The 139,462-nt window shown below is 44.6% G+C and overlaps 11 protein-coding genes, 2 non-coding genes and 1 pseudogene across 16 annotated transcripts; 8 read left to right on the forward strand and 6 right to left on the reverse strand.

Annotated features, from left to right (window-relative positions):
- Nucleotides 1-1,053: 1,053 nt before the first annotated feature.
- On the reverse strand, nucleotides 1,054-10,122 carry LOC106591654 (phospholipid phosphatase-related protein type 3). Its single transcript, XM_045697766.2, has 11 exons — nucleotides 9,647-10,122; nucleotides 8,968-9,074; nucleotides 8,587-8,772; nucleotides 8,357-8,483; nucleotides 6,506-6,701; nucleotides 6,238-6,295; nucleotides 5,895-6,068; nucleotides 5,434-5,646; nucleotides 5,133-5,359; nucleotides 4,583-5,042; nucleotides 1,054-3,560 (listed from the first exon to the last, which is right to left on the reverse strand). The coding sequence occupies exons 2-11, from the start codon at nucleotides 9,049-9,051 to the stop codon at nucleotides 2,709-2,711; spliced, it is 2,577 nt and encodes an 858-aa protein (XP_045553722.2). The 5' UTR covers nucleotides 9,052-9,074; nucleotides 9,647-10,122; the 3' UTR covers nucleotides 1,054-2,708.
- Nucleotides 10,123-13,078: 2,956 nt separating this feature from the next.
- Nucleotides 13,079-29,031, forward strand: LOC106591656 (uncharacterized). Its single transcript, XM_045697769.2, has 6 exons — nucleotides 13,079-13,612; nucleotides 19,937-19,979; nucleotides 22,055-22,135; nucleotides 26,181-26,296; nucleotides 26,654-26,712; nucleotides 26,985-29,031. The coding sequence occupies exons 1-6, from the start codon at nucleotides 13,551-13,553 to the stop codon at nucleotides 27,368-27,370; spliced, it is 747 nt and encodes a 248-aa protein (XP_045553725.1). The 5' UTR covers nucleotides 13,079-13,550; the 3' UTR covers nucleotides 27,371-29,031.
- Nucleotides 29,032-29,867: 836 nt separating this feature from the next.
- LOC106575485 (polypyrimidine tract-binding protein 1) lies at nucleotides 29,868-40,174 on the forward strand. 2 transcript variants are annotated; one of them, XM_045697768.2, is made up of 17 exons: nucleotides 29,868-30,105; nucleotides 30,777-30,833; nucleotides 31,000-31,018; nucleotides 31,539-31,581; nucleotides 31,942-32,114; nucleotides 34,333-34,479; nucleotides 34,643-34,852; nucleotides 34,967-35,077; nucleotides 35,226-35,415; nucleotides 35,568-35,642; nucleotides 35,805-35,941; nucleotides 36,604-36,637; nucleotides 37,133-37,225; nucleotides 37,332-37,421; nucleotides 37,699-37,825; nucleotides 37,908-37,985; nucleotides 38,422-40,174. In XM_045697768.2, exons 1-17 carry the CDS (start codon nucleotides 30,098-30,100, stop codon nucleotides 38,552-38,554), a joined length of 1,725 nt encoding a protein of 574 aa, XP_045553724.1. In that variant the 5' UTR covers nucleotides 29,868-30,097; the 3' UTR covers nucleotides 38,555-40,174. The 2 variants fall into 2 exon arrangements, with proteins under 2 accessions (XP_045553724.1, XP_045553723.1); XM_045697767.2 differs by having other exon boundaries at nucleotides 29,888-30,105; nucleotides 30,934-31,018.
- Nucleotides 40,175-43,533: 3,359 nt separating this feature from the next.
- Nucleotides 43,534-64,564, forward strand: LOC106575486 (ephrin-A2). Its single transcript, XM_014152001.3, has 4 exons — nucleotides 43,534-45,286; nucleotides 61,676-61,968; nucleotides 62,824-62,889; nucleotides 64,424-64,564. Exons 1-4 carry the CDS (start codon nucleotides 45,096-45,098, stop codon nucleotides 64,555-64,557), a joined length of 684 nt encoding a protein of 227 aa, XP_014007476.1. The 5' UTR covers nucleotides 43,534-45,095; the 3' UTR covers nucleotides 64,558-64,564.
- Nucleotides 64,565-65,277: 713 nt separating this feature from the next.
- Nucleotides 65,278-67,688, reverse strand: LOC106575487 (coiled-coil domain-containing protein 122). Its single transcript, XM_014152002.3, has 4 exons — nucleotides 67,268-67,688; nucleotides 66,705-67,101; nucleotides 66,431-66,547; nucleotides 65,278-66,167 (listed from the first exon to the last, which is right to left on the reverse strand). Exons 2-4 carry the CDS (start codon nucleotides 66,864-66,866, stop codon nucleotides 66,021-66,023), a joined length of 426 nt encoding a protein of 141 aa, XP_014007477.1. The 5' UTR covers nucleotides 66,867-67,101; nucleotides 67,268-67,688; the 3' UTR covers nucleotides 65,278-66,020.
- A 2,132-nt stretch (nucleotides 67,689-69,820) lies between these two features.
- Nucleotides 69,821-72,915, reverse strand: LOC106592211 (tumor necrosis factor ligand superfamily member 11). Its single transcript, XM_014183529.3, has 2 exons — nucleotides 72,606-72,915; nucleotides 69,821-71,487 (listed from the first exon to the last, which is right to left on the reverse strand). Exons 1-2 carry the CDS (start codon nucleotides 72,753-72,755, stop codon nucleotides 70,852-70,854), a joined length of 786 nt encoding a protein of 261 aa, XP_014039004.1. The 5' UTR covers nucleotides 72,756-72,915; the 3' UTR covers nucleotides 69,821-70,851.
- A 118-nt stretch (nucleotides 72,916-73,033) lies between these two features.
- On the forward strand, nucleotides 73,034-74,927 carry LOC106575490 (peptide chain release factor 1, mitochondrial). Of its 2 annotated transcripts, XM_082962919.1 has the most exons (7): nucleotides 73,034-73,467; nucleotides 73,671-73,768; nucleotides 73,860-73,941; nucleotides 74,061-74,168; nucleotides 74,281-74,453; nucleotides 74,546-74,663; nucleotides 74,826-74,927. In XM_082962919.1, the coding sequence occupies exons 2-7, from the start codon at nucleotides 73,703-73,705 to the stop codon at nucleotides 74,864-74,866; spliced, it is 588 nt and encodes a 195-aa protein (XP_082819045.1). In that variant the 5' UTR covers nucleotides 73,034-73,467; nucleotides 73,671-73,702; the 3' UTR covers nucleotides 74,867-74,927. The 2 variants fall into 2 exon arrangements, with proteins under 2 accessions (XP_082819045.1, XP_082819044.1); XM_082962918.1 differs by lacking the exon at nucleotides 73,034-73,467 and having other exon boundaries at nucleotides 73,677-73,941.
- Nucleotides 74,928-75,027: 100 nt separating this feature from the next.
- Nucleotides 75,028-76,364, forward strand: LOC145861136 (peptide chain release factor 1, mitochondrial-like). Its single transcript, XM_082962920.1, has 2 exons — nucleotides 75,028-75,145; nucleotides 75,254-76,364. Exons 1-2 carry the CDS (start codon nucleotides 75,029-75,031, stop codon nucleotides 75,386-75,388), a joined length of 252 nt encoding a protein of 83 aa, XP_082819046.1. The 5' UTR covers nucleotide 75,028; the 3' UTR covers nucleotides 75,389-76,364.
- On the reverse strand, nucleotides 75,941-83,616 carry LOC106592210 (WW domain-binding protein 4). The gene is made up of 10 exons (XM_014183528.2): nucleotides 83,477-83,616; nucleotides 80,722-80,794; nucleotides 80,389-80,451; nucleotides 79,887-80,013; nucleotides 79,361-79,546; nucleotides 77,984-78,054; nucleotides 77,754-77,829; nucleotides 77,454-77,662; nucleotides 77,132-77,322; nucleotides 75,941-76,942 (listed from the first exon to the last, which is right to left on the reverse strand). Coding segments are annotated over exons 1-10 (1,215 nt in total). The 5' UTR covers nucleotides 83,479-83,616; the 3' UTR covers nucleotides 75,941-76,725.
- A 212-nt stretch (nucleotides 83,617-83,828) lies between these two features.
- On the forward strand, nucleotides 83,829-83,900 carry trnae-uuc (transfer RNA glutamic acid (anticodon UUC)). The gene has a single exon. It is a non-coding gene; the product is annotated as a tRNA-Glu (tRNA).
- Nucleotides 83,901-85,678: 1,778 nt separating this feature from the next.
- Nucleotides 85,679-85,750, forward strand: trnae-uuc (transfer RNA glutamic acid (anticodon UUC)). Its single transcript has one exon. It is a non-coding gene; the product is annotated as a tRNA-Glu (tRNA).
- A 1,244-nt stretch (nucleotides 85,751-86,994) lies between these two features.
- Nucleotides 86,995-96,673, reverse strand: LOC106592212 (SLAIN motif-containing protein 1). 2 transcript variants are annotated; one of them, XM_045697772.2, is made up of 9 exons: nucleotides 95,536-96,673; nucleotides 94,292-94,425; nucleotides 91,829-91,960; nucleotides 91,123-91,224; nucleotides 90,214-90,363; nucleotides 89,403-89,771; nucleotides 88,451-88,603; nucleotides 87,934-88,231; nucleotides 86,995-87,822 (listed from the first exon to the last, which is right to left on the reverse strand). In XM_045697772.2, exons 1-9 carry the CDS (start codon nucleotides 95,949-95,951, stop codon nucleotides 87,747-87,749), a joined length of 1,830 nt encoding a protein of 609 aa, XP_045553728.1. In that variant the 5' UTR covers nucleotides 95,952-96,673; the 3' UTR covers nucleotides 86,995-87,746. The 2 variants fall into 2 exon arrangements, with proteins under 2 accessions (XP_045553728.1, XP_045553729.1); XM_045697773.2 differs by lacking the exon at nucleotides 91,123-91,224.
- A 200-nt stretch (nucleotides 96,674-96,873) lies between these two features.
- Nucleotides 96,874-115,747, reverse strand: mrps9 (mitochondrial ribosomal protein S9). Its single transcript, XM_014150602.2, has 11 exons — nucleotides 115,608-115,747; nucleotides 114,808-114,990; nucleotides 111,551-111,613; nucleotides 111,412-111,442; nucleotides 111,028-111,107; nucleotides 102,974-103,059; nucleotides 102,820-102,895; nucleotides 101,561-101,729; nucleotides 101,228-101,336; nucleotides 100,078-100,247; nucleotides 96,874-97,301 (listed from the first exon to the last, which is right to left on the reverse strand). The coding sequence occupies exons 1-11, from the start codon at nucleotides 115,704-115,706 to the stop codon at nucleotides 97,210-97,212; spliced, it is 1,158 nt and encodes a 385-aa protein (XP_014006077.2). The 5' UTR covers nucleotides 115,707-115,747; the 3' UTR covers nucleotides 96,874-97,209.
- Nucleotides 115,748-119,649: 3,902 nt separating this feature from the next.
- LOC106574617 (NLR family CARD domain-containing protein 3-like) lies at nucleotides 119,650-133,984 on the forward strand (annotated as a pseudogene).
- The last annotated feature ends 5,478 nt before the right edge of the window (nucleotides 133,985-139,462 follow it).

A 139,462-nucleotide genomic window follows, 5' to 3' on the forward strand; every position in this document is an offset into this window, starting at 1 on the left:
GAGAGAAAGATATGGACAGACAGTAGAGAGAGAAAGATCTAGACAGACAGTAGAGAGAGAAAGATATGGACAGACAGAGAGAAGGGTTTGAGACAGACAGTAGAGAGAGAAAGATCTAGACAGACAGTAGAGAGAGAAAGATATGGACAGACAGAGAGAAGGGTTTGAGACAGACAGTAGAGAGAGAAAGATATGGACAGACAGTAGAGAGAGAAAGATCTAGACAGACAGTAGAGAGAGAAAGATATGGACAGACAGAGAGAAGGGTTTGAGACAGACAGTAGAGAGAGAAAGATATGGACAGACAGTAGAGAGAGAAAGATCTAGACAGACAGTAGAGAGAGAAAGATATGGACAGACAGAGAGAAGGGTTTGAGACAGGCAGAGCAGAGGCCTTTGTGTTGTTCTGTTGAATCACTCCTCAAATGAAGGCCACTTCAGACCTCCGGACAGCTCTACACACACACACACACTGCTGCAGAGCGTTGAGACGTCTGTGATGGAGTGTGTGTGTGTATAGAGGCCAGATGGTGAGGGCCCTAGGGATAGTCAACCAGGACTGACTCACTGGGAGGGGGGGGGGGGCTAACTCTCTCTCCTCCTTCCCTCGCTCTATCTCCTCTCCCTCTACACTTCTCTCTTTACCTCTTCCTTCTCTTTCTCTCTCGTCTCTCTCTCTCTCTCTCTCTCTCAGGAGTATAGATTTTATAAAGGGGTTTGCAGGGACTAACCAATAGTAGAATTCATTAAAGATATCTTATAACAACCCACATCCTTGTGTGTGTGTGTGTGTGTGTGTGTGTGTGTGTGTGTGTGTGTGTGTGTGTGTGTGTGTGTGTGTGTATGTGTATGTGTGTGTGTGTGTGTGTGTGTGTGTGCGTATCAATAGAGGATCCTTTTCACTACTCCAGGGATAACAGCGGTATTCTTGACAACTAAGACTCCTCTAACCTAATGTCTATGCTTCAGCTCAGTGGGCTAACACGGTCTTGAGATACATAAACCATCAATGCGGGTCAGTCACACAAACTTCAATGAATTTACAAATCAATGTTTTCTTAGTCAAGGAGTTTATAGCCATTACCTGGAAACACAAGTTTAAAAAAACAGTAGCCCATGAAAAAGGACAGTAATATAATATTAGTATTTACATTGGTAATAAAAACAAAAAGGTAAATAAAGGACATCTCTGGAAAATGCAGCATTTCTGTTTCTTAGAAGTCATAATGCAAGTTCATAGAAACACAATGAAGTAGAATACACTCATTCACACACATAAACACACATGCAAGACAGACACACTCTCACACACATACACACACATGCAGACTAACACCAGTATTCAACAGTTCTATTATCAAAAGAGGATATCCACTACAGAACAAAAAGTCATTCTGCTACTAGGCAACCGATGCACACAGACCACACCCACAAGTCTATACAGTCTTTTGTCAACATTTATGTTAATGTATTGTCAGTGGGGATTTGATTAGCCACAAATTAGCTTAAAAATAATTGATATTATTGCATGTAATTTTATACAATTGGAGGTGGTTGGTTGAGTCTCTGTGTGTGTGTGTGAAAAATCTAAAATCCTTAATTTTCAATTTTCATAAAAGTAGTGCACTGTATTAGCGGTCTGTAGCGCGGACCCCCACCACCAAACTACTTTCCGCAGCTATGTGTGTGTGTGTGTGTGTGTGTGTGTGTGTGTGTGTGTGTGTGTGTGTGTGTGTGTGTGTGTGTGTGTGTGTGTGTGTGTGTGTGTGTGTGTGAGTGTGTTGATCTGTTCACATTGTTAAGCCAATTGTCCCCTCCAGCCTTTGTCTCCCCCTCTTTGTTTACTGTCGTAATCCTCTCCAAGATGTTCACTTTCCTTCCTCCTTTTCCCCTCCTCTTCTTCATCTCTACAGTAAGTCAGTGGAATGGAAACCTGAGAGAGATCCTATATACAGTATAGTATAGTACAGCTGGTGAGTATAGTCAGCATAGTTGTATTCTAGTCAGATAGTAGTCGGTGGTAAACCAACTACTAGAGATGCTATAGTTTCTGTTGTCTTCAGTGATCCAGTCTCCATGCTCCTGAAGACCTTCCCTCAGACACGCTCCACCTCCACTGTTAGACCCTGACTTAGCAGTGTTCTATGTCGCGTTATAACCTCCACTACTGTTAGACCTTGACTTAACAGTCCTCCCAAGTCTTACTCTGCAGTGTCTTGTAGGTTTTGCTGTTATGTCGCATCTTAACTCCTTTAAGTCATCTCATGTCCTTCTCCTACTCTGCAGTGTCTTGTGGAACAGCTATTTGTCTGTTTCCATCATGACCCTTTCTCAGTATTGAAGTAGTGTTCTTGATTATTGTCAATCCTCTATGCCAAGTTATAACCTCCATTATATTATATTTTAACTCCTAAGTTGTCTCATAACCTCCTCTCACTCATTTAAGTCATGTAGTAGTTCTCCTGACTGTTAGGTCTCCCCAAACTGTGTCACATTTAATAACTTCCCCTGACTGTTAGGTCTCCCCAAACTGTGTCACATTTAATTACGTCCCCTGACTGTATGGTTACGTAGTGGTACTACTGTCTATATTAACTGCTCTATGTCGTCTTATAACCTCTTGCTCTATAAGTTCCCATATGTTCTCTTCTAACCTCATAGTCTGTTTTTAGTAGTGTTACTGTCTATTATAACGCCTCTATGTCGCGTTATAATCTCCTCTCTGTCTGCATGGTCTTGTAATAGACTTCTTGATCAGCGCGGCTGTGGGCTGAGACAGTGGGCCGGCGGGGGAGGGTCATAGAGCGGGGGAGGGGGGGAGAGTAACTGTCCAACAGCAGATCTGGATGAGGAGGGGGAGGGAGGGGGGAGTAGAAGGGGGGAGGAGGGGGAGGGAGGGGGGAGTAGAAGGTGGGAGAAGGGGGAGGCAGGGGGGAGGAGATGGGCTGAGGAGGTGGAGGTAGAGTGGAGGAAGAGAAGGGAGGGAGTGGAGAGGAGATGGGGTGAGGAGGGGGAGGCAGGGTGGAGGAAGAGAAGGGAGGGAGTGGAGAGGAGATGGGGTGAGGAGGGGGAGGCAGGGGGGAGGGATCCGTCTGGCTGGGAGAGGAGGAACAGATAGAGTCTGATTTCACAGGAAGTGTTCGGTATTCCCGATATTCCGGTGCGGTGACTTTCTCCTGGCGCTGCAGCGCCCCCCTCTGGCCCTGCTCACCGACGCTCCCCAGGCTCCCGCTGGTGGTGTTCCTCCGTTCCCAGGGGGTCCCGTTACTGTCAGCTGTTACTCTGGCCCCCAGGGTCCCGTTACTCCCGGTACTGGCACTGCTAGACACCCTGACCACAGGGTGATGAGGGGCGTGAGCGTCTATGGTGACAATACTCCCGGTAACGCTCCCAGTAACGCTCCCGGTAACACTCCCGGTGTGGCTGTCATGGTCAGAGGGGACCCGGTAGTACGGAGACTCAGAGCTTCCTGTTGAAGACCCTCCCCCACATGAAGAGGCGGAGTCAGAGCCCTTGGCAGAGGAGCTGATTGGTCCATGCTGCTTGGACATGGCAATGACCTATAGGATGAACAGAGGAGACAGTTAGCTAGTTCCTTCAGCTAGTTAGAATGTAAATCAACAGTTAATTTAGCTAGTTAGAATGTAAATCAACAGTTCATTTAGCTAGTTACTTCAGCTAGTTAGAATGTAAATCAACAGTTCATTTAGCTAGTTAGAATGTAAATCAACAGTTAATTTAGCAAGTTACTTCAGCTAGTTAGAATGTAAATCAACAGTTCATTTAGCTAGTTACTTCAGCTAGTTAGAATGTAAATAAACAGTTCATTTAGCTAGTTACTTCAGCTAGTTAGAATGTAAATAAACAGTTCATTTAGCTAGTTACTTCAGCTAGTTAGAATGTAACAGTTCATTTAGCTAGTTCCTTCAGCTAGTTAGAATGTAAATAAACAGTTCATTTAGCTAGTTACTTCAGCTAGTTAGAATGTAAATCAACAGTTCATTTAGCTAGTTAGAATGTAAATCAACAGTTCATTTAGCTAGTTACTTCAGCTAGTTAGAATGTAACAGTTCATTTAGCTAGTTCCTTCAGCTAGTTAGAATGTAACAGTTCATTTAGCTAGTTACTTCAGCTAGTTAGAATGTAAATCAACAGTTAATTTAGCAAGTTACTTCAGCTAGTTAGAATGTAAATAAACAGTTCATTTAGCTAGTTACTTCAGCTAGTTAGAATGTAACAGTTCATTTAGCTAGTTCCTTCAGCTAGTTAGAATGTAAATAAACAGTTCATTTAGCTAGTTACTTCAGCTAGTTAGAATGTAAATCAACAGTTCATTTAGATAGTTACTTCAGCTAGTTAGAATGTAAATCAACAGTTCATTTAGCTAGTTACTTCAGCTAGTTAGAATGTAAATCAACAGTTCATTTAGCTAGTTACTTCAGCTAGTTAGAATGTAAATCAACAGTTTATTTAGCTAGTTACTTCAGCTTGTTAGAATGTAACAGTTCATTTAGCTAGTTACTTCAGCTTGTTAGAATGTAACAGTTCATTTTAGCTAACTCAGATTTGATATTTAGCTCACCTGCGCCACTCGCGGCTGATTGGGCGGCTGGGTGGGCACACGAGGAGTCGTCACAGGGATAGGCCCCTCCCTGGCTCGTTCCCCTCCCTGGTTAAGTGACATCAACTTGGCACGCGTCACCGCGCTCTTAGGGGAGACGGGGGGAGGTAGAGAGGAGACATAAGGAGGCAAAGGGGAGACCGTAGGAGGTAGAGGGGAGACAGTAGGGGGGTGTCTAATCCCCTCCTTAGGGATATGCACCAGTGGGGCTGGCGCTGGGGTAGCCATGGCAACGGCTCTATTGGCTGACTGTACCGTCGGATAGAGGGAGGGAGGATTCATCACCCCTGTCTCCCCTGCCTCACCCCCTCCTCCTGCACTTCCCTCTCCTCCGCCAGATCCGTCCGTCTCTCCCTCCTCCTCGCTCCGTCTCTCCGTAGAGCGCTGCTGTCTCCACTCCTGCACCAGCGGTGGTCGCAGCCTGACAGATCACACATGATATGTTTGACTTGACGATTAATACCAGGGTGGTATGACACACACCTACAACACACACTAGTCACAAACGTACCTTGGTTGTGACCTGCGGGGGTCGAAGGACAGGTGGAAGGTCATGTGACGCTGGTTGGAGGGGTCGTCTCCGGGGGGCGAGGTGCTGCTGCTGCCGTTGGCGACGCGGGGTAAGGTATTGCTGAATGTTACCATGGTTTCCTTTCCCATGGGGCCGCGGGGTGCCAGGAGCTCCACGTCAGCACTGGCCCTCTTCAGAGATGCTACGCTGGCCTTCTCCCTACGAACCTACAGAACAACATAGCGTGGCTAACTACTAATACTAACCACTAATACATATCCTCTCTCCCTTCATCTCTTACCTTGCAGCGTCCAGTCCCCAGTTCCTCCCTGCTGTCTGAGGGTCTGGGTGTCTTGCTGCGGTACAGAGAGCCGTGCTGAGAAGCATGACCTCTCTGGGCTCGTCCCCTCACCACCACCTCCCTCTGCTGCTGGGGGGGAGAGGCAGCCCTCCGGACAGGCTGGGGGAGGCAGTCCTCCTCGGATGACCTGAAGTTACCTACTGCATACAGAGACTAGAGGGAGGGAGGGGAAGGAGAGGTGGAGATAGCGATAGAGAGAGAGATAGAAGCGTGAAATTTGTTGAGACAGGTTTTCTAAAAAAGAACTGTGAAATTCTCCCCCTGAGAACTCTTAAAAGATTATTAATTCCCATCTCTCTCTCTGTCTCTTTCTCAGTCTACCCCCCCAGACGCACACAAAGTCGTACACACACAAAAACACAAAGTCGACCCCCCCCCCCCCCACACACACACACACTCACCAGGTAGACTCCTATGCCAGCTCCTATGGCGTAGCCAACATAGACGTCTCTGGGATGGCAGCGGTGTTGTGTGATCTGAGTCAGTCCGGCTATGCCTGCAGCCAGACAGTATCCAAACACCAGCACCGGCTTCACCAACTTAGTACTACTGCTGATCACACTGTTCAAATACATCTACACACACACACACACACACACACACACACACACACACACACACACACACACACACACACACAAAGTTAGAACTATTGCAGATGGTATTGTTTCCAATTTTAACTTCAAATGCATCTTCATAAAGTCAGACAGACAGGCAGACAAGTTAGTAGCTGTCAGTGCTTACAGAGATGTAGACAGCAGCAAAGCCAGAGAGCGTTGCATGCTGGGACGGAAATGTTTTCCTGAAGAGAAGGAGAGAGAGAGAGGAGAGGAGCGAGAGGGAGATGTGATGCAGAGAGAGAGAAAGAGAGGTGGAGGTGTTATTGAAGCTGGAGAACACAAAGTGTGTGTGTGTGTGTGTGTGTGTGTGTGTGTGTGTGTGTGTGTGTGTGTGTGTGTGTGTGTGTGTGTGTGTGTGTGTGTGTGTGTGTGTGTGTGTGTGTGTGTGTTACCTGGCTGACAGGATGGCATACAGATCTTTCCCAGAGCAGATGTCCTGTGTGATGTAATTGTTCTGGTCACATGATATCCCAGGCAGCGTGTAATTGGGCTGACAGACAGTCAGGAAGAAAGGGGTGGGATAACCAGTAGCCAATTGGATGATGTCTGTCATTAGAGCTGTTGCCAGGAGACCAAATACATGAACACCTGGGGGAGAAGGAGGTGGAGAGAGGGGGAGACAGGGAGAAGGGATGGAGGAGGAGAGAGAGGGGGGAGACAGGGAGAAGGGATGGAGGAGGAGAGAGGGGGAGACAGGGAGAAGGGATGGAGGAGGAGAGAGGGGGAGACAGGGAGAAGGGATGGAGGAGGAGAGAGAGGGGGAGACAGGGAGAAGGGATGGAGAAGGAGAGAGAGGGGGGAGACAGGGAGAAGGGATGGAGAAGGAGAGAGGGGGGAGACAGGGAGAAGGGATGGAGGAGGAGAGAGAGGGGGGAGACAGAGAGAAGGGATGGAGGAGGAGAGGGGGGGAGACAGGGAGAAGGGATGGAGAAGGAGAGAGGGGTAGGGAGGGAGGAGCATGCACCAGGTAAGAGTTATCTGAAACATCTGAAGACGTCTCGTCTGTCCTCATTCCCTCTACATCTCTCTCCCTTGTTCTCAACTTCTTGTTTTAACTGGAACAGGCCTGAAGTAGATTCTCTCCCTAGACTAGCATTACTCTCTGAAGTAGATTATCTCCCTGGTCTATCATTACACTCTGAAGTAGATTCTCTCCCTAAACTAGCATTACTCTCTGAAGTAGATTATCTCCCTAGACTAGCATTACTCTCCGAAGTAGATTATCTCCCTAGACTAGCATTACTCTCCGAAGTAGATTCTCTCCCTAGACTAGCATTACTCTCTGAAGTAGATTATCTCCCTGGTCTATCATTACACTCTGAAGTAGATTCTCTCCCTAGACTAACATTACTCCCTGAAGTAGATTCTCTCCCTAGACTATCATTACTCCCTGAAGTAGATTCTCTCCCTGGTCTATCATTACTCCCTGAAGTAGATTCTCTCCCTGGGCTATCATTACTCCCTGAAGTAGATTCTCTCCCTAGACTATCATTACTCCCTGAAGTAGATTCTCTACCTAGGCTATCATTACTCCCTGAAGTAGATTCTCTCCCTGGGCTATCATTACTCCCTGAAGTAGATTCTCTCCCTAGACTATCATTACTCCCTGAAGTAGATTCTCTCCCTGGTCTATCATTACTCTCTGAAGTAGATTCTCTCCCTAGTCTATCATTACTCTCTGAAGTAGATTCTCTACCTAGGCTATCATTACTCTCTGAAGTAGATTCTCTCCCTAGACTATCATTACTCCCTGAAGTAGATTCTCTCCCTGGGCTATCATTACTCCCTGAAGTAGATTCTCTCCCTGGGCTATCATTACTCCCTGAAGTAGATTCTCTCCCTGGGCTATCATTACTCCCTGAAGTAGATTCTCTCCCTGGTCTATCATTACTCTCTGAAGTAGATTCTCTCCCTAGTCTATCATTACTCTCTGAAGTAGATTCTCTACCTAGGCTATCATTACTCTCTGAAGTAGATTCTCTCCCTAGACTATCATTACTCCCTGAAGTAGATTCTCTCCCCTGGGCTATCATTACTCCCTGAAGTAGATTCTCTCCCTGGGCTATCATTACTCCCTGAAGTAGATTCTCTCCCTGGGCTAGCATTACTCTCTGAAGTAGATTCTCTCCCTGGGCTAGCATTACTCTCTGAAGTAGATTCTCTCCCTGGGCTATCATTACTATCTGAAATGTGCACCTGTTCACTCGCATTTGAGGATTCAAGCGTAAATAACAGGTACGTACCAACAAAGCGAACAGTCCTCCGTAGGAAGGAGTTGAAGTTACACCCTCCAGCAATGATGGATCCTTCAGCTTTCCTCTGTTTGACTCTGGACTGGTAACAATACACCAGCCCTTCACCCAGCATGATCTATTCACACACACACACACAATTAGTCACGCACCCTGATGCTGATAGGCTGTTCATTGATCAGAGCCTATTGATTGTAGGTTTTGACGGTGTGTGTACTAACCGAGGCAGCCGGTCCTGCGAAGGCCAGGCTCAGCAACATCAGCAGAGGGATCAGTTCGTCTCCTGTCTCCAGGTAGGGCAACGACAGGTCACGGTCATAGCAATGGAACCCAGGGGTCGCCGGGGACAACAGGTCTGTCAACTCCATGAAGTAGAGAGAGACAAGGGAGGAGAGGACGATGGGGAGCTAGACAGAAAGAGAGAGAGAGAGAGAGAGAGACAGAGAGAGAGACAGACAGACACAGAGAGCGAGAGAGAGAGAGAGGGAGGGAGCGAGTGAGCAAAGGAGAGAGAGAGAGAGAGAAAGGGAGAGAGGTAAGAGGGAGATATTATCTTACTAACAGCCATAGTGAGTGGTATACATTAAATGCAGTACACACACCTCAATGAAGTAGAAGCATGGTAGAAGTGTCATGCTGTCTTTGGGAGGTTTCTTCTTGGTCTTGGCTTTTGGTGACGACATCATCCTGGTGTTGGTCCAATCAGAGTCTAGGGACAGACAGAAGGGGAGGAGTTAGTCATCACACTGGTGGCGTTCCAGGTGGCATACATTACAGAGGCGTTGTTGCACAGTATCAGCTTGTTAAGTCATATTCTGATACTACTTCCACATGGACTGGTCCTTTGCAGCAAACCGAAGCGAACATCTGTTGTGTTGGTCCCTCAACTCCAAATGAACGGAACATCAGAACACACACACACACACGCCTCAATGGTGTGCTATCTCTGTTTCCCACATCGCTCTCTCTTTGTTCTCTCTAACTCGTTCTCTAAATTCAGGACAATGGAGTGGACACAGGACAGTGCCATAGTTACAGTAACTCAGAGAGAAAGAAGCAGGGAGTTGACACACAGCTCCCTCCTTTAGCCCGGAGTTATTCTACTGTAACTATGGCGCTGTCCACTGCATGGTCCTGAACTCAGAGAGAGAGAGAGAAAAACCTGTCCTGATTTAGAACCACTGATTCTCTCAGGCACTAGTGTCAAACTCACCCCGCCTTGCCTCTCCTCCCCACACACACACACACACACACACACACACACACAGAGTGCTGAATTACCTCTGTCCCGCGGGTTGTGTGTGTTAGCAGAGGCCCGTCTTGCCCTCCCCCCTCGCCGAGGTCTAGCGTGCTGCTCCAGTTTTCCGTTCAAACGTTAATCCATCTTCACGCGCTGCCAGTTGTTTTACGCCCCCAAAACACACATACACACACATAAGGTTGTTTAGGGTGGTCAGATTCTCCGCGGATAGAGAGGACGGTAGAATGATAAAGGGAGAATGGATAGATGGGTAAGACGAAAGGGGAAAGTCCTATATTCGCTATTTCTCCGTTATTTTCCCTTCTGATCGCGCGTGTGTGGATAGACTCCGAGGTTTCACGTGCCTTCTACCGGTTCGCCCCAGTCCCCGTCAGCCACGCTATGTTCGAACAGCCCACACAAACTCAAACAGCGCTCAGAAACGAACCGATATCTCACTTGAAGGACCGCCGCTCACAGAGAGCCTCGCGCACACAAAGGCATGGGGGGCGCGAGAGGGCGGGGGGAGACGAGGGGAGGAGACCGACTGCTCCTTCACACACACACAAACGCCCCTCCTCTCACCACTCCAAATTCCTAATGGTAGTCCACCACCACCATAAAGCTGGGCAAAACAAAGCGATGGATTTTGGTGCGTGTTTGGGTATGCGCGTGCATGAGTGAAAGCATGCGTGTCTGTTTGATTCTGAGTGTTTCTTCGAATATATTCCCCTTTTAGAACATTCTATTTTAAATGTAAAGGCTATTCATTTTAGGCCAAATGATTCTGATCCCCCCATCTCTCTTCCTCTTTTCGTATTTTGTTAGTTTTATTTTGTGTAGACCTAGCCCAGTAGGGTGGGGTTGGGTTGGGTTCTGACCACGTGCCTGTGACTGCTGCTGCGGTGTGTATTTGCGTCTCTTCATTCAACAAACGTGCTCACAGATGCGCGCTCACACATCTTCTGCCTCTGACTGTCTGATTTACCATGACATGTACACATGCAAACCTTTCTCCCACGGTTATAAATACACACACACACACACACACACACACACACACACACACACACACACACACACACCCTTTTCGCCTGGACTGGTCACAGCTGGGTGGCTAATAAACTCATCGCTCACTCACACACAAATACATATAAAGAAGACTCCAACCTATCAGCACTAGCCTACAGACAACAGAGAAGACTCCAACCTATCAGCACTAGCCTACAGACAACAGAGAAGACTCCAACCTATCAGCACTAGCCTGCAGACAACAGAGAAGACTCCAACCTATCAGCACTAGCCTGCAGACAACAGAGAAGACTCCAACCTATCAGCACTAGCCTACAGACAACAGAGAAGACTCCAACCTATCAGCACTAGCCTGCAGACAACAGAGAAGACTCCAACCTATCAGCACTAGCCTGCAGACAACAGAGAAGACTCCAACCTATCAGCACTAGCCTGCAGACAACAGAGAAAACTCCAACCAATCAGCACTAGCCTACAGACAACAGAGAAGACTCCAACCTATCAGCACTAGCCTGCAGACAACAGAGAAGACTCCAACCTACCAGCACTAAATATATGATTCTATCTCTACCTGTATTCTCTGTAAATGCAGCCTGGTCACCAGAAATACCACAGCAATCAGTAGCTCTATTGATATCTTCTGCCTGTCCATGTGGCAGGGCAACTTTTCATTTGTTTCTGTTTACATAAATAAATACAGAAGTAAATGAATTAAATATGTTTAGAGTGCATGGGTCTGAGTGTGTCTTTATAAATGTGAGTCCCAATTTACAGCTTCTAATGGCTAGAGGCATCCTCTTCATCCTTTCATCTCTTCCCTGTCCCCTCCTCTTCTCCGTCTATGAACCATATGCAGAACACAAATGCCCCCTTCTGGCCACGGGATGCCACATGCCACAATAAATATGTTATGGACAGTAGATGGTGCACTTCACCAACTGACCCAATCTACATGAACAGTGCCTTCAGAAGGTCTTCATACCCATTGACTTTTTCCACATTTCGTTGTGTTACACTTACAGACTGAACTCAAAATGGAGTAAATATATATTTATCTCACCCATCTACACACAATACCCACAATAATGACAAAGTGAAAACATGTTTTTTGAAATTGATGTACATTTATTTCAAATTAAATACTGAAATATCTCATTTACATAAGTATTCACACCCCTGAGTCAATACTTTGTAGAAGCACATTTGACAGCGAATACAGCTGTGAGTCTTTCTTGGTAATCTCTTAAGAGATTTCCACACCTGGATTGTGCAACATTTGCCAGTTAATCTTTTCACAATTCTTCAAGCTCTGTCAAATTGGTTGTATATCATTACTGACAACCATTTTCAGGTCTTGCCATAGATTTTTCCAGTAGATTTAAGTCAAAACATTAACTCGGCCACTCAGGGACATTCACTGTCTTCTTAGTAAGCAGCTCAAGTGTAGATTTGGCCTCGTGTTTTAGGTTATTGTCCTACTGAAAGGTGAATTAATCTCCCAGTGTCTGATGGAAAGCAAACCTGGTTCAGCTCTGTTCCATAATTGTTTTGTCCTGAAAAACTCCCCAGACCTTAACAATTACAAGCATACCCATAGCATGATGCAGCCACCACTATGCTTGAAAATATGAAGAGTTGTACTCAGTAATGTGTTGTATTGGATTTGCCCCAAACATAACACTTTGTATTCAGGACAAAAAAGTGAATTGCTTTGCCACTTAAATATTACTTTAGTTCCTTGTTGCAAAATGGGATGCATGTTTTGGAATATTTGTTTCTGTACAGGCTTCCTTCTTTTCACTCTGTAAATTAGGTTAATATTGTGGAGTAACTACAATGTTGTTGATCCATCCTCAGTTTTCTCCTATCACAGCCATTAAACTCTGTAACTGTTTTAAAGTCACCATTGGCCTCATTGTGAAATTGATCCAATTTCAATGTTGTTTGAGTTGCTTTGTGCATCAGCAAATTTGCTTGAGATGATTTTACTGCAACACTGCATCCAAGTTGCTTGACATAGGTGTTTCAAAGAGCTGTCAGTCAAGGTGAGCTCATGAATATAAGCTCCCTACCCACTCAGCCTATCTCTTCAAACTTCCTGGTAGTTAGCCATGAGAGAAAAAGTACTTTTCAGAATGACTGTTCGGGACCTTTAATGTCTTTTGCACTCTATTTCCTGACTGAATCAGCATTCAAATGTAATGAATTGTGTTTGTGGTAGAGCCTCATTGGCAGCTAGTGTTATCATACTGTATGTCTGTATCAGACTGTCGGCTAGACCCAGAGCGAATTTAGAAACAGAGGCCCATTATCGTGTCAGACTGTCAGCTAGACTGAGACCCCATTTAGAACCAGAGGCCTCAATATCATATCAGTCAACAACACACCCTGGGACTCTTTATCTCGGGAGGAAGGCGTATCCCACCTCTCTCTCTTTCGCTCTCTCTCATCCTCTCTCCCTCCCTGTGTTTGACGAGCTGGTGAAAGCACAAACCTTTCCGCAAAACAGGTCGCCTACAGGAGACAAGCAAATCATAATTTTGAGGGAACCCGGAGAGCTTTCATCTCTCCAAAACCCGCCAATTCACCCACGAACTCCTGTAATGTCGTGGATCGAAGATAATTAACCGACAGCTTGTTCTCTCTCTGTTGTAGTGTTGAGCGGCACGAGCTACCGCGACACACGCACACACACACAGCTCGGGCGTTCCCGCGACTCAGCGGCCAACGGAAGGGTGTCAGGAGAGAGGAGAGGGAGAAAGGAGGAGGCGAAGGGGAGAGAGGAGGGAGAGGAGGGGAGGAAACCCGACTGTTTTGAAGCTATACGCCAGTAAACATAGACTATAAGCATACACAGTGAAAGAAGAGGAAACCGTCGCAGTGCTATTTTATTTCAGTGTGGATGAAACTAGGATGAGAGAGACGCCAAAGGAGAGAGACGCCATCGGTGACAAGTTAAAGGACTCCGCTATTGGGTAAGTAGCCTAACTACTGGTTTGTCTGCTCGTTACACGCAGTGTCTACTCACGACTATACTTGATCTGATTTCCGCGAATTTGTTGACTAGCCGTAGCGCTCTACTGCCTCAGCATCACGGAACAGCGATGAAGGACGGAGGTGAGGAGAGAAGGGGATGGAGGGATGGAGCAGAGAGAGAGAGATGCAGAATAGAGGGAAGACGAGATGAAGAGACAGTGTGTGTTTTCTAATGTAGGCATAATGTAATTATCAATGATACAGATCCCGTTAATGCATACATGGAAATGCATGACAATAATGTGAACAAAACAATATGATAATAAATACTAGCCTTACATAAATAAATAAACAATATACAGTACAGGCATAGCCGGATTATGAAATCATAGACCTCGGGGCACAGTTTTTTTTAGCCCCCACACACTTCCTGGTACACCATAATTTTCTGTAAACAAATCCATGCACCAAGATGCAATTCAATGCGTGGTTTCCTGTTGAAGAAAAAGCCCCTTTATAATAAAGCCATAATAACATTTGTAATGTAGGCTACAGTTTAGCAGGGGCGTTTTTAGGATTTCCACACATGGGGAACACTTGTTTGCAGCGTCCGAATATTTGTTTTGCATATTAAAAACGCATTTCATACAATTCTACATACTTTACAAGACAGAAGACATTATCGTTAATTAATCGTTTCTAATACCACACAAATAACCGAAATCAGTGGCTACTCTGACACTTACAAACGGAGATCAATCTGGTCTGGAATTCAAACAAATAATAGCCCAGGCTAATGGAGCGACACACATTGTACAATATTGGGAGGCAATATAGACTATACTGTATATACAAAAGTATGTGGACACCCCTTCAAATGAGTGGATTCGGCTATTCCAGCCACACCCGTTGCTGACAGGTGTATAAAATCGAGCATAGACAAACATTGGCAGTAGAATGGCCTTACTGAAGAGCTCAGTGACTTTCAACGTGCCACCATCATAGGCCACCTTTCCAACAAGTCAGTTCGTCAAATTTCTGCCCTGCTAGAGCTGCTCTGGTCAACTGTACATGCTGTTATTATGAAGTGGAAACGTCTAGGAGCAACAACGGCTCAGCCGCGAAGTGGTAGGCCACACAAACTCACAGAACGGGACCGGTGAGTGCTGAAGCAAGTAGCACGTAAAAATCGTCTGTCCTCGGTTGCAACACTCACTACCGAGTTCCAAACTGCCTCTGGAAGCAATGTCAGCACAAGAACTGCTGGTCGGGAGCTTCATGAAATGGTTTTCCATGGGTCTCCTGAGGGCCACAGCGGTCTAAGGCACTGCATTGCATCACAGTGCTAGAGGCGTTACTACAGACCCGGGTTCATTCCCGGGCTGTGCCACAACCGGCCGTGGCCAGGAGTCCCATAGGACAGCACACAATTGGCCCAGCGTCGTCCGGGTTAGGCGAGGGTTTGCAGGGGGGGGCTTTACTTGGCTCATCACACCCTATTGACTGCTTGTGGTGGGCCGGGTGCCTGCAGGCTGACCCCAGTCACCAGTTGAACGGTTTCCTCCGACACACTGGTGCGGCTGGCTTCCGGGTTAAGCTGGCGAGTGTTAAGGAGCACGGTTAGGCATGTCATGTTTTGGAGGACACATGATTCCACCGTTGCCTCTTCCGAGACCACTGGGGAGTTACAGCGATGAGACAAGCTCGAAATTTTGGAGAAAAAAGGGGGGTCAAATACAAAATACAAAAAAATAAAAATAAATACACCTAAAAAATGGGTTTCCATGGCCGAGCAGCCACACACACACAAGCCTAATGCTTTGATCACACTGACAGCGTCATTACATTGATTTCCAATGAAACGCTCCGTTTGCCTTGCAGCATTGCGTTGTAGAGGCAGTTGCAGTGCGTTCGGTGTGGTGCATACGTTGGATTTATTGAATGTATGCATCAAACTGTATGCCTAGACGGCTTGACAGAAATGGTAGCAGAAGGTGAATGTTGAATTTTTGTTGCATACATATCCAGATGATGCTGCGTACTATTTTGGGCAAGGACGCTGTCAATGTGATGGAAGCGTAAGATCACCATGCGCAATGCCAAGCGTCGGCTGGAGTGGTGTAAAGCTCGCTGCCATTGGACTCTGGAGCAGTGGAAACGCCTTCTCTGGATTGATGAATCACGCTTCGCCATCTGGAAGTCCGACGGATGAATCTGGGTTTGGTGGATGCCAGGAGAGCGCTACCTGCCCCAATGCATAGTGCCAACTGTAAAGTTTGGTGGAGGAGGAATAATGGTCTGGGGCTGTTTTTCATGGTTTGTGCTAGGTCCCCTTAGTACTGCAACTAGCTCTAACCTCAACTACATCAAACACCTTTAGGATGAATTGGAACATCGACTGCGAGCCAGGCCTAATCGTCCAACATCAGTGCCCGACCTCACTAATGCTCTTGTGGCTGAATGGAAGCAAGTCCACACAGCAATGTTCCAACATCTAGTGGAAGCCTTCCCAGAAGAGTGGAGGCTGTTATAGCAGTGGGTAAGCCCCTCCATTAACCCAGCCCTGAGTTCAGGGAGGAGACTCAGACAGTTTCCTCTCTTGCAGAAAATGTGAAAATAAACAGTATGCTTTGCCCCTGTATGTTGAATAGCTTATTCTATGCCTTATGTTCTCAAACAGTCAGGTGGACTAGGCTAACACGAATAATAATTTGACAATTTTAATTGTTGCTACATAGGATAGGACATAGGCGACACTAAACGATTCCAATATGTTAGTGTAATCATTTATGATGTAGGCCTACCTTTCATGTTTATCTATTTCTTTAACACGCACGCACGCACGCACGCACGCATGGCTCAGGCTCACACAGTCTTGTGGCATGCAGGTGACATGTTTGAGACGCTCTCCTCCCACTCCTTCCCATCTGCCCCCTTCTCTCCCTCCTCCCCATCATACCAGATAAAAGAAAGGATTTGTTTGTTTTCTCTGTCTGTTGTTTTCTGATAAATTGTGTCATTTTTAGCCTCTAATCTATTTTAATCTCTCTCTAGCTCTTTTTCTCCCTGTCCATCTCTCTCTCTCTCTCAATTTCAATTCAATTCAATTCAATTCAATTCAAGGGGCTTTATTGGCATGGGAAACATGTGTTAACATTTACAAAGCAAGTGAAGTAGATAATAAACAAAAGTGAAATAAACAATACAAATGAACAGTAAACATTACACTCACAGAAGTTCCAAAAGAATAAAGACATGTCAAATGTCATATTATCTCTATATACAGTGTTGTAACGAGTGTTGTATTTATGATGGTTGTATTTACAATGGTGTTGGTTCTTCACTTTTCTTGTGGCAACAGGTCACAAATCTTGCTGCTGTGATGGCACACTGTGGTATTTCAAACAGTAGATATGGGAGTTTATGAAAATCGGGTTTGTTTTCAAATTCTTTGTGGGTTTGTGTAATCTGAAGGAAATATGTGTCTCTAATATGGTCATACACTTGGCAGGAGGTTAGGAAGTGCAGCTCAGTTTCCACCTCATTTTGTGGGCAGTGTGCACATAGCCTGTCTTCTCTTGAGAGCCAAGTCTGCCTGCGGATGCCTTTCTCAATAGCAAGGCTATGCTCACTGAGTCTGTACATAGTCAAAGTTTTCCTTAAGTTTGGTCAGTCACAGTGGTCAGGTATTCTGCCACTGTGTACTCTCTGTTTAGGGCCAAGTAGAATTCTAGTTTGCTCAGTTCTTTTGTTAATTCTTTCCAATGTGTCAAGTAGTTATCTTTTTTTTTTCTCAAGATTTGGTTGGGTCTAATTGTGTTGCTGTCCTGGTGCTCTGTGGGGTCTGTTTGTGTTTGTGAACAGAGCCCCAGGACCAGCTTGCTTAGGGGACTCTTCTCCAGATTCATCTCTCTGTAGGTGATGGCTTTGTAATGGAAGGTTTGGGAATCGCTTCCTTTTAGGTGGTTGTAGAATTGAACTGATCTTTTCTGGATTTTGATAATTAGAAGGTATCGGCCAAATTCTGCTCTGCATGCATTATTTGGTGTTTTACATTGTACACAGAGGATATTTTTGCAGAATTCTGCATGCAGAGTCTCAATTTGGTGTTTGTCCCATTTTGTGAATTCTTGATTGGTGAGTGGACCACAGACCACACAACCATTAAGGGCAATGGGTTCTATAATTGATTCAAGTATATTTACCCAGATCCTAATTGGTATGTCGAATTTCATGTTCCTTTTGATGGCATAGAAGGCCCTTCTTGCCTTGTCTCTCATCTCGTTCACAGCTTTGTGGAAGTTACCTGTGGCACTGATGTTTAGGCTGAGGTATGTATAGTTTTTTGTTTGCTCTTGGGCAATGGTGTCTAGATGGATTTAGTATTTGTGGTCCTGGCGACTGGACCTTTTTTGGAACACCATTATTTTTTGTCTTACTGAGATTTACTGTCAGGGCCCAGATCTGGCAGAATCTGTCCTCCTTAGTTGGGGACAGAAGCACCAGATCATCAGCAAACAGTAGACATTTGACTTCATATTCTAGTAGGGTGAGGCCGGGTGCTGCAGACTGTTCTAGTGCCCTCGCCAATTCGTTGATATATATGTTGAAGAGGGTGGGGCTTAAGCTGCATCCCTGTCTCACACCACGGCCCTGTGGAAAGAAATGTGTGTTTCTTTTCCAATTTTAACCGCACACTTGTTGTTTGTGTATATGGATTTTATAATGTTGTATGTTTTTCCCCCAACACCACTTTCCATCAATTTGTATAGCAGACCCTCATGCCAAATTGAGTTAAAGGCTTTTTTGAAATCAACAAAGCATGAGAAGACTTTGCCTTTGTTTTGGTTTGTTCGTATGTCAATTAGGGTGTGCAGGGTGAATATGTGCTCTGTCGTACGGTAATTTTGTAAAAAGCCAATTTGACATTTGCTCAGTACATTGTTTTCACTGAGGAAATGTACAAGTCTGCTGTTAATGATAATGCAGAGGATTTTCCCAAGGTTGCTATCCCACGGTAGTTATTGGGGTCAAATTTGTCTCCACTTTTGTGGATTGGGGTGATCAGTCCTTGGTTCCAAATATTGGGGAAGATGCCATAGTTATGGATGATGGTAAAGAGTTTAAGTATAGCCAATTGGAATTTGTTGTCTGTAAATGTAATAATTACATTGAGGATACCATCAACACCACAAGCCTTTTTGGGTTGGAGGGTTTGTATTTTGTCCTGTAGTTCATTCAATGTAATTAGAGAATCCAGTGGGTTCTGGTAGTCTTTAATAGTTCATTCTAAGATTTGTATTTGATCATGTATATGTTTTTGCTGTTTATTTTTTGTTATAGGGCCTAAAATATTGGAGAAGTGGTTTATCCATACATCTCCATTTTGGATAGATAACTCTTCGTGTTGTTGTTTGTTTAGTGTTTTCATTTTCCCAGAAGTGGTTAGAGTCTATGGATTCTTCAATTACATTGAGCTGATTTCTGACGTGCTGTTCCTTCTCTCTCTCTCTCTCTCTCTCTCTCTCTCTCTCTCTCTCTCTCACATGCTCACTCATGATCATCAGCAGTCCTGCAGCAGATATATAAAATCAAATGCACGCACACACACACGCACGCAGGCACACACACACACACACACACACACACACACACACACACACACACACACACACACACACACACACACACACACACACACACACACACACACACACACACACACACACACACACCACATTGTATCAGGAGTTAGCTGTACATAACAGACTGATCAATGAACTCGGCCTTATGGCTCTGCTCTACCATTAGCATTGATTGATTGATCAGTCTCCTCTCTAACCCAAGACTGTTTCTGGATGTTTTTGAGTAGATGGGGAGAGTTATTCAATTCTATAATGAGAATCCCTCCAGAGTTAGGGTTCATGTTATAGGGTTACGATCAGTATTCATTTACGTGTTGTGTTATGTCATGTTATGCAGTGTGTGTTGTATGTCTCTCCTAATCCAGGTCTCTTGGTGTTTATTTCAGAGTAACACTGATCACACCCACGTACGGCACCACACACACACACACACACACACACACACACACACACACACACACACACACACACACACACACACACACACACACACACCACACAGATCAGACCATCCACATCAACCACATCCAGGACCAGAGCAGCTCTACACTATGTTCCCAAGTCTTCCCAATGAGGCAGAGCGGTATTCCCTGCCAGAGCTCTGGAATCTATTAAAGCAAGAATGTTGACATCACTCTGTTATTCTTCTATCTCACTAACTTTATTTCTCTCTCTCAGGATGGCTGAGGTTTTGCAGCAGGAGAGAATTCAGGCCATCGCTGTAAGTGCACACACACACACACACACACACACACACACACACACACACACACACACACACACACACACACACACACACACACACACACACACACACACACACACACAGCATGCATGGTTTCATACAACCATTAATAATGATACTCCTGTGAGACCAGCCTGATCAACAGAAATAGACTTCGATTTCGGACGTTTGAAAAGTTCCTGAGAACTTTGCGCTCGCCAAAAAAAAAGAAATTGCCCAGCACTGGGCGCAAACTTATGAGTTCTAGTGGCCTACTCAGACCACTGCGCTACGACAGTTCACAATGCTCTAGCAAGCCGTGAGAATACTTTATGATACTTGAGGGTATGAGGTCGGTTGGTTTGCAGAGCCTTCCCCAAACCATGCCGAATTAACCCTGTAACCTGAAACCCTATGTTAGACAACTAACCATTTGTATGTTAGATCAATATTTTGCCTGTTCTACCATCCTGAAACATCCTGTTACTGTCAAACTTCCTGCCACTCATTGCTTTTTACCCCTCCTCCCCCCTCACATACACACACACACACACACACACACACACACACACACACACACACACACACACACCACACACACACACACACACACACACACACACACACACACACACACACACAGACCTATTAGCCCTTTCAGCCCCTATCCCTCCAGACCCCCTATCCCTCCAGACCCCCTATCCCTCCAGACCCCCTATCCCTCCAGACCTCCTATCCCTCAATACCCCCTATCCCTCCAGACCCCCTATCCCTCCAGACCTCCTATCCCTCAATACCCCCTATCCCTCCAGACCTCCTATCCTCCAGACCCCCTATCCCTCCAGACCTATCCCTCCAGACCCCCTATCCCTCAAGACCTCCTATCCCTCCAGACCCCCTATCCCTCCAGACCTCCTATCCCTCAATACCCCCTATCCCTCCAGACCTCCTATCCCTCAAGACCCCCTATCCCTCCAGACCTATCACTCCAGACCTCCTATCCCTCCAGACCTATCCCTCCAGACCCACTATCCTCCAGACCTCCTATCCCTCCAGACCCCCTATCCCTCCAGACCTCCTATCCCTCAAGACCCCCTATCCCGCCAGACCTCCTATCCCTCCTATCCCTCCAGACCCCCTATCCCTCCAGACCTCCTATCCCTCCAGACCCCCTATCCTCCAGACCCCCTATCCCTCCAGACCTATCCCTCCAGACCTCCTATCCCTCAAGACCCCCTATCCCTCCAGACCTCCTATCCCTCCAGACCCCCTATCCCTCCAGACCCACTATCCCTCCAGACCTCCTATCCTTCCAGACCTCCTATCCCTCCAGACCTCCTATCCCTCCAGACCTCCTATCCCTACAAACCTCCTATCCCTCCAGACCTCCTATCCCTGCAGACCTCCTATCCCTACAAACCTCCTATCCCTCCAGACCTCTTATCCCTCCAGACCCCCTATCCCTCCAGACCTCCTATCCCTCCAAACCCCATATCCCTCCAGACCTCCTATCCCTCCAGACCCCCTATCCCTCCAGACCCCCTATCCCTCAAGACCCCCTATCCCTCCAGACCTCCTATCCCTCCAGACCTCCTATCCCTACAAACCTCCTATCCCTCCAGACCTCCTATCCCTCCAGACCTCCTATCCCTCCAAACCTCCTATCCCTCCAGACCTCCTATCCCTCCAGACCCCCTATCCCTCCAGACCTCCTATCCCTCCAGACCTCCTATCCCTCCAGACCCCCTATCCCTCCAGACCTCCTATCCCTCCAGACCTCCTATCCCTCCAGACCTCCTATCCCTACAAACCTCCTAACCACATAGAGCCTGTAGATGAATGTCTGTAGCTGAACATCCAGAAGCATTAGGCTAATGCTAGAAGCAGTAATGGACTCATATCCGGCATGAACATGCAGACACAGCACACATCACATTGGTTAAAATGTTTAACATGGCCACTTACTGTGTGTGTGTGTGTGTGTGTGTGTGTGTGTGTGTGTGTGTGTGTGTGTGTGTGTGTGTGTGTGTGTGTGTGTGTGTGTGTGTGTGTGTGTGTGTGTGTCTTTACAGGAGAAGAGGAAGAGGCAGACAGAGATCGAGAACAAGAGGAGACAGCTGGAAGATGACAGAAGACAGCTTCAACACCTAAAGGTACACACATACGCACGCACGCACGCACGCGCACACACACACACACACACACACACACACACACACACACACACACACAGCACGACACACACACACACACACACACACACACACACACACACACACACACACACACACACACACACACACACACACACACACACACACACACACACACACACACAGGCCTTTGTGTCTCTGTTTAGTACCAGATAGAAACACACTCGGCTATCACAGACTGTTAACACAAGCTAGGAGATAAAGCCTGCTTCGATTCACATTACATAGCCTCCCTGTTATCTCCCCTCTAGCTGACTTGACCAAAGTTAAAATAGCCCTTTGGTAACCCTTCACACACTGACTGAAGCACCAGCCTCTGATAAAGTAGTGTGTGTTAGAACACCACCAATGACCTTGTGTGCTCCCATTCCTGTCTTTTCTGTGTGTGGCTAAAACGGGGTACAGTATGTGTGTGAGAGTGGTTTCCTGCTCAGAGGGAGTGGGACACAAATCTGTTTCCTCTGACGAACCTTCTATGGATTGTCTCTAGACACACACACGTACACACACCGTCCACACACACACACACACACACACACACACACACACACACACACACACACACACACACACACACACACACACACACACACACACACACACACACACACGCACGCACACACACACACACACACACACAATGAGTTCTACAGCGGCTGTTTCTAATTAGGTGTCGTATGTGATGATGTAATGCAACCTGGAGATTTTGTGATGTAACCATGGAGACGTGCACACATATGGTAGAGAAGTAAAAGTTTGAGAGTAGAGTAAGGTGTGTGTGTGTGAGTGTGTGTGTGTGTTCCTTCCATTGTCAGTAGTGTAAGTAGTTTTTACACCAGAACAATGAACAGCGTGCTGAGCTGGGGAGGGGTGTGTGTATCCAACTATGTGGGTGGGGGGAAGGGGAGACACTGCTGATAGCTACTTTACTGAGGAAAAATGGACTTACTATGTCTGATGTGTGGTCGTCCCACCTAGCTATCTTAAGATGAATGCACTAACTGGAAGTCACTCTGGATAAGAACACCTGCTAAATTACTCAAATGTAACATGTCAAATGGAGGGGGAGAGAGAAATACTGAAGAGAGAGGGAGGATTGTTATGCAGCATTATGGGAAATGTATATACATGTTTGCTTAATGGAGAGAGAGAGAGAGATAGAAAGGGAGCGTGATGGATGAGAGACAGTGAAGTAGAGAGAGAGAGAGAGAGAGAGAGAGAGAGAGAGAGAAAGAGAGAGGGGGGGTGGATGGATGGATGAGGAAAAGGGGAGTGTTGTTTGTAAATTCTTCTTCATCATATGGTTGGAATGCACATAAAGCTGACAGAAGAATGCTGGGGAGAGAAGGACTACTCCTTTAACCTGGAGCTGGTCTAGCTGACAAGAATGCTGGGGAGAGAAGGACTACTCCTTTAACCTGGAGCTGGTCTAGCTGACAGAAGAATGCTGGGGAGAGAAGGACTACTCCTTTTAACCCTGGAGCTGGTCTAGCTGCGTTAGTATATTATGTATGTTTGTAATAGTGTGTTATATGTGAAAATGTGTTCGTATATAAATTGTATTTTAATATTTAAGGACTCTTGGAAGATTAGTCCAAATGGGGACTAAAAGAGATCCAAATAAAATAAAATAAAATCTCTAGGGTATGTGGGACGGTATGTGGGACGGTAGCGTCCCACCTTGCCAACAGCCAGTGAAATAGCAGAGCGCCAAATTCAAAACAACAAAAATCTCATAATTCACATTTCTCACACATACAAGTATTATACACCATTTTAAAGATAATCTTCTCGTTAATCCAACCACAGTGTCCGATTTCAAAAAGGCTTTACGGCGAAAGCATAGCATTAGATTATGTTAGGACAGCACCTAGACAAGAAAAACCACACAGCCATTTTCCAAGCAAGGAGAGGCGTCACAAAAACCAGAAATACAGCTAAAATTAATCACTAACCTTTGATGATCTTCATCAGATGGCACTCATAGGACTTCATATTACACAATACGTGTATGTTTTGCTCGATAAAGTTCATATTTATATCCAAAAACCCCATTTTACATTGGCGTGTAATGTTCAGAAATGTTTTGCCTCCAAAACTCCCGGTGAATGAGTACATCAATTTACAGAAATACTCATCATAAACTTTAATAAAAGATACAAGTGTTATGCACAGAATTATAGATAAACTTCTCCTTAATGCAACTGCTGTGTCAGTTTTCAAAAAAGCTTTACGGCGAAAGCGAACTTTGCAATAATCTGAGTACAGCGCTCAGACATCAAAACAAGCCATACAGATACCCGCCATTTTGGAGTCAACAGAAGTCACAAATAGCATTATAAATATTCACTTACCTTTGATGATCTTCATCGGAATGCACTCCCAGGAATCCCAGTTCCACAATAAATGTTTGTTTTGTTTCGATTAAGTCCATATTTATGTCCAAATACCTCCTTTTTTTCGCGCGTTCAGTCGAGTAATCCAAATGCACTGTGCTCGCGCAGTAAGTTCCGACGAAAAGTCCAAAAAGTTATATTACAGTTCGTAGAAACATGTCAAACGATGTATAGAATCAATCGTTAGGATGTTTTTATCATAAATCTTCCATAATATTCCAACCGGACGATTCCTTTGTCTTCAGAAATGAAAAGGAACACACCTCACTCTCACGGGAGCGCACGTGATTGAGCTCATGTCATTTTCTCAGTCATCTGATTCCAAGCGCTCTTATTCTCTCCCCATTCACAGTTGAAGCATGACACAACGTTCTAAAGACTGTTGACATCTAGTGGAAGCCTTAGGAAGTGTGAAATTATCCTACAGACACTGTATATTAGATAGGCAATCACTTGAAAAACTACAAACCTCAGATTTCCACACTTCCTGGTTGGATTTTTTCTCAGGTTTTTGCCTGCCATATGAGTTCTGTTATACTCACAGACATCATTAAAACAGTTTTAGAAACGTCAATGTTTTCTATCCAAATCTACTAATAATATGCATATCTTAGCTTCTGGGCCTAAGTAGCAGGCAGTTTACTACAGGGACGCTTTTTATCAGGACGTCAAAATACTGCCCCCTACCCCAAAGAAGTTAACCTGGAACTGGTCTAGCTGACAGAAGAATGCTGGGGAGAGAAGGACTACTCCTTTAACCTGGAACTGGTCTAGCTGACAGAAGAATGCTGGGGAGAGAAGGACTACTCCTTTTCCCTGGAGCTGGTCTAGCTGACAGAAGAATGCTGGGGAGAGAAGGACTACTCCTTTTCCCTGGAACTGGTCTAGCTGACAGAAGAATGCTGGGGAGAGAAGGCCTACTCCTTTTCCCTGGAGCTGGTCTAGCTGACAGAAGAATGCTGGGGAGAGAAGGCCTACTCCTTTTTCCTGGAGCTGGTCTAGCTGGCAGAAGAATGCTGGGGAGAGAAAGCCTACTCCTTTTTCCTGGAGCTGGTCTAGCTGACAGAAGAATGCTGGGGAGAGAAGAGACAACCTACTCCTTTTTCCTGGAGCTGGTCTACGTAGCTGACAGTGTCAGCTATACACTTACAAAAAAGTGTTCAGAAGCCTTTTTGGTTCCAGGTAGAACTCTTTTGGGTTCTTTTGTAGAATCCTCTGTGGAAAGTTTTCTACATGGAACCGAAAGGGTTCTACCCATAACCAAAAATGGTTCTTCAAAGTGTTCTCCTATGGGGACAGCCGAAGAACCCTCATTGGTTCTAGATAGCACCTTATTTTTCTAAGAGTGTACATACCCTAAATACCTTCCTCTGTGAGCATGGGATTGAACCTCTATTTCCTACTGTCTCTCTATCCTCTCTCTTTGCCCTTGCTCATTCTATTCTACCTGTGTGTGTGTGTGTGTGTGTGTGTGTGTGTGTGTGTGTGTGTGTGTGTGTGTGTGTGTGTGTGTGTGTGTGTGTGTGTGTGTGTGTGTGTGTGTGTGTGTGTGTGTGTGTGTGTGTGTGTGTGTGTGCGTGTGTGTATAGTCGAAGGCTCTGAGAGAGCGCTGGTTGTTGGATGGGGCTCCAGAGGAAGATGAGACTCAGAGACGACTTCAGGAGGACGAAGAGAGGACTAAGGCACTAGAGAAGAGCATCCTCTGGTTAGTACACATACATACGCACACATACACACACATACACACATACACACACACATGCCGTTGCCGGTCGTCGTTGTTGATAAAGCAAAGTGACTCTTTAATTTATCTTTAATACTCTTTCTCCACACACTCCATTCATGTGTAATTAATGTGTGTGTGTGTGCGTGTGCCTGTGTGTCTGTGTGTGTGCGTGCGTGTGTGTGTGTACCTGTGCCTGTGTGTGTGTGTGTGCCTGTGTGTGTGTGCCTGTGTGTGTGTGCGTGTGTGTGTGTGTGTGTGTGTGTGTGTGTGTGTGTGTGTGTGTGTGTGTGTGTGTGTGTGTGTGTGTGTGTGTGTGTGTGTGTGTGTGTGTGTCAGCCTGGAGCAGGAGATAGAGGAGCTGGAGAATCCGGTCGTGACCAAAGAGAACGGAGGAGGTCAGTTCTACTGTTAATAAACTGTTAACATTCTGAACATTATTTTCCATCTGGTATTGCATTTTTTTCCATTTGTTAAAAATTACCAACATTTGCTGATTATATGATGCAAACTATTTTTATATGACGGGACTTTATTCACATAAAAACAGTTGGATGGAAACCTGGCTAGATTTTTGTTAATGTAGAGCCTAACCAGCTCCCCCCCTCTCACTCTCCTCTTTCTGTCCCCTCTCTATTGCCCCCCTTTCTCCTCTCCCTTCGCTCCTCAGCTGTAAATGGAGTATCACAGAACCAGAGTCCTAGAAGAGAACTAACAGGAGTAGAAGCCAAGCTGTTGGGTCCCAGTCCAGACCAGGCCAGCGCTGAGAACCCTGTTACCCTGGTCTTCATGGGCTATACAGCTCTGGAGGGTGAGACAGCAGGGGAGGTGGGGGAGGCAGGGGGGACAGAGGGTGGAGATGGCTCAGTCAAGGCGGAGTTTGTGATGCTACCAGACGGGGAGGGGAAGGGGGTAAGAGAGGGGGAGACGGAGACCCAGGCAGCAGCCAATGGGAGTACGGGTGAGAAGGGGGAGGCAGGGGGGGCAAATGGGGGAGGAGGGGAGGAGGGGGAGAAGGAGAAGAAACAGAGTTGCAAGTGTTGCACAGTCATGTGAGTGTTTGTGTGTGTGTGTGTGTCCGTGTGTCCGTGTGTGTGTGTCATAGAAGGAGAGATGTATGTGTGTGTGTGTGTGTGTGTGTGTGTGTGTTGTGTGTGTGTGTGTGTGTGTGTGTGTGTGTGTGTGTGTGTGTGTGTGTGTGTGTGTGTGTGTGTGTGTGTGTGTGTGTGTGTGTGTGTGTGTGTCAGAGCAAGAGAGACTTGAGTGCGTACGTGTGTATGCGTGTCTGATCACACACTTATCAGGACTACAAAACCAAACAGTCCGACTCCTCCTGCCAAGCAGCAAAAACTACAGCCAACACCAACCATATACAACCAACAGACACTGGAGAATCAGTACTACTGTGTATTACTGTAGTAGTACTACAACAACAACCTACAGCCAGGACAATATACACTAGACTATGTACTACTCTAGTACTACAATAACAACCTACAGCCAGGACAATATACACTAGACTATGTACTACTCTAGTACTACAATAACAATGGGGAAATCTGAAATGGAACCCTATTCCCTATAGTACCAAAACACTCCCACAGTGCACTAGTATAGGGAAAAGGCTGCTATTTCAGATGCAGCTAGTACCTCCAGACTGATCAAACAAAAACTCCTTCACTGTGTACTGCTATCGTACTACTATTTACTACGATGTATTTCTTCTGATATGGATTATTCTTTTTTTTTATTGCTATTTTTATATTTTTCTGTCTTGACATTTATAGTGTATTCTGTGTGTACTTCTGTATTCTATTGTATTAATATTATCTTTATTATTGAACTGGATGTGCCGTCACGTTATTGTTGAAAAGAAAATGTAGCAGGTCTTTGTATTGTAATGTGTCTGCTATCGGAGCCATCTGGAAAATGTCTATCATTGTTTTTTAGTCCAGAATATGAAGAAGACATACATTTTGTATATTTCTCTGTGTATCAAGTATTTATCCGTCAGTTTCATATTACATTGTCTCTGTAATATAATTTCACAGTGTGAACAGTATTCAAATATATTGATATCAGGTTTTATACAGTGTATTTATTTGTTTGGTTTCTGCCAAATCATAGCCAGCCACACTCCACATGCAAGCTTGTACCATCATCACAAATCAATAGGTAAACCAATCAATCAATTAATCAAGCAACCACACCATGTCATCTGGTACATCTCAGATAACATCATTATCTCTGTTTTAAACTGTCCATCCCATGTCATCATCTCTATCTCATCATCTCAAGTCATTTATACTCTACTTACATCTAGTAATCTATTGATCTCTATTCATATCTACTAATCTCCTCATTAGACTCACTATGACACTGTGCAACTCATAAACACATTTCACTATTTTTAATTTTTTTTTAATGTAAAGGATGGCTGGTTCACTGTTTGAGTCAAGCCCAGCCATTGTTTAAATGCTGATGCTTATGAATTTTGTTGAGTCAGTGATGTTGAATCTTCTGATGTAGCATTAACTCTAACTCTGATTAGTGTTGTTATTGATCGTAATACTCCTCATCAGGTCTGATCAGTATCATTGATAACTATATCCATCATCACGGCATATTGCTTAACATGAATGTAATAATGGGTTCTACTGGGATCGAAGGGAAGGTGAAACCTGTCGTCAGCAGAATAAACCTTCCATTCCCAGAGACTCTCTGGTGTCTGTGTGTTCCATTACCCTGCTCTACAGTGTACACTAGGGGAAAGAGAAAGGGTGGGGTCTGGGATGAGAGAGGGAGGAGGGAGAGAAGGGAGACTGGAGAGGATAGGTTGAATGAAGGGAAATAGAAAGGGGAGAGGGAGGTGGAGAGAGAATGTGGGGTTAGGGGGAGAGAGAGAGAGAGGAGCAAGCGAGTGAGAGATTACAGATCTCTCGCTGGAACCAGGGAGTGTGATGGTCTTGGGTTAGCTGGGGTCGTTTATGGGTCGTTTATGGGTCAGATCCACACACCTCTGATTACCTCTGCTTTTTTTATGCATTGGAAATAGTAACAACTGTTTCAAACCACTTAATACAACAACAACAAAAACATGCAAAAAACACCTCGGTCAAGTATGTGAAATACTTTTGAATAATTGATTGATTACCCAGCGTGGAGTTTGTATCTAAATGACTATTCCATTGGTTTCCATTGTATCCAGCATGCTAATCTGCTGCTGAAGTATGAAGAACGTTGACATATTGACCCAGTAGGTCTGGTTCAAAGTCCCGAAGTTAACGAAATCACACAGCTGCTCCTCCTCAGTCAGCCCTGTAATAGACAAATTATGCCATCTGTTGGCCAATGCATGAACTACAACCCTGTATGGAATTTGTATTTTCTGAACTACATGAACTGATTGTGAAACAGGAAAGAAGCAGCATTCGTTGTTTAGTTGCAAAGGTTTGCGAGTCAGCTATCCAATACTAGAACATAAAAAATCAAAATGTGTCAATGAAAACCATTCTTCGTTATTTTTTCCAGGTAAACAAATGCAAAGCAATGGTATGGTTTCACAGTTATTTTGGTCAAATTTCGTCCAAGAACTTTAAGAGAATGTTATACCCACCCTTTAACGAACCAATCAAATCGCGATGCTAGGTGTAAGTGCCCGCCCATTTCAGGCTCTTCCAAGTACCTGGACCAATCAACGAACGCCTCGGTGTATTCAGCCATTTTGTATGAAAATCAAGGAAATCTGCCGCCGCTCCAGAGACCTGTGGATTATATCGAACGATGGAAGGGTGAGTGAAAAATATGTAGTTTCATGTCGAAAAGAAACGGAAATAATCTGACCGTAGTTTGACTTTTTTGTATTTTATTTTTATATACAGCCATGTTGTTATGCAATCTGTTTACTATATTTGTGTTTTCTAATAGTTTAACGTTTAGTTTGAGACGAGATGATGCTTGAGACTTTCAACAAAGCTAGCTAGCTAGTTAGCATTGTACGCGCGTGAGCGTGTCCGGAAGAGATGCGAACTAGTTGAAGTTATGACTTAATAAGGGTTGTTTAAAAAAACAACGTATTATACTGCAAATAACAGAAAAAACGCTAGTTGCAGTTTTTTTAATGTAGACGAAAATAACCACCTTTAAAGTATTGCCAAATGTAGTTTAAAAAAAACGCCCATCTTGAATCAACGTGTCTTTGTAGCTAGTTTCCGCATTCCATATGTGCGCTCGTGTTTGTGGAAGGCGAATGGTGTGTGGTCAGGATTAGGTTGAGTTCTCGAATAACTCTATGGTTATTAGCTGGTCAGGGACATTTCAATTCAACGACGTGAACTAGCGCAACTTTTCATGAGTCAATTCAGTTTCTAGCTAGCTATGAACTTCCATAAAGTTAGTAACTAAACTTCCTCTTTCCTCCTGCATTTCCTCGTCTCCTCTCTTTCCCCCTTTGTCTCAACAGACACAAGTTAGATGCTGATCTTTATCCTATGGGACCTGGCTACGTCACAGACATAGAGTAAGTCTGCTGATAGGTTTTACATTTACAATCAATCTAAAATGTAATGTAAAATGTTGATTGAGTGATTTACTGATTTGCTGATTGGTTGATCTTTTAGGAAAATGCATCCTGCCCTCTTTGGAGTAACTCAAATGAGTAACCCTCCTTTTCTCTCTCTCCCCAGTGTCTCAGTGGGTACCAAGGTAGGCATCTTTTCATTCACAATTTAATTCCTTGTTTTTTCTCTCTGTCTTCTGTGCTAAAACGTTGGTTAAAATCTCTCTCTCCTCTCTGGCTGTGTCTGAGTGCTGTTAGCATGAGTGTCTTCTCGTTGTCTCTCTGTCCCAGTCAGTCTTCTAGCCTGGCTGTAACAGTAGCTGTATTGTAGAGAGATGGAGTGAGGCTGCTGGGCCACTCCAGACATGAGCACCATTGACTGACTGACACAGAGCAGCTTCATTAACTGTAGTCTGTATGAGCAAGACCATCTGTCTGACAGACTGCTCCTCTCCAGCCATAACTCTGTTAATACATTTACCCGGGTTGTATTTGTTGGTGCACGTAGCAAAACCTTTTGCAACAGAAAATGGAAACAAGTTTGTTATTGAGCATGTTCAGGGTTTTCTTCCGGTTAGTGCTTAGTGAATACAACCCAGCTGGGCCTGTCTCTGTCTCCATGATGTATGTGGTTATGATCATTGTGAATGTTCCTTTCTCTTCCAGAGGGGATCTGATGAACTCTTCTCCTCCTACATCATGACCCCAGGTGTGTGTGTGTAGCTGATGGTTAATCAGAATGTTCTGTGTTGTTCTCTAGTAGTTAATGATAATGTGTCTGGTAATCAGAATGTTCAGTGCTGTTCTCTAGTAGCTGATGTTAATATGTCTGTTAATCAGAATGTTCAGTGCTGTTCTCTAGTAGCTGATGTTAATGTCTGTTAATCAGAATGTTCAGTGCTGTTCTCTAGTAGCTGATGTTAATATGTCTGTTAATCAGAATGTTCAGTGCTGTTCTCTAGTAGCTGATGTTAATGTGTCTGTTAATCAGAATGTTCTGCGCTGTTCTCTAGTAGTTAATGGTGCTAAGAGTAAGAAGTTGAATAAAAAGGTGTTTGTGTGTTTGTAGCCAACGGTAATGACAGTAAGAAGTTCAAAGGTGAGATGCGGAGCCCCAGCGCTCCATCGCGTGTCATCCACCTGCGCCAGCTGCCCGGAGACATCCAGGATTCTGAGGTCATCAGCATGGGAATGCCCTTTGGGAAGGTCACCAACCTTCTGATGATGAAGGGAAAGAACCAGGTACGCGCGCACACTACAGGTCCTTTACCCTAAAGGTGTTCTCACTAGAGGTCGACCGATTATGATTTTTCAACGTCGATGCCGATTATTGGAGGACCCAAAAAAGCCGATGCCGATTTAAAAAAAAAAAAAAAAAAAAAATAAATTTATATATTTTTTTACATATATTTTATATATATATATATAAAATCCTGATTTTTTTTTTTTTCTGTAATAATGACAATTACAACAATACTGAATGAACACTTATTTTAACTTAATATAATACATCAATAAAATCTATTTGGCCTCAAATAAATAATGAAACATGTTCAATTTGGTTTAAATAATGCAAAAACAAAGTGTTGGAGAAGAAAGTAAAAGTGCAATATGTGCCATGTAAAAAAGCTTACGTTTAAGTTCCTTGCTCAGAACATGAGAACATATGAAAGCTGGTGGTTCCTTTTAACATGAGTCTTCAATATTCCCAGGTAAGATGTTTTGGGTTGTAGTTATTATAGGACTATTTCTCTCTATACGATTTGTATTTCATATACCTTTGACTATTGGGTGTTCTTATAGGCACTTTAGTATTGCCAGTGTAACAGTATAGCTTCCGTCCCTCTCCTCGCTCCTACCTGGGCTCAAACCAGGAACACATCAACAACAGCCACCCTCGAAGCAGCGTTACCCATGTAGAGCAAGGGAAACAACTACTCTAAGTCTCAGAGCGAGTGACGTTTGAAACGCTATTAGCGTGCACCCGGCTAACTAGCTAGCCATTTCACATCGGTTACACCAGCCTCATCTTGGGAGTTGATAGGCTTGAAGTCATAAACAGCGCAATGCATTGCGAAGGGCTGTTTTAATGAATGCTTACGAGCCTGCTGCTGCCTACCATCGCTCAGACTGCTCTATCAAATCATAGACTTAATTATAACATAATAACACACAGAAATATGAGCCTTAGGTCATTAATATGGTCGAATCCGTAAACTATCATCTCGAAAACAAAACGTTTTTCCTGTCAGAGAAATACGGAACCATTCCGTATTTTATCTAACGGGTGGCATCCATAAGTCAAAATATTCCTGTTACATTGCACAACCTTCAATGTTATGTCATAATTACGTAAAATTCTGGTAAATTAGTTCGCAATGAGCCAGGCGGCCCAAACTGTTGCATATACCCTGACTCTACAATGAACGCAAAATGACACAATTTCACCTGGTTAATATTGCCTGCTAACCTGGATTTCTTTTAGCTAAATATGCAGGTTTCAAAATATATACTTCTGTGTATTGATTTTAAGAAAGGCATTGATGTTTATGGTTAGGTACAGTCGTGCAACGATTGTGCTTTTTTCCGCAAATGCGCTTTTGTTAAATCATCCCCCGTTTGGCGAAGTCGGCTGTCTTTGTTAGGAAGAAATAGTCTTCACAGTTCGCAACGAGCCAGGCGGCCCAAACTGCTGCATATACCCTGGTGCTGTTTGCAAGAGAAGTGACACATTTTCCCTAGTTAAAAGAAATTCATGTTAGCAGGCAATATTAACTAAATATGCAGGTTTAAAAATATATACTTGTGTATTGATTTTAAGAAAGGCATTGATGTTTATGGTTGGAGCAACATGTACCTAAGCGATTATATGCAACGCAGGACAGGCTAGATAAACTAGTAATATCATCAACCATGTGTAGTTAACTAGTGATTATGATTGATTGTTTTTTATAAGATAAGTTTAATGCTAGCTAGCAACTTACCTTGGCTTCTTACTGCATTCGCATAACAGGCAGGCTCCTCGTGGAGTGCAATGTAAAGTAGGTGGTTAGAGCGTTGGACTAGTTAACCGTAAGGTTGCAAGATTGAATCCCCGAGCTGACAAGGTAAAAATCTGTCGTTCTGCCCCTGAACAAGGCAGTTAACCCACCGTTCCTAGGCCGTCATTGAAAATAAGAATGTGTTCTTAACTGACCTTCCTAGTTAAATAAAGGTCCAACATTATGAAAACTTAAAATCGGCCCTAATTAATCGGCCATTCCGATTAATCGGTCGACCTCTAGTTCTCACACACACTACAGATCCTTTACCCTAAAGGTGTTCACACACACACTACAGATCCTTTACCCTAAAGGTGTTCTCACACACACTACAGATCCTCTACCCTAAAGGTGTTCACACTCAGGCACACACACATGGTGTCCACACACACCTTCCCTGGCTGATCTTGTGTGTGTAGGCGTTCCTGGAGATGAACACTGTGGACCAGGCTCAGACCATGGTGAACTACTACGCTACGGTCACCCCCCTCATCAGACAGCAGCCTGTATTCATGCAGTACAGCAACCACAAGGAACTCAAGACTGACAACTCACCTAACCAAGTGGTAAGAGGACACTTCCACCATTGATCCATACCAATATGAGACTCACTAACTTGTATGTCTGTAGCACATTTGTCAAATCAAAGTTTCTTTGTCATATGCAGAGGTTACAGCATAGTGCCCACAGTACAATGTAATAACAGTGTATGTTTGTCCCCCCCTCCAGAGAGTCCAGGCAGCACTGCAGGCGGTGAATGCTGTCCAGGGTGGCACCATGTTGGGCTCTACCATGTCCGGTATGGGGGGTGGGATGGGCGCTAGCATGTCAGTCGGAGGGGGAGAGATGGGAGCCAGAGGCATGGCCACCCAGAGTCCTGTCCTTAGAGTCATAGTAGAAAACCTCTTCTACCCCGTCACACTGGAAGTCCTGCACCAGGTACGCACACTCCACCAGTGTTTGTTAGTCATGAGTGTGTTCAAATGGTTTTCTTTTGCTTGTTGTCAAAATTCCTGCAGCAGGGATGTAACCTGTGTGTGTTGTCCCCTGTAGATCTTCTCCAAGTATGGGTCTGTTCTGAAGATCATCACCTTCACTAAGAACAACCAGTTCCAGGCTCTGGTCCAATACGCTGACCCCATGACGGCACAGCACACCAAAATGGCACGTACAACCCCCCCCCCACCCCCCCATAGACCTCTGATTTCTCCATCTCTCTCTGCCGCCTCCAGATGGTCAGAACATCAATTATAGATGCTGTAAATGGACTTGCCTGAACTTCCACACACCCCTAATCCCTCTGTCTCTGCAGTCTCTAGACGGTCAGAACATCTATAACGGCTGCTGTACTCTGAGGGTGAGTTTCTCCAAGCTGACCAGCCTCAACGTGAAGTTTAACAACGACAAGAGCCGTGACTACACCAGACCTGACCTTTCTACTGGAGAGCAACACAACCCTCAGCCTGGAATGGACCAGCACGCGATGGCTGCTGCCGCCTTCGGTAACACACACACTTTAGACCGGTGTTTCTCAAACTTTTTTGTACCAGGAGCTAGCACGCAGCTACCAGGGTGCTCTTCTGGAGACTGTCAAACTGACACTGAAATTAGACTCGTCTTTTTCCCTTCTCTCTCCCACCTTCTATCTCTCCAGGGTCTCCAGGTCTGATCTCAGCGTCTCCTTATGGACACGGATTCCCCCAGGCCTTCACTCTACAGCAGGCTGCAGGTACATCCTCACGTTAACACAGTCAGCTGGTTCACTCTACCTGTAGCCTCCGTTTATTACATAGCTATTACTACATTGTCAAATCATCGGTCGGTGTACTCCAGCTGCACAGCTTGGCCCCGGTGCTTGAGATAACGTGTGTGTTTCTTTGTGTGTGTCTAGGTCTGTCTATGCCCGGTGCCTTGGCGTCATTCGGTATGGGTCCAGGGGGCATGGCCGCTAGTCGTCTCGGCCTGCAAGCTCTCGGCGGTGGAGGAGGACAAGCTGGCGTCCTATTGGTCAGCAACCTCAACCCAGAGGTCAGGACTGTTACTACCCACACACTCTTTCTCTCACCCACAAGCACACCAGTATACATCCTTTCTCTATCGTACAAGCACACCATAGTAAACTTTTCCTCTGAGCCCTTTAAATGGGTGTGTCTCCACGGTTTAGAACTAACAGTCTTCTGTTATCTTCCATTTCATGGCTTCCTTTTTGTCTATTCTTGAGTTGCTGGAGACACAATAATCCTTATATAGAGACACCCCCCATGTTATTGTACTGTATTATCTGACCTGTACTGTTGCATTGTTAATCTGTCTCTTTTCTCCTCCTAGTGTTGCCATAGTGACAGTGTTTTAATTTAGACACTTTTGTGTTTACTGACCTTGTTCTTTTCTTTACCTCCTTTTCTTTCTTTTATTCTCTCCCCCCCCCATCTCATCCTGCTCTTTGCCCTTTATAAAAACTCACTCCTCTGCCAACTGTCTTTCTTCTTGTCTTTCTCCCTCTATCTCTCTCTTTCTCCTCCTCTCCCTCTCTTTCTCCTCCATGTGATCCTCCCGTGGACCTCTTGGCTGCTGACTGCTGGACTCCATCCCTCCATCCCTGACTCCTCTCCTCCCCCACTTTACCCCTGTCCCCTCCCTCTTGCTCTCCCCCTCCCTGGTTCCTCTACCTCCCCCTGCTGTTTATAAAGAGCGTTACACCAAACTGCCTCTTTATTCTCTTTGGTATGTTATCAGCCTTTCGTTTTCCGTTTATGACTTTAGATTTTACATTTACCTACTGTTACCAATAATATTATATCATCACTGTACCTACCTCATTCAGTCTTCATTTACCCTTATATTGACCTAAATATTTGTTTATTTTATCATCCTTTAATCGGTTTCACTTTATATATTTATTTAATTACCAACTGGTACTGAATCTAACTATCTGTTAGCTGGGCTGGTTTTCATGTTGTGGTCTGTCTGACTGTTGGTCTGTCTCTGAATCAGAAATCCAAGCTCTCCTTTACATGAATCAGTCGTTTCATTTCAATGGCCAGAAACGGAGTAGTGTGGTGGTATAGAACCTGTTGTCTGGGCATTACAGTAGTCTAGTCTGTCTGCTGTTGATCAAGACGATCACATTACAACACTGACATTACAACTAAGTCTTTCTTCATGAGAAATGCATCTGGTTTGGAGTGTGTGCTGTGTTTTAACCTGTGTGTTCTCCAGGTGTGTATGGCGATGTGATGAGAGTTAAGATTCTGTTCAATAAGAAGGACAACGCTCTGGTCCAGATGGCTGATGGCACACAGGCTCAGCTAGGTACTGTGTGTATGTGACCGTGCGTCTGTGTGTTGTTGTTGTGCGTTGAAGTAGTTAGTAGCACGTGTATGTGTTCTGGTGTTTGACGGTCTTGTCTTCTTCTCAGCGATGAGCCACCTGAACGGGGTGCGTCTCCATGGCCGGTCTCTACGTGTCTCCATGTCTAAACACACCACCGTACAGCTGCCCAGAGAAGGTATGTACACACACTACCATGTCTAAACACACCACCGTACAGCTGCCCAGAGAAGGTATGTACACACACTACCATGTCTAAACACACCACCGTACAGCTGCCCAGAGAAGGTATGTACACACACTACCATGTCTAAACACACCACCGTACAGCTGCCCAGAGATGGTATGTACACACACTACCATGTCTAAACACACAGCTGCCCAGAGAGATGGTATGGGCCGTATAACATCCACTACTGTTGTGTCATGACATGTTCTACTCTATCCTATTCAAGGCCATGAGGACCAGGGGTTGACTAAGGACTATGCCACCTCTCCTCTCCACCGTTTTAAGAAGCCTGGCTCCAAAAACTACAACAACATCTACCCCCCCTCTGGCACACTGCACCTCTCCAACATACCGTACGTACACACACAACATCCCCTTTATGTATGAAAGTGTCCTATTGCTTTCTCCGCTAATGCTTTCTCTTTCTCTCTCTAGTCCTGCAGTAGGAGAGGAGGATCTGAAGGCACTGTTCAGCAGTTCAGGAGCTTCAGTCACAGCCTTCAAGTTCTTCCAGTAAGTCTCAACATCCAACTACACTTTTATGACATCACTACCTAATGATCAAATCAAACTTTATTTGTCACATGCGCCGAATACAACAAGTGTAGACTTTACCGTGAAATGCTTACTTACAAGCCCTTAACCCAACATTGCAGTTCAAGAAGAGTTAAGAAAATATTTACCAAGTAGACTAAAATAAAAAGTAACACAATAACAAGGTTATATACAGGGGGCACCGGTACTGAGTCAGTGTGCGGGGGTACAGGTTAGTTGAGGTCATTGATGTGCTTGTCTTTATGACATCTTTACCTATTGATGTAATAGTCTTTGTGGCATCACTACCCGACGATGTAATGGTCTTTATGACGTCACTACCCAGTGGTGGAATGGTCTTTATTGCATCACTACCTGATGTAATGGTGAATCCTCTTTCCTGGTGTGTGTATAGGAAGGACCGTAAGATGGCTCTGATCCAGATGAGCTCAGTGGAGGAAGCTGTTGAGAGTCTCATCGAGTTCCACAACCATGACCTGGGAGACAACCACCACCTCAGAGTGTCTTTCTCCAAATCTACCATCTAACACAATCACTCTCACACACACACACACAGACACACACACACACAGCTGTAACTACAGAGTATAGACCAAACCTGTTTATCAGAATGCCTTCCACGTCGTTTGTATGTCAAGTCTTATTCCACTCGAGACACACTTAATCATTCCTTTATACTTTTTTTAAAAGTTTTATTATTTTTACACAATTATTTACGTTTACTATGGATATAATCGGTTCATATTTTATTTTAGTAGTTCTACTTCTATGGATGGAAACTCACAGAACTCTCCAAGATGCACATCTTGTATTTCTGTTTCTACACTCTGCAGAATGCACATCTAGTCTTTCTGTTTCTAGATTACAATGTTTTATTTTTTTCCATTTGATATACTTAAAAAAAAAAAAAATCCATGCATTAATGTTTTCTGTTTCTGTCTGTCCTTGGGATCTTCACCACTAGTCATATTGATCTAACAAAATGCCTTTCCGCAACAGTCTAGTGCCTTAACCAGACCAGCCGGCTAGCCTTTCCATGCTATTACATTGATTTTATATGATTAGACTCTCAAATAAGATTTGTCTTTGAACATCAATAATTTGATTTGAAATATATGGCTGTGGTCTTCCCTTTTGATTTCTAGATGTACACTATGCATTCCAGTTGTATTTTTGTAACATTGGTAGTTCTATACTCTATCATTTTCTATACCGTGTACTGTTATTCTATACCGTGTACTGATATCTACCGGTCACTGTGCATCAAGTCTTAATTCTTGCTCCAGAGGTGCCACTTAAAATCATGTAGCATTTAGTCTTTAGTGCCTACTTCACCCCTAATATTTTACACACACACACAATACTCAAATTTTATTTCATACAGCCTTAGATATTTAGTGCCTACAACACAAACGTATCTACCTTTGTTCTGGTACTGACTGTCTATATATGGCTTTTGCTATAGATTCTTCTGCAGCATAAATGGTTTCATGTAGCTATTGATGGTTGTTATTGAGGACCAAAGTACCTACCACCCCTACTACTTAAACAATCCTTGTCAGTTTAAAAGACACTGTTCTAAACTCTCTTTTCTCTCATTGGTTTGATTCTATGGTCCAAAATGAAAGATTTTGTTTTAATTTTAGACCTAATCAGTCAGCCACTAGATTTAAAAATAGTAATTTTGAGTGAGTTATACCTTGAATTTGTGATTTGGTTTCTTGTCCCATTTCTGTTTAATTACAGTTAAATTCCTCTGTTGGTAGAGTACTTTAAGCATGAATATATACTGTATGTTGACCTAGTTGACGATATCACAGTGGATAGCTGTGATGTAGTTCTGTATTCCTCTCCTGGTAACGGTTGTTGCTTTTATTTTCCATTATGGGTTTTATTGGGGTCAGGGGTCAACAAGATGTGATGTCATGAAGCAGTAGGAGGGTTTTTGTCTGTCTATATTTAGTGTTTTTGTACCACAGTGATTTGGATTAAAGATTCCATTTCATTCCAACATGTATATTTTGATATATAGTTAACAAACATTGATTCCAACATGTATATTTTGATATAAAGGTAATGCCAGCTTTCTCTGGAGGGCTGTAAAGAAGAGTTTTGTATCACAAAGAAATTAAACTTAATGGACACAGCCTTGTCTGTGTTTATGTTTGTTGATTTCCAAATGGCCCCCTAGTCTCAAGGCACACTTGTAGCTCTGAAAGGATTTGAGAGGTTTAAGCAAGTTTCTCTGCCTTCTGATAGGCTTGGGAATCTGGTCAATCCCTGTATGGCCACTTGGTGGAGCCAGAGCCATATAGTATACATCACTGTATCCAGGAAAATAATATGGCACTAGGTGGAGCCATCTCTCGCTCTGACTTTGTCCCCACTGATACAGAGGTGACTTTACATTGTGATTATTTCTCTGACTGGCCCCACTGCTACAGAGGTGACTTTTTCACCAATTAGCTAGGATTAAAGGCATAGAAATAAAATGAATAGAACAGGCGAATCATTGACTTGACCTACCATTCTATTCATTCTATTTCTATGCATTTAATCCTATCTGATAACTGAAATCCAGATAGTTAACTTTAGAAAAACTGGGCCCTGGTGATTATCTTTGTGACATTGTCTTGTAATTTTACTCATAGGACATTGCTTTGGTGACAGTGCCTTCTGTTCAGTCCTCATGTCCCACTTATAACTGTAGGGGTCTGGTGGTGGTGATGAAATAATAGTAATTTCCCGCCCACACAGTTGCATTTTCTTCAATATACAGTACCAGTCAAAAGTTTGGACACACCTACTCATTCAAGGGTTTTTCTTTATTTTTACTATGTTCTACATTGTAGAATAGTAGTGAAGACATCACAACTATTAAATAACACATGGAATCATGTAGTAACCAAAAAAGTGTTAAACAAATCAATATATTTTATATTTGAGATTCTTCAAAGTAGCCAACCTTTGCCTTGATAACAGCTTTGCAAACTCTTGGCATTCTCTCAACCAGCTTCACCTGGAATGTTTTTCCAACAGTCTTGAAGGAGTTCCCACAAATGCTGAGCACTTGTTGGCTGATTTTCGTTCACTCTGTGGTCCAACTCATCCCAAACCATCTCAATTAGGTTGAGGTTGGGTGATAGTGTCAGGTCATCTTATGCAGCACTCCATCACTCTCCTTCTTGGTCAAATAGCCCTTACAGAGCTTGGAGGTGTGTTAGGTCATTGTCCTGTTGAAAAAGAAATGATAATCCCACTAAGCGCAAACAAGATGGGATGGCGTATCGCTGCAGAAGGCTATGGTAGCCATGCTGGTTAAGTGTGCCTTGAATTCTAAATAAATCACAGACAGTGTCACCAGCAAAGCACCATCACACCTCCTCCTCCATGCTTCATGGGGGGGAACCACACATGCGGAGATAATAAGTTCTTGACATTTTCCAGATTGACTGACCATGTCTTAAAGTAATGATGGACTGTCGTTTCTCTTTGCTTGTTTGAGCTGTTCTTGCCATAATATGGACTTGGTCTTTTACCAAATAGGGCTATCTTCTGTATACCATCCCTACCTTGTCACAACACAAGTGATTGCCTCAAATGCATTAAGGAAAGAAATTCCACAAATTAACTTTTAACAAGGCATACCTGTTAATTGAAACGCATTCCAGGTGACTACCTCATGAAGCTGGTTGAGAGAATGCCAAGAGTGTGCAAAGCTTTCATCAAGGCAAAGGGTGGCTACTTTGAAGAATCTCAAATGTTAAATATATTTTGATTTGTTTAACACTTTTTTGGTTACTACATGATTCCATGTGTTATTTCATAGTTTTGATGTCTCCACTATTATTCTACAATGTAGAAAATAGTACAAATAAAGAAAAACCCTGGAATGAGTAGGTGCGTCCATATATATTATAACTGCCCTTGTAAAAAAAAATTAAAAAAAAGATGTCATTATCCTGCATATGAAGCGGGCCAGAAACCGGAGGGTTGCCAATTCAGATCCCAGGGCTCATGGGGAATATCTGCCGGGAGTGAGCAGACAGCCGGAGGGCTGCTGGCAGTGGTCTCTATCCCATGTCCTACATACTGCCTTTGCGCCCTTGAGCAAGGCACTTAAGCTCACACAGCTCCAGGGTTGCTCAACCCTGTTCTGCTCGCGGGTTGGGTAGAGCATCTACAAGCTACTTCATCCACCTGCATGTGTGTTTAAACATGCACGCTCCAGACCGGCAGAGAGATGGAGAGGAGCGAGACAGAAGACTAGGAAGGAAGGGTAGAGGAGGGATGAGAGGTGTGTGTTTAAACATGCGTGCTCCAGACAGCCACCTTATGAATAATTCAGTCAGACAGTCAGACCACATGCAGCTGGGTCTGGGTTGTTTGGGTTAGGATGGGCTTAGGGTGGTTGAGGGTTATACATTTAGGTTATGATGGTTAGAATGGCTAGTTTATTATTCATTTATTTAGGTTATGATGGTTAGAATGGTTTGTTTATTATTCATTTATTTAGGTTATGATGGTTAGAATGGTTTGTTTATTATTCATTTATTTAGGTTATGATGGTTAGAATGGTTTGTTTATTATTCATTTATTTAGGTTATGATGGTTAGAATGGTTAGTTTATAAAAATAGGTTAGGATGGTTACTTTATTCAAATCACATTTTTCTTGGTCACATACACATTTAGCGAATGTAGCAAAATGCTTGTTATTCATTCATTTAGATTACGATGGTTACAATGGTTAGTTTATTATTTATTTAGGTTATGATGGTTAGAATGGTTAGTTTATTATTAATTTAGGTTATGATGGTCAGAATGGTTAGTTTATTATTAATTTATTTCGGTTATGGTTAGAATGGTTAGTTTATTATTAATTTATTTAGGTTATGATGGTTTGAATGGTTAGTTTATTATTCATTTATTTCGGTTATGATGGTTAGAATGGTTAGTTTATTATTCATTTATTTCGGTTATGATGGTTTATTACACAGAGCAGACCCAGTATGCTAGTAGATGTATTATTTTACAGCTGTATTTGGGTTATTGTGGTTATGATAGGGATATATATATATATATATATATATATATATATATATATATATATATATATATATATATATAGGTCTGTTCATACAGATAAGTATTTATTCTTACAATACTCTTAATACTTCGATTATATACATTCTTGCAGCACAGATGCGCTACAATGATAACTACATTATTCTGGAACAGTACAAATGTAGTAATACCTTAATTGTACAATAAAGGTGTAGTAATAACTTGATTACACGTTTTGTAAAGATGTAGTAACTGTATTGACAGTGATATTCTAACCTAACACTGTCAGTATTATCCTAACCCATGTTATGTATATGTGGATACATACAGTTTAATACAGCTGAACTAAGCGGCTTCAGAGCCGCGAGAGTAGTGAGTCAGACACTGTCCCCAGAGGTAAGAGACTGAGAGACTCCGCCAGCTCAGAGTGAGAGGGGGGGATGGGGAGAGGGAGGATGGGAGGGAGGGAGGAGGGAGAAAGAGGGAGGATGGGTAGAGAGAGGGAGAGAAGGAGGTGAAAACGAGCAGTGAGGAGATTCTGGCAGCAGCGGGGGCTGAGAATCAGATTCACCACGAGGAGTGTTGTCACCGTGAGAGACTGTTGGAAGGATCGCCACGTTATTCACTCTGTCGGTCTGTCTCTCTGCCAGTCTGTGTGTGTGTCTCTGCCAGTCTCTGTGTGTTGATCCGTAAAGAACATTGTGGAGTGTGGACCAAATCAGCAGAAAGAGACAGAAGAGGAACTTGAGACGGGAGGAGTGTGATAGCTGGTGATCTGTGATAAAAACGAGCAGTAATAACAGGACCCAACCAACCACTCTCACTGAGGAAACGATTAACCCGTCGTGGTTTATTGACCCAAACAGACATCTGACGAATATTCAAATGGACCTCCCTTTATGAAGGACCAGATAGAAACTGGTCAGTACCGAAACATCTTACCTTCAGCACCAAAACAGAATCTGTTACCGGAGTAACTGGTCAGTATCGAAACGGAATCTGTTAGTGGGGAAACTGGTCAGTACTGAAACATCTTACAGAGGAACCTTCAGCACCAAAACAGAATTTCTTACTGAAGAAACTGTTCAGCACTGGAACATATCTCACTGAAAAAAAATATTCAGTATGGAACATGTCCCACTGAAGAAACTGTTCAGTACCAAAACAACTCCCTGAGGAAACTGTTACGAACCCATAGATCTACTGAAGACAGTTCAGTCCCAGCGAGCTGAGGGGAGTCAGGATGTTCGGTTCCCAGACGACATTAAACCCAGATTGGATTTGGCTTCGCGTCTCTTTGTGGAGTGGAGGAGAGGAGTGGAGAGAAGAGGTTTCTATTTGTGCTGATAGTGTGTGATCGAAAGAGAGAGGACGACATCGTGAGATGGCTGATAATTCATCAACGCCAGTATTTATAGAAATACAGAAATATGTCAAATAATGTCTCATCACCGTAATCAATCATCAATGAACAGACAGTGGACTTAAGATAAAAGCGTGGATTCAGGAGAATGAAAGTCACTAGTTTGGATGTCATATTCAGGGGAGCACAAGTTGTACGATGGGAGGACAAGTCTCAGACCCTGGCAAGAACATAGACACTCCTCCTGTATTGATTGAGATTGAGTGATTTGCGCAACATGCAAGCGCAACAGGTTAGGTTTGAGCATGCTAGCGATTGGTTAGGGTAAGGTTAGCTTTAGGTATGCTAGCAAAGTGGTCAAGGTTCAGGATAAGGTTTGTAAACAAAAACACGCCAAAACAACACACCTGGATTCAAACCGCATTACAAAGTCCTGGATTCAAAGTCCTGCACACTACGACCTCTGCCACCCTGTTTCCACTAACAGGCTGGAACAATTGGAATGGACTGGGATCTTTGAATGTCCAGACACTGATTAACACTGTCCATGTGCTGGATATTCCAACTCAACTGTAAGCTAACATAATCAGCGAACACTACTGTGGAGGTGGATCTAACAAGTAGACTTCAAGTGGACACTATGATGTTGTGTGTAACTGGTTTGAGAAGTGTCAGGTGGACGGCCCGGCCTGGTCAGAGGAGTGTGTGTACGTGTGTGACGCAGGTGGTTCTGATGTGTCTGACCGTCCTGTCTTCCTGTTTGTCCGTCTGGGCTGAAGACCAGATCATCTTCGACCACCATGCTGTTTACTGGAACAGCACAAACCCCAGGTAGGATGATACAGTCTCTGTGTGTGTGTGTGTGTGTGTGTGTGTGTGTGTGTGTGTGTGTGTGTGTGGTGTGTGTGGATGCTATAATTGAGCTGAAAGCTCCTTTTGTCTCTGATAGACAATGAGGGCATCATGCCTCCCTCTTTCATTCTGCCTCCCTCTCTAGTTACAGAGTATAGCTGACACACACACACACACACACACACACACACACACACACACACACACACACACACACACACACACACACACACACACACACACACACACACACACACACACAGTCAGACACAGACACTGCTGTGGTTAGCTGGGTCTCATTGACATGGTGCAGAGCAGCTTCGCTCTGTCAGTCTAATGAATTCTGACAGACTGGACAGCCTCCCTCTCCCTCCCTGCCTCCCCCTCCCTCCATCCCTTCTCTGTCTCTCTCTCAGGTACATATATAAACAGTGAAAGTGCTCCCTCTCTATCACGGTTGAATTACCACTAACCGGCTAACAGCCCCGTCTCCCCCTGCAACACACACACACACACACCGACGCTGCTGATTTAGTTCAGCTAACAGCTCTGTCTCTCCACAAGTGCTCAAATATTTAACAGGCAAGGAGGAAGACTCTCCTCTCTCTCCTCTCTTTTTCTCTCCGTCTCTTTCCTTCTTTTTTTCCCTCTCACTCTGCTCTTCCCCTCCTCCCTCTGTCAACGTGCTACATCAGACAACATGCTCTGTTTGTGCAATGCTATTGTTATATCGCTGAATTAATGTGTGATGGGAGGTTGATGGAAAAGTTTGTTTATACAGAAACAAATGAACAGGAGATGAGTTTCAAACCGCACGCGCACACGCATGCACGCACGCACGCACACACACACGCACGCCATCCCGATTCCTCCCCACCCCGTTTCCTCCAGATCCTGTTTCCTCCCCATCCCATTTCCTCCTGATCACATTTTCTCCTCATCCCGTTTCCTCCCTATCCTGTTTCCTCCTGGTCTGTTTTCTCCCCATCCCGTGTGCTCCCCATCACGTTTTCTCCTCTCTTCTGGGAGGCTTTGTGGCTATCTCCATCCGTTTCATGCTATGGGATGGATGTCCTCAGAGAGAGACTGAAAGGGGAAGATAGTGTGTGTGTCTGTGTGCGCAGAAAGGCCTACTCTCCTCTCAACTGTGTCAGACACACAGACTTAGCCATGTGCAGTCTCTCCTGTCCCCTGCGCCACATTCACATCCATGTATCTGTCTCGCCCTTGTCCCCCAACACACACACACACACACACACACACACACACACACACACACACACACACACACACACACACACACACACACACACACACACACACACACACACACACACACACACACACACACACACACACACACACACTTTCTCTACTGTCCCCTGTGGCATACACAGATATATCTTTCAGTTTGTTCTGACACACACATCTTTACTATACACCTACATGTAACAGCAAACCTCTGTGTGTTTGTGTGTGTGACTCTCTATCTTAATGTCTTCTCTGTTCGACATGAAACAGCCTCTGTCTGCCTGCCTCTCTCTCTCTGTCTGTCTTCCTTTTATTCCCACTATGACTGATGTACACCAGTTATGACAGACACTTCTAAACAACAGAAAAGAAACAGGAGACAAGACAACAAAAGCCCGTTAATGTCTCTGACCTGATTACAATACAATAATCAAAGCTTCTGTTATGTGTGTTTGTGTAAGCTCTCAGTACACCATTTTTACAGTGAGAGAGAGAGAGGGAGGGAGGGAGGGAGGGAGACAGAGATTGCAAGGAGAGAAGGAGAAGAGTTGTGAAGCGAAAGGTGGATGAGAGAAATTATGTGGAGAGAGACAGGAAGAGATGTTTTGCTGGTGTACACGATCTGTTTTCCACTTGGTTTAGCTTCACAGGTGATGTTAAACGTCTATAAAACATTTAAGGTCAGGACTCTGAACAACTTCCACTCTGCAAACTTTGTTATGAAATCTCTGTTTTTAGTGGCATGTGTGTGTGTTTGATATTACAATCACATCACTACTCATGATACATTTTAAAAGATGGAGGCACTTGTCTGAAATATCCCCTTATTCTTGATCTGATCTTCCCATTCTAAATCAACTAATATGGAACCTTAATGACTTTAAATAACATTTACCATTATGATAACATTGTGCCACCAGTAGAAGTATTAACACCAATGAGGGTAACGCCAATGTGTCACGTGTGCTCCCTCTCCGGCCCCTAGGTCACCAGGCTGCTCATTATGGCGCACACCTGTTACCATCGTTACGCGCACCAGGGCCTCATCAGACTCACCTGGACTCCATCACCTCCCTGATTACCTTCCCTATATATGTCACTCCCTTTGGTTCCTTCCCCAGGCATCATTGTTACTGTTCCAGTTCATGTCTGTGCATTGTTTGTGTTTCTTGTTTTTGTATTTAGTTGCATTTATGTATTTAAACACTCACTCCCTGAACTTGCTTCCCGACTCTCAGCGCACTCGTTACACAATGAGACATTTTAGGTTGAGGTTTTTCTGAAATGGAGGCCACGAATGCTGAAATCGAAGGTCATCAATCCTTTAAAAAGAATGTACTGAAGTGATATGATTAATCATTTTGCTCACAATGATATTTCCCTTCATTTAAATTCACTAACACCAAGTGGCACTTTGGATTGAGACACACCACATGATTAATGGAATCCTCAAATGTATGACACACTTAAAGAGTGTGTTTAGCTAATAATTTTATTTAATATAGACCCCTCCCTGATAACAGTTTGCCACTGGAGAGAATGCTCAAGGTCCTTGTATATCTTTCTAATCATTGATTTTCAAGGCGGCAACACCAATGACATAACACTGAGGGACACACATTATACTGGTAACTTCATAGCCTTCTTTGTTTTTATTGATCTATACAATACCTGATAGTAGATGTCAAAGATAGCAGATAGATACAAGATATCTGGTGTACTGCATTAGAAACACAATATACTAGAGATATTAGATGGAAACATTCAATATTACATAGAAACAGATAAGAGATGGAAAGAAGGTATTCGACGCAGATGCACGCCCACCCACACACACGACAATGAAATGACAGGAGTGAGAAAGGAAAGAAGTAGAGAAATAGACTATTAGAAAGGCGGGGACAGAGACAGAGGAGATAAAGAGATTACAGGAGGAGATACAGGAGGAGTGTGTGAGGTATGAGTTGTGGCGTACGGCTGTGGAGCTGCATACTCATAGTTTGATCACACACACTTCAAACGCACACTTCTGTCTTCTTTCCAGATCCCAGAACTGTGTGTCTTGGTGTGTGCGTGTTAGAGATGGTGCACTGTTCTAAACTGGGTCGGTCCTAAAAACTAGACTGCTGAGAAAGTGGTGGTGTAGCTACCTTCTAACATTACTAACAGCTTTATGCTGGGCTTCTTAAAGGGATAGTTCACCCAAATGATTAAATGCCTTATTAGTTTCCTTACCCTGAAAGCGGTCCTATGGACAAGGACAGACTGTAATCCATGCTTTGGGTGTGTTAACTCATGGTGACCAACCACTAACTTTAAGCATTAGTGTGTGTGTGTGTGTTTTGGAAAGGGATTGTGATAGCTTATTATTCTGAAGTTTTTCTTGCTGTCTACATCTGTGAGAGAAACACAGTTGGAGAGAAAATACTTGTCTGTCTGAGAGAGAGAGGTTTTCAGAGATGTGTGTGTGTGTGTGTGTGTGTGTGTGTGCCACAGCTGGTGAGGAAATGCTCCCAGCAACATCTCCTCATTGGTTCAGAGTTCAAAGGCTGTTTTCTCTCACACACACACACACACACACACACACACACACACACACACACACACACACACACACACACACACACACACACACACACACACACACACACACACACACACACACACACACACACACACACACACTGCTGTCTTTATTAGTCTTGAGGAGGTGATGAGGCACAATTTCTCTCTCTCCCTCCTTCTTTTTCACTAATTCAGAGAGACTGCCTAGATGTATCATTCATGTTCTCTCTGCCATCCTCATTCAGGTGTGTGTGCGTGCATGCGTGCACTGTGCTATTTCGCAAATGTACTATTCAGCTTTAACATGTTTCAGCTGTGAAGAAGATTATCTCCTGTAATGCTTCCACATTCGTCTTTAAGCCTAGCTCTACCCCCCCCCCCCCCACACACTAACCTCAGCTGTAACCCTGTGCTCTACAAATCATTTCTACTTTATATTTTTTTTACAGTCAGATGGATAAATAATGTATTAATGATCCATCTACACTACAAGAGTGTAAAATGATTTAGAAATATATGTTTTGTACATAGACATTGATAAAAGTGTTATTAGCCAAATGCTTTCTCTAAACTACCATCAAATCACTTAGACTTTCAAATGTATAGGCTGATAGGTTAATACTTTATTAATCCTCAAGACAACATTTCAGTAGCGAAAGCTGAGAGACATAAGAGGGTTAAAAGTAGAAATGTGTTAAATCATTTGAAGACAAAGAGAGGAAGTTTATACAGTGAGACAGAAAACTGGGTTAGAAAGGATGCTGGTTGTCTGGGTAGAGAATCCGCTATAGATGCTGGTTGTCTGGTTAGAAAATCCTCTATAGATGCTGGTTGTCTGGTTAGAGAATCCTCTACAGATGTTGGTTGTCTGGGTAGAGAATCCTCTATAGATGGTGGTTGTCTGGTTAGAGAATCCTCTATAGGTGGTGGTTGTCTGGTTAGAGAATCCTCTATAGATGCTGGTTGTCTGGTTAGAGAATCCTCTATAGGTGGTGGTTGTCTGGTTAGAGAATCCTCTATAGATACTGGTTGTCTGGTTAGAGAATCCTCTATAGATGTTGGTTGTCTGGGTAGAGAATCCTCTATAGATGCTGGTTGTCTGGTTAGAAAATCCTCTATAGATGCTGGTTGTCTGGTTAGAGAATCCTCTACAGATGTTGGTTGTCTGGGTAGAGAATCCTCTATAGATGGTGGTTGTCTGGTTAGAGAATCCTCTATAGGTGGTGGTTGTCTGGTTAGAGAATCCTCTATAGATGCTGGTTGTCTGGTTAGAGAATCCTCTATAGGTGGTGGTTTTCTGGTTAGAGAATCCTCTATAGGTGGTGGTTTTCTGGTTAGAGAATCCTCTATAGATACTGGTTGTCTGGGTAGAGAATCCTCTATAGATGTTGGTTGTCTGGGTAGAGAATCCTCTATAGATGGTGGTTGTCTGGGTAGAGAATCCTCTATAGATGGTGGTTGTCTGGTTAGAGAATTCTCTATAGGTGGTGGTTGTCTGGTTAGAGAATCCTCTATAGATGTTGGTTGTCTGGGTAGAGAATCCTCTATATATGGTGGTTGTCTGGTTAGAGAATCCTCTATAGATGCTGGTTGTCTGGGGAGAGAATCCTCTATAGATGCTGGTTGTCTGGGTAGAGAATCCTCTATAGATGCTGGTTGTCTGGTTAGAGAATCCTCTATAGATGGTGGTTGTCTGGTTAGAGAATCCTCTATAGATGCTGGTTGTCTGGGTAGAGAATCCTCTATAGGTGGTGGTTGTCTGGGTAGAGAATCCTCTATAGATGCTGGTTGTCTGGTTAGAGAATCCTCTATAGATGCTGGTTGTCTGGTTAGAGAATCCTCTATAGATGCTGGTTGTCTGGGTAGAGAGCCTCTATAGGTGGTGGTTGTCTGGGTAGAGAATCCTCTATAGGTGGTGGTTGTCTGGGTATAGAATCCTCTATAGATGCTGGTTGTCTGGGTAGAGAATTCTCTATAGGTGGTGGTTGTCTGGTTAGAGAATCCTCTATAGATGCTGGTTGTCTGGTTAGAGAATCCTCTATAGGTGGTGGTTGTCTGGTTAGAGAATCCTCTATAGATGCTGGTTGTCTGGGTAGAGAATCCTCTATAGTTGGTGGTTGTCTGGTTAGAGAATCCTCTATAGATGCTGGTTGTCTGGTTAGAGAATCCTCTATAGATGCTGGTTGTCTGGGTAGAGAATCCTCTATAGATGCTGGTTGTCTGGTAAAGGGTTGAGTTGGAGGTTGTCTTCTAAAGGGTTGGATTGGTGGTTGTCTGGTAAAGGGTTGGGTTGGTGGTTGTCTGGTAAAGGGTTGGGGTGGTGGTTTCTCTGGTAAAGGGTTGGGTTGGTGATTGTCTGGTAAAGGGTTGGATTGGTGGTTGTCTGGTAAAGGGTTGGGGTGGTGATTGTCTGGTAAAGGGTTGGGTTGGTGATTGTCTGGTAAAGGGTTGGGTTGGTGATTGTCTGGTAAAGGGTTGGGGTGGTGGTTGTCTGGTAAAGGGTTGGGGTGGTGGTTGTCTGGTAAAGGGTTGGGTTGGTGGTTGTCTGGTAAAGGGTTGGGTTGGGTTGGTGGTTGTCTGGTAAAGGGTTCGGTTGGGTTGGTGGTTGTCTGGTAAAGGGTTGGGTTGGTGGTTGTCTGGTAAAGGGTTGGGTTGGGTTGGTGGTTGTCTGGTAAAGGGTTGGGTTGGTGGTTGTCTGGTAAAGGGTTGGGTTGGGTTGGTGGTTGTCTGGTAAAGGGTTGGGTTGGTGGTTGTCTGGTAAAGGGTTGGGGTGGTGGTTGTCTGGTAAAGGGTTGGGTTGGTGGTTGTCTGGTAAAGGGTTGGGTTGGTGGTTGTCTGGTAAAGGGTTGGGTTGGGTTGGTGGTTGTCTGGTAAAGGGTTGGGGTGGTGGTTGTCTGGTAAAGGGTTGGGGTGGTGGTTGTCTGGTAAAGGGTTGGGGTGGTGGTTGTCTGGTAAAGGGTTGGGTTGGTGGTTGTCTGGTAAAGGGTTGGGTTGGGTTGGTGGTTGTCTGGTAAAGGGTTGGGTTGGGTTGGTGGTTGTCTGGTAAAGGGTTGGGGTGGTGATTGTCTGGTAAAGGGTTGGATTGGTGGTTGTCTGGTAAAGGGTTGGGGTGGTGGTTGTCTGGTAAAGGGTTGGGGTGGTGGTTGTCTGGTAAAGGGTTGGGTTGGGTTGGTGGTTGTCTGGTAAAGGGTTGGGTTGGGTTGGTGGTTGTCTGGTAAAGGGTTGGGTTGGTGGTTGTCTGGTAAAGGGTTGGGTTGGGTTGGTGGTTGTCTGGTAAAGGGTTGGGTTGGTGGTTGTCTGGTAAAGGGTTGGGTTGGGTTGGTGGTTGTCTGGTAAAGGGTTGGGTTGGTGGTTGTCTGGTAAAGGGTTGGGGTGGTGGTTGTCTGGTAAAGGGTTGGGTTGGATTGGTGGTTGTCTGGTAAAGGGTTGGGTTGGTGGTTGTCTGGTAAAGGGTTGGGTTGGTGGTTGTCTGGTAAAGGGTTGGGGTGGTGGTTGTCTGGTAAAGGGTTGGGGTGGTGGTTGTCTGGTAAAGGGTTGGGTTGGTGGTTGTCTGGTAAAGGGTTGGGGTGGTGGTGGTCTGGTAAAGGGTTGGGGTGGTGGTTGTCTGGTAAAGGGTTGGGTTGGTGGTTGTCTGGTAAAGGGTTGGGGTGGTGGTTGTCTGGTAAAGGGTTGGGTTGGTGGTTGTCTGGTAAAGGGTTGGGTTGGTGGTTGTCTGGTAAAGGGTTGGGTTGGGTTGGTGGTTGTCTGGTAAAGGGTTGGGTTGGTGGTTGTCTGGTAAAGGGTTGGGTTGGGTTGGTGGTTGTCTGGTAAAGGGTTGGGTTGGTGGTTGTCTGGTAAAGGGTTGGGTTGGGGTGGTGGTTGTCTGGTAAAGGGTTGGGGTGGTGGTTGTCTAGTAAAGGGTTGGGTTGGTGGTTGTCTGGTAAAGGGTTGGGGTGGTGGTTGTCTGGTAAAGGGTTGGGGTGGTGGTTGTCTGGTAAAGGGTTGGGTTGGTGGTTGTCTGGTAAAGGGTTGGGTTGGTGGTTGTCTGGTAAAGGGTTGGGTTGGGTTGGTGGTTGTCTGGTAAAGGGTTGGGTTGGGTTGGTGGTTGTCTGGTAAAGGGTTGGGGTGGTGGTTGTCTAGTAAAGGGTTGGGTTGGTGGTTGTCTGGTAAAGGGTTCGGTTGGGTTGGTGGTTGTCTGGTAAAGGGTTGGGTTGGTGGTTGTCTGGTAAAGGGTTGGGTTGGGTTGGTGGTTGTCTGGTAAAGGGTTGGGGGCAGAAGGGGGTTACGGTTGTTTGTTTTCTGGTAAAGTGCTTACGGGGCATGTCAGTGTTTAGAGTTATTAATAAAACAGAAATTATATTATTGATCAAAGATGTGGCAAACTGCCTGCAGATATAACCTCATTTTGATATGGATGTGTGTGTGTGTGTGTGTGTGTTCGATATGGATTTAGTGAAGAGCCTCTAAGTGTTTTCCAGCTTTGAGTGATTAAGTCAGGCTACTACAGTAGACACATAAGGATGGGTGGGTGAAGAGAGGGATGGAGGGAGAGAGAGAGAGGGGTGGGGCAGGAATGAGGGGAAAACTGTTATGTTTATGTCAGTTGGTTAATCAGTTAGTTAGTCGTCAGTCAATCAGACAAATGTGAAGCATCTACTGTGAGATTCAATTATACAATTTCATCAGAATCACTGGAGCAGTTACATACTTTTAGTCAATTTATTTCAATAAGCTTCCCCAACCCACTCATACCCGGGAGGGGTAGTACCGTACAAAACTAGTCCCGGAGAGGAGAGGAGAGGAGAGAGGGATATGAGAGGAGAGTGTAGAGGGATATGAGAGGAGAGGAGAGAGGGATATGAGAGGAGAGTGTAGAGGGATATGAGAGGTGAGTGTAGAGGGATATGAGAGGAGAGTGTAGAGGGATATGAGAGGAGAGTGCAGAGGGATATGAGAGGAGAGTGCAGAGGGATATGAGAGGAGAAAGCAGAGGGATATGAGAGGAGAGTGTAGAGGGATATGAGAGGAGAGAAGTGGTGGATGAGAGAAGAAAGTTGAGAAAGTTGCTGAAGGTCATCTGAGAGCCTCGGGGTAGGACCAATCAAAAGACAAATCTGTCAGCCAATGAAATCTGTCAGCCAATCAAAGCCCAGTCCTGTATCATATTCTTCAATCGGCAAACCCCCCCCCCCCCCCCCCCCCAACCCCCCGCAGGGAAATGCAAGTAAGTGAACTGTTTCAAACAGAGAGAACTAACCTTCATCAGCCTGCTTTATCTGGAAGTTTAACCTACACAACTATTAATATGCCACTCTAACACTGGGAGGAGAGGAGCGATCACGGGCTTTGATATGGTAATGAGAGGGTTTACACACACACACATACACACACACAGCCTGAGTGCGATGGGGCTGTTTACATAAGGGCCTGCCCTGGGACGAGTGAGAGCTGTCATCCTGCCAGAAAGAGAGAGAAAGAGAGAGGGGGGGTGAGAGGGAGAGAGAGAGCAAACAGCCTGTTTGATCTTTTTACTGAGGGATGGAGTGAGAGATGGTGAAAAGGAACTGTTTAGAGAAGAGGAAGGACAACTGGTAAGAAAAAGAAAACAGAAGATGGAGAAATGAGAAAGAGATGGAGGGTAGAGAAGGAGATGGAGGGAAAGTGGAGAGGGTCATGGTAGGAGAAAGGGAATGGTAAGACCTAAAGGAAAAGGAGGGGAAGGCAAGAATAGAGAGAAGGGGGGATAAAGGATATGGATTCCCCTGTTTCCCTCAGTTCAATGTGTCCTCTTTCAGGCTCTTAATCTACATTAACACACACACACACACGCTGCCTTCATGTACGCACTCAGTGCTTAAAATAAAGTTTAGTGTGTGTGTGTGTGTGGGTGGGTGTGCGACTGTGTGTGTGTGACTGTGTGTGTGTGTGTGTGTGTGTGTGTGTATGTGTATGAGGGGGTTGTAACCAAGGTCAAAACCACTTAAGTGTCTGTCTTATGTAACTCCCCCCCCCCCAGTCCAAATATTCCCCCGCTATGTCTGTGTCTGAGCTGCATACTAAGGTGGACACACACACAGACACACACTCTCTTTAAAGCGAAAGGGTGTGTATCGATTTAGCATGGTGTGCAGATTCCCACCACAACCCCTATACAAGGATTAAAATGAGAGTGCCAGAGGAACACACACACATTGCTTCTTAACGACACAACCTCTCCTAGCTACTCCTGTATCAGATAGTTGAGGGGTATCTCTCTTCCTCCCCCGTATCCCCCTTCCTCCTCTTTCCTCTCTTTCATCTCGCCATTAGGCCCACAGGCTAAGGAGGTGTGTCTTTGTGAGGGTGTGTTTCTTTGTGTGTGTGTATTTTTGTGTGTGTGTGTGTGTGTGTGTGTGTGTGTGTGTGTGTGTGTGTGTGTGTGTGTGTGTGTGTGTGTGTGTGTGTGTGTGTGTGTGTGTTTAAAGGAAGAGAAACAGCAGAGCTTGCAGTAGTTAATTAATACACATCAAAAGGACCATTAAATATGAAACAGCTACACAGCACAGCCAACAGCAGCAACAGTTTGGCTGACCTGAATAATTCACACAAGAGCTTACCCTGTGTGTGTGTGTGTGTGTGTGTGTGTGTGTGTGTGTGTGTGTGTGTGTGTGTGTGTGTGTGTGTGTGTGTGTGTGTGTGTGTGTGTGTGTGTGTGTGTGTGTGTGTGTGTGTGTTAACTTACAGAAGGGTGTGTCTGTGTGTGTGTGTGTGTGTGTTGTTAACTTACAGAAGGGTGTATCTGTTGTTAACTTACAGAAGGATGTGTGTGTGTGTGTGTGTGTGTGTGGTGTGTGTGTGTGGGTGTGTGTGTGTTAAATGTGAATTATTCAGAATATAGCTTACCCTTCTGCCCAACACTCTACTTTGTTAACAAGAAAAATATTTATACGCTTTTAGTCTCCTTACCGTTACATATCTATTTATAATTAGTGCTGTCAATATCTCTATCAATCATGTTACTACAGTTGAAGTAGGAGGTTTACAGACACCTTAGCCAAATATATTTAAACTCAGTTTTTCACAATTCCTGACATTGAATCTTAGTAAAAATTCCCTGTCTTATGCCAGTTAGGATCACCACTTTATTTTAAGAATGTGAAATATCAGAATAATAGTAGAGAGAATGATTTATTTCAGCTTTTATTTCTTTCATCACATTCACAGTGGGTCAGAAGTTTACATACACTCAATTAGTATTTGGTAGCATTGACTTTAAATTGTTTAACTTGGGTCAAACGTTTCGGGTAGCCTTCCACAAGCTTCCCACAATAAGTTGGTTGAATTTTGGCCCATTCCTCCTGACAGAGCTGGTGTAACTGTGTCAGGTTTGTAAGCCTCGCACACACTTTTTCAGTTCTGCCCACAAATTTCTATGGGATTGTGATGGCCACTCCAATACCTTGACTTTGTTGTCCTTAAGCCATTTTGCCACAACTTTGGAAGTATGCTTGGGGTCATTGTCCATTTGGAAGACCCATTTGCGACCAAGCTTTAACTTCCTGACTGATGTTTTGAGATGCTGCTTCAATATATCCACCTAATTTTCCTCCCTCATGATGTCATCTATTTTGTGAAGTGCACCAGTCCCTCCTGCAGCAAAGCACCGCCACAACATGATGCTGCCACCCCAGTGCTTCACGGTTGGGATGGTGTTCTTTCCTCCAAACATATTGATGGTCATTATGGCCAAACAGTTCTCCAAAAAGTACAATCTTTGTCCCCATGTGCAGTTGCAAACAGTAGTTTGGCTTTTTAATGGTGGTTTTGGAGCAGTGGCTTCTTCCTTGCTGAGCGGCCTTTCAGGTTATGTCGATTTATGACTTGTTTTACTGTGGATATAGATACATTTGTACCTGTTTCCTCCAGCATCTTCACAAGGTCCTTTGCTGTTGTTCTGGGATTGATTTGCACTTTTCGTACCAAAGTACGTTTATCTCTAGGAGACAGAAAGTGTCTCCTTCCTGAGCGGTATGACGACTGTGTGGTCCCATGGTGTTTGTACTTGCGTGTTATTGTTTGTACAAATGAACGTGGTACCTTCAAGCATTTGGAAATTGCTCCCAAGGATGAACCAGACTTGTGGAGGTCTACAATTTCTTTTCTGGAGTCTTGGCTGATTTCTTTTGATTTTCCCATGATGTCAAGCAAAGAGGCACTGAGTTTGAAGGTAGGCCTTGAAATACATCCACAGGTAGACCTCCAATTGACTCAAATGATGTCAATTAGCCTATCAGAAGCTTCTAAAGCCATGACATAATTTTCAGGAATTTTCCAAGACGTTTAAAGGCACAGTGTATGTAAACTTCTGACCCACTGGAATTGTGATACAGCGAATTATAAGTGAAATAATCTGTCTGTAAACAATTGTTGGAAAAATGACACGTGGCATGCACAAAGTAGATGTCCTAACCGACATGCCAAAACTATAGTTTGTTAACAAGAAATGTGTGGAGTGGTTGAAAAACAAGTTTTAATGACTCCAACCTAAGTGTATGTAAACTTCTGACTTCAACTGTATCTCTATTAGTGCTGTCAATATCTCTATCAATCATGTTACTATCTCGATTAGTGCTGTCAATATCTCTATCAATCATTTTACTATCTCACGTAGTGCTGTCAATATCTCTGTCAATCATGTTACTATCTCAATTGGTGCTATCAATATCTCTATCAATCATGTTACTAACTCAATCAGTCCTGTTACTATCTCAAATCAGTCCTGTTACTATCAATCATGTTAAAATCTCTATTAGTGCTGTCAATATCTCTATCAATCATGTTACTTATCCAATCATCCCTGATATAGCTCAGTCAGTCCTGTTACATCTCAGTCAGTCCTGTTACTATCTCTATAACCCCTGTTACTATCTCCGTCGTCCTGTTTCTATCTCTATCAGCCCTGTTATATCTCAATCAGTCCTGTTACTATCAGTCATGTTACTATCTATCAATTGTGTTACAAGTCAGCCATGTTACTATCTCCATTGGTGCTATCAATATCTCTATCAATCATGTTACTAACTCAATCAGTCCTGTTACTATCAATCATGTTACAATCTCTATTAGTGTTGTCAATATCTCTATCAATCATGTTACTTATCCAATCATCCCTGTTATAGCTCAGTCAGTCCTGTTACTATCTCAGTCAATCCTGTTACCATCTCTATCAGTCCTGTTACCATCTCAATCAGTCCTGTTACCATCTCAATCAGTCCTGTTACCATCTCAGTCAGTCCTGTTACCATCTCAGTCAGTCCTGTTACCATCTCAGTCAGTCCTGTTACCATCTCAATCAGTCCTGTTACCATCTCAATCAGTCCTGTTACCATCTCAGTCAGTCCTGTTACCATCTCAGTCAGTCCTGTTACCATCTCAGTCAGTCCTGTTACCATCTCAGTCAGTCCTGTTACCATCTCAGTCAGTCCTGATACCATCTCAGTCAGTCCTGATACCATCTCAGTCAGTCCTGTTACTATCTCTATCAACCCTGTTACTATCTCTATCAGCACCGTTACTAGCTCTATCAACCCTGTTACTATCTCAGTCAATCCTGTTACCATCTCAGTCAGTCCTGTTACTATCACAGTCAGTCCTGATACCATCTCAGTCAGTCCTGTTACTATCTCTATCAACCCTGTTACTATCTCTATCAGCCCTGTTACTATCTCTATCAACCCTGTTACTATCTCTATCAGCCCTGTTACTATCTCTATCAGCCCTGTTACTATCTCAGGCAGTCCTGTTACTATCTCAGGCAGTCCTCTTACTATCTCAGTCAATCCTGTTTCTATCTCAATCAGTCCTGTTACTATATCAGTCCTGTTACTATATCAGTCAGTCCTGTTTCTATCTCAATCAGTCCTGTTACCATATCAGTCCTGTTACTATCTCAATCAGTCCTGTTACTATATCAGTCCTGTTAATATATCAGTCAGTCCTGTTTCTATCTCAATCAGTCCTGTTACTATATCAGTCCTGTTACTATAGTCAATCAGTCCTGTTACTATCTCAATCAGAACTGTTAGGCTACTCTCTCTAACTCACCCCCAATATTGGGTATGTAACAGAATATACTTAGGCCGGGATTCAATCCGTTCGCACATTGAAACACGCTTGGCACTTAAAGGTAATTTCTGATTGAACAATGTGGGAACATTGCCTGTAATGCACAATTGAATTGAATCCAGCCCTTATTCAGATTACTTTTACATCTCCACCAGTGAATAGCTCGCAATGCCAAGAACATAAATGGTAGTAAATTAACAAAATAAAAATAGGATTATTTGAAACCCCATGAGGCTAGAGAGTTGCATTTTTTGACCAGCCAGCTATGTGTGTAGATCTTCCCATTTTACTATTGGTTTTCATTCTCAGGGTTGAAAAGGGAAAGAGTGGAACAGCGCTGCTACACTATGGGCGTCGCTTGATGTCTGTGTGTGTTTCATGAGCGGATGCCTATTTCTAGATCGGTGGGGGGCAAGGTTTGGCCACTGGAGGAGAAAAGCTGTGTTTCTGTTTTCGAGAAGAAATCCTCACAACCTAAACACTTCACACAGTGTTTGAACCATGTTGTTGTGTTGCGGTCTAGGTTCCACCATGACTACAAGGTTGCGGTCAATATAAATGACTACCTCGACACACAATGAAGCACACACACAATGGAGCACACACACACAACGAAGCACACCCACACGGGTCTTTCTATAAACTAGGGTACCAGTGAGGATTTCTTATACTGGACAACTTCTTAACAAGTCATTGATAATAATCTGCCAATTTTTGTTCATGTTATTACATTAAGATACAGTATAAGGGGGATCATACACTACATGCCAAGAGTGTGCAAAGCTGTCATCAAGGCAAAGGTTGGCTACTTTGAAGAATCTAAAATCTATTTTGATTCGTTTAACACTTTTTGGGTTACTACATGATTCCATGTGTGTTGTTTCATAGTTTTGATATCCTCACTATTATTCTACAATGTAGAAAATAGTATAAATAAAGACAAACCCTTGAATGAGTAGGTGTCCAAACCTTTGACTGGTACTGTATGTCCAGAATATTTTGGTGTCTCATTCCTGAGTCTAGCTGTGCGCAATTGTGTAAAATAGACTATTGCGCAACACCCAACACTCTTCCTATTAATTATTCTGGATATAATGACGACAAATTACATAGCCTAGTGGGCTTATTCACAACATGATCTGGTAATGAAATAACATGACAAATCCATTTTATTTTCCATGTTACACCTGCCATTTTAAACAACAAGGGGCTTGAAGTAGCCCACTAGAACATGAATTTGGAGCTCAGAAATTCAAGTATTAGAATATGCCTACCTTGCGTTGAAAATCTGACATTTCCTCAATTTGGTGCTTGAAAATTCCTTCTAATTATTGTTGCCAATTTATAAGTTCTCCTGCTCCCATATAATTATCTGTGATTTCATTTTTGATCATTTTTTGCCACTTTCATTTGTTTCCTGACGCAACTATGTTGCCATAAAATCACGTGCGGTTGTTATGAGGTCGACAACATCTAATGAAAAATCGCCATGCATACATCCAATCTATTTAGTCAGGCAATGTCCACATTATTCTCACATATTTTAATACGTAATAATAATAATTAGAATATCAAGGCCTAAAAAAAGCATTTTTCTTAAAGTGGTAATGACCTACTTTTTCTTTTGCACTTTTTGAATGCTTTTTGGGTGGATGGGGGTTCTATATTAGGCCCTACATGTACAATTATATCAATTATACAATTGTTTAACATTGTTGAGATCCTTGAAAAGGTCAATAGAGTGCTTGAAAGCGTCCCTGAACAGCCTTGAATTTGATTTGCCAGTGTCTGTATGAACCCTACTTAAAGGATTATAGTCCTAGTCCTGTGTTGTTGTATAGGAGGAGTAATGGGCTAATTTAAATATATTCCCTTTTATTCCTCTAGGTACACATGTGGAACTGCATGAAAATAATTTGTATCTTGTTTCAAACCATTTAGAAATGTTTTGCCCAATGTCACACTGGCCTCATTATTAAATAGGAAGACCCACATACATTTTCAGCAGAAAGTAGAGTTGTGCCAATGCGTTTGTATCTTTGTGTAATGTGTGTGTGTGTGTGTGTGTGTGTGTGTGTGTGTGTGTGTGTGTGTGTGTGTGTGTGTGTGTGTGTGTGTGTGTGTGTGTATCCGCTTGGTCACGGTGGTTGAGCACTCTGATTAATGCTTACAGACAGACAACAGATGGGGGAGAGAGGGGAGATATGAGGGGAGAGAGGATATAGATGGTGGAGGACAGGGAGTTGGAGAGAGATATGAGGAGTGGGAGAGAGATATGAGGAGTGGGAGAGAGGGAGAAACAGAAGCAAGGAGAGAAAGAGAGAGAGACAGAGAGAGAGAGAGAGAGAGAGAGAGAGACAGAGAGAGCTAGATGGAAAGAGAAAGCAGTGTAAATCCATCCTAACCCTGTGGTTTTGTTGTGGTTGTGTTGTGGCAGTGTTTTAACCATGTTGTTGTGTTGCGGTCTAGGTTCCACCATGACTACAGGGTTGCGGTCAATATAAATGACTACCTCGACATCTACTGTCCATTCTACACCAATGGCCCTCCGGCTCACGGTCGAATGGAACGCTATATCCTGTTCATGGTCAACCATGAGGGGTACACTTCCTGTCAACACAGGATGAGGGGGTTCAAACGCTGGGAGTGCAACCGTCCTACCGGTCCTGACGGTCCCCTGCGCTTCTCAGAAAAGTTCCAGCTGTTTACGCCTTTCTCCCTAGGCTTCGAGTTCAGGCCAGGACATGAATACTACTATATCTGTGCGTAATATGTCATACCACTACAATATAACTAATATGTGAGCAATATTTTGTACTACAGTACTACTACTATAAATGTGAGTAATATCTTGTACTACTACAGTACTACCACTATAAATAGGAGAAATATGTCATTCTACTGCAGTACTACCACTATAAATGTGAGTAATATCTTGTACTACTACAGTACTACCACTATAAATGTGAGTAATATATTGTACTACTACAGTACTACTACTATAAATGTGAGTAATATCTTGTACTACTACAGTACTACTACAACAAATGTGAGTAATATCTTGTACTACTACAGTACTACTACTATAAATGTGAGAAATATGTCGTACTACTGCAGTACAACAACAACATATTATGGGGTGAGTCGAAACTTCCATTTAAGTCGAATTTGACATGAATGCATGACGAAGTACAATTTTTTACTTCAATGTAATTTAGGATTTACTCCTCTTACTGCTACAGTACAACTACTAGTATATGTATTACTACTGCTATGAGGAGAGAGAGAAGAGGAGGAACACGAGAAAGGTAGAGGGAGGGAGGGCAGAGGAAGGGTCATGGTTATTTCCTCTGAGCAGCAGATTTTTATGATGTTGCTCTGAGGTCAGACTTGGCTCTTCTTATCCTCTCACTGTGTGTGTGTGTGTGTGTGTGTGTGTGTGTGTGTGTGTGTGTGTGTGTGTGTGTTTGTGTGTCTCCCTTTCAACCTCATGGACACCAGATGTAGTGGGATCACCCAGGTCTAACCTGGACCCCATTCACAGTGGCGTAACCGACATAGCAAACTACAAACTATCTCCATCTCATTTTCTTTCCCTCCCTCTTTCTCTCTGTCAGCGTCTCCTCATCCCAACCATGTAGGGAGGCCGTGTCTGAGACTGAAGGTGTATGTCAGACCCCCAGGTAAGTCACGCTCTAACCACACACACACACACACACACATACACACACAAACACACATAGAGAGAAGACAGGACAATAGAAAGACAGACAGAAATCCTCTCCTTCAAGTTCCTAATAGAGACATGACTCCTCTCCTTTAAATGTAGTTTCTAATAGAGACATAACTCCTCTCCTTTAAATGTAGTTCCTAATAGAGACATAACTCCTCTCCTTTAAATGTAGGTCCTAAGAGACATGACTCCTCTCCTTTAAATGTAGTTCCTAATAGAGACGTGACTCCTCTCCTTTAAATGTAGTTCCTAATAGAGACACGACTCCTCTCCATTCAATTTAGTTCCTAATAGAGACACGACTCCTCTCCTTTAAATGTAGTTCCAAATAGAGACATGACTCCTCTCCTTTAAATGTAGTTCCAAATAGAGACATGACTCCTCTCCTTTAAATGTAGTTCCTAATAGAGACGACTCCTCTCCTTTAAATGTAGTTCCAAATAGAGACGACTCCTCTCCTTTAAATGTAGTTCCAAATAGAGACATGACTCCTCTCCTTTAAATGTAGTTCCTAATAGAGACATGACTCCTCTCCTTTAACGTAGTTTCTAATAGAGACATGACTCTTCTCCTTTAAATGTAGTTCCTAATAGAGACATAACTCCTCTCCTTTAATGTAGTTTCTAATAGACTTGACTCCTCTCCTTTAAATGTAGTTCCTAAAAGAGACATAACTCCTCTCCTTTAATGTAGTTTCTAATAGAGACATGACTCCTCTCCTTTAAATGTAGTTCCTAATAGAGACATGACTCCTCTCCTTTAACGTAGTTTCTAATAGAGACATGACTCCTCTCCTTTAAATGTAGTTCCAAATAGAGACGACTCCTCTCCTTTAATGTAGTTTCTAATAGAGACATAACTCCTCTCCTTTAAATGTAGTTCCTAATAGAGACATAACTCCTCTCCTTTAATGTAGTTTCTAATAGAGACATGACTCCTCTCCTCTGTAATTACAATTTTTTTCTGACTCTGACATAGAAACCACATCTTCTTCTAAATACTTTCTACAATTATCACTGTGACTGTGTGTGTGTGTGTGTGTGTGTGTGTAACTGTATTAAACTGTAATTAGGTTGCTTAAACCCCCTGCTGAGGTCTTGGCGACATTAGTCTCCTCTCTCTCCTCTTACACGCTTTCTCTCATTCTCTTTCTCTGTTGCTGTGTCTGGAACTCCAACACTTTCTTCTTATTATTCCTGTTATTTTCTGTCTATTTTAGTCCTTTTCTCTCCATTCTGTTGTTCTCTCTCTCCAATCAGTTGGTTGTTTAGATTTCTTTCACTCTACTTTCAAATGCTTCTATCATTTTCTCTCCGCTTTCAGATAGTTCTGGCCTTCTCTTTCTCTCTGTTCTATTCTGTCCCATCTCTCCTTTCAGATGTTTTCTGTCCTCTCTGTTCTGTCATTTTCTTTCTCTCTGTCTGTTCAGACTTCAGTGTTTTCGCTCTCTGTTGAGTCATGCTGTCATTCTCTGTCTGTTCCAGGCAGTTCAGGGTTTGACTCTCCAGAGCCCTTTCTGACTGATGGAGCTGCAGACTGGAGCCCAGAGTCCCTGCTAGCCCCAGCCCTAATACCCAGCCTGGCCACACTGCTACTGTGCTTCCTCTCATCGCTGTGACCCCCCCCCCCCCCCCCCCCTCCCTCCACTGGCGCAACACCTAGACCAGAGTCTTTGCTGGAAGACTGCCTGTAGGACTGCCTGGCTGGCTGTCCCTCAAACCCCCACACGCTCAGGGAGAAACTCTCTTTCAGTCCTGGATTAAAAACCACTGTGGGTCCCCAGGACAAGCATTTACAGCCCCTGGGCTAATTCATGGATGAAGAGGCCCTAGTCTAAACTTAACCCTAACCCCCCTGGGGTGTCTGAAGGGACATGGATGGGGGGTAGCGGTAGTTGGCTGGACACACACATGCATGACCACTGTGAATCTGGACTGAACTAACTAAACTGATGGTGTTTCTGTTATGTTTACATGATCACATATAATTTAACTGAAGATGGTTCTACGGATGATGTCATGGTTATATTTGAAATGGACAGTTAATTAGACTTCCAAAGTGCAGATCTGATCTGACACTCAGAAGCCTTCTAAGGGACAGAAAAACGACTCAACTATATTTACTGCTGCAACCCCCAGCCCACAGAGGGAAGAGGAGAAGGAGGGGGAGAGGGAAGCAGGCAGTGTGAGAGAGAAATAAACAAAGAAAAGGAGAGAGAAAGAGAGTCTCGGGACCGAGACTCCTTTAATGTCGGGAAGGGAACATAATGAGAAAGCACTGTGTTCACACACACACAAACAAACAAAACACTGACACGTTTCTACCCTGTTTCATCTTATTTTTGTTCCGTTTAAAAGCACCATCAATTATTCATGAGAGAGAGAGAGAGAGAGAGAGAGAGAGAGAGAGAGAGAGAGAGAGAGAAAAAGGAAAGTTTGGTCCTTACTTTATTCTCTAACCCTAAAACCGTTGATGATGACTCAGTATTCTGTTCCTCTGATGTTGCGTGTCTTAGTGTGTGTGTAATCCGCTGGTAGTTGGTTCTATCATGTACAGCATTTACGCTAAGGCGATCCCTGCCATGGTTTAATGTATAAAAGGTTTCCTTCACGTCTCCATCTCATCAATTCGTCTCCTGTTCTGATCTGTTGTTTTTGTCAAGATGATGAGAGACAGGAGAGAAACACACCAATAAACATAGTTTTGTCTACAAAGTGACTGACAGTGATTATTGTCTTCTAAACAGTAACACAGGAATAGTTACTATTTCTTGGTTGACACCATTGCCCTCTGCTGGCCAGTGAGTGTCACAGTTTTATGTCTAAATTCAGGGGGAAACCCAAGTTATTTGTAATGGGGAGGAGGGGTTTTCTGTAAAAACATGTTTTGTTTAATGGCTTTCCAATTCATTACTTTCACTGAAAAAACTATGAGAGAGAAAAATGTAAAATAGAAAATGAACAGCAACAAAACTGTTACGCACAGACCTACACTAGGGCCTGAAGTATGTCTTGGCTTGGGAAAACTCCTAGCCTTAGGTCATACTACAAAACGTACAGTTTTATGAACCAGAACGCTAACTTATGGCACCTCAAGGTGTCTCTTGAGGTCCTGGATCTCTCTCTCCATGCGGTAGATATCATCAGACAACTGCCTGTGGCCGGACTGGGCCTTCATCAGTTGGCAGTGGAGACGCTTCACGATGGCATCATACCGTCTGTTCTGGATCTGAGAACAACACACTTGGGTTTTAAACAAATATTGTACTTTTTGATTTTTGTTGACATTGTCCTGCATTTCTTTCCTTTTTGTATGTACACCACTTTGAGCTGCATATTCGAAAGGTACCAGATAAAAAGTTATTCTTATTATGAATACTGTAATTGGTGGGTCTTTATCTAACAGAAACTGTATGGAGTGAGTTATTTTCTGTTGGATGAGAGGAAAAAGGGGGTAAGTGAGCATCAGACAATAGGGATTCACTACCGTACCTCGATATGCTTCTTGATCAGTGTGTGACTCTCAAACTCCTTCAGGATGAGCTCTCTTCTCTCAGTCACCATCTTCCTCCGGGCTGAGATCTGCCCCCTCATGTCATCCATCTCTTTCTGTCAAGAGATTGCAGTTTTATTACTGATTCACGATAACTTGCGAACAGATGAAGTGGAGAAGACAGAGATCACAGGACCAAATGAACATTTTTTTTACGTATCCCATATGACTGTAATCTGTCAACATCTACACTGGTTCCTCAGCTGCTCTGACCTGTGCCTGCTTCACAGCGTTCCCCTCTGGGTTCTCCAGGTCGGCCCTCAGCTCCTCTCTCCTCTCTGTGATCACTCTGACCAGAGCCCTCTTCTCCACTAGCTCCCTGTGAGCCTTCGTCTGGCTCTCCGCTTGCAAGATGGCTGTCCGGTGGCCCTCCATCTTGTTCCGGTAGGTGTTGTAACCGGCCAGCACGCGGCTGGAGTTGTCCTCCTCTTCCTCGATCAGCAGTCGGAGCTGTGTTTCCGTTGTAGACGGTGATGGAACGCAGGCCCAGGGCTTGCATGTGTCGCTGCAAGTGTTCCATCTCACCCTCCAGGATGAGAATCTGCCTCACGTTGGATTTTAACTCCACTTCAGCTTCTTTGCCTTTCTTCTCAATGTCTGATAGTATGGCCTGGTAGCAGATGAAAACAACATTGCTTTACACTGAGTGTTAAAACAAATGTTCTAATATTAATGTTGCATGGAAAATGTATATAATGTAAGCAGCAATAATTACAGTGTTCCTGGAGTTTTAAAATGTTACTGGTCAGGATGTTAGCAGGTAAGGAGAGATTCACCTGGAGGGAGCTGAGCACTTGTTTTTTCTCCTGGAGGGCCACAATCTGGGCATATCCTTGTTGAGAGACGTCTTCTAAAGCTTGTGTTAGAGATAAGTCAGGCCCTCCGTGTGTTTCTACAGCAATACATGGAAGGGACGCTGTCACATCTGAAGAATGTGGTTTGTTATTAGTTAAGCTAGCTAGCTTCCTAAATTAGCTTGTTGTTGTCCTACTAACGTTAGCTCTTTAGTAGCCCCAACCCCAACAACTTCAGGCATACTTTCTGCTGTTAGAGCAAAGCATCCCAAGATAATACAGGTAGTCCAACATTTTATAAGGAATTTGCTATATGTTTTCTTGCCATTTTCCATCGTCATCCCAGCAGAGTTGGCCATGTTGACACGTTTGTTGTTGTGCGCGGAGTTGATTTTCGCGCTCAGCTCAGCACGTGCGCTCTCTTGGCCTGGCTGAAGTTCCTGGGGGGGTTCCGGTGGGATTCCCCCAATACGCCCCATATTGACTGACTTCACCTTTGCCGAGTAAAACAACATACTTATGTTAAGAATTAAACCATTAAAGAAACCACAAGTTCGGACACACCCAAAGAGTTACATTGAATTGAGTGGCTCATCTTCATTTTCCAGATATTGGAGAAACGTTCATTTGTGCCCTTCCCACTGAAAATGTAGGGGAAATAAATTGTGATTGTTATTAAAATCCATTGGTCAGTGAAGTAAACTAAGGGAAATGTAGCCCTAATTTTCGTATTAATTTATTTTACAATGGATTGCCAGATGTCTGGATTTGATTCAATACATAATTTGTAAGTGATAAATGACAAGGACTTGTCACTATGGTTTCTGGTGGTATGAGACAGTATAAATGTCAGTTATGTGTATTTACATGTTTCTTTGTTCCCAGTGTGAGGCCATAGCCTACTGGTTAGGTCCACAAGTGGTGTTTTGGGGTTAGCGAATAAAGTAAGGACCATTCTCTCTCTCTCGCTCTCTCTATACCTTTATAAATCTCATTTATGATATGAAAAGACGGCAGTTATGTAGAAAATGTGCCTGTAGGCTATTTGATTGCACACAGCAGCCCTCCAGGATATGTACTCAGTCACCCATTTTGTTTACTTACTAAAACCAGAATATAGGAAGGATATAAGGAAGCCAGTACTGATACATCCCCATTACGCTTCCATGCACATTTCCTGTAAGTGTGTGCGCGTGTGTGTGCGCGATAGGATCAAATCCTTTCAGTTTTTGTGCAGCCTACTAGAAATGTATAGCGACCATCCAGATGAACAAAACAAGGTTTCTTTCCCAGGCCCATGCAGCCTATAAAGCCATGACCCAGTAGGATTTGGCTGTGAAGGCGCTAGCTGGGCTGAAGGCTGGTGAGGGACCCACCATTTGGTAAACAATAGCCGATAGATTTGATTTACTAGCACAGGACCTGGCAGTTATTTGTGCTGGTGGATGTAAATATTTTATTTGTTGTTTGGGTTTGTTTGCGCACTAAAAACAGCAAATTGTTTGAACGTGATGACAGTTGGAGTTCCCCATTTGTGGTTGAATGCTTAGGTATAGGGAAAACACTGGGCTATTATTGTTAACATGTTTGCCTCCAGATGCTAAAGTTCTGAGTAATTAGCTGCTTTGGTTTCTGAGTCTTGTGGCTTTATTGAGACAAGTTTATGGTGTACGCAATAGGAACAGGTGTGTGCCGGTGCCCCATAACCAGTTCTGAAAACAAAACAGATGTGCGGCAGTGAACATCATGATCTTATAGGCTATTGCGCCATTACATCCAATTAACTTTTTATGCGTTTGAATTTCTCATGTGTGTTTGATTAAATAGAGCCCTCCTCAGTCAATCTCAGTCTCAGTCCCATAGACACAACAGGATAAACAGTATGTATGACTCAACAGGGTGCTCCCCCTCCATGCCTCCTTCCCTCCCTCCTACTGTCCCTCCCTCCCTTCCTCCAATCCCTCCCTCCCTCCTTCCAATCCCTCCCTCCATCTGTGACTCAATATAACCACAACTATTTCCTGTCTGGTTCCCTGACATTGTCTCTCATTCCCTGTGTTTCATCAGCACTAAAACATGTGTGCCAAAGAGACAGTTTTGATTAGGTCACAGGTGTTCCTGTTTTTACCGTAGTCTGCATTGTGTCAACACAACAAAACATTAACTAAAAGTATCTGTTGCTATTATTTTGCCCACTCCATCCTTCCTCAAAATAGGAAGAGAGACAGTGAAGAGGGGATGGATGGAGATACAGTAGAACATAGCTATGTTTATTTTTAATTTCATGCAATGTTGATCTTTTAAATACCATGAATAACCTCAGAACAGGGGTAGTTGGCTGTGGGTGGTCAACTACATTAATACCCTGTTATTCATCTCATCTGCTGTTATTTGGGCTACCTGTGTTTTGAGGTGAATACTGATACTGAGGTTTCCATGTGTTTGATGCCATTCCATTTGCTCCGTTCCATACATTATTATGAGCTGTCCTCCCCTCAGCAGCCTCTACTGATTTGAAGTATAGTAATTTGAGTGCTTGCATCAGCAGTTTTACAAATGAAACCTTTATTGAAAGCCGAGCTGATTCGTGTGATATTGTTGCCCATTTTCTGAAAGGTTACAGAGTGGTGCCAGCTATATGCCAGACTGAAAACAAATGAAACAGTCTTTGTTTCAGTGGACGACATTAATACTCTCTTAACAGTGCAACTGTAGAGCTGAGATGGTGTAGTTAGGTGGCGTTAATGCACGCTTTGACATGGAAATGACATAAGAGTGAAGAAAGCTTTCAAGGGAAACATGGTGTGTGTGTGTTGAATTGTTCTAATCCAAGCATGGACAGATCGATTCCTCACTTTTCAAATGGATTTTCATGTGAAGGCAAACTGAGCATAGTAATGACGTTACACGTCAACAAAAGAGTATCTCGTTTCATTTTAAATCAGAGACATGAGGTGGGGTGGGGGAGGGGCAGGACTGTAGGGGTCAGTGAAATCGGGGAATGAGTAAGGAGCGTTGGGGGCCTCTAAATGTGTGTGACACAGCACTCCCAGCATGCAACACTAACTGGAGTTATTCCCTTCTAACCACAGAAAGCACATAAAGTCGAGGCGCCCTGCGCTCGTACGCCTGAGAGACCGTGTTAAGTTTTCAGAGATCTGCTGAGGTAAAACAGTCTCTCAGGGTGAAATGTAATGGTCTAATGGTATCCCTGTTTTCCTATAAAATGGTTTGAAGCATGGCAATATTGGTGATAATAACAGAGCATTTATAATCTCTCTCCTGTATTTTTACAATTGTATATGGCTACTGAACACAGAATTTAATACGAGAGACATCAGAAAATACATAAATATTGAAAACTTCATAAAACTAAATTAAAAGTGAGCCAAATTCAGTTTGATTTCACAGTATAAAAATACAAAACTCTATTCCATATGCAGACAGTCCAGCTATCTAACAGAGATTAATTCTACCTCATCTACAGCCCTGAGCTGGGAATGGGATTAAAAAGATATCAGTTACTAATTTATCAATTAAGTGCCCTGCGTCTCCTTCCTCATTCATCATCGACTGATTCTAAAGGCCCCGAAGTAGCTTCCCTCAGCTTCCGGGTCCAGCAGCCAGGAGTTGGACACGCTGACGTAGATACTGTCCCCGGGCCCCAGGGGGAAAGCCCCTCCCTGCTGCTGACAACACATGTGGTAGTGGCCCCTCTGCCAGTGCCTGGTGCTGCCGCTTTTCATCAGCACAGCTGGCTTGAGAGGGACATTGTGACTGTGACGCTCGTGGAACACGTATTGTATAAGAAGGGCACCAGCCCCGGCCCCAGCTCCATCTTCTCTGTCAATGCTAGGCTCTGCTGAAGCCCCTCTTCTCCCTGGAGCATGAGACTCAGACTCCAACAGTGTCTCCTCTACCTGGTCGTAGTACCTGAAGCAGGTTTTGGTGTAGATGTAGTACAGGCCTCCCTTGCGGACCAGGATCCTGCCGTCATGGTACCCGATCTTGGACAGGTGTCCATGGGCGTGGTCCCAGTGGATCATGGTGTCCTGGATGTCTCTCTGGATGTGCCCACTGGGAGGCTGAATGGGAAGGTGGGCTGAGGGTGTGACCTCCCTGGGTTTTTTGGGGCACCTCTGTGACTCCCCTCTCCGGAGGTCGTCCGAAGTCTCAACTAGGGTTGGTCCGGTCTGGGTGACCTGAAGTTGACAACAGAGACAGCGGCAAGAGAGGTTAGAGGTCACAGTAGCCCAAATCCCTCATTGGGCATCGATAAACTGCTGTTAGATGCATTTATAGAGTTATTGACCACTTGTCACTTAAACTTTTTTACTGCAGTAGGCTAAATCAGGGTCACACAGTGTATTTCTTGGTAGTCTTAAACAAATCTACTTTGAAACAAGTATTCACCTTCACACATATGGTTGTGGGCTTAAAAAGAAGAACCTGCACCATGTCAGATATAGAGTAGAAATGTATTACATTTTGAGTTTGCATTTCAATATTACCCTTTATATACATGACAGAAGACTAAAATATAACAAAACCGTTTGACATAGAAACATCAGATTTTCTGCAGGTTTTTGAAATAATGTTTATTAATTATGAAATATATGAATAACATTCCACCCATGAGGCCACTTTATATGTACAGTATATACTGTATTCTAGTAATAGCTCATCCTATATAACTACTGCTGTACACACCTTCTCTATTAATGTACTGTCCCTACACACCAATATACATATTTATATTCCGGACTCTGACATTGCTCATTCTGATATTTCTTAATTTCTTTCTTTATACTTTTTGGATTATGTGTATATTGTTTTGTATTGTTAGGTATTACTGCACTGTTGGAGCTAGAAACACAAGCATTTCGAGGCACCTGCGATAACATCTGCAAATCTGTGTAAACCAATAAACTTTTATTTGATTTGTTGCTCTCTTGTAATACATAAGGCTACTTTGTAAGCCATAAGAGGCAATAGCCAGTAAAACCGTCCATACAATATGAAACACTTTGCCTCTGTTTGAAGTGTAATGTGTTATAGATGTTGTGGTGAGAGAGCAACCACTTGAAATGGATTACATTTAGTGCAATGTGTATTTGTGGCAATCATTGTATTTAATAATTTTTTGGTCCAATGTTTTCTTGCAGCACCTGCAAACTGTTATGACAATAACTTTGTTCTTACAAAATACAACTTTGTGCTATAGAATTACATAGATTTTATGATCCTTTTTAGATGAGACTTTTGGTATACTCCAATGTAAGAGACCTATGCATTAGTATTTGTATTATGATTACTTTACCTGTTGCAGATGACCTGTCAAGTGAAGTACAACAGCAACACTTGATACCACTTGAAGTAATCCCATGAAAACGACGGTACCAATAAGAGTTCTGTTTGAAGTTGGTTCTGTTCTCCTGAGCTGCTGAAATCTTGGCAGACTGCTTTCCATTTCATAAAAATCCGTTTAATACTGAACGCTAAATATCCACTGTGTTTCATAAAAACAGACCCAATGTTAGGCTATGCTTTCCCCCGAGATAGGTTTGTATTTCAGCGTATTCTCATTACCAATATAAGTTTTAGGAGGTAGTTTTCTCAGTTTAGTACCCCCTCTTTGAGGACCAATCAGATTACAGATGAATTTAAACAGCCTTTTAACACCACCAGGGGTGCTGTTGTAAAATACTGTGCGAAAAACATTATTATTGACTACATATCCCAGCATTCAACACCACTCTTTGACCTTGCTGGAAGCGTGATTATATTCTTTACAATGTTACTAAATATGAGATAATAAACTCATGTAACCAGTTTACATGTATTTCGTTTACACTGTAGCCAGATGCTTACGCAGAAATGTATTCGACTGTGTGGCCTCGTCTCTCCACATGCGCAAGAGAATATGGAAGGAGCTAGCAAATCGATCACTCGTATCATCAAGACGTTATTGTAACAATCATTTGGGAGATTTATACAGGGATGAGTCTGTGCAAAGATATCTTCGGCAGCTTGTGGAAGAGTACAGAGATGTCACCAAAACATTACAACATGGGTTTCTCAACGACCCCCCCAGGAAAGAGTTGAACAAGAGACAGGTGGGACTTTCACCAGCGCTGAACATGCCGCGAAAGACCTAGAGGAGGTTGAAACTCTGCTTCAAAGTAAGCTGTGTTCTGTTTTGTGTATTTTGTTAATTGCTAACTAGCTAGTGGTCTTTTTGTATCTTCCTTTCATAAGTGTCTGTAACGCCTGCGTGCCGCAATGACCAGAAGAGGTCGCCAATGCTTCAATAACAATGTGCTAACCGTGAGATGTGTCATGTATCTGAAAACGTTCTAGTGACATCCATATTCTCCTTTTACAGGGACAGTCGGTTCCAAAGAGGAAGACCGACAAATGGTCCAGCTACTGAAAGAGGAACAAGCACAGATCACCCAAAGAATCGAGTCATTGAGAAAAGATGTACGAAGAGACATTAGACACAGAACATCTTAAATGTCTGCCTTGGTCAGTCTGGAACTTGATGAGAAAATCTGAATTCATATTCCCCCAGTTGATCCAGACACTAGTACCCAGTGACCCACATGACACCAGTAATGTCCTTCTGGAGGTGGTAACAGGGTGGACAACAGGAGGTGAGTCGGTGAACTGTAATTACTCAATGAACAGCATAGGACATGGACAACGGCTCTCCATTACACTCCTGGTCCTAATGATAATGTATGTCCCCTCTGGTACACATGTTTTGATCCAGGTGACATCTGTCAACAGTTCACCAGAGAGATGTTTGACATGTACCAAGGCCTTGCCAGCTATAAGAACTGGGACTTTGAGATCTTCAACTACATACCTGCTGAATATGGTAATGCTTCTCTTCTCTCTGTCCTACTGTCTGTGTTTTATGGGTCACTGGATGAAAGTGTCTGTGTTTATGTATGATTGATTGGTGTGTTTGTCTGATTTGATTCACTCAGGTGGACTGCACCATGCGGCAGTAAGGATAGCGGGGGAGAGTGTGTACCGGCGTCTGAAGCATGAGGGAGGGATACACCGGGTCCAGAGGATTCCCGAGGTGGGCCTGTCCTCCAGGATGCAACGCATTCACACAGGAACCATGACCGTCATCGTCCTGCCACAACCCAACGAGGTACACCTGTCTGCCTGCCTGCCTGCCCGCCCGCCCGCCCGTCCGTCCGTCCGTCTGTCTGAACGATAATAAATTGGCATCCTGTTTTGTAGCTGGACATCAGCATTGACCCTAAGGACCTGCAGGTTGATACGTTCAGATCGAGAGGGGCGGGAGGTCAAAGTGTCAACACAACCGACAGTGCTGTCCGAATAGTACACCTGCCAACAGGTAAGAGCTTACAGTTCGGGGAGACAGAATATGTATTGAAAATCCACTTTAAGAAGTTTTTTATATATCTTTATTGAAAACCAATGGCACCTCTCAATTCTTGATTTTGAATTGATCTGATATTGAAATGGAATTACTGACTGACCCCTGCTCTGACCCTAGGTACGGTGTCAGACATCCCGCTCTCAGCTGCAGAATCATGACAAGGCCCTGCTGAAGGCCCGCCTCTACCAGAGCATGAAGGGCAGAGAGACTTACTGCACGGAAACAGCAGGTGATCCCCGATACACAGTCCCATCCTAACGCTTTACTGTCCCCCTCCTCCCTCCCCCTTTCTCTCTCCCTAACTCACCTCAGAGCCATTCATGTTACTCCTTCTCCAGGTGGGCACTCGCTCCCAGTCGGAGAGGATTCGTTCCTACAACTTCAGCCAGGACCGCGTGACAGATCACCGGACTGGCTATGTGACCAGCGATATCAAGGTGGACTTCTAACTATGCAAACAAGCAGTCTATAATGGAAGTTGATTTGTTGTGTAATGTTTGTCATGGTAATAGTTGGTTAACGTGTCTTCTGTATTCTCTTGGCAGGAGTTCATGAGGGGCGGGGAGCCCCTGGATGATCTGATCTCAGAGCTGTTGGAACACGGAGACAAGGAGGCTCTGCTGGAGCTGGTGGTGACCTGCAGTCAGAGATACCGACTCAAGGACAGTGTGACGCCTTAGTTCTGGGAGCTAGCTAACATGACCCACTGCTGCAGCACTGACAGGAGAACAGTCAGACCAGATATGGAAGCAGTGGCGCGAACACTGATCCTGGTTCAGTTTGTGAAAAGAATGGAGTGTGGGTGGAGAAAAGAGAGCAGAGAGAGCCTGGCTGCAGACAACCCAGCTCTTTAACCAGTCTCAAACATGTACACAATTACACCCTAGCATCTTAATAAAGTCCTAAAATGTTACTGAAAATAGTTGGTGATACACACTATTGGGTGTGTCAGAGCTATGTTTCAGCCCAATACACATGCTCTAATCTCAAGCACCCAGGCTGTCTGGCATTAGGCCAGACATGGCATCAGTATCTCTCCTACACAGCCATAGCAATGAGCGTGTATTGGCACCAATGAAGGGTTGAATTACCGTCGAGGCTACTCGAGCCCCTGTGAAATGTTTGAGTTGCTTTGACAGAAGTGTGCAAAATAAATCCATGGAAGACTATTGATTACTGAAGGCTGATGGAGGACTAAAGGCTGCGGACTAAAGGAAGAAGCATAGAGAAAATTTCCACACCAGCAGAGTATATATTCAAGTACAACATTTCATCAATCATACTGTAGAAAACTTTGCATTCTCCTTCTCGCATACTCCAACCATGTTGGGGTACGGTTCAGGGCTGGGTTTCCCCAAAGCATCGTAGCACTAGGATCATGTTCATTCCATTGAAACTAAATAGACAAAAGATGACCTTAGTGCTAAGATGGTTTTGGGAGACCCAGGCCTGAGCATGTACAGGTGGCGATGTGGAAAATGACCACCACCACCACAGTAAGGACATCACAGCGGTCCATCACAAGCCATCCACAAACTATCCAGTTAAAAATACATCACACACACACATAAGAAAATATCTCTGGGAATGATATTGTCTGTGTCTGTCACGGCTGTATGCAATTCAACTCAAATAAAAAAGCAGGAGGGCATCAGGCATTGACAAAGGAAATTGTAAAGAGTAACACTTCAAGTTAGGACAGCTAAAGCCACTGATCCAGCTTGTTTCAGACGTCTGCTTGTCCTATCGTTCAACCCCAAAAGCTTCTGATATACTGTAGCTTGGGTGGTTGGATGGGTAAAATTCAACCTGAACAATTCTGAAATGATGGCATCTTGGTGAGTAGCTAACTCGGGTTCTCTGTAGCCTACAGGGACCTGACCTGCGGATCCAGGTATTGATATGATGTTGCTAGGATTGTCCCCATTACACAATAACAACAGTCTCCCAACAACATCCCCCAGTTTGTCAAGCCTTGTCTGTTTAAAAAGAGTTCATATCTGAGTTAGCCTGGGTATTAGTCATCATCCCCCCGTTGCCTCAGGCTCCTGGAGGATTTCCCGTTCTCTGCTTTCCTCTTCCTGAACGTGGCCCCGGCTCCCGACGCGGGGCCACCCTCGTCGCCCAGAGAGGTGATGATACGCTCCCTAAACTTGGGTTTGGGGTCAGGTGGCAGCTCCGCGGGGGCGCTAGCTGCACCTTCCACCTGTGGGAGCTGCAGGTCCACTTTCTCACTGGAGGAGAGAGCATGGGGTATAGAGCAGATAGGTGAGTTATTAGTTTAGCATTTAATAAGGCAGACAATAACAAGTTGGCTAAAGTAGAGACAGACTAGCACCAGGGTCCTGTTCATTAAGGAAAACTGTAACAAAATCTCATAGTTAAATCCAAATGAAGACATTGACAGTATAACAGTCTCTTACTAAGGCTCTTCTTCTTCCTGTATCTGCTCCCAGGCTCCGTAAGGGTTGGTCTTCCTGGGCTTCTTAACAGCGGGCCTCTCCTCTTTCTCCTCAGGCACAGCTGTCGGTGTGTCTTTGGCCTCTTTGTCTCCCTTCCCCCCATCATCCTCACCATCTTTATCCTCTCCCTCCTTGTCTGAAGGCGGTGTATTCTTTTTGTGAGGAGAGCAAATTATTATTGAAATGATTGTCAGTCACCATGACTCAAATCCTAAACTAATGCCTACTATTGTTTGTGCCCATTCACTACCAATGGGGTTGTATTGAGAACTCAGAGTCTCACCCTGAACTGAATCTTGGTGACCTGTTTGGATTCCTCTCCTTCCCCGGCTCCGTTGGTACTGTTGGAGCTGTCCTCCCCAGAGAGGGGTTCTGGCTGCAGGGCAGATGGGTCATCTACCCCTGGGGGGCCCACTGTCTCTCCACTGGGCCCGGGCCCAGACCCAGACTCGCCACTGGCAGGGAGATCTGCAGGTCTTTCCCAGCTGGACTCTGTCAGAGTGGGGGAAACATCAAAACTATGTCAAACATAATTATGTCAAACATACATCATTCTTGTCATCATCTGTCTTCATAGACTGACCTCCAGTCTCTGTGTTGTAGTAGTAGGTAAATCCATCAGGACTGACGGCCTCTATCCAGGCACTACCTAAGGAGATCTACAGAAAAAAAGTGTGTTCATAACCAGGACTTGAATGCATTACCTCGGTACATTACACTGACTCTAAACATATCAAATGAGTAACAACATACAAGAGACTTCCTGGTGAAATGAAAGGTATTAAGAAAAATACATTCAGAAGTTGTGTGTACCTCAGTTTGACCAGGCTGTGGAGATGGTGTGCTCTTCCCCTGCAACCCATATGGTTTGTCCCACTGAGATTCTGAAAATATATAAAAACACAATGCTTCAGGAGAAAGGTGAATGGTCCTAGGTGTATGTTAAAAACTGATTTATTAAAGTCACAGTCTGACTTTTAACCTGTCATCTCTGATATCTGCGGAGGTGTTGTGGTCTTCAGCCTACCCAGGGTTCGTACGGATAGTTGCAAACCAAATTCAAGGGCATTCGAGGACCATCAATTTGTAATAGTTCCTATTATGCAATTGTTTCTGTTCGCCACCAGATGGCGGCATATTCGCCAAAACCTCATGACAAAAAAAACATACTCACTATTCATTACTACCTTACAAGCTATACTCAATAATACGTGTTTCACTACTTATTTACTACATACATTAGTGGTAAATCAGTACTGATGATGTAATTTGAGTAGTGATGAGCAGAGTTTTGGGACATGCCTACTTGTGAACACACATTTCTTATTCGCATTACTACACACTCCAGCTTTATGACAGTATTGTAATTGTATTGGGCATTTGGGAATCTACTACTTAATAGCTACAAAAAAAGCGTCTTGCTTCTGACTGGCAGCTTTAGAGTCGCCAGTCGGGAGAAGGGCGGGTGGGCTGTGTGAGGAAAACGGCACGTAAACGACAACCAGAACAGCAGGAGCACAGCTGCTGCTTGATAAAGTGGAATATCGCAGGCGCCCCTTGAATGAGGAAAAAAAAAAGCTCTGGAGAGAAAAAGTCTCAATGTAGAACTGGCGCCAGCGCAGGATGCAGCGTTGTGCCTTTCCCCTCCAGGGCCGATTACACCATGCTCGCCATGTCAAAGTCTGATGCATTTATTTTCACCTTACACAGTGTGGGTTGGTTAGGTCCAGTGATGTAGTGGTAAAAAATGGTGGGTAAACTATACTGAACAAAAATATAGAAGGGTTGGTCCCATGTTTAATTAGCTGAAATAAGAGACTCCATAAATGTTCTATTATGCACAAAAGGCTCTATATTTGCCCAGCATTGTAGCTATCGATGTGACGTTTGGCGGTGCCTAATCAGTCGCTTCTGTACCTGCCTGGCTGAGTGGCAGTGTGGGTAGAATGAGAGAGCTCGCCTGGCAACCAGAGTGCGAAACACATTAAATAAAACTCGGTAGTGTACCTGGAAATGAATTCGTAAGAGCAATATATTTTTCTAATATTAACATATTTGATAGTTTTCTGTTCTCCCATTTTAATTCAAGTACCAACTTGAGAAAATTTCAGATTTTTAAGGTATTCAAGTAATTGAATTTCAGAGTGCCAAATTCAATTACTTTAAGCACCTTGTGTGAACCTTGCCTACCTCCTGTCATAGAGTTGTAGTAGTATGTGAGTCCTTCGCCGGTCTTTCCCTCCACCCAGTTCTCTGATTCGTTTCTGGGCATCCTCTCCTTTCCAGGCTTTCGCTTCTTTTCTTGTTTTCGAGATGGAGATGGAGATTGAGATGGAACTGGGCTTGGAGTTTGGGCTTTGGTTTGAGATGGGGAACCTAAGCAAACACACAAAATCACATTGATATATATTAGCCATTTGAGCAGACGCTCTTATCCAAAACGACTTACACCGAGTGTGTTATAACAACTTTTTAAAAGCTTCAAGTTTCATTAGTCGTAGTATGTACAGTATACACGTGGTATACATCATCCGACAAAATGCTTACTTGACAGGTTCCTTCTCGACAATGCAACAACGAGATAATAAAATATAAGAATACAAAAACTATAAGAAACAATGGTAATAAGTTACACACTCATTAGACGGTACAAATAAAAACAGACTGGCAGGTTATTAAGTTAGTAAATCAATAAAACATTTAACTAAGAAGTTACCTGATGGTTTTATCCCCAACCTTTTCATATCCTCCTCATAAGCTTTCAGTGCAGCCGCCTCCATCGTTGCAAACTCTTTAGACTGACGATCCTCCTTCTTCGCCTTGTCAATGCTCTTCTTTTGCATCTGTACAGAAGAGGGGCCGGAGTATCAGTCAAGCCACCAATGAGATGACAGCATGGGGTGAGAGTGGCTTATCTGGACCTTATCTCTGCTGAAATACACCACTAGGCCAGGCAGGAGGGCTATGCATGCCAAGCTGCGTTTACAACGCATCAATTCCCTTGCAACAGTGACCCCTGTTGATACCTCTGTGTAATAACGTGTTATCAGCAGACTACATAGAGCCCAGATAGAAAACAGTATAGTCTCAAGTGATTAACACAACATTTATGGCATCTGTATTTTTTATGCAGTATGGTAGCTACAACCCTGGCACTGACAGGCACCCACCTTTCTATGTTTCACAAGTGAAGGCAAAACACAATGATGACAACTCACCTCAGCAATTTTGGCAGCAACATTTTCTTTGTGATTCTTCCCTCGTTCATGAAACTCAACACTCTGCATGAGAAACAAACAAGCACAGGGGTGAATACATGATCAAATATTGTCCTCTGGCCCTTGCAGTCATAACGTAACAGACTACTCTCTCTTTGACACACATCACCAAGACCAAGTAAGCATTCATTCAACGTTAGAAACATGAGAAGGGCCTAGTCAAAGAGACTGAATAGCTAGCATGATGATTATGCCTGAATGGGTAGCTAGTCAGCTAAGTACACCAACTTTACATACCGGTACAAATTACATGACAATTTACTCAACACTCACAGGTTTATTGTCAGCTATCCAGCACTTGCAGTACTGGCAGAATTTCTTTGGCTGGGACTTCCAATATTCCGACCTGAGTAATACAAACAAAATAAACAACTTCATAAACATGTGTTTGAAAGCTGATCAGAATAGCAATTTGGACAGTGACTAAAAAACAACCATGGACGTACAAACTGAACTAGCTAGCTAGCTTATGTTAGCTTATGAATAGATGCAACAATATGAAATCAACTGTTATTGGTCATGTTACACAAAAGGTGTAGACTTTACAGTGAAATGCTAATTTATGAGACAATTCCCAACAGTAAGTAAGACATATGTCTACAATGTATGTTTTTTTAACGGACAAAAAAATGGGCTTATATATATATATATATATATATATATATATATATATATATATATATAAAAGCACATTTTTTGTCCATTAAAAAAACACACATTGTAGACATATGTCTTACTTACTATATATATATATATAGTAGACGTTTCCAGCTACAATAGTCATTTACAACATTTACAATGTCTACAGTGTATTTCTGATCAATTTGATGTTATTTAAAAAAAATAAAAGTGCTTTTCTTTCAAAAACACACACATTATATATATATATATATATATATATATATAAGGTGTGTGTGTGTGTGTGTGTGTGTGTGTGTGTGTGTGTTTTGAAAGAAAAGCACTTTTATTTTTTTTTAAATAACATCAAATTGATCAGAAATACACTGTAGACATTGTTAGTGTTGGAAATGACTATTGTAGCTGGAAACGGCAGATTTTTAATGGAATATCTACATAGGCGTACAGAGGCCCATTATCAGCAATCATCACTCCTGTGTTCAAATGGCAAGTTGTGTTAGCTAATCCAAGTTTATAATTTTAAAAGGCTTATTGATCATTAGAAAAGCCTTTCGCAATTATGTTAGCACAGCTGAAAACTGTTGTTCTGATTAAAGAAGCAATAAAACTGGCCTTCTTTAGACTAGTTGAGTATCTGGAGCATCAGCATTTGTGTGTTCAATTACAGGCTCAAATGGCCACAAACAAAGATCTTTCTTCTGAAACGCATCAGTCTATTCTTGTTCTGAGAAATGAAGGCTATTCCATGCGAGAAATTGCCAAGAAACTGAAGATCTCGTACAACGCTGTGTACTACTCCCTTCACAGAACAGCGCAAACTGGCTCTAACCAGAATAGAAAGAGGAGTGGGAGGCCTCGGCGCACAACTGAGCAAGAGGACAAGTACATTAGTATCTACTTTGAGAAACAGACGTCTCACAAGTCCTCAACTGGCAGCTTCATTAAATAGTACCCACAAAACACCAGTCTCAATGTCAACAGTGAGGAGGTGACTCCGGGATGCTGGCCTTCTAGGCAGAGTTCCTCTGTCCTGTGTCTGTGTTCTTTTGCCCATCTTAATATTTTATTTTTATTGGCCAGTCTGAGATATGGCTTTTTCTTTGCAACTCTGCCTAGAAGGCCAGCATCCCGGAGTCGCCTCTTCACTGTTGATGTTGAGACTGGTGTTTTGCGGGTACTATTTAATAAAACCTCTGTCCTCCAATGGCACTCCGTTGTCAGTTTAGCCTACATTTCACTGATCTTAGTAGCATTTTACTCCCTCTGTTTAATATAACACACATACATTAATTATTAATTTTGGTTGCCTATCCTGACGTGAAGTTTGTTCAATAGAAAGTATTTGACTCTAGTGACAAAATTAAGGAAAGGTAAGAAAATGGCTTTTCCAACCCCCCCTGTAATTTCCTTAATTTGTCACTAGAGTCAAATACTTTCTGCCGCACACATCAGAATCAAATACTTTTTATAGAACATACTTCGACAGGATAGGCAACCGAAATTAAAAATTAATCTGTGTGTGTTATATTAAACAGAGGAGGGTGTAAAATGTAGGCAAGCAATAAACATTTCAGAACAACTACTAGTCGAATAAGACATGGGAGAGATGAACATTTTGGGAGAGATGAACATTTTGGCAAAGAGATTTATTTATAGACTAATAGACTTGAAACAAATAGCCAACCCGAAAACTGCAGACATTACTAGTGCCTCCCCTGCGATCCAACCCCCCCCGCCCCCCCCCCCCCCTCCCCCCAAAAAAGAAACGCAGCCTAACGGGATCATTGACAGCTGCCTAGAAAGACACAAATAAAAAAATATCTTTCTGATACTAAGATCAGTGAAATGTAGGCTAAACTGACAACGGAGTGAAGAGCAGAAATCTCAACTAGTAAGCAATTCGCAGCAATGAAGAATTGAGTGTGTTCACGCGAAGGGGGATTTTGTCAGGGGGGAGATTTTCGGCACAACACCTGTACGGAGTCAATGTGCTTGGTTTACTTGGTAGTTGAGGTAATTCAGTATGTATATAGGGTAGGGGTAAAATGACTATGCAATCAGGATATATAATAAACAGAGTAGCAGCAGCGTATGTGAAAGTGTGTGTTTTGTGTGTGTGCTGGAGTGTCAGTGTAGTATCTGTGGGCGTGCATAGAGCCAGTGCAAAACAAATTAAGATGAATAAATAATAAAGGGTGTCAATGTAAATTGTCCGGATAGCCATTTGATTAACTTTTCAGCCGTCTTATGGCTTGGGGGTAGAAGCTGTTCAGATGCCTTTTGGTCACAGACTTGGCTCTCCGGTACCAATAACGTTAACGTTACATAGTTAGCTTTAGTAAATCTTAAACGAAATTGCAATGGGTGTGACGTGAAACAAAATACTCACATTGTGTCTTCTGATGCAATATAACGTTAATATAATTAAGGTTAAACAACCTAGCTAGCTACACACAAAAGCAGGAAATGTTGAACATTTCTCAACCATCAACAACACGGCGTCCGTTTGTTATGACGTATATACGGATGTCTTTGAGGGTCAAAACTGGTTGTAAACGCTACTGTTATCGCTTTTCTTGGCTTTATTTTGACAACACAGTCGTTTGAAAGTGTCATTTTAATCGCAGTTTATTATAAGGAATATGAGAATAATGGATTGAATGACGTAATTACGTATAAATATGTCATCCGTCCCGTATAGACAGAACAAATAGTCTATAGTCCTTTCAATGTCCAAGACCTCCCATATGGTCTAGCGGTTAGGATTCCTGGTTTTCACCCAGGCGGCCCGGGTTCGACTCCCGGTATGGGAACAACTGTTTTGTTTAAACATCATTGAACATGTTCTCTTTAGCAGTGTTTCCTCACTGTGCTCCTCGAATACATTGGTGGAAAAAGTACCGGATTGTCATACTTGAGTAAAAGTAAAGATACCTTAATAGAAAATGTCTCAAGTAAAATTCAACCACTAAAATACTACTTGATTAAAAGTCTGAAAGTATTTGGTTTTAAATCTACTTTATTATCAAAAGTAAGTCTAATTGCTAAAATATACTTGAGTATCACATTTGCCGCACTTTCTTCTCTCAGTAATTATTTGTCCCGTTTTCAAGAAGACCCTCTCAGGATGTGGCCACTATGCAGTCTCCCTGTCATGACTTTAGTAAGCCGTGGGTATCTTCAAATCTTCAATGAAGTGACATGTAACCGACAGGTAAGAAGTGGTTACCCTTGATGTCCAGCAGGCAGTGGTAAGGCAAACTTCAGTAGCTTTTTAGACTCTTTCCAGCTCTGAAGCCTGTGTGCTCTCGTACAGTTGTGGAATAAGTGATTTTGAAAGGGTTTTCCTGCTTGGAATTGTGTACATTGGATTTAGACGATTGCTCTAATTTCTAAAACCTCTGTCCTCCACGATCGAAAATGGCTGGAAATCGGCCTTGTTTTGCTACAGATTTGGCCAATTTGGCCTTGTTTGCTACTTTGGCATGAACTGATCCATAGAAGACTGCGTAGGTGTGGGTCGCGGAGTAGGTCTACTTGACTGAGTGGATACTGGCTCCACCACTATCACTAGCAGGCCCGCTAGTTTCTCCAAGCTCCGCTACAGCTAGCTTCACGGTTGGGTGCACAGTTTCTCATATGCCGGTGTAGGTTGTGCGTAGAACCGGCTTTATATGAGATTATGTTTTGGCAAATTATACACTGTGTTCTAACATTGTCTACATTATTAAAATGCATCCAAATGCTACTGTGCTTCCGACTCATCTTCCAGCTGTTGTTTTCACCGCTGTCCTTCCTCTCTCCTCGGCTGCTAACTGTGAGTGAGTTGGCTCGGTCCTGCCTCGCGCATCTTTGGATCATTGGTTGACACCGCGTGTCTGATTGACAGGAACAAGAGGTGAGGCTATTAGTCTGAGCAGACAGTCAGAAGGAATGTGTGTGCGCTTGAGTATTTAGGCCTACATAATTTTTCTTCGTTATTTTAATTAATTAATTCTACTAACTTAAATATTTTGATTATTCATATCTTCTTTTTTCTAAATATATTCGGCTTTTCTGATATGCGAGCCGGCTCCCAACGTTCACCAACAAGAGCCGGCTCGTTCGCGAACGACACGTCACTACAAACAAAGCATTTGTGTTTAGTGAGTCTGCCAGGTCAGATGCAGTAGGGATGACCAAGGATTTTCTCTTTAAGTGCGTGAATTGGACAATTGTCCTGTCCTGCTAAGCATTCAGAATGTAACGAGTACTTTTGGGTGTCAGGGAAAATGTATGGAGTAGAAAGTACATTATTTTCTTTAGGAATGTAGTGAAGTAAGAGTTGTCAAAAATATATATAGTAAAGTACAGATACCCCCAAAAAATCACTTAAGTAGTACTTTACATATTTTTTATTGTAACCCTGGACAAGCACACCTGATTCAACTAATCATCAAACCCTCAATGAGTTGAATGAGGTCTGTTTGTCCAGGGCTACAACAAAAATGTGTAATGTTGGGGATACTCAAGAATTCGGTAATACCCCTCTACAGTACCAGTAGGCTTACTTGTGTATTTCACGGTTAAATTACTATTTATTTATCCGACTTCCCATATGGTCTAGCGGTTAGGATTCCTGGTTTTCACCCAGGCGGCCCGGGTTCGACTCCCGGTATGGGAACAGATATTTTATTAAAACTTTGAAAATATTATGCACAGTAGGCCTAAAGATACAGGTACGGTATATGCCTGCCTGTGGCTCTGACTGTTAAAATATTGCGAACTGACAAATTAGAATATTCTATCCGATGTAGGCTACTCTAGTAATGATACACTAGCGCTCACAGTCTCACACCAGAATTACACGTTCATCCACGTTACTCAAGGTCAAATTTGTAACATGCTGACCAGACCGGACACGTCGCGAGCGTTGCAAAATAAATGTAGAAATCCATGTTATTCAATTATTGTACCCACACTGCTCTTGGTGCAAGTCCTGCCTCTCCCATCTCCTCATTGGTTTATAGAAGCTGGTACCCACGTGCCATCTCCTCATTGGTTATACCCACGTGAGTTTAGATGTCAATCACCATATAAGGTCAAAGATGAAAAAGCCTGAAAGGAGGAGAGATAACTGGAAACAATTCGGTTGACCGTTTTATGTGTGGTTTAATTGTCGGAGTAGAGGACCTTGTGCATTTCAGGTAAAATAACAATGCATGTTTAATGCTTTTCGACCTGTCCCCAAATTAATGTAACTGGTTCAGAGTTTGTTTTGATATTTTAACCTGCTTGTCGTGATCGCGTTTGGTGTGGGGGGACAAAATACATTTATGCACAATGGCGCTCGCGGTTTGGGTTCCGTGTAAGGTTGTTTAGACATTAACTCCACATTTTTTAGGTTAGGCATTAACGGTGAGTGGTTAAGGTAAGGGTTATAGTTTGGGATAGGCTTGAAACAGAAAGTGTTACATGTTGTTTGATACGGAAACTGAATACAATCAATCTGACAAATTTAGCGAAAATGTAAGAACTTCACCTGTGAAAATAACCAGTAGCCTACTAACTCGAGACATAATTGAATATCAGGTTCAAATAATACTTTTATCATTTGAAAATCTTTAATTTTAGTTTTTAAAACAACTACACTCATTCAATTAAATACAGTAAAAAAAAATGTTTTGAGAAAGATGGTGAGAAGACTAACCTGCTTTTCTTAAATACTGAAAACATGATTAACAGACAGAATGCTACGTAAGTGATCTTTAAAAAGTAATCCTTCATCCCAAAAGACAAAACATCTACCCTGTGCTCTTCATCAACAAAATTATAATTAACCATAAAAGTGCAATATCACAAATATAATGAACAAAAACAATTACATTTCAATTCACACTTGTACAATCAGTGCAACAATTACAAATATTTCATAGATATGCCAGTGAATCTTTATAGTTTAAAAAGTGTCCAAAACACAACTTGAAGTCATTTCCCTGTCTTGGTGAGACATTTTGTAAACAGATTCAGACATTAGCTTTAATTTGGTTAATATGCTTCACATAAAAAAAATAATGAAGAATATTGCATCAATACGATCAGCATCCCAACAATGCACACTGAAAGTTAACTTTAGTCTCTACACTAATCATAACATAATAAATAATATAAGATTTATTTGAAATATACCTTGCCATGTAAAAATTAGACCAAATACACCCAGACAATAGGGATTGATTTTGACTTTTTTTTAGCAGCATATTTGGTGCTCTCCATTAAGAGAAAATACACCTTTTATTAATCAGAGTTCCAAAGTAAAAAAAAAACTAATTGTGGCTTAATTAGCATAAAGTGGCAGCTCTTTCTATGTTAATGTAACCATAATGTGGTTAAAACTTGTTAGTGCATAAACTATCAACAGGGGGATTCCCCTTGGCACAGACCAAATTGGACAGGTGGAGAATGCATGTTGAGTGCTGACCACACCTCACATACCCAATCATGAGGGCATTCTACACAAGGTTGTTATTCCCTATAGTTTGGTTGACCTGCCTTCTCAATTCCCCAAGAACACTTTGTGTGGCAGTGAGTGACCCCAACCAGCAGGGTCTCTCTACATTGCCAGCTCTTCTTCTTCTCTGGATCTCATCTCTCCATTCATGTCTCCATTCATCCCTGTCTCAGTAGCAGCCATCTCTCCAGCTCCCGTCTCGTAGGGCACTCAGGGTGGACAAGCTCTTAGGAGGCGTCAATAAACTGGGGAAAAGAAGATCAGATTGAGACGAAAAATAGGAAATTACAATCCCAGACAACAAGAACCTAGTTTTGAGCTTGTTGGCGCACCCCTAGTGTCCTACAGTAGCCTACCTGCGTGTGGGTTGGGCGATCTTGCTTCGAGGGGTGGAGCTGGTCCCGATAAAGGAGGCTGGGCGGGGCAGGCTGCTCCGGGGGGGTGTAGGAGTGCCCCCAACCCCCACGGCTGGTTTACTGGGGAGGGGGATCCCACTGATGCCGCTCAGGGACTGCAGACTGGTGGAGGTCGGCATGGTAACTGGCCCTTTCACAGTGGGGCTGACGTAGGCTGTGGCTTTGAGGGGTTGCCGCGACAACGACTGGAAGTTCCCCACACTCTGGACTCTGTTCTGCAACTGACCGGGTGAAGGGACTAGTGGGGAGAGGAACAGGGGGTTGACAATATCATATACAGATTAATGGAATATTTAATGAATTGATATAATATTCATGTTTTCCTCAGATCTACTGTATAGACTACCTACTTAGAATGATCATTTTCAATTTGATGAATTCTGGCAAGTCAATCAAGCTCTGCAGTTTTTATAGTATGTGTATGGTCAGAGCTAAAACAAAGAAGACGGTATCTCACTGGAGGACTGTAGCCTGCTGGCCAGCCCATTGGACGAGTCGAAGCTCAGACTGTTCCGAAGGGTGGAAGGAGAGCCGATGTGATTGGCTGGGCTCAGTGGGCTAGGCACACTGGGAGCCCTGAACAGGTTGGGCATGCTCCTCCGCAGCTTATCTAAATATAATGTGTACACACACACACAAATTCAAGGCCACAGATCTAGATGACTAAGACTTTATCATCTCAGATTCGACATAGAGCCCTCTTCAAGGGAATACGTGTCACTCACTAATCTCTCTTGAAGAACACCAGTGTTGAGGCCCCAAAGATAAACATCTCCTGTAATCTCACCACCCTCTAGCCAGTGTCCCTCTCCTGTTTAGCTCCCAGAACAGAAACAGAATAGCCTCCAAGAGCTTACGGAACAGTCAGTGTCTGAAGAGGCTTACAGTGAGCACATCCCTGGTAGTCTGCCAGTACAGTCAACAGGCTAGGGAAGTACCTAACGAGTGGGTGACCTTAATGACCTGTTCCGCCATTAAACAATGACAAGTTGAACACAAACCTATAAATAGATTAGTATAACTATTTCATAAGAGGGCCATCATGTCGTGTGTCAATTATTTTGTAGCCCTACTAATATTGTACTTTGTTGTTATGCAAATGTTCCATCAAGACAACAAAAAGGCTTGTTTGAAAAATGTACATTCCAAATGTGATCTCCAAAATACATAGCCAACATAAATACACACAAAACATTATTAGAGGAGAGTCTTGCAAAGCAAGAATTCTTATTAGTGTGAGATTTCATAAATTTAAGCAGAGGGCCGGGGTTGAGTCCAATAGACACCGAACAGGAGAACACTGTCCAATAAAAACATTTATTGTCATCATTTAAAAAAAATATAATAATAATCTCCCATTTTCTCTAATGAACGCAACCCAAGTACCTGCATGGGCCAGGCATGCTCACCTGATCCAGGCCTGAAGCCCTGTTGTTCGGGTGTGTAGGTGCTGAGTGTGGGGCTGGCCAGGGCCTGGGGTTGGGGTGGGGGCTGATAGGAGAATCCTCCAGAGGGGTACTGAGGGGTGGAGGGGCTGGAGAGGCTGGTTGTGCTCCTCCTCCAGTCCCGTATGCTGGAGAAGGTGTGGGAGTGGGAGAGGCCGCGCTGCAGGGTGGGTCCCACACGGGTCAGGCGGGGCTGGGGAGGAGGTAGCTGCCCGTACTCTTCCTCATCCTCTTCCTCCTCCAGGTCGGCCTCGCCGCTGTGATGAAGGGAGAGGAAGGAGAAGCTGGCGCTGCGGCGGTTGATGGAGGTGGTGGCGTAGTCCTGACGAAGACCTGAAGGAGGGGGAAATACGGACAAACACGCACACGCTCAGTCGTCACCTTCTGCGCCTGAGGTTAAGGTTAATAAAGCCTGGATGAAGTCTGAGTTCTTGTATCACATGTTACAGTGTTAGAAGGGAGAGAAGGACAGAGGAAGATAAGGAGAGAGAGGAACAATAAAGGGCAAGAAAATGGCCAGGAATCTAAGACCACATGAACTGACCAGGAACAACTCTGGGCCCTACTTTTAACCTTGGGGCCCAGAGTTATTCCCTTTCAGGTCACCTGCTCAATAGTTAATAATAATAACAATAAGTGGTTCTGATTTATAAAGCATTTTCCACACTTTTACATAGAAAGGGGGGAAAACTCACCTCTTACTATGTAAAACAATATATAGTCACAACTATGTGACAACACCAAAACTGTTTTTAATAAAGGGTGAGGGACTCACTGTCCTCCTGCAGACGAGCCATGACCTGGACGTCAACAAGGTCCTGCAGCTTGTATCCCCGCGTGACGGAGTCATCCTCCAGCTCAGAGGCACTGAGCTCACTGTCCATGGAAGACTGGGGGCTGAGGAGGAACCGCCGGAGGCTGCGGCCTTCAGCACACAACAACAGAGTTCAAAGGTCAGGTGACAGACAAATGACATTGCAGAGATTTTACATTAACAATGAACACAAAGAATACTGACCAGATGAAAAGCAAGATTAGTTTAGATAGAGGTACACTGGCAGCAAAAAAACATCCCTCTCCCTTTAAGAAACATTGCCGAGTCACTGTTAGTAGGGAGGCCACATCATGGAATTGTGCCTTTGGTGATAGAAGCACCACAAATAACAGACAAATCTAGAAAAGGCCATATTGTGTTTATGGCCACTCCAAGCCCCTATGGCCATTTTCCATTATGGCCGCCAACCAGGTCCCACAGGCTCGACCTAGCTGTGTGACATGTGGAGCAACCATCACCAAATTGACTTTTCACCTCAAGTCTGTCCCCTCACCATCCCACTATGTTGAACTTCACATGGCAAACACCTGAAGCAGCAGAAACTGAACACACACTGAAACACTCCTTCTCTTGCCGTGACAAATGATGAATGATGACCTCGGGGACTTCTCAATAGTCTATAGTGGCGTCCTCTCCTCTCTTCTTGTGTCCACCTCTGTTCTGATCTAACAAGACAGCCAGTAGGTGAAACTTAAGGCGTTTCACCTGTCCATATCTCTAACATCAGCAGGAATGAAGGAGAGGAGACAAGGAGAGGAAGCTCTTTCAGACAGACTATTGAGATGCAAACCTTGACATGACATAGAGAGACAGACAACGTGGGCCAGCGGGGGAGCGAGCGAGGCTTACTGCGATTGTGATTGGCTGGGAGGAATGTGGGAATTCTCTCAGCCTTCCCTACAGGAGTCAGGGACAGGTGGAGGAGAGGATGGAGGGGTGAGGAGAATGAGTCTGACGGAGGGAGAAAGAAAGGGAGGGGACAGAGACAGGATAAGGGGGAGAGAAAGAGCGAATCATGGAGAGTTGTTTCAATGGAGAAAAAATACAACTATTTCAATGAAGAGACTGTGGTATTTTTTTCAGTTGTGAAATACCATGTTTAAGTAGTAATCATGGATGGAGTAGCCCTCATGTCTAAGGACCAGGGGTTTTCCTCACCTGGTGAACTGATCAGGAGAGTTGAGTTTCTGCTCAACACGGCCCAGGATTTTTCTGTTCAATATGGCCCCGATTCTGTTCAATATGGCCCCGATTCTGCTCAATAGGGCCCCGATTCTGCTCAATAGGGCCCCGATTCTGCTCAATAGGGCCCCGATTCTGCTCAATAGGGCCCCGATTCTGCTCAATAGGGCCCCGATTCTGCTCAATAGGGCCCCGATTCTGCTCAATAGGGCCCCGATTCTGCTCAATAGGGCGCAGAGGTTTCCTGCTCAATAGGGACAAGAGTTTCTCCTGATCAGGTTGCAAGGTTGAAAAACGCCTAGTTCAACTAATGTCATATGGTAATATTATGGTAACATTATTATGTCACACAGTAATCTGTGTGTGTATTTACCAGGTCTGTCAGCGGGCGGAGGGGTGGAGCAGGACCTGGAGAACGAGGCACTGAGGGGGGACACTCCAGCTACACGTCTCAGGGGGAGGGCAGGGGAAGAGTGGCTGGAGAAGACCCCCCGCCACCTATGGACTACACATGGGAGGTAGGGGGAGGAGGGAGGGAAAAAGGCAATGTCATACTGTACTGTATCGGACCACCCCCAAAACACACACACACACAGCTGTCAGTGCTTTCCGGGCCCCTCACAAGGAACAGAGATCAGCAGTGTGAAGCGGTTGTTTACCTCACACCCAGCGCGTCACATTGCTGTGACAGTCACAGAACCACTATTCAGTAGCAGCCAGGGAACACATCTGCTGTCCAATGCCCAGGAGACAAAGCTGCATTCACAACCCTCACACACACACTGCTCAACACACCCATTCAGCACAGGCCAGGACCAGGGACGGAGCAGCGACCACACACACCATCTGATATATATTCATAGAGGAGACCTACAGTAATGAACACTCGCTAAGCAAATATCCCAGCAATCTACCTAGAAGAGATGTGGTGGATCAAAAGAACAAAGAGAGAGAAGAATGATTAATAAATGTGGCAGAGCTGAAAAAGCAAATCATCTCTCTCTTTCCCTCTGTGTGGTGGTTCGACTGTGAGCTGCTCAACACAGCGCTGCATATATCCCTGCACCACAGATAGAGTGGGGTTACGTTATACCTGTCACTGAGAATATAAGCCACTTAGCAGCATCGAGGCGAGATGCCTTTCATGTAAACACGGTAACCATGGTTACCCCTCTGGTTGCCGAGGGAGGCCCTGTGAACGTAGCAACAGGCAGATAGTAGGTCAAGTGTGAAAGCAGCGGAAGGCTTTTCCTGCAGTTACAGCTACTGTGGAATTAATACACGGGCTTCTAGTAGAGATCCTTACAGCAATATATTGTAGTGAAATCCAGGTAACTGACGAAATAAAGGAAACAAGAGTATGAGGGATAAAAGTATATTTTATAAGTATTACACTTTATGTTGTTGTTCCCTTTATTTTGGCGGTTACCTGTAGTTCACATGATGCATTGGCGGCAGGTAGCCTAGTGGTTAGAGCGTTGGACTAGTAACCGAAAGGTTGCTAGATCGAATCCCAGGTCTGACAAGGTAAAAATCTGTCGTTCTGCCCCTGAACAAGGCAGTTAACCCACTGTTCCTAGGCCGTCATTGTAAATAAGAATTGTTCGTAACTGACTCGCCTGGTTAAAAAAATAAAATGGCAGCTGCACTGATGCAACGATAAGCTGTTGCATGACAAGTATATGATATGAACGCCAAGTTAAATTGGATCTAATGTGCAAAAACAGATACTTTTCAAATATATAATAGTGAAAAGAAATGCAATTAAGCTGACGTGTGTGTTTACACTAAGTGGTTGAAAGTGACAGACAGTTGTGGCCAGCGCTTCACCTCTCATTAAGAGCTTAGAGGACTAAAGCTGTATTAATACATTACCTTCAGCGAAGACCGTGGGAGACGTTACATCTATTCACTGTCCTGTTTCACACCACAGCTTCCTCTCAGACATTAACCCAAGGTCCACTCTCAGTGGTCATTGGACACCATGGAATGTATCAGGAGTAGAGGCATTAACCCTGACGTTACCACTCATACCTCCGCTTCACGGCCACCCATTCATTCTCATTCGACCCAGTCACCTCTCCACTGAAACCCGTGAATTAGAACGTGATCTCCATCACCTGACCAGGTGAAATGAATGCCCTCACTGTCATAACCATGCTGCGAATGTGTGGGTGTGTAGGTTTGTATACGGCTGTCTTTTCAGGAGTGACTCCGCTTGTGCATGACCACCGTGTGTAGTTTAATGTAGCCAGTACTGGGTGTAGTTTAATGTAGCCAGTACTGGGTGTAGTTTAATGTAGCCAGTACTGGGTGTAGTTTAATGTAGCCAGTACTGGGTGTAGTTTAATGTAGCCAGTACTGTGTGTAGTTTAATGTAGCCAGTACTGGGTGTGGCTAGTGACTATCTGGCAAGGTGCTGTACTTTTACCTCAGAGTGCAAAATAGTCTGGAGTTGGCTGGTTACATAATCCTGAGAGACTTGAGGACCTGTTTCACACTGAGCTCAAGACATCACAGTGCTAGCCCCCCCCCTCACCTCCATGTACCCACACACACCTCCATGTACCCACACACACCTCCATGTACCCACACACACCTCCATGTACCCACACACACCTCCATGTACCCACACACACCTCCATGTACCCACACACACCTCCATGTACCCACACACACAGTAAAGTAGAATCATAACCATCTGCTGAAAGAAAGTCTGAAAACAAAACGCTTCGGCAGGTTGATAGAAACCTATGGTCTATTATATAGCCATCCATCTATCAATCCATCCATCCATCCACCCTTGTTGGTCCCTAGTTTCCACCCCTCCTCATACCTTGGTCCAACCTGAGGCACAGTGAGCGGGCAGACTCCACCTCTGTTCTGGGGCTGTCCAGGACCTGTCTGCTCCACTGGAGGGGGGTAACAGGGCTCTCCCCCCACAGCCGGGCCTTGGCTGACACATAGAGCCTGCAGGGAAGACAGGATGAGCACTAGCAGTTGATGTGACCACAACAACCAGAGAATACAGTTAATGTGACCTGATACTGAATATGTAATGCAAATGAAAATTATAATGGAAATGCAAATACATTGTTGAATGATTATGAACATGGTCTTTTGCCTGCTAATGCCTGCAATGCAGTGAAGAAAACGATATAACAACATCTAATGTAACTGGCCCCTCTAACAGTACAACTGGCCCCAGCTTGGCCCCCCCAGATTAAATGGTCTAGAACCACCACTGAGGATGAGAGCCAGAAGAGGAGGAATGAAGAGGATTTTACTGCCCTATAGTCCCATATCAACCCTTATGGGTCTACAGGGAAGACTGGTTTCGGATCAGGGATACGTTTTCCAGTTTTACTATGATCCCAAAAATGTACATCAAGCCAAAACCTCACTTAGGACCTGAGAATAGAATCATATTGATTGTAGCCAACAAGTGCAAACCGTGGCGCATAGTGAGGAGCAGCCAATTCTGACTGCAGTCCAAAATTGGTTTTGGGCACTCTAATAGATTTGACATAATAAAGAATGAGTCAAAACTATAATGTCACCTTTTATCAGCGGGTATTCTTTTGCATACGTTTTACCACTAAAATAACAGCACTTTGTGTCCAGTCGTCATGTCTCAGACTGATGCAGTCTAGCCTCCATTTCAACAGGCACATTTTCAGAGCACAGTGGCCGTCTACTCAATCATAATCGTTGACTATGATAAATTGCAACAAATCGATGTGTTGTGTTCGCTAAAGCCAAATCGAATGACATTGGAACAGGTGTCAGCTCCATATTTCTGTCCAATTTGCTCCGAAGGTGTGGCTTTGTTGTCGTATATCATTCCTACTAGGATTTGAGTCTCATTTGCAGGTACATCATTATATTCCATAGGCCTACGTCTACCAGAGTAACAGTCACATATCCTAGAAAATAAACAGAACACTGCATCACCATCGTATATGACAGATAAATTGTCATATGCAAATAAGGACTGCAAGTTTCAAAGAAATCTGTCAGATTAAATTTGCCACCTCTCAGCTACATTATACAAACCATCGGACATTGTGAAATAGTTACCAGGTAGCTTCAGAGTCTTCATTAGAGAATATAGCATCTAGGTCCAGAATGTCCACCTCATCCAGAACCGTAGGTTCCATATAATCAGCATCCGTCTCGAGAGCAGTATCAACATAATGTGAATGTAAATATTCGAACGGTTCGTCCAACGGGAAAAATGACTCCAAGGAAGACTGGCACAGTAGCGTCGGTAACGGACTAGGTATGCAGTAGCTCCCGGCCATGTAGGCCGGGGAGGGAGGTAGAATGTGGGGGCTGCCAGTGCAGCCGTTCGCCCGCGTCCTCAATTGCTCATTTTGCCGCTCCAATTTCCGAACCAGCTCTTGGAGCTTTTTCACCTCCAGTTCGGCGTTCGCGGCATTGCTGTTGCCGTTGACATCCGTCATTATCTGGGGGTTCATCACTGCTGCATCCATTGGATGGAAAAGTACAAATACCCGATATATATTTTTATTAAATGGTGGACGGGGTAAGCTACACTCAGTCTCAGCTCACCCGTTGCCCCACACTGTGATTTAGGTATGGGTTGTATCTCGCTTGCTCTAGTGCCCATCAGGACTAGAGCATTCAGATGCCGCCCAATGAGGGATGGTGGCGTGCTACAGACTGTCTCCACCCCCAGCGTGCTGAGTCCACCGTTGCCTAATTAGTGATTTCAGGACAGGTGCGTGCAAGCGTTCTCTCCTCAAACTTCACAGTTGTGACATTGATAAGTGACAATTATTTGTTTGACCACAAAGACAATGCACAACACATTGCCTTTGTCCGTAACTAGAAAGTGCAACATTTTTGTTTCAAATCTGTTTATTAAAACCGAGAATGAGAGATTACGTCCAAAGTGAAAATACATTATTTGTTTATAGCCTACCTTTTGATAACACAAGATATTGTCTAAACCATTTATTTTATTATCTACAAGCATACACAATTCACTTCATTGATATACACATAGAGATCTATTGAATAATAATTTCACCAGCCACTGTACATATTCTACAACCGCATGCACAGAGCGCCCATGCATCTTGAACACTCCCCTGGCTTAACCAGGGAATTTTATGCGCATTTATCGCCATCCTGTGGTGTAATTTGAGACAGCACATGATGGAACTGTGGTGACTTCCAATTTAACGCAGGAGTGAAAGTTCTGAAGGCACGAAATATAAATACAGAATCTGCTACCACAGGTTTCAGCACCATGGACAGCGACTAAGGCAGAATCCCTAATGTGGACTTTCAGCACCCCATGACAGTGGACAGCACCTGGTTAAGGTGCAGCTGTAACGTTACTGGCCATTCATTTTTTATATGGAATAAAAACAGCATATTATAGCAAGGTATATGAAAAACAACATTTTATTTTCAATATACAGACAAAGACAATGGACAGGTGTGTTGACACAGATGGCCCTCTGGTGGCAGAAAAAAAACATTACAGCCTATATGGAGTTGGGTATTCTGCCCTCACATGGACAGAACCCCTTTGAATTTGTACATGTATTTGAGTCATGTACTTGGTGGCTATTTCCAGATCTAAAACACCTTTAGGGGACATATAAAAAGCTACAACAGGGGTTGGATGAACAATTTGTCCACTTACTAATAACAGTTCTGATCTCAGAGGAAGATAATGATGAAGATGTCCCTGTGTCCAGTTCTATTCTGTCCTCAACCTCAGCGTTTCTTCCAGGTGAACTTCCTCCTCGCTCCCTCCTGGCCCGGCTTCTTCCTCTCCTTAATTCTGGGCTCAGGGGTCAGCAGCCCAGCTGAGAGGGAGGCAGAGATGCAGGTCAAAGGTCAAACCAAAAATAGTACAATACATCAACGACAAAGCAACAGAGGAACAGCGGCCAATGTTGTTCATTTGATGTACATTAAAACGGTCCTTCACTCAACACATATCAAATGTGCAGGCTAAAGTTAATCTAGACTTGGTTTCCTCTATCGTAAATCGCTCCTCTTTGACCCCAGCTGCCAGACTAACCCTGATTCAGATGACCATCCTACCCATGCTAGATTACGGAGACGTAATTTATAGATTGTAAGGTAAGGGTGCTCTCGAGCAGCTAGATGTTCTTCATCAAGGACAGCAACCACCCGAGCCACTGCCTGTTCACCCCGCTATCATCCAGAAGGCGAGGTCAGTACAGGTGCATCAAAGCTGGGACCGAGAGACTGAAAAACAGCTTCTATCTCAAGGCCATCAGACTGTTAAACAGCCATCACTAACATTGAGTGGCTGCTGCCAACATACTGACTCAACTCAAGCCACTTTAATAATGGGCAAATTGATGTAATCAATTTATCACTTGCCATTTTATATTATTTATATTAGATCATGTTTACAAAACCTACATTACTCATCTCATATGTATATACTGTACGCTATACCATCTACTGCATCTTGCCATCTTGATGTAATTAAATGTATCACTAGCCACTTTAAACAATGCCACTTTATAAAATGTTTTCATAACCTACATTACTCATCTCATATGTATATACTGTACTCTATACCATCTACTGCATCTTGCCATCTTGATGTAATTAAATGTATCACTAGCCACTTTAAACAATGCCACTTTATATAATGTTTTCATAACCTACATTATTCATCTCATATGTATATACTGTACTCTATACCATCTACTGCATCTTGCCATCCTGATGTAATGTATCACTAGCCACTTTAAACAATGCCACTTTATATAATGTTTTCATAACCTACATTATTCATCTCATATGTATATACTGTACTCTATACCATCTACTGCATCTTCCCTGTAGCTCAGTTGGTAGAGCATGGTGTTTGCAACACCAGGGTTGTGGGTTCGATTCCCCAGTGGGGCCAGCACAGAAAAAAAAAAAATGTATGAAATGTATGCATTCACTACTGTAAGTCGCTCTGGATAAGAGCGTCTGCTAAATGACTAAAATGTAAATGTAAATCTTGCCATCCTGATGTAATGTATCACTAGCCACCTTAAACAATGCTGATTTATATGTTTTCATACCCTACAATACTCATCTCATATGTATATACTGTACCCTATACCATCTACTACATCTAACCATGTGTATGTGACCAATAAATTTGATCTGATTTGATTTACCATTCGGCCATCAGATTTGCCACCAATGCTCCTTATAGGACACATCACTGCACTCTATACTCCTCTGTAAACTGGTCATCTCTGTAGACCCGTCGCAAGACTCACTGGTTGATGCTTATTTATAAAACCCTCTTAGGCCTCACTCCCCCCTATCTGAGATATCTACTGCAGCCCTCATCCTCCACATACAACACCCGTTCTGCCAGTCACATTCTGTTAAAGGTCCCCAAAGCACACACATCCCTGGGTCGCTCCTCTTTTCAGTTCGCTGCAGCTAGCGACTGGAACGAGCTGCAACAAACACTCAAACTGGACAGTTTTATCTCAATCTCTTCATTCAAAGACTCAATCATGGACAATCTTAATGACAGTTGTGGCTGTTTTGCGTGATGTATTGTTGTCTCTACCTTCTTGCCCTTTGTGCTGTTGTCTGTGCCCAATAATGTTTGTACCATGTTTTGTGCTGCTGCCATGCTGTGCTGCTGTCATGTTGTATTTCTACCATGCTGTGCTGCTGTCATGTTGTATTGCCATGTTGTATTGCTACCATGTTGTTGTCATGTTGTATTTCTACCATGCTGTTGTCATGTTGTATTGCTACCATGTTGTTGTCATGTTGTGTTGCTACCATGCTGTTGTCATGTTGTGTTGCTACCATGTTGTTGTCATGTTGTGTTGCTACCATGTTGTTGTCATGTTGTATTGCTACCATGTTGTTGTCATGTTGTATTGCTACCATGCTGTTGTCATGTTGTATTGCTACCATGCTGTTGTCATGTTGTATTGCTACCATGCTGTTGTCATGTTGTATTGCTACCATGCTGTTGTCATGTTGTATTGCTACCATGTTGTTGTCATGTTGTATTGCTACCATGTTGTTGTCATGTTGTGTTTCTACCATGTTGTTGTCATGTTGTATTGCTACCATGCTGTTGTCATGTTGTGTTGTTCCCGTGTGGCTCAGTTGGTAGAGCATGGTGTTTGCAACACCAGAGTTGTGGGTTCGATTCCCACGGGGACCAGTACGGGGGGAAAAAAATTGTATGAATATGTATGAAATGTATGCAGTCACTCTGGATAAGAGCGTCTGCTAAATGACTAAAATGTAAAAATGTGTTGCTGTCATGTTGTGTTGTCATGTGTTGCTGCCATGCTATGTTGATGTCTTAGGTCTCTTTATGTAGTGTTGTGATGTGTGTTTTGTCCTCAATTTTTTTTCATTTTTAATCCCAGCTCCCGTCCCTGCAGGAGGCCTTTTGCCTTTTGGTAGGCCATCATTGTCAATAAGAATTTGTTCTTAACTGACTTGCCTAGTTAAATAAAGGTTACATAAAAAATAAATAAATACAAAAAAAGATAATGAAGCTTTCTGAATGATGTGTTTGTGTGTCTCGTTAGTTGTGTGTGTGTTTGTAGAACCACTACCAACCTTGTCTCATGGTCTCCACCTGTCCCTCAGACAGGAAGCTGAGCATGGCGCGGGAGGTGGCGAGGCGTAGCGCCCCCGCCTGGCTGGAATGGCCCCCGCCACTCACACTGCACTGCATGTCAAACCTCCCCAGCACCCCCATAAAGTGGAGGGGAAACATCAACTGCTCCCTGTCAGGGGGAGAGGAGAGGGATGGAGAGAAGGGAGGAGAGGGATGGAGAGAAGGGAGGAGAGGGATGGAGAGAAGGGAGGAGAGGGATGGAGAGAAGGGAGGAGAGGGATGGAGAGAAGGGAGGAGGGGATTGAGAGAAGGGAGGAGGGGATGGAGAGAAGGGAGGGGATGAGAGGGATGGAGAGAAAAGGGATGAAGAGAAGGGAGGGGATGAGAGGGATGGAGAGAAAAGGGATGAAGAGAAGGGAGAGAGAGAGAGAGAGAGAGAGAGAGAGAGAGAGAGAGGGAGAGAGAAGGGTAAGTAAGTCAGTCAATGGAGTGGGCACTGGACACTGAGATACTAGTTATCAACAGCAGTGGTTGTCCAGAGGATTGTAAAGAGCAGCGGTGTGTGTATAGAGTCCTGTCAACCTCTGTTAGAGCCACACGGTCATATTTAGACACTACAGCAGTTACTCTTCTGACTCGGCATGAAAAAGACAGATGAGGGGTGTGTGTGTCAATGTGTATGGAGTGTGTGTTCTGGCCCACATCCCAGCAGACTAAATGAAAGGCGTATTGCTGACACAGTCAAACCACCGTCACCCTTCAGGTCCTATTAGTCCTGTCTCAGTCTGTCCTCAGCCCAGGAGATACCACCCACCCACCCACCCACCTAACCCACCTAACCCACTCAGTTGTGTAATTAACTCTGCTATATCCCAGATAAATAAAAGAGGCTATAACGCAGTGAAGTGCAACATAAAGCTACTTTTCAACAGTGTTTTGTTTGAGAGTGCACATGGCACGGCGTGCACGTTAAGGAAGGATGGGGAGAGGAGTGTGGAAAGAAGCAGGGGCTTGTGATTTCATTGGTGGGAGAGGAAGCACTAACGAGCCATGTCTCTCTGATCTGTCTCGTACTTCATCAGTACTGGTCTGAAAGCACATGCTATTTGAAAACATTACGGTGGATGTCTACTGGGAAGGAACACGGACCGGTCTTGCAGGACAGGGAAGTAGTGGACATAGTTTGTCCCGTTGATGCTGATGGAGCCTGAGCCGCTGTCTCTCAGTAGGACAGTACCTGTAGCGGTCTTCCTCCTGCCTGGGAAACACACACACACACACACACACACAACTTATTATCCTAGATCTCTCTCTTCTACCATGAAGCACTGGCCAACCAATGACTGCAGGTCATTCTTTGAAAGGGAAAGATTAGACCCGGGTTGCTGTCAACTGCTTTAAGACAAATGCAAATAAATGCTATGTTATTGATCCATTGATTGATTAAAGCCCAATGGTATTAATTGATTGATTTCTGTTTACCATCTCCAGTGCTGTAAGCCACTCCGTGCTGGTCGTACTGTAGGGGCTGGACCTGCTGCTTGGAGGATTGGATCTCTAGCTGTCTGCGGTAACGCTGGACAAAGTCCTCCTCCACAGAGCAGTAGGGCAGAGACAGCAACCTCTCCATCAGCTGGATGAACCGTGCATACTGACCAGAGACACACACAACATGGAAGAATAGGAGTTGCCCCTAGACACTGATCTTGGGTCAGTTTAGCATTTCCCCGACTAATGGCAAAGGTTAGGATTGGGGGAGGGAAAGCTGATCCTGGATCTGTAGGGGAAACGTCACCCCGGAGCGTAGGAACATAAGCACACGCCTACTTTCTATTGGCGTTGTAGGGCTCTGTTCAGTGTCTAAACAGCAACCTCTTGTGGTGACTAGGTGAACTGCATTATACCAGTAATACAGTATCTAGCATGCCAACAACCAGGTTTCCAGCCAACCTTCTATGTGAGTAAAGTACATGTCAGATTCAAATATCGGAAGGCATAATGGAAACAGCAAAGTTGTCGGTAAGCTTTCCAAATGTTGCAAATATTGAAATAATAACCATCATATGGAAGTAAACTTGGAGTCATGTGATGACATCATCCAGTTGATTAAGCTACAGATGAAATAAATGATGATCGAACTTTAGAAGGTGGTGAAAGAGCAAGGTGATGAGTTTGATGCTCCTTTCAATAAATATTGAGGCTCTTATTCTGGTGACATGATGATTGATGCTTGGGTGCCTTTTGACAAATGAAACAAATCTCGCTCTTTAGTCTATAATAATCTCATCATGTAGGCTGCACCCACAATGTATCTGCTAGCTGTCGGCTAGAGCGCACGTGCCAGTACCTGGGTGCACATTCGCTATATAATGCAACATTTGTGACAAAACCATCAGTATTGTTGAAAATGCGAGAAATTCATTTAACTTGTTTTTTTGGTTTTTGTTATTCGGTACATGGGAATTTAACCTCAAACTTTATTTTTATGGGGACTACCTAATCACACACTTCTATCCGCAACAATTCAATTTGATGGAATAGATTATTCTCTGGTGGGAAAATGCATATATTTTATTTATGCAGATTTTTGAATATTCACATGAAAATCTGGTGCCAATTGGATGGAAACCCAGCTAGTGACATCTAAGGTCTTTTTCCTCAGTAAATACTATCACAACTGTTGAAATGAGAAGGAGAACCAGCTATCTGGATGTGATGGTAGTAACAGAGTTCCTTCTTACATCGTGGTCTGAGATGGTCTCCACCAACAACTCCCCCAGCTCTTCTTTCAGCAACCACCGACTACCCACCAGAGAACTGAACACAGCCACAGTTAGATACACACACACGCGTATCAACATTATTTCACTGCTCTGTGAAAACAACTATCCTCACATCTGCTTGGTGTCCTGGGTGAAGAGGCCCTTTCCTCTCAGACGGTCCTGGTGCTTCTCTACTGCCAGGGCTTTAGTGAAGGTGTCCTGAATGGGACAGGAGGACACAGACAACCAGATTAAACAACATGGAACACCCTATGGTCTATGAACCTTTCACTCAATATTAACAATGTGTATTTGTGTTGTATCAAGAAAAGACCAGTATTGAGTACATTTTATATTCTGACGCACGCACGCACGCACGCACGCACGCACGCACGCACGCGCGCGCGCACGCACACACACACACACACACACACACACACACACACACACACACACACACACACACACACACACACACACACACACACACACACACACACACACACACACACACACACACACACACACACACACACACACACACACACACGAGATAGAGAAAGAGAGAGGATTCTCCATTATGAAAGCAGATCCCATATCTGTCCCCATCCTTGGCTGGATTTAATTGGGTGGGAAAATTGAATTGGGGAGCACTTGGGCTAAAGCTTACTCCCCCTTTCTCCCCAAGAAACCGCCATGCGGAGCGAGAAGGCTTGCTACCCGCTGTCCGCGGGAACGCTTGTCTAAATTGGCATGGAGCCCATGAGCTTGGCGTTAGCCCATCAATCGTGGTACAGTACGTTAAGGCTGGTGGTAGCGGGCCCAGACCCGACCCTGGCCGTCAGCCTGGCATTCTGGTCATGTCCCAAAGCAGCTTCACCCTCCCCTCCCCCACGCGACCGGGTGAGAACTCATTTCCCTGTCCATTATTCAGCAGATGTTTGTTTAATTCCTTCATGATAGAGTGGAGTCTAATCCGCCGACACTCAGACAGAGAGAGAGAGAGAGAGAGAGAGAGAGAGAGAGAGAGAGAGAGAGAGAGAGAGAGAGAGAGAGAGAGAGAGGGGGGGGGGGGGGGGGCGGAAAGCAAACATCAAGCAAAAACCAATTTGTGTCACAAAAAATAAGTAATAAAATAATCTTAATAAAGGGAGGTGGTGGTGTGAGGGGGTTGATAATCTTTATAAAAAGGGAGGTGGTGGTGTGAGGGGGTTGATAATCTTTATAAAAAGGGAGGTGGTGGTGTGAGGGGGTTGATAATCTTTATAAAAAGGGAGGTGGTGGTGTGAGGGGGTTGATAATCTTTATAAAAAGGGAGGTGGTGGTGTGAGGGGGTTGATAATCTTTATAAAAAGGGAGGTGGTGGTGTGAGGGGGTTGATAATCTTTATAAAAAGGGAGGTGGTGGTGTGAGGGGGTTGATAATCTTTATAAAAAGGGAGGTGGTGGTGTGAGGGGGTTGATAATCTTTATAAAAAGGGAGGTGGTGGTGTGAGGGGGTTGATAATCTTTATAAAAAGGGAGGTGGTGGTGTGAGGGGGTTGATAATCTTTATAAAAAGGGAGGTGGTGGTGTGAGGGGGTTGATAATCTTTATAAAAAGGGAGGTGGTGGTGTGAGGGGGTTGATAATCTTTATAAAAAGGGAGGTGGTGGTGTGAGGGGGTTGATAATCTTTATAAAAAGGGAGGTGGTGGTGTGAGGGGGTTGATAATCTTTATAAAAAGGGAGGTGGTGGTGTGAGGGGGTTGATCATCTTTATAAAAAGGGAGGTGGTGGTGTGAGGGGGTTGATCATCTTTATAAAAAGGGAGGTGGTGGTGTGAGGGGGTTGATAATCTTTATAAAAAGGGAGGTGGTGGTGTGAGGGGGTTGATAATCTTTATAAAAAGGGAGGTGGTGGTGTGAGGGGGTTGATAATCTTTATAAAAAGGGAGGTGGTGGTGTGAGGGGGTTGATCATCTTTATAAAAAGGGAGGTGGTGGTGTGAGGGGGTTGATAATCTTTATAAAAAGGGAGGTGGTGGTGTGAGGGGGTTGATAATCTTTATAAAAAGGGAGGTGGTGGTGTGAGGGGGTTGATCATCTTTATAAAAAGGGAGGTGGTGGTGTGAGGGGGTTGATAATCTTTATAAAAAGGGAGGTGGTGGTGTGAGGGGGTTGATAATCTTTATAAAAAGGGAGGTGGTGGTGTGAGGGGGTTGATCATCTTTATAAAAAGGGAGGGCAGGTGGTGGTGTGAGGGGGTTGATCATCTTTATAAAAAGGGAGGGCAGGTGGTGGTGTGAGGGGGTTGATAATCTTTATAAAAAGGGAGGTGGTGGTGAATGAAATCCTCTGGCTTCAGAGGCTCCAGCGTCCCGGCTCAAACATCATACTTATGTCGTAACGGGGTTTAGATTTGAAGGGGGGAAAGTCAGGTACCCCTGGTTCCCCTCAGCAGTGTGAAGGTTAGGGGGTAGTCACAAACCCCTGGTTCCCCTCAGCAGTGTGTAGGTTAGGGGGTAGTCAGGTACCCCTGGTTCCCCTCAGCAGTGTGTAGGTTAGGGGGTAGTCAGGTACCCCTGGTTCCCCTCAGCAGTGTGTAGGTTAGGGGGTAGTCAGGTACCCCTGGTTCCCCTCAGAAGTGGGTAGGGTAGGGGTAGTCACAAACCCCTGGTTCCCCTCAGAAGTGGGTAGGGTAGGGGTAGTCACAAACCCCTGGTTCCCCTCAGCAGTGGATAGGGGGTAGTCACAAACCCCTGGTTCCCCTCAGCAGTGGGTAGGGTAGGGGGTAGTCAGGTACCCCTGGTTCCCCTCAGCAGTGGGTAGGGTAGGGGGGAGTCAGGTGCCCCTGGTTCCCCTCAGCAGTGGGTAGGGGTAGTCAGGTACCCCTGGTTCCCCTCAGCAGTGTGTAGGATAGGGGGTAGTCAGGTACCCCTGGTTCCCCTCAGAAGTGGGTAGGGTAGGGGTAGTCACAAACCCCTGGTTCCCCTCAGCAGTGGATAGGGGGTAGTCACAAACCCCTGGTTCCCCTCAGCAGTGGGTAAGGGGTAGTCAGGAACCCCTGGATCCCCTCAGCAGTGGGTAGGGTAGGGGGTAGTCAAGTGCCCCTGGTTCCCCTCAGCAGTGGGTAGTCTGGTGCCCCTGGTTCCCCTGGACCCCCTCAGCAGTGAGCAGGGTAGGGGTAGTCAGGTGCCCCTGGTTCCCCTCAGCAGTGGGTAGGGTAGGGAGTGGTCAGGTACCCCTGGTTCCCCTGGACCCCCTCAGCAGTGGGCAGGGTAGGGGGTAGTCAGGTACCCCTGGTTCCCCTCAGCAGTGGATAGGTGGAAGTCAGGTACCCCGGTTCCCCTCAGCAGTGGGTAGGGTTGGGGGTAGTCAGGTACCCCTGGTTCCCCTCAGCAGTGGCTAGGGTAGGGGGTAGTCAGGTGCCCCTGGTTCCCCTCAGCAGTGGCTAGGGTAGGGGGTAGTCAGGTGCCCCTGGTTCCCCTAGGCAGTGGGTAGGTTAGGGGGTAGTCAGGTACACTGGTTCCCCTCAACAGTGGGTAGGTTAGGGGGTAGTCAGGTGCCCCTGGTTCTCCTCAGCAGCGGGTAGGGTAGGGGGTAGTCAGGTACCCCTGGTTCCCCTCAGCAGTGGGTAGGGGTAGTCAGGTACCCCTGGTTCCCCTCAGCAGTGGGTAGGTTAGGGGGTAGTCAGGTACCCCTGGTTCCCCTCAGCAGTGGGTAGGGGTAGTCAGGTACCCCTGGTTCCCCTCAGCAGTGGGTAGGTTAGGGGGTAGTCAGGTACCCCTGGTTCCCCTCAGCAGTGGGTAGGGGTAGTCAGGTGCCCCTGGTTCCCCTCAGCAGTGGCTAGGGTAGGGGGTAGTCAGGTGCCCCTGGTTCCCCTAGGCAGTGGGTAGGTTAGGGGGTAGTCAGGTACCCCTGGTTCCCCTCAGCAGTGGGTAGGGTAGGGGGTAGTCAGGTGCCCCTGGTTCCCCTAGGCAGTGGGTAGGTTAGGGGTAGTCAGGTACACTGGTTCCCCTCAACAGTGGGTAGGTTAGGGGGTAGTCAGGTGCCCCTGGTTCCCCTCAGCAGTGGGTAGGTTAGGGGGTAGTCAGGTGCCCCTGGTTCCCCTCAGCAGTGGGTAGGGTTGGGGGTAGTCAGGTACCCCTGGTTCCCCTCAGCAGTGGGTAGGTTAGGGGGTAGTCAGGTACCCCTGGTTCCCCTCAGCAGTGGGTAGGGTTGGGGGTAGTCAGGTACCCCTGGTTCCCCTCAGCAGTGGGTAGGGGGTAGTCAGGTGCCCCTGGTTCCCCTAGGCAGTGGGTAGGTTAGGGGTAGTCAGGTATACTGGTTCCCCTCAACAGTGGGTAGGTTAGGGGGTAGTCAGGTGCCCCTGGTTCCCCTCAACAGTGGGTAGGTTAGGGGGTAGTCAGGTGCCCCTGGTTCCCCTCAGCAGTGGGTAGGTTAGGGGGTAGTCAGGTGCCCCTGGTTCCCCTCAGCAGTGGGTAGGGTTGGGGGTAGTCAGGTACCCCGGTTCCCCTCAACAGTGGGTAGGTTAGGGGGTAGTCAGGTGCCCCTGGTTCCCCTCAGCAGTGGGTAGGGTAGGGGGTAGTCAGGTGCCCCTGGTTCCCCTCAGCAGTGGGTAGGGTTGGGGGTAGTCAGGTACCCCGGTTCCCCTCAACAGTGGGTAGGTTAGGGGGTAGTCAGGTGCCCCTGGTTCCCCTCAGCAGTGGGTAGGGTAGGGGGTAGTCAGGTGCCCCTGGTTCCCCTCAGCAGTGGGTAGGGGGTAGTCAGGAACCCCTGGTTCCCCTCAGCAGTGGGTAGGGTTGGGGGTAGTCAGGTACCCCTGGTTCCCCTCAGCAGTGGGTAGGGGGTAGTCAGGTGCCCCTGGTTCCCCTAGGCAGTGGGTAGGTTAGGGGTAGTCAGGTATACTGGTTCCCCTCAACAGTGGGTAGGTTAGGGGGTAGTCAGGTGCCCCTGGTTCCCCTCAACAGTGGGTAGGTTAGGGGGTAGTCAGGTGCCCCTGGTTCCCCTCAGCAGTGGGTAGGTTAGGGGGTAGTCAGGTGCCCCTGGTTCCCCTCAACAGTGGGTAGGGTTGGGGGTAGTCAGGTACCCCGGTTCCCCTCAACAGTGGGTAGGTTAGGGGGTAGTCAGGTACCCCTGGTTCTCCTCAGCAGCGGGTAGGGGGTAGTCAGGTACTCCTGGTTCTCCTCAGTAGTGGGTAGGGGTTGGTCAGGTACCCTTGGTTCCCCTCAGCAGTGGGTAGGGTAGGGGTAGTTAGGTACCCCTGGTTCCCCTCAGCAGTGGGTAGGGGGTAGTCAGGTGCCCCTGGTTCCCCTCAGCAGTGGCTAGGGTAGGGGGTAGTCAGGTGCCCCTGGTTCCCCTAGGCAGTGGGTAGGGTTGGGGGTAGTCAGGTACACTGGTTCCCCTCAACAGTGGGTAGGTTAGGGGGTAGTCAGGTGCCCCTGGTTCCCCTCAGCAGCGGGTAGGTTAGGGGATAGGTAGGGACCCCTGGTTTCCCTCAGTAGTGGGTAGTCAGGTACCTCAGGTTCCCTTCAGCAGTGGGTAGGTTAGCGGGTAGTCAGGTACCCCTGGTTCCCCTCAGCAGTGGGTAGGGTAGGGGGGAGTCAGGTACCCCTGGTTCCCCTCAGCAGTGGGTAGGTTAGGGGGTAGTCAGGTACCCCTGGTTCCCCTCAGCAGTGGGTAGGGGGTAGTCAGGTACCCCTGGTTCCCCTCAGCAGTGGGTAGGTTAGGGGGTAGTCAGGTACCCCTGGTTCCCCTCAGCAGTGGGTAGGGGGTAGTCAGGTACCCCTGGTTCCCCTCAGCAGTGGGTAGGGTAGGGGGGAGTCAGGTACCCCTGGTTCCCCTCAGCAGTGGGTAGGGTAGGGGGTAGTCAGGTGCCCCTGGTTCCCCTCAGCAGTGGGTAGGGTAGGGGGAGTCAGGTGCCCCTGGTTCCCCTCAGCAGTGGGTAGGGGTAGTCAGGTACCCCTGGTTCCCCTCAGCAGTGGGTAGGGGTAGTCAGGTACCCCTGGTTCCCCTCAGCAGTGGGTAGGGTAGGGGTAGTTAGGTACCCCTGGTTCCCCTCAGCAGTGGGTAGGGTAGGGGGTAGGCTGGTACCTCTGGTTCCCCTCAGCAGTGGGTAGGGGGTAGTCAGGTACCCCTGGTTCCCCTGGACCCCTCAGCAGTGGGCAGGGTAGGGGGTAGTCAGGTACCCCGGTTCCCCTCAGCAGTGGGTAGGGTAGGGAGTGGTCAGGTACCCCTGGTTTCTCTCAGCACTGGGTAGGTTAGGGGGTAGTCAGGTACCCCGGTTCCCCTCAACAGTGGGTAGGTTAGGGGGTAGTCAGGTGCCCCTGGTTCCCCTCAGCAGTGGCTAGGGTAGGGGGTAGTCAGGTACCCCGGTTCCCCTCAACAGTGGGTAGGTTAGGGGGTAGTCAGGTGCCCCTGGTTCCCCTCAGCAGTGGGTAGGGGGTAGTCAGGAACCCCTGGTTCCCCTCAGCAGCGGGTAGGTTAGGGGGTAGTCAGGTGCCCCTGGGTCCCCTCAGCAGCGGGTAGGTTAGGGGGTAGTCATGTACCCCTGGTTCCCCTCAGTATTGGGTAGGGGGTAGTCAGGTACCCCTGGTTCCCCTCAGCAGTGTAGGGGATTGTCAGGTACCCCTGGTTCCCCTCAGCAGTGGGTAGGGTAGGGGGTAGTCAGGAACCCCTGGTTCCCCTCAGTAGTGGGTAGGGTAGGGGGTTGTCAGGTAACCCTGGTTCCCCTCAGCAGTGGGTAGTGGGTAGTCAGGTACCCCTGGTTCCCCTCAGCAGTGGGTAGGGTACGGGGTAGATAAGATGAAGAGGGCAGTGGAGCAGTGAGGGGGCTAAACCCAACAGAACCACAGAGCACTCAACCTGGAAGCCTCTTCCTCATACACACAGCCAGCTGCACACCCCAATGACTTGGCAGAGCTGTGTGTGATGTATTATGGGGGCAGGGGGAGGTGTTGTGGCTGTAAATACAGTACTGTGCACATGTAAGTGGATGTGTGTTTGCAGAGTTAATTAACACTCAAATGTTGGGATTGTGATTCTTCCAGAGGTATCAAACAATATGCTGTGTAGTGAGAGAGACGCATAGAAAGAGGGGGAACAGAGAGAGTAGTGACCCGTCCCCTTTTTAATCTCAGACTCACTTCTCCCCTGCAAGGCACACTGGGATGTTTGTTGTACATGGTCGGGTTGCACTACAGGGGTCTGGGCTGAGAGGGGGAGGGGGGAGAGTTCCCCGTCACAGAGAAGGGAAGAGAGAGAGAGAGCAATAGAGAGTGTAATGTTTACTGTACTTTGTTATTGGTTGTTTCACTTTTGTTTATTATGTAGTTAGCATATGTTTCCCATGCCAATAAAGCCCTTAAATTGAGAGAAAGAGAGAGAGTAGTTTTCCCTCAGAGAGACAGAGAGCCCTCCTCCCTCTCAGACACTGGTCTGACATCCCTATTTAAACTAGCAGCAGGGAGCCAGGGCTTGCTGCAGGGCATGGGAAGGGGGGGTTGACAAGAGGACAAAATATTGCCAGGTTAACACTTCTTATCTAGCGGAGAAACACACCTCTGTCCATGGTCAAATCAACCATATAAACAAGAGGAAGGTAAAGAGGGAGAACGAGCGGGTGTGAAGGGAAAATACAGAAGATGGAGGGATGGAGGGTAAGCTGAGTGGGTAGGGGTGGGTAGCTAGCTAATCTACAGCACCGGTCTTCAGGGACCCTCTACCTCTCTGGTGAAATCCCCAGGGCAGAGCAGCTCTCATCCAGGCACAAAGCCTGACTATCAGCCATGGTCACCGAGCCAGGCCTGAAACACGATTTAGGACGGGGACAGAGGGGCCCGTCACAGACACAGTCACACCCCCTGCCTGTCTGCACCCCTCCCTACCTTCCACAACCCACCTCTCCCAAACACCCCCCTTCCTCTCACACTGCTCCTACTCTCACCATCCACATCTCTCTCCATACCTCCCCACCCTTCCCTCCCTCCCTCCCTCCCTCCCTCCCTCCTCACCCAGCCCTCCTGCTGTAGCTCTGGCTGTGTGTGTGAAATGGGATGTGACAGGAGCACCTTTCCCTGGGGATCAGAAGCCTCTCTCTCCCATAAATAGGGCCCTGGAGGCTAAGACCGGGGCTTTCTACCTCCAGAAAAACATCCACCCTCAGTCTTTCTCCTCCCGGTCTCTCTCACACACAGCCACCCAGTACTCACGTGCATTAGAGAGTAGTAGGACTGCTTTCCTGTGTAGAACAGAAAGTGGAATGGCCGTCCATCTGCGCCCCATTGGACAGCTAGAGGATGTGTGTGTGTGAGTGAGTGAGTGAGTGAGTGAGTGAGTGAGTGAGTGAGTGAGTGAGTGAGTGCGTGTGAGAGAGAGAGACAGAGGGAGAGAGAGAGAGGGAAAGAGAGAGAGAGTTAGGCCATTGGTGTAAACCGCTTTACTTTGTCTAGCTCAATCACTGTTAGAGATTGAGCAAAAACTCAGAGGTCCCCCTGCTGGTGATGTTGTGAAAGTGCAGCTCTCACACCGAGTGAAAATGATCATAGGAGTAGAACAATCCGTCTCGGTTGTAAATCTATTTAAAAAGGACCCACCTCTCTGTTTTGGAAACACCTCATCCGGATGCTGGAAGAGAATATGAAGATTTTGAATCACTAATGAATTTGAAGTTTCTGAGTTAATACACTTCTACATGAGACAGAAAAAGGAGACAGGGAGGAAGTCTAGTCTTACCTTCATCAGTGGTTTGGCTTTATTGTCAAACAGGCCGGAGGGGAACAGGTATGCAATGCTTCTCTGGAACAGAAACAAGAGAGAAGTCAAATATCATTAACATATCCTAAAGATGGAGGGAGAAGCTTTAGTTTAAACAGCCAGCTCTACACAGGGAGAAACATTTAGTTTAAACAGCCAGCTCTACACAGGGAGAAACATTTAGTTTAAACAGCCAGCTCTACACAGGGAGAAACATTTAGTTTAAACAGCCAGCTCTACACAGGGAGAAACATTTAGTTTAAACAGCCAGCTCTAAACAGGGAGAAACGTTTAGTTTAAACAGCCAGCTCTAAACAGGGAGAAACATTTAGTTTAAACAGCCAGCTCTAAACAGGGAGAAGCTTTAGTTTAAACAGCCAGCTCTAAACAGGGAGAAGCTTTAGTTTAAACAGCCAGCTCTGAACAGGGAGAAACATTTAGTTTAAACAGCCAGCTCTAAACAGGGAGAAACGTTTAGTTTAAACAGCCAGCTCTAAACAGGGAGAAACGTTTAGTTTAAACAGCCAGCTCTAAACAGGGAGAAGCTTTAGTTTAAACAGCCAGCTCTAAACAGGGAGAAACGTTTAGTTTAAACAGCCAGCTCTAAACAGGGAGAAACGTTTAGTTTAAACAGCCAGCTCTAAACAGGGAGAAACGTTTAGTTTAAACAGCCAGCTCTAAACAGGGAGAAACGTTTAGTTTAAACAGCCAGCTCTAAACAGGGAGAAATAATAGTAGCAGCCAGGCTAGCTAACAGGTTAGAGAGGAGACACTCAAGTCTTGTAAGAGTTCAGATAAAGGCTAGAGGGAAGTTCCTAGAGAACAGCAGTGAAAGTTAGAGGGGAGAGAGAACAAACAAACAGCCAGGTGACAGGAACCAGAGGACAGACTAGAGTCACCAGTTCACCCTAAGTTCACACACTCACAGCCAGTCTCCTTGTGAAGGCAGCAGAGTGGAGCCAGGTCATTAGTGCTGCTACAGATGGCACTACTCTTGACAAGGTGTGTGTATGTGTGGAGGGGCGGGGGGGTTTGAAGGTGTGTGTGTGTGTACGTGCGCGTGTCTCTGAAGGTGTGCATTTGTGTGTGTGTGTGGGAGGGGCAGACAGGTAGTGTCCACCCTGCCACTCTTCTCCAGCCAGTCTGTTCATCCCTCCTCTCCCTCATCTTTAACGTATTTTCCTCCTTCACTCTGTCTGCTCAATTAAGAGAGGGAACAGGTGCTAGAAGGAGAGAGCATGCTGCAGCCTTTTGGGCTGTCAAGACGAATCAAAGAGAGAGAGAGGGAAGGGGAGTGAGAGGTAGAAGAGAGAGAGGCAGGTGAGGGGGAGGTAAAAAGAAGAAGACAGGGGAGGAGGAGAGTGGAACACTGTGCCAGATGAAGGCAGCACCTGTTCATTTCATACCCTAGGCTGCAGTATGGCAGAGTCCCCTAGGGAGAGACAGAGAGAGGGGAAAGGGAGAGACCTTCTCCCTGCCACAGATTTCACTGTGTTGTTCACAGCACTCTAGATTCCTCCACTCTGTCTAAACGTCATTGATGTCAATAAACAACTTAGAGAGGGAGAGTACTGCTACACAATAGTTTCTGCACAGTGCCTAATTTAGAAACTAAGTTTCCCTTTTATTATCTCAACTGCTAACACTTGCATTGTTTGCACTAATAGGAATGTCACATCAACTGAACCAGAGTCAACAACAACACACAGGCGCAAGTCTCCCCTAATTCCCCCTCCAGTGGTCCCCCATTTCTCTCTCCAGTCTCCCCCATTTTCCACATCTCTCCCTCTCCTCCACTCATCTGACGATGGGACGCTCCATGTCACTTCCTGTTACACAGCCCACTGCTAACAGCTCTATTCATTAGATAGGATGAAGGTTAGAGACTGCCAGGAAGTGAAGAATCATGGGAAATCAAACTAAATGAGTGGGGCAAACGAAGCTAATGCATTCTTCCTTGGTAATGAATATAACATGGGATGTGTGTGTATCAGGCGTTGCTAATACAGTGGACACAGCACATTACACAGTGCTGGCCCCTGCTGAGTCTGTCTGTCTGTCTGATCAGATCCAGGTCTTATTGTATATTTTCATAATGACTATATGTGCACATCTTATGGATACCAAAATAGTAGAGGTACACAAGTTGTTTTGAAGGAGGTCACTCTGTAATTATTTGCACAACCACCGTGCGTCCCACACATAATGGTAATGTAGGTGGGTGTTTTACAGTTTTGAACGTAATATTCCCTTACTGCTGTCTAGGTTCCAACCCGGCCTGATTGTATATATTCATTTAATTATTGACGCCAACATGTACCTCTCTGATTATTGAATATGCATAAAGTGTTGTTTTTTGTATGGCCATATTTTGTATAGCATCCACACCCACTATGTGTCGTATGTGTAATGACTATGTGGGGTAAAATGTGGATATATTAGGGGATGGGATAACGAGATCTGCTTGACCTGATGAAGATCCGTGTTGGATCGAAACGTTGTCACTAAAGGTGGTAACTGGGGGCAAATTCAGCGTGCGGGCCTTTCTGTTCTTTTCAATTAAACTTCCTTACCCCATCACCTAGGTGTTTTAAGGACATGCGTATGACCACAAACTGCTTTACACAGCCCACTGGTAAGTGCTAACAGTTCTGTTCATTAGATAGAACGATGGTTAGAGACCGCCGGGAAGTGAAGAATCATGGGAAATCAAACTAAATCAGTGGGGCAAACGAAGCTAATGCATTTTTCCTTCGTAATGAATAAAACATGGGATGTGTGTGTGTGTGTGTGTGTGTGTCAGGCGTTGCTAATACAGTGGACACACCACATTACACAGTGCTGGCCCCTGCTGGTGACTGTTAGAGTGTGTCTGTGTGATCGGCTCCACCAGATGCTGCTGATGGCATGCGCAGACAGACCAGAGGCTGACCAGGAATTAAACTAATATGTCTGGAAAACCGCCTTAAATACATGTGACATCTCCTCTGAGAAAGAAAGCATAATTTATCTACTCCAAATAAGGTGCCACCTTTCTAAACATAGCCTAGCCAAATGCATATCTCAATTGAGTTGAGGGTGGACACCATAGACTTGAGGTATGAATCCATCTCTGATTGTAGGGTAAGGACAAAAAACTTAACTACACTACATCCCTCTAGGGTTTACACTGCATCCCTCTAGCGAAAGACAGGAGTTGTACACCCCTCGTTAAACATCAGTGCAGTCTTTCTTACATCAATGTCCCCCTGAGTGAATGTCTCAGGGTCCTCTCCCATCATGTTGGCTAGATGTCTCTTCCCGATGTTGAACTCCTCCACCTGCTTCTTGATGAACTCCTCCGAGAACTTCTCTGGGCCCGCTGCAGCCAGGTTCTTCCTGTGGAGCACAGCGCTCACACATAGCTGTCTGGACAGCACCTGGGGTGGAGGAAAGAGGAGTTTTATGTTAGGATACATTCTGTAGTATAGGACTGGTGCTTTTATAACCCAGGGCCTTGGTTTTCACAGGGATAGATGAATGTCAGTTATCTGGGCTAATAGATCATCTCTGTAAGTGGCTCTGATCTTTTAGGTGCATTACATTAGTCTGAAACGGTGAGATTTGCCATTGACAAACAGACCAACTGATGTGCATTTGACAGCAAGGTATCCACTAGTAAATGGGACTAACATTGGACTAACGTAGTATAACGTTAGCTAGCTATGTAAACAAGGTCTGTGAGGCTTAGCTAACTAAGGTCCTATTAAACCAAAATATTGCGACTTGTATGTCCACTATGTTCATGTAGCTAGTTATGTCCATTATGGCATGCATGTTGAGACAAGAAGAACAATATCTAGAAAGTCAACTAGCTACTTAGCTAGCTGGCTGTCTTACTTCAATGACAGTTTACATGTGAGCTAGTTGACAAGGCAGTGCATTGCTACTAGCGCTTAGCTATTTCAAGGACAACTCAGCCCTTCTCTGCAGTGCAACCCGTGCAGCCCCATTGACATTACCGTGAAAACATGCCGAATTAAACTCTTGGCTTTACCTGGCGAGTTAAATTTGACGAGACTGTGTTAAAATTGAACCAGCAATTTCCGCATTTCCAGAGAAAAGATCCCACGGTTCTTCCACTGGAGGCCGCCATGTTTGCTGTACGACGCTCTCGTGAAAACAGGAAGTACGTCGATAGCAAATATATTTGCATTTGTGTTACAATGTAACTGTTACAATGTTACTACATTTCATTTCTCACAGTATATTTGGCAAAATTCGGATACAAAGTATTTGTTTCGACAAAACAATAACCGTATTTGATAAATCCATAGAATAACTAGAATAAATGTATAGGTTGTTCAGTCCCTTTGTTGCATCCTACAATTAGTTGAAAAGATAGGTATTATAACAAATATGTAATTTTATTATTATTCTTTACTATGGGATATGAGGGTAGCATTCATAATTTTGGTCAACGTTTCGTGTGGGACCCTAATTAGTAGGGAACATTTAAACTGGTACAAATCACCCAACCCTACTACACATGTTCAGATGAGCCACGACAACTAATCCAAACTGGAAGCTATCGGACCACATAGACTGCAGAACGATTTGTTGACATGGTGAGGTTTTTTTTTTTTGGGGGGGGGGGGGGGTTAAATAACAAACAGCCATACAACTATAAAGCTTTATAAAACTATGCAAACAACCATACAACTATAAACTATACAACTATACAGAAGTATACTATAATAAAAGTATTCACTATGCTTCAGCTGTAACATAAGTGTTGGATACTTGGACTCCCCCTTCATAGATTTAAAACCATATAGGATTGTTGTAGGCATTGGCTGGAGGGAGTTTCCACCATTGCTAGTTTCCAAATGTTAAAATACTATTAAGAAACTCTTCTCTCCACTACGGGTTCCTGGTGTTGTGTAAGGTCCCCCGGAACAGTTAACAGAGTAAAAAAACAATTTGTTGCACAGGATCTATTATGAGACGACAAAGTAGAATATCATCTTCAAAACGGAGATGACATAAAGTAAATATTTCCGAAATGAATCCACACGACAGAGCAGAGTGAGTGAATGGAGTAAGGGTTATATAGTGTAAGGGAGAGAGAGTAGTATCGCCTGGACTGTGTAAGAGAACATTGACTTAATGGTATGTGTTAAGTCTGACGTGGATCAGTACAGACACTGTTAAAAGGAGGTAGTGCCTCTCACAATGTTTTTCTTTAAATGTACTTTTTATCAAACCAGTTTGTTATCTCTATATGAAGTGTTTGTGTAGTTAATGAACTTGTACTTGGTGGAGAGGAAGGGCTTATGGATGGACATGAGGAAATGGGTTATGAACTGTGAGCAGTGGTGGAAAAAGTACCCAATTGTCATACTTGAGTAAAAGTAAAGATACCTTAATAGAAAATGACTGAAGTAAAAGTGAAAGTCACCCAGTAAAATACTACTTAAGTAAAAGTCTAAAAGTATTTGGTTTACAATTTACTTAAGTATAAAAAGTAAATGTAATCGCTAATATATACTTAAGTACCAAAATTAAAAGTACAAGTATAAATCATTTAACATTCCTTATTAAGCAAACCAGACAGCATGATTTTCTTGTTTTACGGATAGCCAGGGGGACACTTCAACACTCAGACATCATTTACAAACTAAGCATTTGTGTTTAGTGAGTCTGCCAAATTGGAGGCATTCAGGATGACCAGGGATGTTCTCTTGATAAGTGTGTGAATTAGACAAATGTCTTGTCCTGCTAAGCATTCAAAATGTGACTAGTACTTTTAGGTGTCAGGGAAAATGTATGGAGTAAAAAGTACATTATTTTCTTTAGGAATGTAGTGAAGTAAAAGTTGTCAACAATACCTCAAAAAACTACTTAAGTAGTACTTTAAAGTATTTTTACTTAAGTACTTTCCACCACTGACTGTGAGTATATTTGGGTGTGTACACTTGAATTCTGTTTGATGTACAAACATATTCACCAACATCCTTCTCTTTGTTACAACATATTTAGGCTTACAGTGGTGATACAATGTTGGGGACCAACTGGTTCCTACAGGGGGATCAGTGAAACGCTTTGTACCGTGACTCTCCCTTCAGTTCACCAGACAGCAGAATGAAGAGCAGAGATTCACACAAAGGGGAGAAATAAATTACTAATGATCACTACTGTAAGTTGTTGGGTCGTGTGTAATATGCTAGTGATACAGTGCATTTGGAAAGTATTCAGACCTCTTGACTTTTTCCACATTTTGTTACGTTACAGCCTTATCCTAAAATTGATTCAATTGTTTTTTCCACTCATCAATCTACACACAATACCCCATAATAACAATGCAAAAACAGGTTTTAAGACATTTTTGCAAATTTATAGAAATAAAAAAAGTCAATATTACATTTCCATAAGTATTTAGACCCTTCACTCAGTACTTTGTTGAAGCACCTTTGGCAGAAATTACAGCCTCGAGTCTTCTTGGGTATGACACTACAAGCTTGGCACACCTGTATTTGGGCAGTTTCTCCCATTCTTCTCTGCAGATCCTCTCAAGCTCTGTCAGGTAAGGTGGGGAGCGTCAGGTCTCTCCAAAGATGTTTGATCGGGTTCAAGTCCGGGCTCTGGCTGGGCCACTCAAGGACATTTAGATACTTGTCCCGAAGCCACTCCTGCTTTGTCTTGGCTGTGTGCTTAGGGTTGTTGTCCTGTTGGAAGGTCAACCTTTGCCCCAGTCTAAGGTCCTGAGTGCTCTGGAGCAGGTTTTCATCAAGGATCGCTCTGTACTTTTCTCTGTTAATCTTTCCCTCGATCCTGACTATTGTCCCAGTCCCTGCTGCTTAAAAACATCCCCACAGCATGATTATGTCACCGCTATGCTTCACTGTAGGGATGGTGCCAGGTTTCCTCCAGACGAGACGCTTTGCATTCAGGCCAAAGAGTTCAATGTTGGTTTCATCAGACCAGAAAATCTTGTTTCTCATGGTCTGAGAGTCCTTTAGGTGCCTTTTGGCAAACTACAAGCGGGCTGTCATGTTCCTTTTACTGAGGAGTGTCTTCCGTCTGGCCACTCTACTGTAAAGGCCTGATTGGTAGAGTGCTGCAGAGATGGTTGTTCTTCTGGAAGGTTCTCCCATCTTCACAGAGGAACTCTGGAGCTCTGTCAGAGTGACCATCGTGTTCTTGGTCACCTCCCTGACCAAGGTCCTTCACCTCCGATTGGTCAGTTTGGCCGGGGGACCAGCTCTAGGAAAAGTCTTGTTGGTTCCAAACTTCTTCCATTTAAGAATGATGGAGGCCACTGTGTTCTTGGGGACCTTCAATGCTGCAGACATTCCCCAGATCTGTTCCCCGACACAATCCTCTCTCGGAGCTCAACGGACAATTCCTTCAACCTCATGGCTTGGTTTTTGCCCTGACATGCACTGTCAACTGTGGGATCTTATATAGACAGGTGTGTGCCACTCCAAATCATGTCCAATTCATTGAATATACCACAGGTGGACTCAAGGGTGATCAATGGAGACAAAATGCACCTGAGCTCAATTTTGAGTCTCATAGCAAAGTGTCTGAATACTTATGTAAATATGGTATTTCTGATTTGGATTTGTAATAAATTTGCTAACATTTCTAAAAACCTGTTTTCACTTTGTCATTATGGTGTGTTGTGTGTAGAATGATGAGGAAAGCATTGTATTTAATCCATTTTAGAATAAGGCTGTTAGGTAACAAAATGTGGGAAAAGGGATGAGGTCTGAATACTTTCTGAATGCACTGCATATTCAAAGTGTTGTTTTTCACTTAGCCAGTAATGTCGGTTATAGACACTTTCTAGCTTGAGTCGCAAGAAAATACCAATCCTGGTCCTGGAGAGCTAGGTGTGCAGGCTTTAGTTCCAGCCCAGAACTAATACACCTGACTAGCTACAACGGTGAGACTAATGATTTTCCCGAGTAGGGTGCTTGGCTTGGATGCATTCGACTTTTAAGAATGCTGCATGACTACCATGGCAGATGAGTCATGTGTATCTAAAGTCTATTGCAGATAACTTCCTCATGTCTTATCCTCAGTGATCCAAAATGTCTTCTGTTGCTGAGCTTCTGCTGGCCACTCTGGAGGACCTGCTCAATGTAGATCTAAAGACGTTTAAATGGCACCTGACCCAGGACGTGCTGGAAGGCTTCCCTCACATTCCAGTGAGCCAGCTGGAGAATGCTGACAGACTGGACATTACAAACACGATGGTGGAGACCTACGGTCCTGAGGGAGCTGTGAAGATCTCACTGGAAATCCTGAGGAAGAGGAATCAGAACCAACTGTCTGATACGTTAAATAACCAGTACAATGAGGGTGAGACAACAGAAGCAGCAGGTTAGACAATTATACTACGTTTAAGATTATTATCATTTTTACATAACAAGCAGCGACACATGGCAGGCAGCAGAAAATCCCAGACTAAATGTATGTACTAAAAGAGCTTTCTTTCTCTCTCTCTCTCTCTCTCTCTCTCTCTCTCTCTCTCTCTCTCTCTCTCTCTCTCTCTCTCTCTCTCTCAGCCCCGAGTGCTCCAGTGGTTTTAGAAGTCAGAGGTAAGCTGTTTGAATCAACACAACAGCACCCGGCGGGCAGAATTTGAAACGTGCATATGCCGTGTTCACATACTTTTGGAGTTATTGGAAGGCAGGTAGCCTAGTGGTTAGATTGTTGGGCTAGTAAACAAAAGGTTGCTGGATCAAATCCCTGAGCTGACAAGGTAAAAATCCATTGTTCTGCCCCTGAACAAGACAGTTAACCCACTGCTCCTAGGCTGTCATTGTAAATAAGAATTTGTTCTTGACTGACTTGCCTAGTAAAATAAAAATCTGAACTGTCTAGCTCCGACTGGGAAGTTTCACTTGAACAACCCTCCCAGACGCAATTATAAGTGGGAAACTCAGAGAAAATGTTGTGGTGATTGACCTTCTCAACCAAAAGATGACAATAAATCTATTTTTGACAACTACGACATCATCAATATGGATAATGTATCTAGTTTGACCATATTGTCAATGTTAAGCAAGCTTGCTAACTTTATTATTAGTAATGTTATCTAGCTTATCAAGCTAGCTGTATCACAGCCGGCCGTGATTGGGAGTCCCATAGGGCGGCGGACAAATGGGCGAGCGTCATCCGGGTTTGGCCAGTGTAGGACGTCATCGTAAATAAGAATCTGTTCTTAACTGACTTGCAAAGTTAAATACAGGTTAAATAAAAAAGCACAAGAATGAAACAGTCGTATCTCCGACATCACAACTAGACGAGCATGTGAACATGGTAATAGCAGCAGGATAATGTTTTGAGTTGGAGGTGCTGACCGGCGGGTGGGGGCGGCTTTAATTCATGCAAATTCTACATCGTTTTACATGAAATCACAGCCTATACTCTGACACTGACAAACTGAGATCAATAACAATGGCCTCGTCTTGAATGTCACGTTCTGACCAGTATGAGGGTTATTTTGTTAGTGTAGGCTGGTCAGGACGTGGCACAGGGTATTTGGTTTATGTGGTTCGGGGTGTGTGTATTATGTAGAGGATAGTTGATTTATGTATTCAGGGGTTTTTGGTCACTGCTCTGTTAGTCTATGTTCTTTCTAGTTAGTCTATTTCTATGATTAGTTATTTGGGGTGTGGACTCTCAATTGAAGGCAGGTGTTGTCTAGTTGCCTTTGATTGAGAGTCCTATATATTAGGGTGTGTTTGTAATTTGTGGGAGGTTGTCACTTGAATTGCTGTCGTTCGCCTTCAAGTCTGTATTCGTCGTCCATCGTTTTGTTTTGTTTGTATAAGTGTTTTCATTAAAGTTAATTATGAGCACTCAACCCGCTGCGCCTTGGTCCATTCCTGACGACCGTCGTTACAGAACCTCCCACCAAATCCGGACCAAGCAGCGAAGGAAGGAGCAACAGGTGGACGTTGAGGAGAAAAGGGAATTTGAGTTGGACCAACGGGAGAAATGGACATGGGAACAGATTATTGCCGGAGAGGGCCCATGGAAATAATGGCGCGAAGACCGGGAACGCTACAGGGGAACACGACTGGCTATTAAACCGGAGAGGCAGCCCCAATCATTTTTTTGGGGGGGGCACACGGGTAGTTTGGCAGGGCCAGGATTGAGCCGCAAGCCAAATCCCCGTGCTTATTGGGGGCAGCCTAGTATTAGTCAGGTCCCGTGCGTTGGAGTGAGGTGCACGGCGTTGAGGCCTAGTATTCATAGGCCGGTGTGCGCAGTACCTGCTCCCCGCATTTGTCAGGGGAAAGCGGGCATCCAGCCAGGAAGGGTGGAGCCAGTACTGCGCTCCAGACCGCCAGTGCGCCTTCACGGTCCAATATATCCTGTTCCCACTCCACGCACTAGCCCTAAGGTGTGTGTTTCCAGGCTGGCATATCCAGTACCAGCACCACGCACCAGGCTTCCAGTGCGTCAGCCCAGTCCAGTACGTCCTGTTCCCGCTCCACGCACTAGCCCTAAGGTGTGTGTTTCCAGGCTGGCATATCCAGTACCAGCACCACGCACCAGGCTTCCAGTGCGTCAGCCCAGTCCCGTACGTCCTGTTCCCGCTCCACGCACTAGCCCTAAGGTGTGTGTTTCCAGTCTGGCATATCCAGTACCAGCACCACGCATCAGGCTTCCAGTACGTCAGCCCAGTCCAGTACGTCCTGTTCCTGCTCCACGCACTAGCCCTAAGGTGCGTGTCTCCAGTATGGTACCTCCATTACCAGCACCACGCACCAGGCCTCAGTGCGTCAGCCCAGTCCAGCACGTCCTGTCCATGTTCCTCGTACTAGCCATGTGGTGCGTGTCCTTAGTCTGGCACGTCCTAAGCCAGCCCCACGCACCAGGCCTTCCGGCAACAGTGCCTCGTCCAGAACTTCCGGCAACAGTGCCTCGTCCAGAGCTTCCGGCGACAGTGCCCCGGAGAGAGACGGCCCACTGTTCAGAACCAGGTGAGACGGCCCACTGTTCAGAGCCGAGTGAGTCTGGCTACAGTCCAGAACTTCCGGCAACAGTGCCTCGTCCAGAACTTCCGGCAACAGTGCCCCGGAGAGAGACGGCCCACTGTTCGGAACCAGGTGAAACGGCCCACTGTTCAGAGCCGAGTGAGTCTGGCTACAGTCCAGAACCAAGTGAGTCTGTCTACAGTCCAGAGCTCCTAGAGTCGTCCTACAGTCCAGAGCTCCTAGAGTCGTCCTACAGTCCAGAGCTCCTAGAGTCGTCCTACAGTCCAGAGCTCCTAGAGTCGCCCTACAGTCCAGAGCTCCTAGAGTCGTCCTACAGTCCAGAGCTCCTAGAGTCGTCCTACAGTCCAGAGCTCCTAGAGTCGTCCTACAGTGCAGAGCTCCTAGAGTCGCCCTACAGTCCGGTGTCGACAGAGGGACATCACTGTAGAGACAGTTTATGAGGGGAGTGAGCCAGGGGTGGAGTGGGGTCTGCGTCTGGCTCCTGAGCCACCTCCTGAGGGGGGAGTATTGGGGTTAGGGGGGGGGGTGTTGCAGGAACACCGTCGGTGACGGTGGCCACCCTCCCTTCCCTCCCATGTACTTTTGGGGATTTATTAGTGTTTTGGGGGTTATTTGTTGTTGTTTTTTTTTTTTTGTGTGTGAGGTGCATCCGGGGTCTGCACCTTTGGGGGGGGGGGGGGGGGGGGGGGGGGTAATGTCACGATCTGACCAGTATGAGGGTTATTTTGTTAGTGTAGGCTGGTCAGGATGTGGCAGAGGGTATTTGGTTTATGTGGTTCGGGGTGTGTGTATTATGTAGAGGGTAGTTGATTTATGTATTCAGGGGTTTTTGGTCACTGCTCTGTTAGTCTATGTTCTTTCTAGTTAGTCTGTTTCTATGTTTAGTTAATTGGGGTGTGGACTCTCAATTGAAGGCAGGTGTTGTCTAGTTGCCTTTGATTGAGAGTCCTATATATTAGGGTGTGTTTGTAATTTGTGGGAGGTTGTCACTTGAATTGCTGTCGTTCGCCTTCAAGTCTGTATTCATCGTCCATCGTTTTGTTTTGTTTGTATAAGTGTTTTCATTAAACTTAATTATGAGCACTCAACCCGCTGCGCCTTGGTCCATTCCTGACGACCGTCGTTACATTGAATGCAACCAATAGCCACAGTTTTTAAGAAGCTATCGCTCCTTGGTGGCTAGATTATGCTTTCTTGTGTAGCCTAGTATTTTGTTTATTTATTTCTGTACAGCCATAATTATATACATTTGCCAAATGTATCAGCTGCAGCACCTTCAGCACCCCTAATTCCCATGGCTATGGACAGGTGACTTCTTTATGATGTCATATTCTGGTAGGAAACTGGCTCTGGTTGAGAAGACCAGATAAGATACAGTGCATTCGGAAAGTATTCAGATTAAATCGTTTTTCCCCCCTCATCAATATTCACACAACACCCCGTAATGAAAGCAAAAACTGGTTTTTAGATTTTTTTTTGCAAATGTATTAAAAAATGTTAAACTTATATCACATTTACATAAGTATTCAGACCCTTTACTCAGAACTTTTGTTCAAGCCCCTTTGGCAGCGATTACAGCCTCCAGTCTTCTTGGGTATAATGCTACAAGCTTGGCACACTTGTATTTGGGGAGTTTCTCCCATTATTCTCTGCAGATCCTCTCAAGCTCTGTCAGGTTGGATGGGGAGCGTTGCTGCATAGAGTCTCTCCAAAAATGTTTGATCGGGTTCAAGTCCAGGTTCTGGCAAAACCACTCAAGGATATTCAGAGACTTGTCCTGAAGCCACTCCTGCGTTATCAAAGAGTTCAATCTTGGTTTCATCAGACCAGAGAATCTTGTTTGTCATGGTCTAGGAGTCCTTTTGGTGCCTTTTTTGGCAAACCAAACCCGACCTTCAATGCTGCAGAAATGTTTCGGTACCCTTCTCCAGATCTGTGCCTCGACACAATCCTATCTCGGATCTCTACGGACAATTCCTTCGACCTCATTGATCGGTTTTTGCTCTGACATGCACTGTCAACTGTGGGACCTTATATAGACAGGTGTGTGCCTTTCCAAATCCTTTCCAATCAATTGAATTTACCACAGGTGGACTCCAATCAAGTTGTAGAAACATATCAAGGATGATCAATGGAAACAGGATGAACATGAGCCCCATTTCCAGTCTCATAGCAAAGGGTCTGAATACTTATCTAAGTAAGGTTTTTATGTTTTTTTATTTTTAATACATTTGCAAACATTTCTAAAAAACTGTTTTCGCTTTGTCAGTATGAGCTATTGTGTGTAGATTGAGGAAATAGTTTAATTTAATACATTTTAAAATAAGGCTGTAATGTAACAAAATGTGGAAAAGGGAAAGTGTCTGAATACTTTCCGAATGCACTGTATACCAGATTATTTTTTAAATTGAACCTTTATTTAACTAGGCAAGTCAGTTAAGATCAAATTCTTATTTACAATGACGGCCTACACCGGCCAAACTCGGACGACGCTGGGCCAATTTTGTGCTGGCCTATAGGACTCCCAATCACGGCCGGTTGAGATACAGTCTGAATTCGAACCAGGTTGTCTGTAGTGACGCCTCTAGCACTGAGATGCAGTGTCTTAGATAACCAGGTAACAACCAGATAACAACCAGGTAAAGACGTCTTCTTTCATGAGGACATGTCTTCCCTGTGGCTCAGTTGGTAGAGCATGGTATTTGCAATGCCAGCATGGTGTGTGCAACGCCAGGGTTGTGGGTTCGATTCCCACGAGGGGGGCCAGTACAAAAATAAAATAAATGCATGAAATGAAATGTGTGAAATGTATGCGTTCGCTACTGTGAGTTGCTCTGGATAAGAGCATCTGCTAAATGACTAAAATGTAAATGTAAGACATCATGTGAAATATGTCATTTTTTGGTTGTTATCTGGTGAGATAACCAGATCATTTATGGTCGCTAAAAAGACGTCTGACAAAACAACCTGACCAAAACATGTCATAATGACGTCAATACAAACACATACCGTTACCATGGCAGTAATATAAAAAGTAAACTTACTGATCTTTGTTTTTTCTTGCAGTCCAATACAAACTGAAATCCTTCCTTAAGAAGAAGTACAGCTGTATATATGAGGGGACGTCAAAGGGAGGTGATTTCATCTACCTAGACCAGATCTACACTGAGCTCCATGTGATCGAGGGGGCCTGGGGAGGGGTCAGAGATGAGCATGAGGTCATACATCTGGAATCCAGCCACAGGAGAGACCACTATTGAAGCCAACAACATTTTCAAAACCCGACCTGATCAAAAGAAGCCAATCAGAACAGGGCTTACACTGGGCATCGCTGGCGTGGGAAAGACTGTCTCTGTTCAGAAGTTTATTCACGACTGGGCAGAAGGAAAGGAGAACCAAGACATTGATTTCATCTTTCCACTTCCTTTTTGCCAAATTAATTCTAATATGGGGAAAAGGACTGCAGTCTGATTGAACTGCTTCATCAATTCTTCACTGTCATGGGACCGGTGAAGACCCTGGGGGAAGGTTCTAAAGTTCTGCTCATCTTTGATGGTCTGGATGAGAGTCGACTTCCTCTGAACTTCAACAGTAAGTTTCTGACAGACGACACAAAGCCAGCCTCGCTGGAGAGCTGGCATTTCATCAGCTGGAGAAGGGATATCTTACCTCATCACAGGAGAGCTCCTCCCCTCTGCTCTCATCTGGATAACCTCCCGACCTGCTGCAGCCAATCAGATCCCTCGTCAACACATCCACCAGTGGACAGATTTACAAGGGTTCAATGACCAACAGAAGGAGAAGTACCTGGCCAGCAGAATCATCAACCATGTCAGGTCATCAAGGAGCCTCCACATCATGTGCCACATACCAGTGTTCTGTTGGATTTTAGCCACTGTTCTAGAGAAGCTGTTGGATGAAGCAGGGAGTGGAGAGTTGCCCAAAACCCTGACTGAGACATACTTACACTTCCTGATCTTTCAGACAGATAGGATGAGAGCAAAAGGGAATTCCGTAGGAAGTGGCAACATAGTCCTCAAACTTGGCGAGCTGGCATTTCATCAGCTGGAGAAGGGATATCTTATCTTCTATGAGGAAGACCTGACAGAGTGTGGCATTGGAGTCAGAAAAGCATCCGTGTACTCAGGTTTGTGCACCGAGATCTTTAAGGTGGAAGGGAGGACCAGTCAGAAGACAGTGTTCAGCTTTGTTCATCTGAGCATCCAGGAGTGTCTTGCTGCTGTTTATGTGTTTCTCACATTCATGAACTGCAATAAAAACCCACTGGTCCAACAGAACTCCTCCTTTTTACGGACATTTTGGAAACACCAACCTATGATGAACTTACTCAAGAGTGCTGTAGACAAGGCCCTAAAGAGTAAGAATGGACACCTGGACCTGTTCCTCCGTTTCCTTCTGGGCCTCTCACTGGAGTCCAATCAGACTCTCCTACAAGGCCTACTGACACAGACAGGAAGCAGCTCACAGACCAATGAGGAAATAGTTAAGTACATCAAGATGAAGATCAGGAAGAATCCCTCTCAGGAGAGATGCATCAATCTCTTCCACTGTCTGAGTGAGTTGAATGACCATTCTCTAGTGAAGGAGATTCAAAGTTACCTGAGCTCAGGAAGTCTCTCAGCAGCCAAACTGTCACCTGCACTGTTTTCAGCTCTGGTGTTTGTGTTGCTGTCTTCAGAAGAAGAGCTGGATGTGTTCAACCTGAAGAAATACTTTAGATCAGAGGAGGGTCTTCTGAGGATGCTGCCAGTAGTCAAAGCATCCAGAACAGCCCTGTGAGTAACTGTTAGGACATTTTAAATACTGATCATCAGGAAGAAATATTTCAATGTGTATATATATATATACATATATATATATATACAGTATATATATATATAGTTGAAGTCGGAAGTTTACATACACTTAGGTTGGAGTCATCAAAACTCGTTTTTCAACCACTCCACAACTTTTTTGTTAACAAACTATAGTTTTTGCAAGTCGGTTAGGACATCTACTTCATGCATAACACAAGTAATTTTTCCAACAATTGTTTACAGACAGATTATTTCACTTATAATTCACTGTATCACAATTTCAGTGGGTCAGAAGTTTACATACATTAAATTGACTGTGCCTTTAAATAGCTTGGAAAATTCCAGAAAATGAAGTCATGGCTTTAGAAGCTTCTGATAAGCTAATTGACATAATTTGAGTCAATTGGAGGTGTACCCGTGGATGTATTTCAAGGCCTACCTTTAAACTCAGTGCCTCTTTGCTTGACATCATGTGAAAATCAAAAGAAATAAGCCAAGAACTCAGAAAAAAATTGTAGACCTCCACAAGTCTAGTTCATCCTTGGGAGCAATTTCTAAACGCCTGAAGGTACCACGTTCATCTGTACAAACAATAGTACGCAAGTATAAACACCATGGGACCACGTAGCCATCATACCGTTCAGGAAGGAGAGGCGTTCTGTCTCCTAGAGATGAACGTACTTTGGTGCGAAAAGTGCAAATCAATCCCAGAACAACAGCAAAGGACCTTGTGAAGATGCTGGAGTAAACAGGTACAAAAGTATCTATATACACAGTAAAACGAGTCCTATATCAACATAACCTGAAAGGCCGCTCAGCAAAGAAAAAGCCATTAATCCAAAACCGCCATAAAAAGCCAGACTACGGTTTGCAACTGCACATGGGGACAAAGATCGCACTTTTTGGAGAAATGTCCTCTGGTCTGATGAAACAAAAATAGAACTGTTGACCATAATGACCATCGTTATGTTTGGAGGAAAAAGGGGGATGCTCGCAAGCCGAAGAACACCATCCCAACCGTGAAGCACGGGGGTGGCAGCATCATGTTGTGGGGGTGCTTTGCTGCAGGAGGGACTGGTGCACTTCACAAAGTAGCTGAGAGAAGAAAATTATGTGGATATATTGAAGCAACATCTCAAAACATTAGTCAGGAAGTTAAAGCTTGGTTGCAAATGGGTCTTCCAAATGGACAATGACCCCAAGCATACTTCCAAAGTTGTGGCAAAATGGCTTAAGGACAACAAAGTCAAGGTATTGGAGTGGCCATCACAAAGCCCTGACCTCAATCCCATAGAAAATTTGTGGGCAGAACTGAAAAAGTGTGTGCAAGCAAGGAGGCCTACAAACATGACTCAGTTACACCAGCTCTGTCAGGAGGAATGGGCCAAAATTCACCCAACTTATTGTGGGAAGCTTGTGGAAGGCTACCCGAAACGTTTGACCCAAGTAAACATTTTTTAAGGCAATGCTAGCAAATACTAATTGAGGTTATGTAAACTTCTGACCCACTGGGAATGTGATGAAAGAAATAAAAGCTGAAATAAATTATTCTCTCTACTATTATTCTGACATTTCACATTCTTAAAATAAAGCGGTGAACCTAACTGATCTAAAACAGGGAATTTTTACTAGGATTAAATGTCAGGAATTTCTGACCTCAACTGTGTGTATTAGAGGTCGACCGATTAATCGGAATGGCTGATTAATTAGGGCCGATTTCAAGTTTTCATAACAATCGGAAATATATATTTTTTTAGACCTTTATTTAACTAGGCAAGTCAGTTAAGAACACATTCTTATTTTCAATGACGGCCTAGGAACGGTGGGTTAACTGCCTTGTTCAGGGGCAAAACGACAGATTATTACCTTGTCAGCTCAGGGATTCAATCTTGCAACCTTACGGTTAATTAGTCCAACGCTCTAACCACCTGCTTTACATTGCACTCCACGAGGAGCATGCCTGTTACGCGAATGCAGTAAGAAGCCAAGGTAAGTTGCTAGCTAGCATTAAACTTATCTTATAAAAAACAATCAATCAATCATAATCACTAGTTAACTACACATGGTTGATGATATTACTAGTTTATCTAGCCTGTCCTGCGTTGCATATAATCGCTTAGGTACATGTTGCTCCAACCATAAACATCAATGCCTTTCTTAAAATCAATACACAAATATATATTTTAAACCGGCATATTTACTTAATATTGCCTGCTAACATGAATTTCTTTTAACTAGGGAAAATGTGTCACTTCTCTTGCAAACAGATTCAGGGTATATGCAGCAGTTTGGGCCGCCTGGCTCGTTGCGAACTGTGAAGACTATTTCTTCCTAACAAAGACAGCCGACTTCGCCAAACGGGGGATGATTTAACAAAAGCGCATTTGCAAAAAAAGCACAATCGTTGCACGACTGTACCTAACCATAAACATCAATGCCTTTCTTAAAATCAATACACAGAAGTATATATTTTTAAACCTGCATATTTAGCTAAAAGAAATCCAGGTTAGCAGGCAATATTAACCAGGTGAAATTGTGTCATTTTGCGTTCATTGCACGCAGAGTCAGGGTATATGCAACAGTTTGGGCTGCCTGGCTCGTTGCGAACTTATTTGCCAGAATTGTACGTAATTATGACATAACATTGAAGGTTGTGCAATGTAACAGGAATATTTAGACTTAGGGATGCCACCCGTTAGATAAAATATGGAACGGTTCCGTATTTCACTGACAGGAAAAACGTTTTGTTTTCGAGATGATAGTTTCCGGATTCGACCATATTAATGACCTAAGGCTCGTATTTCTGTGTGTTATTATGTTATAATTAAGTCTATGATTTGATAGAGCAGTCTGACTGAGCGATGGTAGGCAGCAGCAGGCTCGTAAGCATTCATTCAAACAGCACTTTCGTGCGTTTGCCAGCAGCCCTTCGCAATGCATTGCGCTGTTTATGACTTCAAGCCTGTCAACTCCCAAGATTAGGCTGGTGTAACCGATGTGAAATGGCTAGCTAGTTAGCCGGGTGCGCGCTAATAGCGTTTCAAACGTCACTCGCTCTGAGACTTGGAGTAGTTGTTCCCCTTGCTCTGCATGGGTAACGCTGCTTCGAGGGTGGCTGTTGTCGATGTGTTCCTGGTTCGAGCCCAGGTAGGAGCGAGGAGAGGGACGGAAGCTATACTGTTACACTGGCAATACTAAAGTGCCTATAAGAACACCCAATAGTCAAAGGTATATGAAATACAAATCGTATAGAGAGAAATAGTCCTATAATTCCTATAATAACTACAACCTAAAACATCTTACCTGGGAATATTGAAGACTCATGTTAAAAGGAACCACCAGCTTTCATATGTTCTCATGTTCTGAGCAAGGAACTTAAACGTTAGCTTTCTTACATGGCACATATTGCACTTTTACTTTCTTCTCCAACACTTTGTTTTTGCATTATTTAAACCAAATTGAACATGTTTCATTATTTATTTGAGGCTAAATTGATTTTATTGATGTATTATATTAAGTTAAAATAAGTGTTCATTCAGTATTGTTGTAATTGTCATTATTACAAATAAATAAACAAAAAAATCGTCCGATTAATCGGTAGCGGGTTTTTGGCCCTACAATAATCGGTATCGGTATCGGCGTTGAAAAATCATAATCGGTCGACCTCTAGTGTGTGTATATACTATATATATACTGCTCAAAAAAATAAAGGGAACACTTAAACAACACATCCTAGATCTGAATGAAATAAATAATCTTATGAAATACTTTTTTCTTTATATAGTTGAATGTGCTGACAACAAAATCACACAAAAATAATCAATGGAAATCCAATTTATCAACCCATGCAGGTCTGGATTTGGAGTCACACTCAAAATTAAAGTGGAAAACCACACTACAGGCTGATCCAACTTTGATGTAATGTCCTTAAAACAAGTCAAAATGAGGCTCAGTAGTGTGTGTGGCCTCCACGTGCCTGTATGACCTCCCTACAACATCTGGGCATGCTCCTGATGAGGTGGCGGATGGTCTCCTGAGGGATCTCCTCCCAGACCTGGACTAAAACATCCGCCAACTCCTGGACAGTCTGTGGTGCAACGTGGCGTTGGTGGATGGAGCGAGACATGATGTCCCAGATGTGCTCAATTGGATTCAGGTCTGGGGAACGGGCGGACCAGTCCATAGCATCAATGCCTTCCTCTTGCAGGAACTGCTGACACACTCCAGCCACATGAGGTCTAGCATTGTCTTGCATTAGGAGGAACCCAGGGCCAACCGCACCAGCATATGGTCTCACAAGGGGTCTGAGGATCTCATCTCGGTACCTAATGGCAGTCAGGCTACCTCTGGCGAGCACATGGAGGGCTGTGCGGACCCCCAAAGAAATGCCACCCCACACCATGACTGACCCACCGCCAAACCGGTCATGCTGGAGGATGTTGCAGGCAGCAGAACGTTCTCCACGGCGTCTCCAGACTCTGTCACGTCTGTCACGTGCTCAGTGTGAACCTGCTTTCATCTGTGAAGAGCACAGGGCGCCAGTGGCGAATTTGCCAATCTTGGTGTTCTCTGGCAAATGCCAAACGTCCTGCACGGTGTTGGGCTGTAAGCACAACCCCCACCTGTGGACGTTGGGCCCTCATACCACCCTCATGGAGTCTGTTTCTGACCATTTGAGCAGACACATGCACATTTGTGGCCTGCTGGAGCTCATTTTGCAGGGCTCTGGCAGTGCTTCTCCTGCTCCTCCTTGCACAAAGGCGGAGGTAGCGGTCCTGCTGCTGGGTTGTTGCCCTCCTACGGCCTCCTCCACGTCTCCTGATGTACTGGCCTGTCTCCTGGTAGCGCATCCATGCTCTGGACACTACGCTGACAGACACAGCAAACCTTCTTGCCACAGCTCGCATTGATGTGCCATCCTGGATGAGCTGCACTACCTGAGCCACTTGTGTGGGTTGTAGACTCCGTCTCATGCTACCACTAGAGTGAAAGCACCGCCAGCATTCAAAAATGACCAAAACATCAGCCAGGAAGCATAGGAACTGAGAAGTGGTCTGTGGTCCCCACCTGCAGAACCACTCCTTTATTGGGGGTGTCTCGCTAATTGCCTATAATTTCCACCTGTTGTCTATTCCATTTGCACAACAGCATGTGAAATGTATTGTCAATCAGTGTTGCTTCCTAAATGGACAGTTTGATTTCACAGAAGTGTGATTGACTTGGAGTTACAATGTGTTGTTTAAGTGTTCCCTTTATTTTTTTGAGCAGTGTATATATATATATATATAGTTATACTCCTATGCTACTTCTCAAATAACATGCTGTAAAACCTCAAATTGTCTATTTTAAACATCTCATTTAGGCTGAATCAATGTAACCTCCCAAAACGATGCTGCAAAGTGCTGGGCACAGCTCTCATCTCCTCACACTTGAAAGAGCTGGACCTGAGTGGCAATGACCTGCAGGATTTAGGAGTGAATCTACTCTCTGCTGGACTGCAAAGACCACAATGTAAACTGGTGACACTGAAGTGAGTATTCCTGTACTAGTTCAACAAGTAATAATTGTTCATTAGATCAACATGTGTTTAGAGACCAATTTCAGTTTAATTAACTTTCAGTTTCAATCCTGCAAAACAAAAGTCCTGTCAAACAAACATTTTAAATCCACATCATAATTTTCATTTTCTCCAATAATTAATTCAGCAATAATTTTTTTTGCAATTTGTAGCCATACTTCTATTGGAAGTACTTTAAAGTATAAAAAAAAAAACATATTCCTGAATACATTATTTCAAATTCCAAACAGACCCGGGGTCAAATGCATGGGAGTATTTAAATGTTTGTGTAAATACTGTGTATTTTCAAATACATGCTTTCCAAGTGTTTTTTCCCCCAAATGCAGTATATTTCAATCCTGCTCTCCCCCATTTAGATGCCTGTGATCTCACACTGGACCCAAACACAGCACACAGAACCCTCTCTCTGTCTGAGGAGAACAGGAAGGTGGAATGGACCTGGAAGGAGCAGCCGTATTCAGATCACCCAGAGAGATTTGAGGACTATGAACAGGTGCTGTGTAGAGAGGGTCTGACTGGGTGCTGTTACTGGGAGGTAGAGTTGAGTGGGAGGGCTTGTATAGCAGTAACATATAAAGGAATCAGCAGGAGAGGAAAAGGTCCTGACAGTCGGCTTGGAGCCAATGACAAGTCCTGGAATCTGAACAGATTTTCTGACAGTTACTCTGCCAGGCACAATTATAAGAGAACTGACATACCTGTCCCCTCGTCCCGCTCCAACAGAGTAGGAGTGTATCTGGACTGGCCGGCCGGCACTCTGTCCTTCTACAGCGTCTCCTCTGACACACTGACCCACTTGCACACATTCCACTCTACATTCACTGAGCCCGTCTACCCAGGGTTTTATGTAAGGGGTGACACAGGGACTGTGACCCTGTGTCAGGTAGAATAACCTCCTGTATTCTGGAGGAACACCTGAGTCTTCAGAGAAGTCATACTCCTGTTCAATCACATCTGGGTGACCTGATGGGATATGTTTCACTCTGATCATGACATGAATGAGTAAGTAAACATGAATATACCGTACATCTCTAAAGTTGACTGACCTTGTAACTAGAATCACCCTACTGCTGTAAAAACCTCCCATTTAAAATCTCTAGTTATTATTGCTTTTCTTTATTGTTTGTAATAAAATGTTTCTAGAATGTTTTTTTTTGAACGTTCTACTTAGATACAATAAGCATAGGTGCTGTTGGCGTCTTTCAATATTTTACTAAAGTAGGATACATAGTACATACCACAGGAGGTTGGTGGCACCTTAACTGGGGAGGACGGGCTCGTGGTAATGACTGGAGAGGAATCAGTGTAATGGTATCAAATAACTTAATGCCTTTCCATTTACTCCATTCTAGACATTATTATCAGCCATCCTCCCCTCAACAGCCTCCACTGGTACAGACACTTATTTGATGTTATTGAGAGACTGAGGCACAAGGCAGTGAGCAGCAATAGGTTGCAGTACATGAATGGGCAAGGGTAAACATCACTTCATAGGTCTATTAAGTAGTATGCAAGTCCAGGTCATTTCTGCATCTAGAAGAAAAGGTAAGAAGTACACTGCAGACCTAGTTTGACTGTGTGTGTGTGTGTGTGTGTGTGTGTGTGTGTGTGTGTGTGTGTGTGTGTGTGTGTGTGTGTGTGTGTGTGTGTGTGTGTGTGTGTGTGTGTGTGTGTGTGTGTGTGTGTGTGTGTGTGTGTGTGTGTGTGTGTGTGTGTGTGTGTGTGTGTGGTGTTTAGAGATCAATGCTGTGTCTTCACCGAGATTACTTTGATAGAGTTGGAATGGGAATTCTGGGAGATGAATCAAAGTGAAGGGGCGCAGACTCCCGGCCCGTGCCAGTCGATATGGTAGCGTGGTTAATTCGCCTAAGGAATGCTGTCGTCAAGCTAATGATAAACGGTGTTTGCCCTGGTTTTAGCCACGAGCATGCTCCTGCTCACAAAGAGAAATAGTTTTCGACCCGTGGTCTCTAATTCACAGTGGGGGGTGAGGGGTGCCACATAAATCAAACCTCTGCCTCAGTCCCACTATGACAGGACAGGGGAGCCTCAGCAGATTGGGTTGTGGAGATATGTGTGTGTGTGTGTGTGTGTGCGCCGAGGAGGGAGTTCTTCATGTGTAAACTGTGAAACATGACACTAGGTTGTAATTACTTCAAAAAAAACAATGTTAGTACTTCATATTTGTAATGTGTTTTATTAAATGACAGCATTTTATTAATCTGGATTTCTGCGCTTTGTTCAAAATATATCTAAATAGATAACAAATACCTTGCCAACTGTTAGACTGAAAGAGATATACTGTATAAGGAGAAGTACATTCATATATTGGGCCTATATTATGGATGCCTGGTTGCTTGTTGGCACATCTATGATAGGCTACCTCGCTTACTCACAGTCATTAGGAAATTGGCTTCCATCCAATCCAGTCATTGTTCCATATGGATTACCAAGGCATTCCAGCAGACATTCATCCTGAAAGACACTGCCACAACAGACAACGATGACCTCCAGTCACTATGATGGCAGATTGAGTGACACTTATTAATTGTTGGCTTTGGCCCACAAAATGAACCACACAACAAGTAATGGGGATATGAACACACAATATGGCTGTGTGCCAAGTCTTCTTGCTTCATCATCTCCACCACGTACGTTTCCAGGCTGGTCTGGCTGGCGAGGGAGGAGGGAGAGGGCTTACCAGCGAGCCAAGGCTTTATTCCTGTCGTCGTCTCCTCTGCGCTTTACGCTGATTCCCTAATATCCTTAGTGCCCTGTGCCGTGGATAAGCCCATCCCGCTGAAACATGGCTGTCATGCCTATAAGCCATTCATCGCTTTAAGAATCCATTATGGTCCATCCACAAACATGGACTCAGAGGGCCAGTCTGCACAAGCTCATTTTCCCTGGTATTTACCCCACTGATATGTAACAGAGAACCTCCTATACATAACAATGGACTACAGGGGCTGTTGCAACACATTTGTGCATGGCCGGTAAATGATCAATGGATTCCCTTGGAGTATACCTTGTAGTAACTATATTATTACCATTCATGTGTATGTATCTACAGTATGTATATTAGTAAAGATTCCACCAAGTTAGACATAGACCGTTAGAGAGGTAGTCATACAGTGTTGTGGGAATGAGAACATGTCCAAGGGCATCCTCCCCCAGCCTGTACTGATGTCCTCTAAGATAAGCTGGGTGATGCCCCTCTCCTCTCTAACCAAAGCCTAACACGCTGCAGCAGTAGACAGCATCAATACATCAAAGACATGATCTCCCTCTCTATATGTCTACTTATATACCTACCTACCTACCTACCTACCTACCTACCTACCTACCTACCTACCTACCTACCTACCTACCTACCTACCTACCTACCTACCTACCTACCTACCTACCTACCTACCTACCTACCTACCTACCTACCTACCTACCTACCTACCTACCTTCCTGCCTGCCTGCCTGCCTGCCTTCCTGCCTGCCTGCCTGTCTGCCTACCTGGTTACCTGCCTGCCTGCCTATCAACCTGCCTGCCTACCTGCCTGCCTACCTACCCGCCTACCTACCCGACTGCCTGCCTACCTACCCACCAACCTACCTGCCTGCCTACCTGCCTATCAACCTGCCTGCCTACCTGCCTGCCTGCCTACCTGCCTACCTACCCGCCTACCTACCCGACTGCCTGCCTACCTACCCGCCTACCTACCCGACTGCCTGCCTACCTACCCATCTACCTGCCTGCCTACCTGCCTGCCTGCCTACCTACCTGCCTACCTACCCGACTGCCTGCCTACCTACCCACCAACCTACCTGCCTGCCTACCTGTCTATCAACCTGCCTGCCTACCTGCCTGCCTGCCTACCTACCTGCCTACCCTACCCGCCTACCTACCCGACTGCCTGCCTATCTACCCGCCTACCTACCCGACTGCCTGCCTACCTACCCGCCTACCTACCCGACTGCCTGCCTACCTACCCATCTACCTGCCTGCCTGCCTACCTACCCGCCTACCTACCCGACTACCTACCCATCTACCCGACTGCCTGCCTACCTACCCATCTACCTGCCTGCCTACCTGCCTGCCTGCCTACCTACCCGCCTACCTACCCGACTGCCTGCCTGCCTACCTACCTATCTACCTGCCTGCCTGCCTACCTACCCGCCTACCTACCCGACTGCCTGCCTACCTACCCATCTACCTGCCTGCCTGCCTGCCTACCTGCCGGCCGTATTTATTAATAGTGTTTCCTATTCCTCTCCTTGGCTCTCTCGTTCCTCTTTCCTTTGATCGATTCTCTGGTACCACCTACATTAATTCAAGACCCCGCTATTCTCTGTCAAGAGTTCCCCCAACTCATCCTTCATAGAGAATGCTTTGCATAGTGTAAACCGCTTGTCTCCTCTTAGTGTGTGTGTGTATGAGTGTGAGGGTGTGTGTATCCCCCAAATTGCTTAATAACTAATCTCAGAGGAGAGGCAGGCGTGAGGTGAGTAGAGAGAGAGAGAGTTGCTCTCCCCCCTCCCCCCTTGTGGAAACAGGCGTATGCTTTTGTCATGGATGCCAGCGCACCATACATATCCCCAGGCCTTCTTCAACAACCCCCACCTCCTCCCTCATTCAGGAACAAGCATGTGTACCCAAGCCAACACTGATTGGCCTCTTATCTGTTGTGAACGGAGGGAGGGAGGGAGAGAGGCAGGCAGTGATTGGAAAAGGCAGCCTGGGGATATGAGGCGACCACATGGTGTCACAGAGCCAGCCCAGCGAGCAGCCTTCAAAACACACACACACATTCAGAACAACACACACACAGATGCACACACTGTGCCACACCTGAACAACTAGTATATTAGTACACACATACTAAAAGTTCAAAAGGACTGTTGACCATTTTGTCCAATATAAGTTTTCATACAGTATTAACACATAGGCCGGCATGGAGTTACCTTGTTGTGATAAACAGGCTGTGTGTGCGTGAGTGCGTGTGTTTGTGTGTAAAACCCCATAGTACCATTTGAGCCCAGAGAGCAGCCGTCCCGGTCCTGGCCCCACCATGGCCCCTCACTGAGGGCCTCAGTTAGCAGCTGGGGTGCAGGACAGTTTAGGCTCTGACCTAATGCATCTCTAATGTAGCCAGGCACTAATGGGCTAGCTTGGCCTGAGGCCAGTCAGACTGCAGCCAGCTTGTCTTGACCAAAACGCTAAAGAGACGAGCTGAGGTAATTGTTGTCATTCTATAATGCCTGGGGTCAAAAAGCCTATTTCGCCCACCACCACCTTAGCCAGCCTTAGGGTATAGGCAGCAGTGCCAAGATGAGGAGGGTGGTGGTGGGTGGCATTGGTGGCCAGAGGGTTATAGTGGTTATAATAATGGATGTCTATTCCACTCCTAACCAACACTTCTCTTCAGTCCTTTGTCTCCTTATTCATTCTCTCATGGCAAAATAGTTTTCTATCAACCCTATAGTACAGTGGAGGCTGGTGAGGGTAACCATGTGTTTGATGTATTTGGTACTATTCCACTGATTCCGCTCCAGTCATTACCAAGCCATCCTCCCCAATTAAGGAACCACCAGCCTCCTGTGTTAAAGTACCCTCAAGCTCAACTCTGGACCTCACTGCCAGTTCCACTGCCTGTTTTCATTGTTCCCCTCTAATCAGGGACTGATTTAGACCTGGGACACCAGGTGTGTGCAATTAAACCAGCAGAAAACCAGCAGGCTCCGGACCTCGTAGGGTAAGAGTGGAGTAGCCCTGCTATAGTGGATATTATTAATTTAAATGTTTTTATTTAACCTTTATTTAACTAGGCAAGTAAGTTAAAAACAAATTCTTATTTTACAATGACGGCCTACCCCGGCCAAACCCTCTAACCCGGAAGACGCTTGGCCAGTTGTGCGCCGCCCTACAGGACTCCCGATTACGGCCGGTTGTGATACAGCCCGGGATCGAAACAGGGTCTGTAGTGACGCCTCTAGCACTGAGATGCAGTACCTTAGACCGCTGCGTCCAGACTACTCTGCAGTACTATTAGACCTTCCATCAACAGTATTGGTATTACTATCAGTGTGTCTGTGGTCTTTGACTAATCCCCCAAACTGATCATCAGTGATCACTGATTCCCACAGTGAATCTAGTATGAGATCAGATATCCCCGATCACTCTGCTGTGGCTTCGGACATTTTCCCCACCCGTCCCGCTGAGCCACACAGTCTCCTACCGTGAAGACTGTTTAGCTAGATATCCTATCTCTGATGGCCATGAAATCCCCCCTCACAGCTGATCAAAGAGCAAAAGCATGAAGTGGAAATTAATTCACACTCGTGAAACCTTTTAATGAATAGAGACATTCTGCGGTGCGGAGACATAAAGCTGAACTGTCAGCGATTACCTGCTGGAATCAGCCTTCATCAATATCAGGCTAATTACAAAACACTCCTGGCAGGCCGTGAAACGAATCGACCACTGAGACAGATTGGACCGCGG

The sequence above is a fragment of the Salmo salar genome, chromosome 16 (genome assembly GCF_965601325.2).
Source record: "Salmo salar chromosome 16, fSalSal1, whole genome shotgun sequence".
Classification (NCBI taxonomy): domain Eukaryota; kingdom Metazoa; phylum Chordata; class Actinopteri; order Salmoniformes; family Salmonidae; genus Salmo; species Salmo salar.

What these genes read in the sequence shown, in the direction of transcription:
- LOC106575485 (XM_045697767.2), top strand. An exon ending in CACTGGAAGTCCTGCACCAG is followed by an intron (nt 34,853 to 34,966) that starts GTACGCACACTC and finishes TGTCCCCTGTAG; the next exon opens with ATCTTCTCCAAGTATGGGTC. An exon ending in CACTCTACAGCAGGCTGCAG is followed by an intron (nt 35,643 to 35,804) that starts GTACATCCTCAC and finishes GTGTGTGTCTAG; the next exon opens with GTCTGTCTATGCCCGGTGCC.
- LOC106591656 (XM_045697769.2), top strand. Translation starts at nt 13,551, where the DNA reads ATGAGAGAGACGCCAAAGGAGAGAGACGCCATCGGTGACAAGTTAAAG. An exon ending in AGAGAATTCAGGCCATCGCT is followed by an intron (nt 19,980 to 22,054) that starts GTAAGTGCACAC and finishes GTGTCTTTACAG; the next exon opens with GAGAAGAGGAAGAGGCAGAC. An exon ending in CTAGAGAAGAGCATCCTCTG is followed by an intron (nt 26,297 to 26,653) that starts GTTAGTACACAT and finishes TGTGTGTGTCAG; the next exon opens with CCTGGAGCAGGAGATAGAGG.
- mrps9 (XM_014150602.2), bottom strand. Translation starts at nt 115,706, where the DNA reads ATGGCGGCCTCCAGTGGAAGAACCGTGGGATCTTTTCTCTGGAAATGC. An exon ending in TCACTCAGGGGGACATTGAT is followed by an intron (nt 111,614 to 114,807) that starts GTAAGAAAGACT and finishes TTTCTGTTCCAG; the next exon opens with AGAAGCATTGCATACCTGTT. An exon ending in GGTGTTTCCAAAACAGAGAG is followed by an intron (nt 111,108 to 111,411) that starts GTGGGTCCTTTT and finishes CACATCCTCTAG; the next exon opens with CTGTCCAATGGGGCGCAGAT.
- LOC106575490 (XM_082962918.1), top strand. Translation starts at nt 73,767, where the DNA reads ATGTACGAAGAGACATTAGACACAGAACATCTTAAATGTCTGCCTTGG. An exon ending in CTACATACCTGCTGAATATG is followed by an intron (nt 74,169 to 74,280) that starts GTAATGCTTCTC and finishes TGATTCACTCAG; the next exon opens with GTGGACTGCACCATGCGGCA. An exon ending in AATAGTACACCTGCCAACAG is followed by an intron (nt 74,664 to 74,825) that starts GTAAGAGCTTAC and finishes CTCTGACCCTAG; the next exon opens with GTACGGTGTCAGACATCCCG.
- LOC106592210 (XM_014183528.2), bottom strand. An exon ending in TTGCTGCCAAAATTGCTGAG is followed by an intron (nt 80,014 to 80,388) that starts GTGAGTTGTCAT and finishes TCTTCTGTACAG; the next exon opens with ATGCAAAAGAAGAGCATTGA. An exon ending in CTACAACACAGAGACTGGAG is followed by an intron (nt 77,663 to 77,753) that starts GTCAGTCTATGA and finishes CCACTCTGACAG; the next exon opens with AGTCCAGCTGGGAAAGACCT.
- LOC106592212 (XM_045697772.2), bottom strand. Translation starts at nt 95,951, where the DNA reads ATGGATGCAGCAGTGATGAACCCCCAGATAATGACGGATGTCAACGGC. An exon ending in GTGCCTCAGGTTGGACCAAG is followed by an intron (nt 91,961 to 94,291) that starts GTATGAGGAGGG and finishes TCCCATGTGTAG; the next exon opens with TCCATAGGTGGCGGGGGGTC. An exon ending in ATCGCCCAACCCACACGCAG is followed by an intron (nt 87,823 to 87,933) that starts GTAGGCTACTGT and finishes TCTTTTCCCCAG; the next exon opens with TTTATTGACGCCTCCTAAGA.
- LOC106575487 (XM_014152002.3), bottom strand. Translation starts at nt 66,866, where the DNA reads ATGGAGGGCCACCGGACAGCCATCTTGCAAGCGGAGAGCCAGACGAAG. An exon ending in ACGCTGTGAAGCAGGCACAG is followed by an intron (nt 66,548 to 66,704) that starts GTCAGAGCAGCT and finishes ATCTCTTGACAG; the next exon opens with AAAGAGATGGATGACATGAG. An exon ending in TGATCAAGAAGCATATCGAG is followed by an intron (nt 66,168 to 66,430) that starts GTACGGTAGTGA and finishes TGTTGTTCTCAG; the next exon opens with ATCCAGAACAGACGGTATGA.
- LOC106575486 (XM_014152001.3), top strand. Translation starts at nt 45,096, where the DNA reads ATGATGTTGTGTGTAACTGGTTTGAGAAGTGTCAGGTGGACGGCCCGG. An exon ending in TGGAACAGCACAAACCCCAG is followed by an intron (nt 45,287 to 61,675) that starts GTAGGATGATAC and finishes GTTGCGGTCTAG; the next exon opens with GTTCCACCATGACTACAGGG. An exon ending in ACATGAATACTACTATATCT is followed by an intron (nt 61,969 to 62,823) that starts GTGCGTAATATG and finishes TCTCTCTGTCAG; the next exon opens with CGTCTCCTCATCCCAACCAT.
- LOC106592211 (XM_014183529.3), bottom strand. Translation starts at nt 72,755, where the DNA reads ATGGAAAGCAGTCTGCCAAGATTTCAGCAGCTCAGGAGAACAGAACCA. An exon ending in TGACAGGTCATCTGCAACAG is followed by an intron (nt 71,488 to 72,605) that starts GTAAAGTAATCA and finishes TGTCAACTTCAG; the next exon opens with GTCACCCAGACCGGACCAAC.
- LOC145861136 (XM_082962920.1), top strand. Translation starts at nt 75,029, where the DNA reads ATGTTACTCCTTCTCCAGGTGGGCACTCGCTCCCAGTCGGAGAGGATT. An exon ending in ATGTGACCAGCGATATCAAG is followed by an intron (nt 75,146 to 75,253) that starts GTGGACTTCTAA and finishes TTCTCTTGGCAG; the next exon opens with GAGTTCATGAGGGGCGGGGA.
- LOC106591654 (XM_045697766.2), bottom strand. Translation starts at nt 9,051, where the DNA reads ATGATGTCGTCACCAAAAGCCAAGACCAAGAAGAAACCTCCCAAAGAC. An exon ending in TCGCAGGACCGGCTGCCTCG is followed by an intron (nt 8,484 to 8,586) that starts GTTAGTACACAC and finishes GTGTGTGAATAG; the next exon opens with ATCATGCTGGGTGAAGGGCT. An exon ending in TGGGGACTGGACGCTGCAAG is followed by an intron (nt 5,360 to 5,433) that starts GTAAGAGATGAA and finishes GTTGTTCTGTAG; the next exon opens with GTTCGTAGGGAGAAGGCCAG.